The sequence below is a fragment of the Setaria viridis genome, chromosome 6, assembly GCF_005286985.2.
Source record: "Setaria viridis chromosome 6, Setaria_viridis_v4.0, whole genome shotgun sequence".
Lineage (NCBI taxonomy): Eukaryota > Viridiplantae > Streptophyta > Magnoliopsida > Poales > Poaceae > Setaria > Setaria viridis.
Window position 1 is genome coordinate 1,126,053 of NC_048268.2, and position 115,057 is coordinate 1,241,109.

Below are 115,057 nucleotides of genomic sequence, written 5' to 3' on the forward strand. Positions count from 1 at the left end.
AAACGGGAGGGCAGCTGGGAAGACCCAGCTTCAACAGCTAGCTAGCGTGGATCCAAGACTAATCAAATTAGTTGGCGAAGACTAATATAATCATGGTTATGATACTCAAACTGTATAGGTCCTTTCTAATCATGCTGACCACAAGTTCTAGGAACCTCGCGCCATTTTTTCCAATGGGTTGACTTCAAAGCCAAGTTTGCCCCTCTCTACCATGTCTTGAGAAGATCTCAATTTCAAATGGTCTCATGCACATCGTTATTTCCAAAGTGGCTCCACTCTCTCGCAGCGTCACAGTCGCAAATTAGGCCATGTTTTACAAGGGACCACTAATGCTTTACTGGTAATTTGAAATAGGTATGGAAAGTGCCAGGAGGTTAAAAAAAAAAGGTACACGAAAGTCCTAAGGCCACTCTCAATGGTGTGTCATAAAAGGTTTCGTGAGTATTAAACCCTATGTCACATTAGCAGTTTTGCTGACTTGATAACCTAATTATAAGGGGAGAGGAGATGGAAGTTTCATCCCATGAACTCACCTGGCACAGTTACCGAATTACATGAAACCCAATGGAACTTACACTGAGGATGTTATAATTTTACCGAATTACATGAAACCCAATGGAACTTACACTGAGGATGTTATAGTTTTATCGTATGACACATTTAATCATAACTCCACATACAAATTAAATGTTGCAGGCTATCTATGAAACTGTGCAATGAAATTATGCACTGAGACTGACAGTTTCATTCCATTGAAAATATAACATGACAGTCTTGATAACAGTGTGATGAAACTATGCACTGAGACTGGCCTAATACTCTTCAGAAAAATAGCAATGTCTTAAGAGTTTAGTTTTGGACACTATTATTTATTTATTTGAACATACTTACAAGAACGCAACAAACTTGTGTTATTATGAAACTGCTTGATTTTCAAAACAAATCTATTCCCGATTTAAATATTTCAAAAGATTATGGTACTCGTATAGTCTTTAAAAATTAACAAAAATATTCTTCGAAGTGTATGTATTCGTGGACGATGTGAATTACTTGCAGATTACACAAATCTAATACAGATAAAATAAAAGAGATGTTACTACAATTCTTTTTTTTTTGTCAAAGGAGTTGGCCCCATTGTATATTGGTCCAACTGTGTTATCTTTACCTTAGCATTTTCTAAGAAGCTTTAGCTTTGGTTCATAGGAGCTTTGTTGACTACCTCTGATCAACAGCAAATATTTGATTCAGACGATGTTTGTCGATGGCTCGATGGTGCTCATTGGTTCAGTTCCCGGGTGCTGAATTGCCATTTGGACAGCACATGTTGATTAACTGTAGTAGTAAGCACCGCTTCAGATGGAGCAGTAGCTATGCGATAGCATGTATTTTCTGTGAGTATTTCAGTTCAGGCAAAAGTCCCAAGGGAAAGAACCAAAGACGAGTAACTTAAAGTAAAGGAAAGATCATTGCGCAACCACGATGTCATCCACCGTTCTTCATCAAACCGCAAAAGCATATTTTGTCATCAAAATCATTTAGCCTGGCTCGAAACTTCAAATTCAAACCCAGCTATATATGGCACAATTACGGTCATGATTACCATCCTAAAATGTTGTCATCACCCTGCCGCAGATTTCTGATCCCAACAAGTGGGCGCTCGAATTGATGAGATTCTGCTTCAGCAGAAGAAGACACTGATCCAGCTCGGATCCTTTCTTTGGCTACAGGTACTCTGGAGGCCTGGACTGTCTGGCCGGCGTGGTGTGCTCTGCTGATGACGGACCAGCAACCCAAAGCGACCCAGTAGTCGGAGGCTCGGAGCTCACAAACAAAGCTGACCGGTTCAGCAACGGCATCCATCCGGCCGGCCAGAGAAGAAGCCTTTTACTCCTTCAAAGCTGAAACCATACCCCCAAAACAAATAAAACTCTCATTAACTAGCTAATCAAAATCAAAGCAGAGTTCACATGCTGTCAAGGCAGACGGGATCGATGCTGATGATGGCTTGGAATCGTGTGCCTGCTACATCTACATGTTCTAGGAACGTCGCCACCATTTTCCAAGGGTTGACTTTCGAGCCAAGCTCCCCGCATTCAAAGTCTCCCACTACCAAATCTGGGGGGAAAAAAAAAGATCGTCGCGTCGTTGTTTCCAAAGTGTCCCAGCAACTCCACCACAACGAGGATCCTGTTCATCGGAAATGAGAAGAAAAAAAAAATACCCCACCACCATATGAGACGACTGTGTTTTCACGCAGAACCCCAATATACCTCAATTTTTTGAACAGGACTAGTTATGTCTATAAAGAACATACAATTCTAGTAAGCATTTTCTATACTTTCAAATATATATTGCTTAAGATAAACTAATTAATTCATGTAGAAATATATAGTTTTTCATAGTGAATTCTAGAAGATAAAAAGGTGCAGTAAGATACCTTCAAAGCTTCATAACCGGAAATGAAAAGACAAACAAAAAATCTGCATAAAATGCATCCCATGTACATCAATCGTGCATAAATTGTATAAGAAAAAAAAATTCGTATGCACTGCAAAAGGTAAAGTAAATATTTGTTGAAGAAAATGAGGATGAAATTTTCATCGAATTTCTCGATCAAAATCAAGGAGGACAATTTTGATACTCAGCTAGTATGGAATTTGCGCGATCTATAAGTAAGGATTCGTATGGTAATTTCCATGTAAAACCGTTAGTTGTTTATTCCCGCCAAACAGTGGGTGTTGTCTGTGGAGAAAACTTCGTAGGCAGTCCATTTACCTGTGGAAATGACATTCTTCAGATGCATACTAGAATAAATGGAAACACAAGGTGGTGCATGAGAAAAGGCCAGGCTTGATCTCTGAGTCAGAATAGTCTACTATGCTCTATGCTATGGAGAAAGAAAGAAAGAAAGAAAGAAAGAAAAGATAACCAAGGCATTGACTTTGCAGCTCCCCTGCTTGGTTTGGTCCTCCCTCCCCCCATTTCCACCTATAAAACCCACCCCACACCACCTGTTCCCACCTCACAATCCCCACCAGCCAAGAAGGCAAGAAACCACCACCGGCGCCGGCAAGCAACGAACCAGGCTTCCCTTCCCTCCCTCCGCTCCGATTCAGCGCCGGCAGGGAGGCCGCAGAGCAGCCAAAGCCATGGCGGTGGACCTGATGTCATGCGGCGGCGCCTACGAGCACCTGGCGTTCCAGGAGGCCGCCGCGGCGGGGCTCCGCAGCCTGGAGCTCCTGGCGTCATCCCTTTCCCCGCGCGCCGCCGGGAGGGCGGAGTCCCCGCCGCTCGGGGAGATCGCCGACCAGGCCGTCTCCCGCTTCCGCCGCGTCATCAACCTCCTCGACCGCACGGGCCACGCTCGCTTCCGCCGCGCGCCCGCCGTTTCCCCCGCGGCGGAGACGACGCCTCCCGCGTCTCCTCGCCCCGCGCCGCCCGCGGTGGCCGCGCCGCCTCAGAAGAATAGCCTGACGCTGGACTTCACCAAGCCGTCCCCGGCGGCGGCGACCAAGCAGGCGGCGGCGCCGGCCGTGTCCGCGACGTCGACCTCGTTCCTGTCGTCCGTGACGGCGGGCGGCGAGGGCAGCGTGTCCAAGGGCGGCAGCATGGCCGTGTCCTCCGGCAAGCCACCCCTTCCGAAGCGCAAGCACCCGGCTGCGTGCCCCACCCCCGCCGCCCCCGGCGCGCACCACCACCACGGCGAGCCCGGCGCCGCCGGGCGGTGCCACTGCTCGAAGAAGCCGAAGCGGAGCCGGCAGGGGCTGTCGCGCCGCACGGTGCGCGTGCCCGCCGTGGGCACGGCGGCGCCAGGATCCCAGGCGCCGGCGTCGTCGGACATCCCCGCCGACGACTACTCGTGGCGCAAGTACGGGCAGAAGCCCATCAAGGGGTCCCCCTACCCGCGCGGCTACTACCGGTGCAGCTCCGCCAAGGGTTGCCCCGCCCGGAAGCACGTGGAGCGCGCCGCCGACGACCCCGCCACGCTCGTCGTCACCTACGAGGGCGACCACCGCCACGACGGCCCCGCCGGCCACGCGGCGTGAACCGGAGAGATCATCGGATCGTTTAGTGCTAAGTAGCGGTAGACTGTAGCATGCTTGTTTGATTTGTTCTTTGGATTAGCGGCAGGCGACGATGACGCTTGCTTCTTCTTCTTCTTCTTCTTCTGTAAAGAAACCATCAATCCAAGAGAGCCTCCGATTGCATCGATCATCTCCAAAAATGAGCAATTTTCTTGACAATTCCTCCTAGTTCATCATCTTTTGTCAACTTCATCATGCGTATAAATAAATTTTACAAGGAAGGAAAGGATTCAGGTGAATTTTGGAGGTAAATCTGAAGTGGTCGTCGCATCAGGCATCAAAGTTGAGAGGATAGGTTCGCTGCCCTTTCGCACAAGTCAAGAAGATGGATGGGGGGGGCATGAGCATGAATACGCGCTTTAAGGGTGGTGTCGGGCCCACGAGCAAAGCCGGTCAAAAGCGGGCGATGAGGGGTCGCTTTCGGGGGGTCGCCGCTGGATCGTACGGCCCGCATTCAACAGCGGCTGGTGCCGTGCTCCCAAGAGTTGACCGCACCCTCCTCTTGGGTCTTGGCTTCTTCTCCCCCATCTCTCCAGCTAGAAGAGCGCGTGGGAACCGAGGGCGACGCGAGGGCCCACCTGTCGGGTGCCGCACTGGGAGGGCTTTCGTGCCCGCCTCTGCTCGTCCACTGGCGGTGCTCTCACCCAGCTTTTCCAATTTCCACCCGTTGACTTCTAGGCGTCGTATTGTAATAGCCGGCAGGTGCAGCTGTTACAAGTGGTGCTGATCCTTAGACCTCCAAATTATAATTAAATTAAATGGACAGGTCTACTGTATGTACAAACAAATTATTCGCTTCGACTTATCAGCCATCGAACAATGCTTTTCTCTCACAACAAATCAGCCGTTTCAACTTTTCAGCCGGCTTATAAGTCCAGCTGAACATACCTATAGTGAGTGCAACTTTAATTTACCGGTTCCTTTGGAACTTTGTTTTTTTGAAATAAGGATACTTCATTTTTTTTCTTAGCTTATTCACAGAACAGGAAGGAACAATAAAGTCTAATATAATTCAGGAATCATGATCTAGGTAAAACCAATGTTTTAGTGTCGCCAAAACATAAAGCTGAACAAAAAGAGGGTGGCAAATCTTGACCGGATACGTTGCCTAGCCATGCTTGTCCAAAGGCACAGGATTGTTCTCCACGGCCCTACCGCTAATCACCACTTGTTAGAGCTGAATGACGAGGCAAAGCACCTGCTATTGTGAATCATGATGCGGCCAAGCTAACACACACTTTTCCACTGCTTTTGTTCTTGTTTTTTGCTCATGGTGGAGAGCAAAGTACTCGAACAAGTTGCGCGTTTCCGGTTGAAATCCTGAGCGACTTTGTAGCGGTTTCGTCAACAAATTTTATATTGGTTTGGATCGACACGCGGATGTGTTTTATACACGCTACAAAAAGGAAAAATGCCACGAGCACAACTGGCTTGGATCGACGAACAAAAACTATTCGAACTAGCAGTGTTCTTTTTTATTTCTTCTTTTTGATCACAAGTGGATCCAGTTCGTTCCATTGTGCTGTCACGGTAGTGGTGGTGGTGGGCCGCTGACCTTTTGGCTTTGAATATCGAGGCGCCGGTGGTGGTGGACTTTTTGGTGGGTCGTCGTCTTTCTCTTCCCGGTTAAGCTACTCTCTCTGCTGGCGCCTGGTGGTGCATTGGACTTTGACTTTTGGCTGGCGCCTAGAAGAACGTGCTGCATCGGGTGCATCCACACTACTACCTGCAGGGGGGGTGTCGTCTGAAAACAGATTGTGACACAACTCGGCGTTGTTTAGTTGTTAAAATTGGGAGTGCCAAAATTACTATGCTGGCACTGTAGCGTTGCATTTGTATTTATGAATTATTATCCAAACATTGACTAATTAGGCTCAAAAGATTCGTCTCGCAAAGTACAACAAAACTGTGCAATTAGTTTTTAATTTCATCTACATTTAGTACTTCATGCATGTACCGCAAGTTTGATGTGATGGAGAATCTTCTTTTTGTACAGTGCTAAAGTTGGGAGTTGGGGGTGAACTACATTTCGGGGGTGTTTGGATCCTGAAGCTAAAGTTTAGCCCGTGTCACATCGGATATTCGGATGCTAATTAGGAGGACTAAACATGAGCTAATTACAAAATTAATTGCAGAACTCTTAGGCTAAATCACGAGATGAATTTATTAAGCCTAATTAATCCATCATTAGCGAATGTTTACTGTAGCACCATATTATCAAATCATGGACTAATTAGGTTTAATAGATTCGTCTCGCGATTTAGCCTAGGGGTTGTGAAATTAGTTTTGTAATTAGTTTATGTTTAATACTCCTAATTAGTGTCCAAACATTCGATGTAATAGGAGCTAAAATTTAGCCCGGGAATCCAAACACCCTCGGTCCTTTCCTCCCAGTCTGACCGAGACCCATCACACGTGCGTTCGAAAGCAGTGCCCTCGGTCAACGGTTCGCAAGAGTCCAACAAAATTACAAGGTGCGAACAAGTGGCTCAGCGTCGTCGTTCACTCGTTTATCCCGACACGTGTAGAACGGAGACCGGGGTGATGGACGTCAACCGTCAACCTTGGCCTCAGTTTCAAACAGCTGCAGGTACGTGGTGGCACCATGACTACCGGCAGGTTTTGGCACGCAAACCCTCAAGAGGATGAGAAGAGTCTAACCTTTCTAGCCGGCCGGCAAGCAAGTCTCGCAGCATGAGTATGACCACCAGTTTTGTTTGAACGCCGTGATCGAGATGTGAGCTCCTTCGAGATGTTTTCGGGCGTTTCACGATGGAGATCGATCACACGAACACGTTCGATCGACGCGGACAAGCACGGCGCCCATTGATTCGTCGTCGTCGTCGTCGTCGTCAGTGATGGATCGGGGGATGCAGCAGGTGGGGCAAGGCAGGCTGCAGTGGTCAACTTGGTGGCGTGGATGATGGTCGAGCACGTACGCTTGCAACTGCCTGCCACCGCCAGCTCCCAACCGAACAGGAGTACTTCAGCTTTCAACAGCGGAGTGGATGGATCATGGATGGATGGACCTGCCGAGCCGCAGGACTTGAATGAATGGAGACGACGACCACGCAGACCCACGGCAGGGAAGAGGGCAGGTCAGCTGCTGTTGTACTAGGCTCTGCGTATGGCTTTAATGGCGTGGAAGGCCGGCCGGCCGGTCTTGGCAGCCGGCACGGCAGTAATGGCGGCGGATGGACTGACCGCCGGAGGCTATGGCTATGCAGCAGCCAGCAGGGGGGTGGTTGGGCGTTGAGGATGGCGACGACGACCACGACGACGACAGCGGCAGCCGCCGCCGCGGGTACCTTTGTTCATTCATGGCAGCAGCGAAAATGGGCTTGTAGATTGTACGCAGGCACCTTTGTGGCCACACGCTCCTCCATCGCTCTCCAGATGATGCTGGAGGTGTTCCTCGACTGCGAAAAAAACAAATAGCTTTACGGCTCGATTGCAGCAGGACAATCTGTTACTTCCGCTCTTGCAGTCTCATCAAGCAACAAAACATGTGTATCAAGTTCCAGGCCCGCGAACTTGGGCCCTAAAATTACATTGGACAACCAGAACCTGAAGGCCCGCGAAATCCAAGCCCAGTTCATGGCTGGCCCACTAAAAATGGGTCTTAGTACGCATGAACTCTAACTACTACTCCTATTCACAATTCACATCATTAATTGCAACACTGTGGCACCGCAGGTAATATCAGGAATGCACTGCATCCTTAGTATTTTCTGCAAAATAGGCCCCGAATTTAAGAAGAAAAAAAATAGTTGCATGGCCACGATTTCCCTGGTTTAAACATTTTTCTTAGATAATAGTAGAAGAAACTTTCAGCCTGTGTCAGGTGCACGCCAAACCTTTGCTGCATCAATGAGGTGAAGAGAATTTCCTTCATCATAATCAACAGTATGATTTTTTGCCATAGTTGTAGTTCGTACCAATATTTCACCACAGCACGCCATACTGAATTAACATATTGCTTTACATACAAAAGCTTGGTGAATTGATCGAGATTTCCACATACAGTTCAATAACCACAGCAAAAAAACACACCAAAAGAAGTGTGCTAATTCAATCTAACGAATTATCCACCCTTTTTATTAAAAACATTGATGAAACCCAGAATTACAATGACCTGTTACAATTCATTTGATGTCTTTATTTCTCCATCTGATATGCAGCTGACTTGAGTGCTACTGTGCATGTGTCTCCCTTTTCAGTCCACCACCTCAACACCACCATCAAAATAGACATCCCAGAGTCTTTTTAGGTTCCTTCGTATTCTCGAAAAAACAGACAAAGATACGCAGCTCTCCTGCATATTCTCGAAGAAAAAAATTCCTTCTGCCAAATAAACTTAATCTACAAGACTTGATGGTTATTTCTTCAACACGGCGTGCTGCTTTCTCCTGAAATCTCACAGCTTCTAAACTGGGTAATCCTACAAGCTCCAGCCGCTGGAGCCCTCTAAATGTCCCTGAATAAAAAACAAGCTCCTCACCGATGTAGGAACTATCTAGAAGAGCAAGAGTAATCAAGCTGCGTAATCCTTCCAGGGTCCTTATGTTATTCTGATGGAGACTAGTTCTGTGTAATTTTACCACAGAAAGTGTAAACGAATGAGAAATCCATTCTGGCATTGTCCCTATATGGCCATCCAGTTCTATGGTTCGGAGGCGTGGGAACTCCATCGATCCCTTATCTGTGGGCAGGCAGCAGAGTGTTCCATTTTTTCGATATGCTGCAAGATACAGATAAATCAATGAAGGGGAAAGCTTTTGCAGGGTATTGGAGACTTCTTCGCTGTTCTTCTTTGTAAGGCCAGTCAAACCCAGGTATTTCAACCGAGTTAGCTTTCCCAAGTCTTTGATCGATGAGTGAGTGCTGCCCCTAACATCCACAATCTCTAACCCTTCTATGTTCTCAAGGTTTTCGATACCTTTAGGTACAGTTGCACCTTCTGAATTACATGAGCAGTGTTTGTTTCTGTAGTGACAAGAGTCTTCCATTTTTCTGCTAGCACTGAGGATCTGCAACCTCTCGAGTCGAGTGATCTTGCTAGGAAGTCTTCTGATCTGTGTCTTCCTCACATTTAGCAATTGTAGAAACATTAGCATACCAATTGACAAAGGAAGCTCACAAATATTTGACTCGTAAAGATTCAAGTATCTTAAATGGCACAATTCTCCTATGTGCCATATATCTTGCTGAGTAATAAGAAATCTGGCATTTGAGAAATCTAAAACTCTCAATTGCTTCATTTGAGAGGAGCAGATAAGTGAAGCAATTGATTCTAAGTGAAGCAATTGATTCTGACGGTTCATTAAACACTGTTAGTGACCTGACGCCGGAAATATCCAAAGATTTAACTAACTTCCTGTTGCTCCGACCATCTAGTGTTAGGTGGCGAAACCTATTTGCTGGCAGCATGGAATTTATGTTTTTTCCAACTGTAGTCGAGAATTTCTCCTCTTGTGCAACCATGACCAGGATATCTCGCATCATAGGATGGATCCAACATGTCTTGCATGATCTGTTTCTTGTTAATTTGGTCGCCTTTATCAAGTTTCGATCAAAGAGCTCAAACAAATACCTTACCGCAACAGCCTCAGTACTCATCCCAGTCATTTCCCTCACAAAGCCTTCAGCCACCCATCGACGCAGAACAGTTGCCACATTGATGTCGGAATCTTCTGGGAAAATACTGAGGCATAAGAAGCATGGCTTAAGATAAGGTGGTAGACCTCTGTAGCTCCGAGTCATTACTCTCTTTATCTTTTTGAGCCTTGGGTCATTGTAGAGCAACGAAGGAAGATCTTCACATAGTCCTCCCCATTTATGCGGGGCCTCCGAGGTAAATAATTGAGCTACAGTTGTTATAGCTAATTTGAGCCCCCCACATTTCTGCAGTACTTTTGCAATTGTGTTGAACGGCGGTTCATGTACCTTAAGGCAGTCCAGGTCTAGATCTTGAAAGTCTTCTTTGTCTTCAGGACTCATTTCTCCATTTTCTGATTTAAGAACTAAATCTTTCAGAAACTCCAATGATTTCCATTCTGGTAATAGGGGGATGCAATAAACATGATCAGCTGACTTTGTGCAGGCCTCTGCAATGTGGAGGATTTCTGTTGTTACAATGATCATACTTCCACTTATGCTAATATCAGGCAGTACTCTTTTGATGCGATCCCACGCATGCAATGTCCATAAACCATCAAATACAACGAAGAACAGTTTGTCTTTTAGCTTCTCTTGAATATGATTCACTAGGTCCTCTTCTTCCCCAATATATCCAGTTTGACTCGAAGAAACTAGAGAGAGTTGCACAATCATATACCTGAAAACTTTTGTGGCATTCACATCCTGTGATAATTCAATCTATGCATGGCAAGCAAAATGATGATATTTCTCATTATATATCTCACGAGCAAGAGTAGTTTTGCCTGATCCACACATTCCAGCTATTGCAGCCACCTTGGGAGCTCCTTTGCTGGTTTCTTTGGGTGATGCTGATTCCCATGAATCCACTTCTTTCTTTGGATCACCAGAGCTATCATTTTGAGTAGTGTCTTTCAAGAAGCGAGGCCGCATATGGTCCAGTACCACTGTAATAGCCATATAACTAGAGGTAGATTCATAGGGAGAAACAAGATTGTAGCGTCTATTTCTCTCACTCACCTCAACAATCCTGACCTAACATGACTTAATTTGGCAGTAAACTGACGGAGAGCATTGTTATTATTGAGTATCCTCTGTGACCAACTTGAATTATGTGTGAGGGCAATGGTATGTTCCTCGAGGCAGTCCTCTATGTCATATACCAAATCTTTCACCTGCTCTGCCCAAGGTTTCACCATTTGATATTTTGGGTAACCCTCCTGCAAATCTTCAACGACACCAAGGAATGCTCCAATTGTTTCCAGTTCATCCTTTATGTACCTGTTAGTGGAGATTGGAAAATGTATTTTAAGGTTATATTAGTAGAACGTTCTGTTGAATTGTAGGCCAAAGGGAAGAATAGTAAAAACCAAAACCAAGACCGTCCTAAACCTAAAACAAATGCTACATCATACTGCAATACAAATACCACTAGCACACCGCCACTCTGTCTGGGACAACTAAAAGAAGCAACTTGCTTCAACATTCTAGATAAGGATTCCATGGGCATGCCAAAAGTATGGTTGTTTACTTGAGATGGGGCAAATGTCACCATTGATTCTGTCTTATTAGCTGTGTTTCTGCATGAGCTTCAGATCTTCTCTGTTTCATTCACCATTCCCAGGAGACAAGAAACAAAACTGAGGAATATATATCTGAACTCAACAGAAGTAGTGTCATGGTTTGGGAAACGAGAAAATAAGAACAGGGTATCAGGTGAAAATTTATCGGTAAAACTTAGGCATACTTCCTTGTAGGTTGGTCCAGTTTTTTTATATATAACTTAGGTGTACTTCACAATGATCTAGATCAGTAGATGGTAGAAGTCACCTAACCAAAACTGGCATGGTGAACAGTTATACTTAAATAAGAGCAATTACTTATCAATGTTGCATGATTAAAAAGTATCTGTCAGATGTAAAGATTATTGTGTCACTTTTGGTCCGGACTGAGTCAAATAGGTAATCAAGGTTTTTTTAAATAAAAAAATGGGGGTAATCAAAAGTTGTCCACTAAGAGGTTGACCTAAATTACTTCACAAGAATAGCAGTGAAGTAAATAACAATGAAGGGAAAACTAACTAGTATTGCCTTGTTTCCATAGTGTAGGTCAAAGATTACATGAAGAAGCTTAAAGTTTCCAGTTCAGCAGACAAGGGCTGCATATTTGGGGTTGGATCTGGTCAAATCATTTGTGTACAATAATAAAGCCCAGAAAATCTTTTTTTCTATTTTGCTGTTTCGTGAACTTTTCTAGAAATGTACTAAGCACACTTAATCTTACCCATGGATTTACTGAGAAGTATGTGATTGAAGTCCCTTAGTTATGCTTCCATATAAAGCTTTAAAGCAAAGAGGAAAATGGATGTCGTCTCATGTGATTCTGGGTAGGTTTTCGCTTCAAGGTTTTGCTCAATATGGCTCTTGCTACCAGGCAGATTCCAGCAATGGCATAACTCGAGTGAACTGGCATGGACTAAAGTAGAGCAAGGATATGCCTACACACCAAACCATTTTTCACTATAATTGGGTTTGGTAAATCATTTATGCTGATCTGCTATAGAGTACCTTCCTGATATGGGCAATCTAGGCTCTCAAAAAAGGAAAAAGGAAGAAGGACAATCTAGAAGCTCTGAACAGTGAACACCGAACTAGTGTTTTCACGACTCCTTCAGCAGTCACCGTTGCCACAAAACAAGATTCAGAGCACCTTTAGAACGGGGGATTTTACAGGTATTCCACACCATCTGGAACGGGTCTTTCCATTTTAAATTTTGCTGGAGCAATTCCACAAGCACCTCCTGAGCAAAGCGATGAGAATGGGGGTGTGGTCACACCGTACCTGATGTTGCCCGGCACGCTCCTCAGCAAGACCTCCTTCTCCGCCAGCACGGAGGCATCCAGGAGCAAGCGCGCGGAGATCTCTTGAACCAAGCGCATCACCAAACTGAGGGCAATCTCCGCCATCTCCACCTGCTCCCAACTCGCGCAGCGCACCGAAGAAGAGGCTCCGAGAAGAGAGTGCTGACTGCTTCGGTGCTTCCCCTTGGCGCCAGCTTTTAATTTAGGTGTCTATCGACTATCGCCTTTGTGTCTAACACTCTAATTCTTAACATGGTGAGATAGATGTGTTTTCTTGTGTTATATGAAACGAAATTACTAGCTCAAAAGGATGCCCGGTCAATAAAATCAAGATGAGGGCTTTGATTGCATCTTTTTTGTTCCTTGCCGGCAGCCTTTTCTTTCATGCACGTTTACACAATAACATATTTTCGCCACCAACCAGTGAACGAAAAAAAAAAAAAGCGACCCATAAACATGTGCTGGATAAGTAGGACGAACCACACAACATATGAAGCTAAGAAACGTGATAAACGAGAGCATACACATCAACCATCAACCTCAAGAAAGAACCGAAAAATAAACGGGTACAGGTCTACATTCTGTTTGGAACAGCAAAATCCTATTGGAAGTCTTACTGAAAGAGCAAGTCTACATTCTGTTTGGAATGCCAAAATTGCACATTCGTCATGATCCAGCATTGACTCCCTAGAGTATAACTTCTCAGACATTGAAATCATTCTCACAGGATACAAGAACCTAGTTCATCCTCTTGATGAGCTCATTGATGTAGTTCTCACGGTTGCCAGCATCACCACCCTCAACGTAGTGGTTCCTCTTCTTCTTCAGGCCACCGAGCGGTGCCTTCAGCTTGAATGGCCAGAGGAAGTTGTTGGCCTCCTTGAAGTGTGGGCCAACGGTCATGATCTCATGGACAAGATCCTCAATGCAGATGATGTTGTGCTTCCCAAGGCCCTAATGAACATCAAGTAGATAAAAAATACTTAGGCCCAAATTGAAATGTTAGGGCAAAAAAATACTTGAACTGATGTGTATGTAATCAGAATCAGCACAGTAGTTGTAGATGGCAAACCTCCTCAATGACATTGTTGTTGCTCAGAGGAATCCTCTGCTTGTTCAGCTTCCCATAACCTCTCTTGTAGATCAATTCCCTAACACTCTTCAGGTTCGGGTACCTGAAGATAAAGAATAGATGTTTCAAACTTCAGAACATCACAGTAATTGGAATCAGTAATATTTCTGCCTTCATAAATTAAGACAGCCAAATTGGGACTAGACCTAGGTCCAATTGGGGATTCGTGTGAAACTACAGGATAGTTAATCAAACTCTGGAAAAGTTAGCACAAAGATCACATCAATATGAAGATTACAGACAGCAAGGTAGCAGTTAAAAAGGCGCTGATGCGACTAAACAGATATATCATCTGTTCTACTATTTGAATCAAGAAACAGCTGAACAACCAAGGAAAATAAGATTTGACAAATATTTGAAACATTTATTTCTCCAGAACATAAGGACGACATAAAACTAAAACATTTCTATAAACATATGTATGAAACCAAAACACAAACGTGTGAATAAATGGATATTATAGCACTCTACGCCTCGCATGACAGTGTATGGTACATTATGTATGTAGCGCAGCTGTCACTCCATTCTAGCAGAAAATGAGCCAAACAATTAATTAATTCTGGTATTAAAGTTGCAACATAATTGTGCATCAACATCCTTAGGAAAGCACCACATTCCTAAGTAAGATTTGATACAGAATTAATTAATGGTAGCTAACAAACTTACCCATATGCAACATATGGCTCAACCCTGCGCAGCATGTTAATGGTAGCTTTGTTAACCTTGAGGAAGACACCATTGAAGATCTGCCTCAAACGCAGAAGCTGCAAGATCTTGCGGGTCTTGGGGTGCATGGCATTGATACTGCACAACAAAATTGGCACCAATTAACATTTCAGCAAGCCAAAGGAATCAGCAAGCAGAATGAGACAGTGCCCTACCCACGGATGCGAATCACAAACAGAAGCTTGGCCTCAGGGCTGACATAGAACCCACCCTTCAACCGGGCCTCACGCTTGAGCTGCACAAGCTCCTTCTCCTGTACACAGCACAAATCCATCAAAAGAGATTACGTAAGTACCTACATCTCTCCAAAATGACACATTATTTCAAAAAGTAAAGCAGCATTATTTCGGTGTATCAATCCATCATGTGCATAAGAATCATCGCAATTATCAGCAATCTTATCCCAAATGCTAAAACTGAACCAATCAAGAGTCAGCATTGAGCATTTAAATGTACCACTTGTAACATTATCCTGAATTGCTTCTAGAACGAAGAAGCATTTAACATTCAAACTAGAGAGGTCCTAGCTACCACAAATAGACAGTAGCCAACTAATAACAAAACATAGGAAGTCTACAAACATGTTAATGGTCTAGGTCCTTACATCCAGATTTCAATGAACTATCAGAGATTGGTAATCCCATTTTAAGCCTACACTTCTATGCGCAACAACAAATTCCTAGATGGCAAATGGTTTTAGCACCAGATCGCAAGCAGAAGCTGCACAATCCGACCAAATGACTCGTCTAACCAGAAGACTAAACCGTGGGACAATCAGATCGAGACAGGGAGACGGGAAACCCGCTGGCTCAGTGACCTGGGCGTCGTACTCCTGCGCGTACTGCTTGGCGCGGGCGAAGATAATCTTGCGGCTCTCGAGCGCCTTCTTCCTGTCGGCGAGCGCCTTCTCCTTCTTGTCCGCCGCCCACTGCTCCTCGCGCTTGCGCTTCCGGAGCACCGACTCCGGCACCACCGCCGCCTTCGCCTCCGCCGCCGACATCTGCGCAGGAAGAACCAACAGCTTCAGATCCGCGCGGAAGGGTGCCTTAGCGCGCGAGGGCACGATAGGGGGAGAACGCGGGCGCTGCTTACCTCGATGACCTGCGTGTGCGTGGGAGGAGGGAGGAGAGGCCGCCGCCGTGGAGAGGTGGGAGAGAAGGAAGTGGCGGCGGGGCGGCAGGAGGAGGCTACTTATGGGAGGCCGAGGGTTTTGCTCCGGCTTAGGGTTTCGGTGGCTGAATCGGGCGGCTGCGGCTGGCTGGGCTCTGGATCTGACGGAGACGGAGGCGAGGAGGAAATGAAAGGAAAATGGAGGAAGGCTCAGTGGCAAGAGATGATGGGCCTGGTGGTCTGATCCAGCAGCAGCTAGCTGGGAAGCAGATTGGGCCTGCTGCAGTTAGGACTGTGTTTGGGCTTTTGGTGTTTGAGGCCTGTGGAAGGAATCACAGTAGGCCCAACGTCACAATTGGACTGTCAGTGTTTGGGCTTTTGGTTCCTTATGCAGTTAGGCCATACTTTTGCAGGCTTCCGCTTTGAAAACAGGCCGTGAGATACGTAGAAATTTCGTTTTGAATTCTGATCATGATGCCAAGCTAACAAGTCTTCCATTCCATTTTTAAAAATAAAAATTGTAAACATTTTTTTTCAGAGGTATAAAAATTTCATATTGAATTGTCCAGTTGTGAACCCGCATTCTGCATCTATTTACTATTTAACCTCTCAAACTACAAAACTAGATTTTTATTTCGTCACCTTTTGCACATTTGTCTTCTCGACTAATTATTTACAAAATAATGGAGCATCTCCAACATAATTGCTATCCCACTCTCCAAGCTAAAATTTGAAAAGTCTACTGGAAAAGTATGCTCCAACAGAGTTGCTATCCGGATAGCTATCCCATCCGGTTTGCTAGATGCTCCCCACACTCTCTAAACTTAGCAAGCGAATTTGGCTTGCCAAATGTGGGTCCCACGCATAAAATGGAGAGTGTATTGTAGTGCGAAATGGAGAGACTGTTGGAGTAAATGGAGAGTGTAGATTTTTAAAAAGGAACTTAGCTATTGGGATTTGGAGAGTGGAAAATGGATAGTCTGCTGGAATGCGCAACTCAATATGGAAATGTATCTTTTTGCCAATTTGGTTAGAGAGTAAAAAGAGAGCCAAAAATGGATAGGCTATTGGAGTTGCTCTAACATATGGAGTGTTTATGCACGTGCCCACGTGCCATAGACACAGTCCCTCTACATGAATCGGTTCCACCAGTTGCTTGCTCTGGAACTGTTGCCAATAATTATATGATTAGATTATCGCAAAATCTAAAACGAGAGCCATCTCGTTTTACGCCTAACGCAAGGGCCCCTGGTTTTGGAAGGATGACAAAATTGTGGAAGGCGTTTTTTTCCTGAAAACGAAAAGACTAAAGAAAAGGGTAAGGAAGTAACAAATCATATGAATGATGTAACAGCTCTGATCCCGACGATGGGCGGCGCTCCGGTGATGCTAGGGTTCGGGGTTTGAGATTACCAGTGGTGCCGGAGATAGAGGAAGTTCCGGGGGAGGCTGCCGGCAGGCGGTGGAGGCAGGTTGTGGGCAGGATGGCTAGGCGGCAGGGGCATCGCTCGTTAGGGTTGTGGGAGATAGCTGTTAGGCAGTGGAGGAGCTAGGGGTGTGGAGTTCGAGGATTTGCACTGCCAACAATGATACAACTAAACGGAGTCGGTGGGAGGTCGGCAGCTAAACAACTGTCTCCCTTGTTTGTAGCTTACTGATCGCCTCTAGTAAAGGGAGAGCCATTTTTCGTCATTTTTGCCTATTTTATTTCCGTATGTCTAGGAAATATGTGGTAATAATGGTCTTGGTTCCTTTGTCATTTGTCACTTGTCTGCCTTTGCATGACACACCACTAACATGGCATGTGCAAAGTTATTTGTTCCACCCATTTGGAGAAGGATTTTTGTTTTAGAAAAAAAGGCATATCAAATCATCATCATTGTTCTAACTTTTGATTAGAAAATGTTTAGTTTTTGTCAATCTTTTTGCGGGTAGTTTTTGTCTATTTTCCTTCCATAATAAGAAAAATTACTCCCTCCATCCCAAATTACTATTCGTTTTGACTTTTCTAAATACGTATATTTTACTATGCAACTAAATATATGCTATGTCCAGATACGTGTACCTAGAAAATCTAAAACAAATAGTAAACTTAATATGGTCCGGATAATACGTGTCATATAAACTGTGGCATGTGCTGTACTAGTGTCATGGCCTCACGGCGATTGAGAGGAACTCGAGACCTTTTATTTGCACTGTTCGGAATTTGGGAACGATGCCTGTCTTTTCTAAATTAAGCCCAAAGAAACAGGGTCAAAATTGAAATCAAGCGCTTGGCACGTGCTTTGTCCTGGGCTCCTGCAGGCACAGTACGAGCAAGTGCAGCAGCTGTTCTCAGACGACCATGCGATGCGTTTGGTGCACAGAGATTTGGACCAGTACAGCTTAGATTGGCAGCAGGTACACTTTTTACTTTTTTTTTCTCCATACGCCAAATGGAGATTAATAATGCATATTTGAGTATAATCCCCATCCACTCAAACGAGCCTCGATCATGCAAAACTACAGTAATTCTCTCCAATACAAATGTTACACGGACTGACATGTACATAGGTTGGTAGATCATGCATATAGAATCCACTCTGATGACGTGGGTCAATCTAAACCGTTTGTTTGCCTACTCTCTGGTGAAGTATTCCCTCCAGCCAGGTAAATTAATTTGACGTTCCATAAAAGAAAAACAAGAAGAAAACAAGCTGGGTTTACTGTCCGAAATTAACCTGATGATATGCTTTGGTTCTTGTGTCGTTATGGAGATGATGATTTTCCTTCATCCTGAAAATGATTCAAATTTTCCAAATGAAAATAATTTTGTGGACAAGATTTGAAACTACAGTCGGTTCCACAAAATACATCATCTATATTCAGTATGCGAATTGAAGATAGGTAACATATCGCTGTCAAAAGGAACACACAAAACGTCAGAGCACTGTTGCTCGATGTGAGCGTGGTCGATTGGAGGCAAGACAGCAACCTACAGCACTTGATGCGCTTTCGACAAAAAGGGAAAGAAATACTTTATCTGCATGGAAAAAACAAGAGAGAAAGAAAAGGGCGGCCATGTTATAGTACCATAAGAACCCCAAAACAAGAGAGAAAGAAAAGGGCGGCCATGTTATAGTACCATAAGAACCCCATGAATGGAACATATCAAAAGGAGTAAAATCATCAAGAGAAACTAGAAACTTAAATAAAACTAAGATCAACATCAACTACTAAAAGCCATGAACAAACTCGGTGAACAGATCGATCGATTGCACACAGCTACTCCTAAGTCCTAATTAATGAAGCTAGTACTGATGCATGATTTGCCCTGCTAATAACATCTAGTTGGAGATCGATGAGCCAAGACTCAATTACAACTTAGAAGAAGAATTAAGCTCGCTAGGTTGTAATCTCAGCATGACAGGAATAGTAGACGGATGAGCTAGGCGTGGACGTAGAGCGCGGCGAGGCTGCGGCGGCAGCGGGCGCAGGAGAACTTGCGCTTGTTCTTGACGCACAGCGGCAGGCAGCACAGCACCCGCCGCGCGCTCTCCACGTCCGTGGCCACCACCGCGCCGCCGCACCGCGGGCACGCCCCGGGAGCCTTCTGCTCCCCCACCACCGTCTCCTCCTCCAGCCCGCAGCACGCCGCCGCCGCCATCCTAGCTACCTGTGCTTCGCTCTCAAACTGGTAAGTTCTTGATGAGGTGGATGGGCGGCGCGAGAGGTACGGTGTTGGGGAAGATGGAGATATTTGTTGTTGGGACTTGGGAGCAGAGAAGGGGCAAAATGTGGTGAAGACAAGTAGACACGAGCTGGAAGAAGAGGAGGCGGCGATGGTCATGTGAATGGAGGTGTGCAGCGTGCGTGCCTCTAACTGTGCTTGGTTTGACCCCCTGCAGGCTGCAGCTCGGCGCATGCCGCTGCTGGCCCGCACAGCACGCGCGCGCTACAGTGCTTTGCGACTTCGTGGCATCCAGGTGTAACATATATCCACAAATGGATAGGGTCCATGGATTCGTCGATGATTACCTTTTGCGTTTGGGGAACGAAGGCCATATGGGGGAACATGCATCGACCTTGTTTGCAACTGTTGCACTTGCCACTTGGGAAAAGGTAGGTGCTTTGTTGTTTGATTGGACCTGTCGTCCTTTTGTTTTGCCTAAAAAAAAGCAGTTTTTTTTCCTTTTTTATGTAGTGTAAGCGTATGACCTCTAGGTAGGATGATGGCAAAGCTAAATAGCTTTTCCACAACAACAACCTGCTTCAATTTGCATTACGTATGGTTGTAAAAGTAGTGCTTCTTTTGGCCGGACATTGCTTGCTTTGTGCCCAACAATCTGGTTGGAACGTCCTGTGACAATATGATTGACCATTTCTTCCTTTCACGCAACCAACCGTGTTCTTCTAAGGAACCATGATGTGCCTTGCCTTAAAGTAATGCGAAAAAAGCACAACATGGTTGGTTTTGGATTTAACAAAAATGTTTGCAATAACACGATGCACATCTAATAATAATATATATATGCCAACAGGTGTCAAGTATGTATGGTTTGAAAGCAATAACTAATTGTAGGCTGGTGGTGGCTTCCCTCTTTCCATCAGTCAAAATCAGTTTGCTTTATTTTAGATAAAATGGGTACGCCTGCATTTCCTTCTTTTTCATTTTTTGCAAGTTTTTCTGTATCTCAAAAGGATAGGGGGGGGGGGGGGGGGGGGGAATAGTCATCTCTGTGTTGATGATCACTATATTGGAACCTGCAAACAAGGCACGTGGATGCAGCTGCACTTAAAAGTGTAGACCGGCTGTACTAGTCGACGATCAACCAATTTTGATTTTTCTCTAAGCTAATAATGTGACAAGTAAGCCAATATATATTGTTCATTTGTTTATATATTGGTATCCTTAATCTATACACATACAGTTACTTATACGTTGATGGTAAAATTAAAATTTCCAACATAGCCCGCAAAATTAAATGGTTTACATTTGTAAACGACTGAGAGAGAATAGCTAGCTCCACCCGCGTCATGATCGCTCCTCTATCTTATCTGTTAGTATGTGTTGGAATATGTTCCGAATTTCTAAAGACTTTTAGATGCATCAACCGATTAGGTGTCTTACTTACCTTGTCCTAAATTGGGAAGGCATTTTGTGGTACCATGCTTGCATGCATGTTTACAGGTTGCATGCATGAGCTTTTGTTTAACCATTCGGCATGCTCCAGCCTATATAAACTAGTTGAATGTTGTACGATTGAGAGTAACACAATTAGCAGAGTCATTCTGCGTTGCTATTCCTCTTGTAATCTGCTTGGGTTGAGTTAACCACTCATTGTAAATCCGTAGCATTTGTAGACCTCCAGATATATTGAATAGTGAAGATCATCTTTGTGTATCCGTGTCTTGCTTGCAAAGGAGTTTCCACATAAATCTGTGTCTCTTGTGATTGTGATCGTACTTGTTTCGCCAGTTGATTTCTAACAGCATGCCCATAGTTCTCCACTCTCTCACAATGAAAGCAACAAGCTGGGATGCTCTCCACATCCTTAGTTTCCACCTGTCAACCAAATCAGTTGATGTCGGGATCGCTGAAATGAATATTTACACAAGTTGCGTGTGTTTGGTGGGTTTTCTACGTGTGACAAGGAGAGGAGAAAGGGAAATCTTTATCCTCATCGACCAGTCGGTCGATGATTATTGGAACTAAGCTCGCTTGGAAGCAACAACATGCACGACTTAATTTTCCTTCATTAGGTTCCTAGGGACATGGCTGGTAAAGAAGTAATGATCAAGTCAGTGGCCCAAGCATTACCAACCTACACTATGGGAGTTTTCAGGTTGCCACTAACCCTTTGTGATGAATATATGCAACTGATCAGACAGTTCTTCTGGGGAGCAGAAAATGGAAAAAGGAGGACACACTAGCTTGCATGGGACCATCCGTTGCTACCAAAATCTGCAAGTGGTTTGGGATTCAGAGATTTAAGGCTCTTTAACCTGGCCCTCTTAGCTCGTCAGGGTTGGAGGCTCTTGTATAACCCTGACAACTTATGTGCAAGATTGCCGAAAGCTAAATACTACCCAAATGGGAATCTAATGAATACGGTGTTCACGGGGAATGCATCACCAACATGGAAGGCAGTTGAACATGGACTAGAGCTGCTGAAGAGTGGAATAATTTGGAGAGTAGGCGACGGCAATCAGATTAGAATATGGAGAGATAATTGGATCCCGAGGCTATCTTCTATGAAGGTAGTCGCTAGACCACGCCGTCCTCGTGTCCGTTGGGTCCGTGAACTTGTCTCCCAGAATTATAATGAGTGGGATCAGGATATGGTAAGGGATGTGTTCCACAAAATAGATGCTGATGAAATATTGAAAATAAAGCTCCCAACCCGGAGAACAAAAGATACTAGCATGGAACTATGAGAAGACATGTCTGTTCTCGGTGAAAAGTGCTTACCGGCTGGAATGCTGAAAAATGGACTTGAACTAGTTCAACTTCTGATAGGGGTGTAATGTGGAAGAAAATATGGTCAAATCGTTTGCTTGGCGTCTCGCTCGCAATGCCTTGCCAACGAATGCAAATAAGATGAGGAGGAATATCATGGAGTATGGTACATGCGACATTTGTGGGCTAGAGCTCAATGATGGAAGACACATGCAGTTATAAACTGCCCTCATTGCGAGGATGGTGCTGAAGAATATGAGGAAAGCCTGGCCACTACCTGATGAGAAACAATTGCAGACCCCCGGACCTGATTGGTTGCTGTTGATACTGCATAAACTATCGAAAGAGGAGGTGGCGATATTCTTGATGATTCTATGGAGGAATTGGACTGATCGAAATGAATTGACTCATGGTGGGCGCTTCTCTGAATTTGGATCACTACTGAGACTAGAAGCTATGTGCAACTCCACTATGCTCATTAGTTCCCTGAAACGAGGTGATGCCAAAATGGAAAACATCTTGGGATTGCCGATGAAAGATCAGGCCCGTATGAAGTACTCACCAATCTCTCAAACACCAGTCAGATGGCAGCCTCCAGATAGGGGTTGGATTAAGATAAATGTCAATGCAAGCTACATTGAGGAAACAGGCCAGGCAAGTGCAGGTTACTTGGTACGTAATGATCAAGGGGTGGTCATTGTTTCTGGTTGGCGACTCCTGTTTCATTGCTCATCTGCGGATGAAGCGGAGCTTTTAGCTTTGTAAAGAAGGTTTGGCAATAGCTCAACAATGGTCACATGAGCCAGCAGTCCCGGAGACGGACAGTGCTAATTGTGTTGCAGGAATAGCATGGAAGAAGCTTGAGCGATCTATAATGGCGGCAATCTTGCAAGACAGATATAGGCCTGGTTTGGTTCCCTGACTTATTTTTAAGCACCCGTCACATCGAATGTTTAGATACTAATTAGGAGTATTAAACGTAGACTATTTACAAAACCAATTACATAAGTGGAGGCTAAACGACGAGACGAATCTATTAAGCCTAATTAGTCCATGATTTGACAATGTGTTGCTACAGTAAACATTTGCTAATGATGAATTAATTAGGCTTAATAGATTCGTCTCGCCGTTTAGCCTCCACTTATGTAATGGGTTTTGTAAATAATCTACGTTTAATACCCTTAATTAGTGTCTAAACATTCGATGTGACGGGTGCTTAAAAATAAGTCAGGGAACCAAACAGGTCCATAAAAGACCTGAAGGAGGGATACGTGAAGTTGGAAGTAAACAGGATAAAGAGAGATCAAAGTGTAATTGCTCATGAATTAGCTAAGCATGCTAGAGTAGCTAATCACTCAGCTGTTTGGGTAGCTGGAATACTGGGTTACTTAGAGTAACTGCTACAAAATGATTGTAACCCTGCCTAAGTAATGAGATCTTTCTTTTCCTCCCAAAAAAAGGTTCCTAGTGACAATTAATAAGGATCTCTCGTGCGGATTCATAAGTTCATAACATGCCCAAAGAGTCCATGCACGATTTCTATTATTTGGACTTGAAAAGATTCGAGTAAACTTCGAGTTGCCAAAGGCAACCTCTTCAAGCTATAGTAAGCAAAGATTATAACATGTTCTAGGTTCAAATGAAAAGGTCGAGAAAAATTTTGAAGACCCAAACATAACGTATATTTTCAAATATTTTTCTTTTGTTGGCACCAAGTGCATATTATCTGCAGTTCAAACACATATTATAGCATTACTAGCATATACATATTATCCTTATTTGGGCTTTCGCGGAGATAATTTGCACTACAGTACCTCGGAAGAATGGAAAATTTGTTTTTTCTTCGTGTCTTACGCGATGAGCCGACGTTGTGTGGCAGTGGACCATCTGACAACTGAGTCCCAGATGTCAGGTTCCGGCCAATAGCAGACCAGGCAGTCTGTCATGAGCCTACCGCACGCGCCTCGAGATTCGGACCTAGGCAACACGAGGTCCCCCACACGTGCAAGCTAGCCTCGCTGTACGGCGCACGTGCCTAGGCGCCTAGGCTGTGCATGGGCTGCTGTACGGCGTCTCCGCATTCGAGTTTCAGCGCGGAAGCCCAGAGCTCACGGGTCGCATTGCTATTGCCATCGTGCAGGATTGCAGGTGCTGCAGTTCAAACCACGAGCACGATTTTAGGAACCATGAAGCCATGGAGCAGGAAGAAATGTCGCCAGAAAAGAGCAGGAAAAATGTGAGAAAACACTGAAAGCTACGGATGTTCGACAAAGAAGAAAATGATCATGTAACTTTAGTAGCAAGCAGAAACTTTTCAAAAAACCTGAGAGGCCCATTAAGGATTAAACTGAGGCTCTCTTCCATCTAGAAAAAGCAATAATATCCTGTTTATTTAAGTTTTCTAGCAGCTTATTAGCATGAAAAAGTCAGAAGGTTAAACAAATAATGAATTTTTTTGTGCGGCTTCCGGAACGTTAGAGTATAGAAAATCTAAGTTTATATGGAAAGCTGGAAAACTCAATTGAGCTTTTCGTAGCCTTTTATGCCTAGAAAGCTAAACATATGATCTTCTAAAAGTTACTGTTAGCTTTTCAGAAAAAAAAACCAGCAACATCTTTTCAGAAAGATCTAAAAGTTGCGGCTCAAACAAATAGACCTCACCCACTGATTTGGTGAATTACGTCAGTGATCATCGATTGATACGGAGAATTACGTCGGTCTTCCTTCTTCGGCAGTAGGATTCGTTTCATGCATTAACGTGCGGGGTTTTTTTGGACATAATTTGGATGTCTTCAAAATTATTACCTTTAGAATTTTACTATGCTTTGGATGCTATAGAATCTTTCTAACTCTTTATTTTTATTATCATTTAGATGGCTTGAAGAAACATCCTTGGAGCCTATAAACACCTACAAAGATATATCTTGACAAACATCTAATGACCATATTGTCGATTACCAAAATCATAAAAATTGTCTTAGGACAATTTTTCTTACAATGCATGTATTTATATGGAGTTGTACCTCGTAATGAGCAGGAGGACCTTCTTCAACCTGCAGACTGCTAAAATTCGTCATCGGGGTGAAAGGGGCTCCTCATCATCAGGCTGAGGGGGACTCCTTGCTCCATGCTGAGGGGGACTCCTTGCTCCATCCCCTAGATCGCTCTGCTCCGCTTTATCGGCCCATGCCTTCATTAGTTCCCCCAGACCGTTCCCTTCCGTTAGATCTGGCTCTGACTTCATTGTTCTAAGCGGATAGTAGCAGCCGTAAAAATTCTGCAGAACCACCAAACAGTATCTGATTATCTATCATTGTATTCCATCAGACAGAAACATTTGCACAACTGCACAAGCTGAAAACACACACACAGCACCTATTGTTATTATTGGGCAATGGAACGCTCTCTTTACTTTAAGCCAATACCTATATTCTTTAGAGTATTAGTCTGATGCCAGTAAACGCAGGTTTACTAACTAATCGATATGACAGAGATAAGCAGGTGATTTCCATATTCTGTTTTCTCTGTCGGCACCCTTATATCTGTCTTTCTATGAAGTGGAACAGAGGTCTCTGGGAAGTGGGAACGAAAGAAACAATATAATAGATGATAAGTAGCACGATTAAAGCAAATAAGTATACAAAAGTAGAGTGAATAGCTTGGTACGATACAATTTGCTAGTACACTTACAAAGTACTTGATGTGCACGAGCTTCATCTTGTTCTCCTCTGATTGACACCACTGTTTCAGTCCATGATTGTTCTCGATCTGTAGCTTCTGGAGGTTCGTGAGTTGTTGTATAGATGATGGCAAGGTCTTGATCATCTCGCAGTCTGAAATGTGCAGGCTTTTGAGAGACTTGAGATCGCCAAGCCATTCCGGCAACATCGATATGTTGTGGCATGAGCTCAACTCCAGCGATTGGAGGGACCCAAGCTGCCGCATGATATCTGGCAACCATGTCATTCTGTCGAGAAAATCGATTTTGAGCTCGTGGATAGCAAGTAAGTGGTAAAGCAGCCTCCAACTCCCGCAGTAACTCTTGCTCGAGACCTCTAACCTAGTACTTGGTGCATTGGAGTCCAAATGGCCGAAGTTATCCCCTGCATCACCTGAGTTAAGCACCTCATCGCTGTCAATGATTTTCCAGCAGCGAAACATAGGTGGGCATGGTTTCAGCCTCAACATAGGGCAATTCCTTGTCTCCAATACATCAAGCACAGGGAACATGAACTCTTCTGTACCATCACCGACACAGTATGTTGTGTTCCACTCTTCTAGTCTTTCCATGTCTGACAAAGCAAATCTTGAGAGCTGAAGGAATGCTCGTCGGCTGCCACATATATCTCCACTGATCTTTGTGATGCTGCTCAAAGATGCAAGATACAGCTCTTTTAGGTTTGATAACTGTCCTAGTTGTGGCAGACTGCTGCACCACGGTAGATTCTGCAATCGAATAGAAACAAGATTTGGGAGGTGGTGGGAAATGCCCACGAACCATTTTGGAAAACTAATGCTGCTATACCCCTCTACCTCCAGGTGCCTCAGGCCACTTGGTGGAACTAGTTCTTCCAAGACATCCTTGTCCTCCAGATTACGAGCAGCCTCCATGGTCCAGTGAAATGTTATTGTCAAGAGGTTTTCTTTATTGCACAATTCAATTCCATTTGCTTCCCCTGGAATCCTTACATTCTCGAGACAGCTTATTTCAAGCTCAGAAGAATTTATACTCTCGAGCTGATGAAGATTGCTGACAGAGTCATCATCGTTTGAGCGGACCACTAAATGGTGTAATGGGTTACATTTGAGCTCGGATTTTCTGATGTAATTCTTCAGATTCTCCGAGCAGCCATTAACCAGCAGCAGCTCCAGACTATCGATTGAGCCTACACTCTCAGGAAGGCAACTCAAATTTCTGCACCCTGAGAGATCTAATGTGCGTAGCCTTTTGAGATTACCGATACTTCCGGGTAGAGAAAAGAAGTCATTACCAGACAAGTCAAGATGCTCTAGGTTGGTGAAGATGCTGATAGAACCATTACTTCCCCAAGAGTCCAATTGCCGACCATTGAGGCTCTCTGATAAGTTCAAGTACTTGAGTTCAGCAAGGCTGCCCAATGCTTTTGGACTAACACAAAAGCACCGTGACAAATCTACATGCAACAAATTTGTGAGCTTCCCAAAAGAGTATGGCAATTCTGCAATTTTGGGACAGCCTGATAAGCTGAAATACTTGAGCTCAATGAGGCTGCCTAGATCATGTGGTAATTTTTGAAGATTGGAGCACCCTGACAAATTCAAATACTGTAGACACGTGAGAGCACATGTAGCTTCTGGTATCCCTTCAAGACTGGAGCAGGAAGATAATTCTAGGTGCAACATTTTCTTAAGATTTCCAAGAGATTTTGGTAATTTGACTATTTCAGTACAACCTGATAAATCAAGATGCTGCAAATTTGTGAGCCTAATAATGCTGCCTGGAAGCCTTCGATTTTTCATCCCCGGAGCAATAAGAAACCTCAGTTGCTTCAGCTGGCTAATAGAGGCTGGAAACTTGCAAATGGAGGATTCAGTCAAATCAAGAACACGCAAACACTTCGCAAATGAGAAGGCACCACCACGCAGACTGAGTTTGCTACAGTCCTGAAAACCCATGGCCCGTAACTTGGCTGGTAAGATGGTTGACATCTTCAATGGCTTGCTACAATGTGTGAGCAACGCATAGCGGCAGTACTTTTGGCCCGCTGTATTTCTTACTTTGTTAGCATTATAGATAGTCAACTCATCGTCAATGACTAATCTTGCAAGGTCGTACACTAAATCATGCATAGTGAACACACAATGTCGTCTTTTAGCACTCTGAAAAAAGAAGCCCATTAGAAATATTGAACCAAATAATATTGTTTAAAGTACCCTATTAACTATGTAAGCCCATTAGAAATCATCGATCTAGTAAAAAGAAGATAAAAATACTATGTAAGTCTATTCAAATACCCCCAAGAGCTCTTTTTCGATACACAATACTAGGCTATAGTAGTGTTCAAAAAGGACTAGTATAAAAACAACCAACGGTCAAGATTAATTGTATATTACTAAAACCTTCATCTGTGGTACGGATAGTATACATAAGTAGTATATATAGTATAAGGGTATCATGGTAAAAGAACCCAAATGACATCACTATAATTTTATTTTGGACACTAAGCATAAAGTTTAAAAGACCATTACATTTGAAATATCACTTTTTACAATGTAATAATTACTAAATTATCTATAATAATGAATAGTTATATCTTATATATACTATATACCACTAAGTGGTAGTATTGTGTACCGTAAAAGAGCTCACCCCAAATGAAGTAGCTTAAAGTAAATAACTAAATATATATTTCAATAAATCTAATGTCTATGTGAAAATCAAGTTTTTCAACATATATCCCATATATACTTTCTCATGGCATACCATTCAGAAATATCATGGTAATTTGTTCTTTGATATATTGATTATGATTCAGGACACATAAGTTAAAAAGAAGGAATGAACTCTTAGGTTGTGCATTATATATATAACTTACCGTTGGCAGCTTTGAGTGCTGAAGAAAAGACATGCATAAAAGCTGCCCCACATACTTCTCAGCAAGCTGTATATCGGAAAATATATTTGATGGCTTGATGAAATCAAGAGCAATCCATTGGTGAATCAGACTGTCTTTAGCGATAATGTGGCCTCTTGGAAAGATGGCACAGTAGGAAAAGCATAACCTCAAATATGGCGGCATAGCGATGTAAGTTAACTTCAACGATGGTAGCACTGAGTTTTCTGCGAAAGGTTCGTTCCATATATCGCTACTGCTAACTTCTTCCCATTGCTTAAGATCCATTCTGGATAACATGAACCCCAGTGCTTGAGCTGCTAATGGTACACCTCCACACTTACTTGCAATCACCAGACCAAGCTGCTCTAGCTGCTGTTTGTCCTCTCTAGATTCGAAGTTCATATTTTTCTTAATAATATCCCAGCACATGGCATTGTTCAGGGGACGAAGCCTGCATGGTGTAATGGTGCAAATTCTATTTGCTATTTCTTCATTGCGTGTTGTTACCAAGACTTTCATCTTGCTGCTAACATTAAGCATAAGCTTCAACTCCTTCAAATGAGTGTCATCTGTCTCCCACAGGTCATCCAAAATAATGAGTGTCTTCTTATCATGAAGTAATTCTTGAAGGCGTTGGTATATGAACTCCCTGCTATCTCCATGATGTATCCCTTCCTTTAGTACTTGAGAAATTATGGTGTTCCCTATTTTTCTCAAGTCAAAGATCTGGGACACATAAACCCATACCCGATGGTCATAATCATTGAAATGGATATCATTGAAGACTAGTTGTGCTAATGTCGTCTTGCCTATGCCACCAAGACCAAAGATAGGAAGAATTTGGAGGCCATCTTTGTCATTACATGCAGATAGCAATTCTATGACTCTCCTTCTTTCTTTGTCTCTCCCAAGGATGCCTGCTTCGATGACTTTGGATGTTGTTTCTCTGTCCGTAAACTGATGCTCAATGTCAATCCTATGGCAAGACTCAAATTTGAAATTCAGGTGATCCTCTTCAATTTTTCTCAGTTTGTCGCGCATCTTCCTCATTTTATTTACCATACTAATCTTGGGTGCAATATCAAGACATGAAACAACCCCCACCATCTACAAGATAATTACCGCTTTAATTAAGTTACTGTAAAAAGGTTAAGAAAACATCCCAGAAAATTTATCATTTTAACTTAAATTGCGCAAACTCTAGGTGTATTTATCATAGCATTGTGCATAGCTTTGAACATACCTTTCTGCTGGTAGGTTTGGAGTTGGCTTGGACCTGGTCCAACATGTCCGAAATGTCTAAGGCGGCGTGCTTGAGTCGCTTCAGCCACAGCTGCACTGAATCCTCCCAAATTGACCTACGCTCGGCGTCCTTGAGCACTGCCGCCATGGACTCCAGTGTGTCCTTCATGTGCTCCAGGTCACGGCTGAAGGTCCACACCAAGTTGGCTTGTTGGCCGATTGTGGAGCCTAGCTTATCGCCCACCATCTTCACTATAGCTGACGTGAGTAAGCCCGCTACTCCCGCCATGGCTGCAGAGCTCCAGATCACTCTCCCTTCCCCCCCACGCAGATACTCCTGTGAACAAAGGTGAAGAAGATTTATGTATTCAGCATGTGAGGAATACATGATTGATTAGTTGACTTGGACATAATGAGCTGATGATAGAAGCCAATAATGTGTCCGGAGCTGTTCTTGACCACCTGGAGCAATTGCTGAGCGGATGTGGAGACCTTCCGAGAAAAATCACCAAGACCTACCCTTAAACATACAGAAAACAAAGTGAAAGGAGATCACACATCAGTGAAATTTCAGAATGCAACCAAATTGAGCCCTCAAAGTAGAAGACAACGCTCAGTTTTTGCCTGAACGCAACAGCGGAAACAAGGGTCGAGCACTAGTTAGTGGTGCTTACCGTGTGAGAGCTCTTCCAATCGAGAATCAAGTTCCACGGGCAGCACAACTGGAGGAATCCCTCAGTGAATCACAATCATCGAATCAGTGCCAGTTTTTCACAAATTAAACTCATGTCAAAATGTGAAACCCCCTAATATTTCAAAAATCGTATGAAATATCTGCATGCATGTACTGAAGAAGAGTGGCTATAAGAAACCCCTCGAGAAGATATCTCCAATCTTTGACAAGTAACTTACCAGGTGCTAGGTGATGAGCGTGGAAAGAAACTGCAGGGACTCCGAAAGTGGAAACCAGAGGGCGTCGGTGCAGCGTTCGTGGGAGCTGAGGCACTAAGGCCCCGACCGGCAATGGTACCTCTCTCCTTTCTTGATACTCGGAACAAGAATAACTATTTGGTGGATGCGTCACGGCCATGGATTGACTTGAGGTCAACATCCAAAAGGCCGCTCCATGACAGGCTGCGTGGGTCACAGCCTCGATCATCACACGGGGAATCTAACGCCAGCAGGAAAGATGAAAGAGTGAGATCGCTAAGCCTTCTTATCGGATAAGATTATTCTTCATGCCATGGCGACATGGTTTTCAATTTCGTTTTCGTTCATTTTTTGGTCCTCATCGAAATCACCCAAATTCACGAAATTTTGGCCGAAATCCGTGTAAAAAAAGGGTGGCATTGTGATGAACAGTTCCGAAATTTCAGGTAAATAGTAATTTAGGTCGCCACTGAAAAGATCGAAATTTTGCGAAATTCACGAAATTTTGGTCGAAATTTTTATCATTGCAGGGCGACTCGAACAAAAGCTTTTATTAACAGTGCACACTGCTCTGTTGTAGAAGGAGAGAAATGCAATGAATGTTTCTTGTGGGTGGTTAAAACATCCTCATTTAAGTTCGACGATTTCATGTCGACATGCACATCAACATCGGCTAGGACCTCCCTTTCTCTATCCCTGCAGTAAGCGGCGATCTGAATCTCTCCGTGGGGCTGTCTCTGCCCACCTGAGTGTTTTATTACTTCCGCACACTCTATTTTTTTTTCCCACCGTTAGATCGAAATCCAAGGGTCAACCATCATCTTCTTCCTTTAGCCAACAACTTTCTCCTTCTACCTGCCTCGGTTGCCGCCTAGACGGGCCGCCACCCTAGCCGTGGGCACGGTAGACGGCCGGTGAGGCCTTACCGCGTCCGTGGCAACTCCCTTCCCACCCATCCCACCACCTCCTCCCACCAGCACCGCCATGGCCGTCATTGCCCCGTCCAAACTAGCCCAACCACCATCCTCCACTGCCTGGCCGGTGGTGCCACCGCTGCCATGCCTCACCGCCCCCTGCACCCACCACCACCACCATGCGACTGGTCTGTCATCGGAGGCCCTCCCTCTAAGGCTGGTAGTTCCTTGAAATCCGAACCAACCCACCCCAAACCCCGAAACCCTAACCCAGAGGTCTAGCCATGCCAGAGACTCACCGCAGAAGCTCACCAGCGTCGGAGGCGGTGGCGGAGCTAGGATTTTTGCGAAGGGTATGCCGAACGAAAATTTATATATGCAAACCGGTAAAATCCATTTAGCAATTCGGTACAGTATCATAAAAATTGCCTCACAATTCAGTACACAACTACTAAATAGCATAATAAGTCTTAAATGAAGATAGAATTAGTTCAAATAGCACACTAATAGTTCAGAATATGTATGATAGAAACTTGACCAAATAAGATTACAGCACTATTTTTTGGGCCTACGCTTTCTAATAGACATGAAAGTCTTGATTACATCATCTTCATCTACTTCATCCAAAATGTCTTTCTCAATGAATGTGACAAGGCAATCATCTAAGAGAATATCAGTCATTTTATTTCTCTGCTTGGTTTTGACAAAATCCATTCCAGAAAATGCCCTCTCAACACTTGCCGTCGTCACCGGTAGAATCAATACCAATTTGATAAGAAAATAAACCAAATCATAAACTTTATGCCTATTTGTTTCCACTAGCTTAACTGAGAGGTCAACACGGTTTTCTAGACCACTGAATCTATCATCTTGTCTTATGACATCAATATAGGTATCAAGTTGCAATTCAAGCTTTAGCAATTCGGAGCCAAATATGTCCTTAGGATAGAATTCAGCAAGTCAGCATACCTTCTGTGCATCAAATGATGCAAATGAATTGGATGGGTTGAGGGCAGACATACAAGAAAGTAACTCCATATTAACCTCATCAAACCGATTATCAAGCTCTTGACTGATTTTATCAATAACCCCGATGTATACCTCTCTTCTGAAGTGATCATCATTTATTTGATCTTGGACAAACCTTCTTGATCTTCCATAAGGCACATAATTAGCCTCCATATCAGGAACTTCGACACCATATTTATTGCAAAACAAAGTGACCTTTTGAAGGAATTGATCCCATCCATTAGACCTCAAGTGTTGCATTCTATTTTTGGCCACATTAATAAGTTGGATTGCATGAATAATATCTTGCTCCCTCCTTTGCAAACACTCAAATAATTCATTTGTATATCCAAGAATAACAAACAGTAAGTGTGCACTGAATACAAAATCAAACGACTCAAATGCTCCAACCATAAAATGAATTTTTGTCCAATCACTCTTATGTGTTGTATCCTATCCAAGAGTGATAAGTACATCACGGATTATGGGATACATAGCAACGATATTGCATAGTTTTGTAATAAGAGCCCCACCGAGTCTCACCAGGCCTAGCCAACTCCATCTCTTGATTCAATCCTGTCCCAGTATTGAGTTCCCCACATTCAAGTGCTTTCGTGATTCTCTCAAGTCTAGCATTTCGAAGCATCACATGACGCTTACATGAAACTCCAACAATATTTAGCAAGAGGGACACTTGGTCTTAGAACCATACACAATCAGTATTGTCCTTAGCAATGGCAACAAGAACTAGTTGGAGTTGATGTGCAAAACAATGGACATAATAAGTAGAATGTGACTCTTGCATGATCAATGTTTTTAGCCCTTTAATATCTCCTTTCATATTTCTAGCCCCATCATAGCCTTGACCACGGATGCTAGTTACAGTCAAACCATGACTAACAAGTACAACTTCAATTGCTTCCTTAAGTGATAAAGAGGTAGTATCATCTACATGAACTACTCCAATAAAGTGCTCACATGGTCTTCCCAATTTATTAACAAAACGTAAGCAAAGGGCTAGTTGTTCTTTATGTGATACATCACTAGATTCATCAGCTAAGATAGCAAAGCGATCTTCACCAATCTCTTCAATTATTTTCTTTCTAGTCTCTATGGCGAAACATGAAATAATTTGTTTCTGGATCATTGGGCTAGTTAATGAGCAATTATTTGGAGCATTGTTCAGCACAAACTTGTTCACTTCTTCACTATTTGCTGCAAGAAATTTCAACAATTCTATAAAGTTGCCTTTGTTGCTAGACTCTTCACTTTCATCATGTCCAAGGAAAGCCAACCATTGATGCAAAAGAAACTTGATAAATCTTAGCGAATAAGTCAATCTGATCCTGTAATGCTTTATTTCTTCATCACTCCACTTGTCAATTTTATTATCAATTGCTGCATTAGGATTCATATAGCCAATGTACTTCTCTTGAGCTTCCTTGTGTGCCTTAGATTTATGATGCTTCAAAAGTGAAGTATCTCCTACATTCCAATTTCTCCATCCATCTACAATAAATGCATCTGCCCTTTGCCCTTGTATTTTTTGTTTTTGAACAAGTAGCACACAAAGCAAAATACAGAATCCGTCTTGATGCTATATTCAACCCAATCATATTTGGCAAACCATATACATGTGAAATTACGATCTCTATCTCGAATTTTCCTTTTTGGAAACTCATGAGCATAAGGACGGAATGGCCCTCTAAGAATATGCTCTCCTGACTGCATCCTGATCATTAGCATGATAATTTGAAATGGGCAACCTTTCACCTGGATCATGTGGAAGGCGATCAACATCGTAACCTGAAGGATTTGGTTCTACAGCAGCAGCAATCACATCTTCAGTTGCTACTGTTACAGAAAGATCAACAATTTCTTCAATGATTGTATCCTCCTCTTCCACTTGATTTTGCTCTTCCACAACAGGAGTTGAACAAGCACGTTTCTTTGCAGTTTGTTTCTGAAACATACAAGCAATGTCTCCATCTCTCTTCATAGTTCACAAATCCTAGAAAGCACAAAGCCCATACTGTATAAGTATAATCAATTAATTCATCCCTATTTCCTAATTCTCAGTTCTCACTGCCTACAAAAGTACACCTACACAGCTTACAACAACATCAATTGAACTAATTTGAGGATAAATTGAACAACAATTAACAGTTAGGGTTAGAGATTTGGAGGAAAATTTCTTCAGTGGCAGTACCTTTGCTTCAGTAGGGAGATGGAGGGGACGCTGGTCGTCGGGCGATGCGACGCACGGAGAGGGACTGAGGGAGGGTCGGAGGGGACAGCCGGAGCCGGACAGGGGCATAGGGCACCGGTGCAGGGCGGCGGGCGCGGGGCGTGGCGCAGCTGCAGTAGCCGGCAGCGGGCGGAGGGCGTTGGCGGCTGGCGCCCTGGCCTGGCAGCCCGCAGCCGGGGAGGCCGGCCAGCGACGGCGGGGGCGGCGCCTGCGCCCTGCGCTCGCCGCTCGATCGGCGTCGCCTGCGCCGTGCGGTGCCTGGCGGCTGGCCCAAATTCACTTGGATTAGCTTGCTTACGTGGCCTAAATTTGGGTTCTAAATCTTCGTTCCGGCACAATTCCATTGTCCGCAAGGCGAGCACGAGCAGAGGAAGAGAAGGGGAGAAAAAAAAAGAGATTGACACGCGGGTACATTCATAAAGAGTAAAATAAATTACTCACAATAAGTTCTCATGTTTCAAAAGTTGGAGCACTGCAACCAGTCAAATATGTACAATAACTCTATATTTTTCTGAAGTTGGTGGAATGGAGTGTTGAAGTTGGTGGAGTGTTGTTGTTTTTGACGGGTCCCTCGGTATGTCGTCCCAGCCCATCAGTCAAACAACTTTGACGAGAAGAATATAATGTCAGGCCGACGAGATGGGAATCTTCCATGCTCTTTACTCTACTTTTGACGCGAAAGGTAACTTTGTACAGACCAATTGATCGTCAGCCGGCCATTTGGTTAATGAATTAGTATTTCGTCAGTCATGCGTACGCGGTACGCGCAGCAACACGCGGTTATGCTTTTCAAGCCATAGTGGCAGGCTGGCAGCATTTGGCTTTCGCCGTTTCGTGTGGGCCGCCAGCAGGTGCTCTGTTTCACTGTTTGAGTGTTGGATAGGAGATGGGACGATTCTGGTTGATTAATCTAACGGTGGTTGTAAACATAAGTACTCGAGACTCATATTTTCTACTATTTGTGTTGCATATTCTTCAACTCAATAGTTGTACAGTCATAAATCATATTAATCGTTTGTTTAGATTAAAAAAGTTAGAAAATCATATAATTTAGTGAAGACTTTAAAAATATTTCGGTGAAATTTAACCGAAATTTTGTGAATTTTGGTAATTTTGGCTGTCATAAAAAAAAATCCAAAATCTGAAACCGAATTTGTATAGCATCGTTCAAGCAGCCTCTGACGAGTAACGACCTCAGCAGCGGCCCACGTTTACCATGATTGTGATCGAGACAAAATAGAGTTATAGAGAGCAAATCAACTTCAGTCTGATTGATTGGGCACCAAAACTGGGGAGGCCAAAACATGATCATACCAAAATTTGCCTGCCAAGATCTGGAAAGTTTTAGAATAGCACCTGGTTGGGTGCCAACATTATTGGATGACTCTAGTATCAGTCAGTAACCTCATAGTAACGGTACCAATTGTTCAGTACTAAATGCCACGCCATTTAGTACCGGCTAAAATGCCCAGTACTAAATAGGCCATTTAGTACTGGTTGGTAGTAAACTACAAGCCACGTCACGCAAGTCACGCTGTTGCGGACATCAGAACCATCCTTTTTTTGTTTTCTTTCATTTTAATTCATAGGTTAGTTAGTATTCGTATTAGTGTACAATATTCGTTTGCGTATAGTAGTAATATTATGCTAATATATATTGATCTAGCATACAGTAAATATTACATATATTATATTTATACAAAGTATATACTTCAAATATTACAAGTATTCTTAATATGCACTACGCATCGTCATCCGAGTCCCAGATTGGATGAAGTTAACCCACACTTGTTCCATCGTAATAAAATTCTCCCTTTGGATTTACGACGTCGTCCAAAAGGAATTTACATAATTGTTCTTGTCCAAAAGGAATCCACATAATTGTTCTGGAATTGTCCTGAGTTGTTCTGGGCGATGAGATCTTCTCTCATTTCAGAAATATGTCACGTGCAAATTAACATCATCATTTTAAACCAACATATGTGCAGAGTAAAAAATATTGAATTGTTATGAATCGTGTTTACGTACTTGGTGTTCATGGTCCGTTATTTGCTTGGACCTATAAAGCCGTGGATGAACTCACAACAATAGTATCCATATAAATTGTTTCCATCCTCCTACCTCAAGCACTAAATATGGAAAAAAGAGTTATGAAATATTCAAACAGTCGTGGTTTTTAAAGAAATGACATGCACTAGATGTTCAAATTGAATTCATACCGGAAAATTATCTCTGATATCCTGGGTGTTTTTTTTTAAGCGAGCTCGTACCCTGTTAAGTGTGTCCATGAGAGTTTGGTACTCTGATTTTGGTTACCTCTTCGGGTCCAGCACTATGAAGTGGCTTCGATCAATCTCGATAAAAAGCAGTATCTAGTGGATAATGTTCATATACGTATACACACGCAATGTTAGATATATTTATTATTAATTTGAATGGATGAAAAAAGGGATGAATGACTAACCGAAAGTTGTACGGCAAAAGTATATATTGCATGTGATACTGTTCATCAGTTGAAAATAGTATTCATGGTCTGATTTGACCATTTCATTAAACATTCCTCATTTATAACATGCGGGTCCGTGAAGTTGACATGATAGTATTGGTTTCTCCGGCACTGTTGAATCTCCATTCTGCATGATACAAAATAAAAGAGGGGATGGAACGACACACAATTAATATAGGAGGTAGGATGTAGAAATGAGAGCAAACACTTATATAACCCATGCACTAACAAGGGACTTGTAAAGGGTGTCTTGATGAGGCACTTATCAAGATGATGACTTTCAAACTCAATCCATATATCATCTGGCTCTCGAAAGTAATCACGATCTTGAATCCGTGCAGCGAACATGACTGCATCAAAATTCATAGCAAAGTATTTTCACAACTCATGGTCGCGTTGTCATTGATGTTTGACTGTCAATTACATGCTTCTGTATATAAAGTGCACGTAAAGAAAACTGTAACGCTAGCATAGACAGCAAATAAATGTGAGATGGCATACAAAGGTGAGGATTTGAACCGTCATCACACATCATAAGTAATTTTACAAAATTAATAAAAATATCTTTGGAAACTAAAGGACAGCCCAGCTTTGTCCTTGCGAGAGTGAGCTGCTTTCTCCTACATATCCACAATGAAGGCAGGGCATGCTCTTTTCAGGTGTCCGTACCCTTGGCTTGCTACAAATCTCACATCTCTTTCTATCCAAAGAGTTAATAAATTCAATACAAGCATCTTTAAGCTCAACACAATGATACTGAACAGCTAGAGCTAGAGTGGTTCCCACACTCTCAATATCGAGTCTTTTGCAAAGTGTAAGGAAAATGACATTAGGCTATAATGATTTTGGTGATTAATGATAACGTAACCATTGGGAGTAATGTGTTTGCAAGATGTACATTTGACTATTTGGAATCTAAATTGGGCTCGTAATTCAAACCCTAACTCTTGAATTTTAAAAGATTTGGAATCCCAATCGTTAGTTTTGCATTGGCACAATCCAAAATAGTTCAGGGCCACATGATGCGGTTTGCACACCTTTTTTCGTGGAACTATATTTCTTGTGTTAAATTAAAGTTTGAAATCTGTAATTTCAAATCGTGATCAAGGTTATATATTTTCGACATTCATCTTCAACTAAAACGAGTCAAGAAATCAACGTAACTAGCAAACCTCCGCCACTTCAGCATGTCTAGCATCTTTATACCGTTCAGACATGTCGCCTGTTACTTAAGCAAATGTATCGCGCAACATACAAAAGTTGCATCTGTATCAGTCCTGGCAAAGCATAAAATACAGAGAGAATCTGGTTTCCTGCTAGTACACCTGTCCAAGTTGGTGGTCAACTGGTCATATAGCATGACGCCATGACCTGACTGTAATTCCACACACATGAAAATGGGTAGAACATAAGGCAAAAGAAATCTCTCCTATAATGTGAACCATATTTCTGTACTCAACTGCACAATGTCACTATCCAATTATACCGCCACATTCTACTCTAGTTTCATCCAGCCTTGTGTCCTGATGCTGCAAAAGTGTCCATCTCAACCCCGAACTTCCATCACAACGGATTTCCTTTGTCGTGCAGGTCTAGATCAGATGGCGAGAGCAAAAGCCCTGCACCTTGCACCAGTCAAATTCTATTCAGGTTTTCCATGCTTCCTTCCTTGTGGCTGGATCTTGGAGTCAGCGATACCCTTACCTTCTCCACCACCCGAGCCGCCTTCATTGTCATGCCTTGTGACTATTTTCAGTGGGTGGGCTTCAGTGTTGAAGACCCACTCATCGAAGGAGATTAACGATGGCGGGGAGAACAGCAGGTACAGATACTTGAGTGTCTCCGCCAGGAAGAAGCTCTGCATCATGTCATCTTTTGTACCAGTATTCACCTAAAGACCCAAATATTTCAACAAGGTTTATATAAAAACGAAGTTTTGTTCGAACATTTGATAGGATGGATACTATATTGGTGAGAACTCACGTCTTTCAGACCAACATATCCAGATTCTATACGGGAATTCTTCTCAAATGCTTGGAATATGTCCCAACCCCAATCTTGGTATGTTTTATTCCCAGTTAGGCGCCACAAATACATGAGTGATTCAATAGTCTCCGGTCTAAGGATGTTCCATGATGTGCCCACAACCATGTCCTACAATATGAAACCAATAGCATTCTATTATGTGAAGGGCACAGGGAAAGATTAAAATAAAAGAATTATACAGGCTGTAAGGAAACCTGTCCGCCATGGAAATAATAGTTTTCTCCAGCCAATTTTGTTGGAGTTGATTGGTAGAAGTTATAACAGGTCCATGCAAGCTACATTGAAGAGAGTATAAAGAGAACGCGAATAAGAACATGAAATTAGGAGAGAATAAAGTCTGTAAAAGTCATAAGTTCTGCACAAAATGGGAATAGCACTAGCAACCTCAGATTATATTGACAATATGGGCCTCACAGGTTTGTGGTCACTGTTTTATGATATATAATTTGTCCAGTCTAATCATTGTGCAATTATCATGGGTAGTATACTTTGAGCGGTAGAATATAGTTTAATTATACAATTACATTTTAGCAGGCTAACTCAGTATAAATATGGCAGCAATAGTTCCATTGCATTACATTCATTTAAAAAATTAAAATCCATATTTTTTTGGTGAACCAATGTGCGACATGACACCTTGCATTACAGTTAAAAGTCAAGTGCACTGCATCATTGTAGGTAATTATAGGAACCTTTTTACAGGTAGAACTGATACTGACAGTTGTAATAACAGAATGATTAGGAACAGTGATATGAATAGGCAGAAGGCTCCTATGGCCAAAAAAAAAGGAGGGAGGGAGAAAGAGAAATGTCACATTGTATGGCAAAATTTGTATAATATGCAAAGTTCCAATTAGAACCTGGCCCAAATATGTCATTACAAATTCAGGATAAAATGCATATGGTTATGAAAGCAAGATCACCTCTTCTGCAAGATTCATAATTTGCTCTGCTTTTTCTGGGCTATAGCCTGACGCTCCCAATGCCAGCATACCAGGCACAAAGCATGCAAGTTCATCCATCTGTTCTAGTTATAGGCTGAACAAATCAGAACTTCAGAGAGAGACATGGGATGACTGTTAACAACCACCCAGACACTCAGTGACTAGGAGACTCTTTACCTTCTCAGATAATGAATCCCCGTTCTTTTCGCACACATAGTAGAAGTTAGAAGGAGAAGTTTTCCTTGTCAAACTTAACAGGCCTTCCATCGATGTTTCCCACATTTGCCTACGATAGCAGTGATACAAAAATATGGTTGCACAAGTCAGAATTTGTAAAACTTCGGCCAAAATAACTGATAATAAACTGTCTGAATCCAGGATGATCATAGTATTGAACCTGTAATGCTTGACACTTTCAGTTTTGTTACCCTGTATCCAGACCTTGAGCAAGTATTCATAAAAACTGCAACATGAATAAGGTAGTTAAATATAAAAAATAACTCCACACTAATCTATCTAGAAAATGTGAAACTGCCTAGATATAGGAGAAAATTTGCAAAGCAGGTGTTCAAGTTTTAGAAAATATATATAACGATGACAATGAGTTGAGACAAATTATTATACCTATCCCCCATAGCACCAAATGTGATAGTTGAGTAAGACTTCACAGCCCCCGAATGAGGATTTATATTAATAGGAAGCAAGCCATCACTGGGAAATATTTTCTGAAATTGCCTGATTACATTCTCCACCTAAAGTTTAACAAAGCTCCCAATGAAATTTCCATAATAAGATTAATAGAGCTGTGGATGATTATAAAGCATATCGGCAGAGTATATGGATTACAATGGGTGAAAAATTTAGGTCAAATAAACACTAGTTGAGATTCATCAGTTCATGTTTACACTATGCAAACTGTACTGTTCGTTGTACAATTCAATGAAATGACAGCAGTGGTATGCATACCTAGCCAAGTGTTACAAAATTGTGCGGATGGAATAAATAGATTGAGAAACTTTGATGTATGAAATACAATCAGCGGTATAATCGGTAATCATCTGAACAACATAAAACATATGATCATGACATCTTTTGCTGTTTGGGTGTGCTTGATACAGATATCAACAGGGTAGTTCATTGGCTACTTAAGGCTAGGCCTGAGAGCTAATGCATAACTGGCAATTGGAAAAAGTGTAATGGGGCAGAGGAGAAACTAGAGTGGCTGTACTAGTGATTCGAAGAGAACAAGAAAACTGTTTCTTTCTGGCTTGATTCAATATATTGCACAGCTGATACTTATATATAGTACTAAATGACCAATACCTCCCAGAGCTCAACATAACTTAATTAGCCCCTTAATTTAACTTGACTTAATTGGACTCTTCCTCTTTCCAAATGTACTAGCCAAACTGGCCTGCACTCCAGCTCCATCTGTACCAACTCCTGATGTGACTAACACTCAGAGGCCATGACTACAGCATCTGACCACAAAGCCTATCATCATGTCCTTCATAATAGGTATCTAGTACTTTTACTGCAACCAGCAAGAACAAAATGAAGAAACTAAGCATGATTCTTATGCTTTGCTAGTACAATCCAGATGTGATAGCAGTGTGAAAAAAAAAAACCTTTTGCTGATACTTTTGATCTCCAGTCCTCTGAGATAAGGCTATAAATTCGAGTTGCTCTGTGCCTGAATCTGCAAGTATGCTGTTGCCCTGTAAAATAGGTAAAATTAATTTATCCACCTATGCCCAAAAAGCTAAGATGAAATTTCATAACTAAAATACAACACAATTCCTAACAAAATTGGTACAGCAGATAACTTTGAATAAATAAAATAAAGAGAAACTCAGAAAGAAAAGATTAACTTACACCAGTTATGAAAAGCATATTTAAAGCAATGGCGAAAAAACAATTATGATTGTTATTACAATGCAGTTCTTTATAAATTACAACACCAGTGGCAAAATGGAAAAATAGTGCCTTACACCATTCCATCCTGGATTACTGGCTTTGCCTTGAGCTAGGTTGATTCTATTGTATGGGATACCGGATGATGTATCCCAGGCAGGTAACAGTCGATCAGTGATGTCTCTTGCCTTCTCCAGAAATATTTTATCAGCTGACAAATCATATGCACTGAGGAGACCTCCAACAACTCTGAATATAAATCAACAATATTACAAGCTTCGACAAGTTAATAACACAAGTTAGTTACCCAAAAATAAATACATGTGCGCACTAAGATCCTAAGACAAAGAATTATGGAAACACACGTGCTTCGTAATCCTTGTTATTTCAAACATATCACCTTATTGTTGTTTCAAACACACTTGCTTCATAATCCTTGTCGAAGTCTAATGATTCTGCGACCCAGCTGTCATCATCAAGAGACCCTAGTTAGACCAGGAATATATGATATAACTGATGAGTAACATAACATGTGAGTGTCGCCTACATTCAATAATCAATATTCGATGCATTCACATACTGACTGGGGGCATTGACATATGCATATATGTACTTAATTTTATAGAGTTACACACATATTTACTGCCCATGATAGAAGTGACAACGGTAACATTTGGCCCAACACAAAATTAAATGCAAGGATGCATAACAAAAATAGAGTACTGCAGCATTCAGAATGTCCTCTTCCACAGAGGGAGATTTATGCATGGCCTATAGAGGTCACAATCAATAAGAATACCATTGAATGGACTATAAGGCAGCAGGACCCTAAGATTGATATCATTTACATAATTAGTTTTATCAAATAGTGCTAAAAGAAGTGGAATACTTTGCAACATGTGAACAGTTGTTCAAGAGGCTAGAAAGAGTTGCTCAGAGGCTGATAACTTTCTAGGTGTTTATAAATATAATGGCTGGAAATGTTTGTAATCACACTTTGCACTACAGCAATCTGACATGCTTTCCTAAAACAAGCAACGGAGTTAGAGTACTGAATAAAAATGAAAGAGATGGTTAAAAAAACTCAACCCCTAGGGAGAAAAGACCTCCACCCGAAGCATTGCACATAGGAGACGACCTGCTACAAGGGCTGAGAATGGTCTCAAAGGCCAGTGGCATGGGACGCGATCGCGTATAACTCAGAAAGCTGTTATACAGTGAGGGACCTCTTTTTATGGAAAACCAAGGGTTCGAGTACTGGTCGGTAACCCAAGTCCCAACTGGAGGACCTACCACCGTGCTGCATGCACGTTCGCAGTGAAAGAGATGATACACCAGATCAAAACTCAACAAGGAATTATTTGTCTAATCCATGCAAGATGCAGAATAAAAGTGAAAGATAAGAGTGCAGACATTAATCCACGTTGCAAAATCTGTATTCTTGAATACTGCAATTAAAGTTCAACAGGAAATGCAGCAACTCTATAATAAATGACTAGGTCTTAAAACCTTCATGTACATTGCCACATGCATGATTGGTTATCTACTTGCCTTGCCCATCCAAACAAGTGATAACCGATAACCACTTAACATTGGCAAGGTTATGTGTTGGGAACTTGAGATACCCCTAGAAACATCACTTGCATGGCAAACACCCAAACAAGCAGAGAAAGTATTTTCCAGTGAGGAGAACCAGCTTGGATCTACCATATGTTGGGTCAGCAAGACTTATATGCTAGTATAATTCATGGGTAAACTGACATGTGGTGCAAAAAAGATAAAGCATAACACTTAGCCATGCAGACAAGATTAAAACTCAATCTAATTTCCTGTACATAGACGAAATGGAGCTGTGCTCTGTTTATAGTTATAAATGGCAGGAATAGAGGATCTTACTCTCTAGCCTTCTTGAATTCCTCTTTTAGTCCCATTATATATAGTGTATCAAGTGAGTCCACAAGAGTTGCCCCAAGACCACCAAAACTATTGACACCATTCTTTGATTGAGGCTGAACAATTGAGTACAGAAGGGAAAAAAGGAAAGAAAAAGAATGATTTAAAAGCTATTTCAAGTAAAGAACATAAAAGGAAGCAGATATCCGAGCAAGTACAAGTGAAACAAACCTGGAGCTCATCATGTCCCCACGCATACTTTACATAGGAGTTCCAGGCGTGAAGCATAGCTTCCTTAACCTTTTCTCTCCTTGCATTATTGACATGGTCAATTTCTAGATGATGTTTCTTGATGATGTTTTCAATATTTGGACTTTCATCCAGATAAATTCCCGCCATTCTTAACTACATAATATCGGTATCAGACTAGAAGGGTTGAATTCACCACAAGAGAATTGATATAATTTACCCATTAAGCTTACATCAATTTGTACCTAAATGTGCACAATTGCGTACCTGGTCATGCAACCGATTTACCTCCTCGTCTAATCTGGATATCTCAGCCTGCAAGCAAACATGTTTCTACATTTCACTACATAAAGGGAAGAAATGCTAAAAGGAGTAAAGGACTATGCATTACTTCACTCCAAGGCACCATGTATATCGAAATAAAGCAACTGTACAACAGTTGATGAAACAGAAGATTCTTCTAACTGAAATTATGACCAGTCAATGCCAAATATAAACCCTGATGTGTTCCTAACCAACAAAAATCCTATCTTTAACCAATGTCTTCACCTATCAAGTAAACCTTTCGCGTTTCAGGTACCAAAGAGCTAGTACGGGAACCAGCCAGATCCCCGCCGGGAAAGCTCGGATCTGCTTGGGCGCGGGTATCATCCTCACCTCGTAGTCGCGGACGAGGGAGAGGCGGTCCCGGGCGGCGATCGTGGCGGCGACGAAGCCGACGACGAGGAGGGCCAGGCGCGCCGGCCGCTTGAGGTAGTACCACGGGCTCAGATGGCGCCACCCCGGGGACGACGACGAGTGCGACCGCCGGCCCATGGGTGACCCGGTCCACGGGCATCGCCGGTACGCTGCCTTACCGCCTCCGGCGAAATCGGGAGCCCAAGCTTGCGGGGCTTCCTCCGCCTCGAGGGAGAATCGTGATGCGGTAATGATGCAATAAGAAATTTTCGAAATACTGCAATAACAAAAGGGAGAAAAATGAAACAAATTTAGTTCATGGGTCATGGCATTGCTCAGTGCTCACTGATGTGTGGGGAGCCGGGGACTGGGACCCACTTGGAAGTCACCCAACTAGTGGCCAAATATATTAGAAGCACGAAAAAAATTGATTCGTGGTATGGTATGATAAAAACAACATGGGGACAACCGTCAATTCGAAGCAAAGTTTATTTTTCGATAGGTGTACTTTTCTTGCCATTTTTTGCTAAGGATTTAAGTAATCTATCCGCCATATTATTCTGGCTAATGAAAAACAGTTTAATAACAGTGTTAAAATTAATATGTCATGTATCCCGTCTTTTGGTCTCTTTATTAATCGTATACCTTTAAGAAAAGATTAATTCAAGTTTAAATTCCATGTTGCAAAAATAACATTTAATGTCCCATTTTTAAGTAAACATTGACAAGAGCTTGTTCGACTTGCGAAATAAATACATCATATTTTTATTTTCTATATATTTATACATTTATCCGTGTAGCTTTTATTCTCGACGTGATTATATTTGTTCGCATCAATTTTTTATATACATTTGTTCCTTTCTTTTGTTTTATTTTTTCCTATTTTATTTTTATCTTTATAATTTTTTTATACTAATAAGTATATACATATAATTTGTTCTAGGTATAGATACTTGTTTTGTGAGTTCGTGTAACAATTTTTTGGTGCATACAATTATTTTGTTGGTCATGTTTAATTATTTGTTCACAGAAAATAATATTTTGTTTGTGACGTCGATCGAAATTAATTATTTCATATTAAAAAATAGTTTTAAAATTATCTTCGAAACATGACTATCTTATTTTGATTATCTTATCTAAAAATATAATGGTGCAATTGGAATTTAATTTTAATGTGTTGTTTGATATTTATGATATTTTTAGTTTTTGATCTGCATGCATATGGGTGATGTCATTAGGTTTGTCCTATATGCATGCATTTAACAGGTCATAGCTAGAATTTTAGGGACCATACCACGTGGTGAGCTGCAATTGGTGGATTACATGCCTGGTGGCTACCCACCACAACTCCGTGAGGCGACAGCTATAGAATTTGTCGCTACAGACTCACCTTCCTAAGGGTGCCCTAGGTCGTCTACCCCATTGGTCTCCACCCCTTAGCTATATAAATTCAAACTCAGTAGCCGCTATCCTAGGCACTCAGGTTTTATTTAGTTCTAGTTTTTCATTGTGAAAATAACATTGTTCATTGTAACTGAGGTGACAAAGTCCTTTTACTATGATCCAGGCTCCTATTCTTGTTCTTCTCGACTATGGCTGCTTTTGTGTTGAGAGCTTGAACTCCATATTCATCTTGCTTCATATATATCTCTCTTGCAGGTAAAACCTTCGTGGCGAGGTCAATGTTAGTATTCTTACGTTACGAATAAATCCGCAAGTGTTCGGATATACCGTTGTAGCATTTCACCTAGAAGTATTCAGGTATCGTTATTTATATTTCCCTAAAGCTTGGCAGTGATATAAACGAGTTTACCAAATACATATTTAGGATAATATGCTTAAGTAATAGATCAAAGTTCACATAGGGGTAGGCCATGATGAAGTATAGGAGTAATATGACACATACAAGCCAATCTTATGAATAAAGAATAAACGAATAAACCTAAAAGTTAGTGGGAGCAAGGCATATAGAGGTCCTACTAGTATCTATTTAGATTAGCAAGGGTCATACAAGCACATGGTTAGGACTTAGTTCTAAGCAACCAGACAGTAGGGGAGACTATCTGTCCTTGGTCTGCTAAGGCAAGATAGCTTTCAGAACTCCTACACCATACCCAAACATGGGGGATAGAGGATGGACAAAGTTGTCACCACATGTTACCTACCCCTACAAACCGTGGGCACAGCCATATTCGAAGGTTCTCGCCATGCCTGAGCACCATGCTCGTGCATGTGATAAAATACCCTAGCTCCCTTGGGACTCCGACCCTTCGGAATGACGAGCATAGAGCTAGAGCAAGCTAAAAGGCACAACGAACCGATGCCGTAACTTAGATCGACTAGCCTAACCGCATACATCATATAACTTGTGATAAAACATGTCATGTCGCGATACACTACTGGAATAGCATAAAGACTATACTCCATATCATAAATAGGATACCGATAAGTTGAATCCAAAGCCATACCCAGAGCCGAATGTTACGTCCCACAATGCTCCAAGGACGACTCACTCCAAGAGAGAATTTCTAGCATAGCTCCACTAGCATAAGAAGTATAAGTTCTAGTTTAGGGAGGGAGGGAGAGACAATGTGTGGTGTGTGTGAGAGAGAGGGGTGCTCTCCCCCTCCTCCTCCTTATATAGGTGCTAGAGGGTGGTTTCCGGGAGGAATATTCGTCGAATCAGCTGGAACCGCCATGGGGGATGTACGGGAGGGCGCCACGTGGAGGATGAGGCCAAGCGGAGCACATCCTGGTTTGGCTGAACCACCTTGGGGTTCGGCCGACCCTAGGTGGTAGCACCTCGCAACAACCTTCCTCTGGTTGATTACCAGGTGGACCCTTGTGGTGATCTTTGGTGATTCCCGTGGGATTGAGTGGATTTGCTATGACATGTGGGCCCTTATTCTTTGTGCTCGTGTAGAGTGTTCTACAGTGTGTTTCTCCTGCGTTCGAGCACGTTCCCCTCCTTGTCTTGTGTTTCTGAAAACACTTATTCTCCAATAAATGTGGAACTAGGTTATTATAAATAAATATGTGAGTAAGAAATATTAGTTCTCCTTTATTCTTTGAGTACTTTGACAGTCGGATTTAGCATTTAATGACCATCAACAGTCAATCGAGTTGTGCTTAGTTGGTAACCAACGGAGCAACGGTTGCAGGGGTTTGAATCGTGTCTGATTAGAAGCTTGGATCGTCAACATCGAGTTCTCCACCAATCGAATCTATCATACCTATCGAAGGATCGGGCCAGTGCCCGTCTTGAAACACTTTTCTGGTGAACCTTATCGGTGACAGTATTTATTAATCAGGATGATTCATCAGGAGATTTTCACTCTCCAAAAATTCAGCAACATATATGTGCAGCCAAGAACAATTCAATGACTCATTCTCTAGAATGGCATTGCATATATATAGAATCAATCAATAAAGGGGACAGCGGCATCACCTAAATGACATCGTCGGCAATGAGACTTATGAACAGCAGCAAGGTCACCCATGTCTCGAAAAGGTCCAGAACAGAAAGAAAACAGCATTAGATAATGGCCCCCTCCACCAAGATCAGTAATTCTGTATCACTCAAGCCTGGAACATTTGATAACCGACTCTGCAAGCTACGTTTGTTATCAAGAGATGAGCTAACCAACATCGAAATTTGGCATCGACATGAGCTTAATCATGTTAACTTGGAGTTTTGTTGAATACGCAAGGAGCACAAATGAGAAAAAAAATAATAATGGAATGAACCAGAAAATTTAGGCACTACCTTAAGCCAGGCTCAGGTCCACAATGCTCTGATGTGGTCCCCTCCCTTAGCCTATGGGCCGAACCTTAGGCCCGGCCCAGGTCTGCCCTGCAAACAGACTACATGAAATCCCTGTACCCAAAGAGCTGAAAGTCTGAAACTTTGACAAGATTTGAAGTCAAGCTCTCACTGTCGCAGAATTCTTGTTATATAGCTATTATCTAGCAGCGGTGAGGAAGATCAATTTGGCCAAGTAAGCACCATCTGTTGACATCTGTTACAGTACCTTTGCTTGCTTGCTGAGCATACTGCAAAAGATAGGCTTCTCTGAAAGACACGTGATTGTGCTCGCTTGATAACAACGTTTGGTCACTGACTCTGCAAACTACTAAACTCCGTGTTCGTCAGTATATTTTGGTATGTTGTAGGAGAAAAAGAATGAACAGATTGGTCTGGAATGGCCCGTAAAACAAAGGTGGTGTTTGGATATGAGGTGCTAAATTTTAGCAGGTGCTAATTAGGAAGACTAAACATGAGCTAATTACAAAACTAATTGCACAGATGGAGTCTAATTCGCGAGACGAATCTATTAAAGCTAATCAATCCATCATTAGTAAATGGTTACTGTAGCACCACATTGTCAAATCATGGACTAATTAAGCTTAATAGATTTGTCTCGCGAATTAGACTCCATCTATGCAATTAGTTTTGTAATTAGACTATATTTAATACTCCTAATTAGTATCAAATATCCGATCTGACAGCTGTTAAAGTTTAGTAGGGTGTATCCAAATGTTTCTGAAACCTGGAGGGTGAGGCTTGATTGCCTGTGTGCTGCCTGCTGAGTCTTGTGATAAGAGCAGAAGGAGATGCCTTCCTCAGAAGGGGATGAAAGCTTCGCTATCACAAGGGCATCCACACATCAACGCCGTGCCCCACGCCTTGCTCTAGAAACAAAGAAATCTGTCCCATCCCCACTGGCTGCCACCGGAAAGCGCCAAATTCCGCCAAATTATTTCCTCCTCCAAACTAAAAACCATCGCCATCAGATTTCAGGCTCAATTAGAAGAAATTTGCAGACACGGGCGAGACATCTCACCTTATTGTAGCATCAGCAAATTTTCAGATCTCAAACCGGCTGGTGCGAGGAACTCAATTTAGTATCCATAATATATGTCAGAATTGGTGAATTTTATATGTATTTTTGAGGAATTTTGAATTGATAAGATCTCATACAACATAGCGTCCAATCATTGAGATATAATAACAACAACTGATATGGGCACAAGAAGATTAATAACTACAATTAGGGTCCTTATTAATCTTCTGAAAACAACCAATTAGCATGTCGACATTTTGTTCCCCAGGCTCCCAGGTGATGACCACCACCACAAGCGCAAGCCGGCCACATTCCCCCTCTGGTTTGCTTGTTCGCTCGAGCCCCAAAGGCCCCAGCGCCCCTGACACCGGCCTCTCCTCCACTAGCCTTGCTTCCAGAATCATCCATGGCAGCCAGGACCACAGCCCCCAAGTAGCGCCAGACCCACTTCTCGGCTATCACATCAGATTTCAGGCACAGTCGACAACCATGGCGTCCTAGAGGAGTCAAACCAGTAATCCAAGAACCATGGAGCCGTAAGAGGGCGAGGGCCAAGAAATGGCGAGAACCATGGCCGGCGACGGGATGCGGCGGGGGCCTAGAGGCGGCTGGCGGCGGCGTTGACCGCATGGAGGAGGACGAGGCGGGGGCATCGTCGTCGTCGCCGCCGCCGCCCATCGCGCAGCTGGGCTACGACCAGCTGCTGTCCGTCCTCCGCCTGCTCCCGCCGGAGGCCGTGCTCTCCTTCGCCGCTACCTGCCGCGCGTTCCGGGCCTGGGCCTCCTCCGACGCGCTCTGGGAGGCGCTGTGCCGCCGCGACTGGGGCGCCCGCGCCGCCGCCGCGCTAGCCGAGCGCCGGCGCGACCGCGAGCGTGCCGGCGGCGGCGCGCCGGCGCCGTGGAGGAGGGTCTACGCCGAGGTCGCTAGGCTTGGCGCCCTGTCCGCGCGCCGCGTCCCCGTGAGGGGCGCCTCGCCGCGGCCCCGCGCGTCGCACTCGCTCAACCTCGTCGCCGGATGGCTCGTGCTCTTCGGCGGCGGCTGCGAGGGAGGTAATTGCATCCAAATCGTTTCACCTCATCGTTCTTGTTACGTATTTGGTTCGCTAAGGTTGAAAAGGTGATTGCTTTGTGCGCGCTCTATGAATTGATTCACTAGGAGAAATTCGATCACTGGGGCAGAGTACTAGTATGGGCATGATGAACTGCAGTTGATTCGGTTGTGATTAGTTGCTTTGATATGCTTGTTTTGTTTGTGCCTGCTTACTACTGTATTTTACATTGATTTCATTGAAAAATAATAATTTGCCTTATCGATTATGAAGCTTGCTCATTTCTGACAGTTATGGAAGACTAGCTAATGTTTGGAGAGCCTTCCTGCAATATATCATGTATCCTGTTACTGTAACATATAACGGTATGTGCGGTAGTGCAGCACATCAGGCAGGCTTACATCATAACTGTAGGAGGAAGAATTCCTGGAAAAATTTAGGAGCTAATTTCAAGTTTGAACTAAATCCTGGATTGAATCCAAATAGTTCATTAGCTGGAACTATTTGTCTTGCAAATCAAGTTAGTTGCTTTCCCTCAGAGTATTCTGCTTGAGTAATAGTATTGGTTATTTTATAAGCTATTTAGTTCCCAAAAGGATGGATACTTTATGAGTTTTCAGAGCAAGCAAAAAAAAATGGAGAATTCTCCATAGCCCATATTGTCTCCTCCTAAAGTTCCGCCCTTTTGATCCTCTTTTCCTCTGTCATCACGGTTAGTTATCTACTTATCTTTGATGAAGTAGGCTCAGAAATATTGGATTTGAAGGAACTTTTGATTATTTGGAGGATATTATCTTTAACCTGATTATTTTCATTAATTTAGAAGTCTAATTGTTAATCTAGTTAAGACTAATTTGTATCAGATTATAATACTTCGCACGCACTACCTGAAATGACTACTTTTAGTTCTATCTAGCTGGAAGCTATACTTTTTCACCATCGATGCACATATTGTTTTTTGTGGTCCTTTTTGTTATTGCTTCAGTTTCCCTTTTGAGTTTGCATTGGTTATTCCAGTAGAAGGTTTCCGTTGCCCTTTCTACTTAAATGTGAGCACTACGTCTGTCATCCTGAACTCCTGATTTTGTTGTTTGCGTTGATTTGTAGGTTGAATACAATCTTAGTAGCTTTGTCAAGTAGGTTAAAGAAAAATGTACAAAAAAACCTTTTCCCTGAGAATTAGAAACCTTTTGTGCTCTAAGATTAACACTTTTTCAACCAATATGACAGAAAGTATCCATAAGTTAGTATTATGGTCTAAAAGGAGTCTGAGTCCCTGATCCTGTGACAGTTATCTACTCATCTTAGAGTCAAGATCCTAATACATAGCTCTAGAAATCGGATTGTCGGGGTCTTCAAGAAACAATCATTCTCCCTAGGTTCAATATATGCTACAAAACCAATACTAACCCTGACCTTAACTTCCTAGATGAAAACCCCCTCCTATCTGCATCTGTCTACCACTGCATTTCGCTATTGTTGTTGGCTTGTTGCTCCCTCATGGTGCTTGTCCATGCATTTCAGTTGAACTATTACATGGTCCACCGTCTGCTCCTTCAAATAATACCACTTATCCTTTGCACAGAAGTAACCCTGATGAGAAAGTTCACATCTCTTGGTATTGAACACCATTGCTTTTGCTATAGAGAAGATGTTGACCATCCACAAATATTTGACACTATGCCTACTATGTGGATTCTGCAAGAGATGACCATGATACTCTCTGAGTTATGATCTACAAGTGCTATACAATGAGTGTTCCTCATCAAGTCTTTGATTCTTATGGTGTTATGGGGACGACCAAAACATGTCATGAGAGGTCAAGGGTTGCAGCCTTCATTAAATTAGTTTATTCCTTGATGAGGCACAGGCTTTACGAAGGCTCCAAGGAAACATTTATATGATGCCTGCTGGCAGCTTGACATGAGTTGCTGCTTTCTCTTCCATGATCAAGACATGGGAGGAATCTCTCTTACCTTTTAAAAAAACTCATTGGATAAGATTGATGCATTGCAAAGCAGCAAATGGAAGGAGGGACAGCATGATGCTGCGCCTACCACATCACTAAATTTACCTAGGGACTAACACAACTACGCAACCGTAGATTCCATTACTGCTAATCACCATTGTTAACTCTACCTTTACCAGCATGGCCACCAGGACAGGGAAAAATACGTTCTCATTGTTCCACCATCATGTTCTCTGAGTTGTTGCGGGAGCTATCTATGGTGCTGTGTGGATCACCACGTGCTGGGGTAATGATGTTATTGTGCCACTGCTGACCCTGCCCGTGTCACTGATTGCTTCCATGATGTAGAGCCACGCTAGTGGCTGTTCACATCAATGTGGGGCAGCCAAGGACCTCGATTGTGGCTTCCACCTTGCAGCTTGATGATGAGCTGCTTGTGCTAAAAGGTAGAAGGTTGAGGATAAAGGCTTGGCTCTTAATAGCAGGTATGGAGACAACATGTAGGCATGCATCAGCATGGTGGCAGTGGCAGATATGTGTGTATGCAGGAATCTGATGTTAGCATAGCAAGAAGTCCAGGAAGTATAAGAAGATGAGTTAGATTTGCGGCTCTTGTTGGGTTTCAACTCTAGCCAACCCAAACTTGCTTGGGACTGAAAGACTTGGTTGTCATTGTTTGATTGGTTTTATCATAAGGTGTTCAGGCCTATGATCAAGTTTAGTATCTATTTGATTGCAGAGAAGAGTTATGTTAGTTGAGTTAGAGTCCATTGGTCCATCCCCATAAAAAGGGGCAGGTATCATGTCCTGGGGAAGAAGGGAAAGTGAAATTAGTCTATTCCTTGTATTCTCTCATCTATATTCCAGCTTCTACTTTCAATGCTCTTATCTCCTTCCTATCCATGCTGTCGATCCTTTCCTCTGGCTGATAGTTGCTCCGATGTAAAAACTTTATGTTCTGTTCAAAGATCTAAGATATCCCAGGGCCACTACACCTAACAGGCAGTGTTCGCGTACACGGCCGTTTAGCCCATTTACACGCCGTTTACACGCTACAGTGCCTACCCGTGTCCGTTTAATCACCCGTTTAATGGACGTTTAACCTGTTTAATTGTCCGTTTAGTCCGAATAAAGAGCTAAACGGTAGGTGACTGACTGTTTAGCATTTAATGTTTAGGGTAACATTGCTAACAGGTGGTGTCAAAGCATAACACTTTATACATGTATTGTAGTTATTGGAGATCCTCTTTCTTTGTGATAGGAATTAGGATGATTGCATACTATGATTCTACTCTTTTGTTACCATTATTATGAAAACCTATTTGATTGTATTTTATCCCAGTCTTTGGTTTCTGACTAGTTTTCTGATGTTCTCTATTGCTCTAGTTAGGTCACCATCTTGATGACACTTGGGTGGCTTATGCTGGAATTGGAGCTGGAAATAGACCGCCTACTGTACTTAGCTGGCAGCAGTTAGCCTCTGGCACCCCAAGTGGGCGTTTTAGTCATTCATGCACTCTAGTTGGTGACGCATTAGTCTTGTTTGGTGGAATCACTGACCAGGGGCAGCGTTTGAATGATACATGGATAGGCCAAGTTATTTGTGAAGAACCTCGAAGGATGCGGATCTCATGGAGACTGCTGGAGGTAGGTCCACTTGCACCACCTCCTCGTGGAGCCCATGCAGCCTGCTGCGTTGATGATAAGTTCATTGTAATTCATGGTGGGATAGGGCTCTATGGAAGCCGGCTTGGTGATACATGGCTTCTTGATCTCTCAAATGGCCTCCGATCTGGCAGTTGGCATCAAATAGGGAAAACATGGCCTTTGCCTCCACCTCGTTCTGGTCATTCTTTAACTTGGATTGGTGGGACTCGCATGGTTCTATTTGGTGGTAGAGGATCAGAATTTGAGGTTCTTAATGATGTCTGGTTGTTTGATATTAGTGATCAGTACCCAAAATGGAAGGAACTAAAGTATGACTTGTCTACTGCTCTTGGTGAAATGCCTTTTCCACGGGTTGGGCATTCAGCAATACTTGCGTTGGGAGGCAAGGTCCTTGTGTATGGTGGAGAGGACTCACAAAGGCGGCGGAAGGATGACTTTTGGATCTTAGATACACCAGCTCTACTTCAATACGAGTCAGGTTCCAAGAAAATGACCAAAAGGATGTGGAAAAAGCTAAGAATTGATGGTCAGTGCCCAAGCTACCGATCCTTCCATGGGGCATGTGTAGATACTTCTGGTTGTTGTGTGTATATTTTTGGTGGAATGGTTGATGGCCTTGTTCACCCTGCAGAAGCCTTGGGTCTGAGATTTGATGGGCAGCTGTATCAAGTGGAGCTAGTGCTGCATCTTTAGAAAGTGTATGTTGTTGCATTGTAAATCTGAGAAATTTCCTAGGTTTGGTCTTTAGCATCTGGTGTAGTTTGTAAAAACTTCATGATAAATCTGGAGCTCTCCCAGAAAATATTGAAATGACCAGTATCACTACCATGTCACCCAGGTTTTCAACACTATAAGGACGCTCCAAATGGTTTCTGCCTGTCAATTGTGCATGGGCGCATGCCCATACCTGTCGCTGATCTGTGAAAGGAACGGTGATCCATTGTAATTTTTTGCCATCAAGGACCGATCTGTCTGTATATGGGTTTGAATCTCCATTCCTTTGTCAGATTCATATGTTCCAAAGAATGTCTGTCAATACCATCTGGAACAGATGGTTGTTTCGGTACCTGATGGGCTCTCATATGGTTATGGGAAGAGGGATAAATGTTGTTGCCCATAATAATCCAATGTGCCAGGATTGCTTGGGACCATCTGGAGCTGCTCTTGATCTTTGCATCCCAGTCACCAATTGGCTCACTGCAGGAGGACCATGTCTCATTCAGCCCTTGGTTCATCACATGCATAGAACCTGATATTTGTAATGATCTAATGATGGTGTATGGGTCACACTGGCAACATTACACAGCACAATTTTTTGGAAGACAAGGATGGTTTGATCTTGGGTCCACTGGTACAAGATGTTTTCAAGTCTTGTAAGTTGTAACGGTGTATCAGTATGCAGGTTATGTCATGTGCGCATTAATTCTGCGATAATGGGACCGAAACTTGTTTGGATTATTTCAGATTTGGGACCATTTGCAGTATGATTGTTTGATGATGCATACATCACGGAGAAAAATATGTAGTTCCTGTTCAGATCCACTTTGTGACAGCAAGGCAAAGCTTCTGCACCAGGAATCCAGGACCCATGTATGCTATCGCAGAAAGGTTTTCCTTAGGTCAGTTTGTCTGTGTGATTCTTTAACATTCTTGATAGATTATATTTGCCTGAGATGCTTTCAGAATATCTGAACCCAATGCAGTTCAGGCTCCACTGAAGTTTGAATCTGATTGTTGCAGGTTGGCCAATCCGAGACCGAGACAGAAAACCCTTACCATGCTTTCTACTGCTGCTGCATTCACATCTACCCTTTGGTTATTTGTAATTTCAAGTGATAAGATCCATCACCAAGACATTATCAATGCTGGAGATTTCCAGCTATGCAGCTGCAGCTCCGGTTGCTATATTTAGTTCTTATTCAGCATTATTTTCTTAGGAAACCCTTATTCAGCATTACTACACCATTCTGAAGTACACCTCCGGTAGCACAACAAAGCATAATTGATGCAATTGTGGCAAAACTAGGAATCAAGCCTAGCTCAGTCGGTAGAAGCCAAGAAGGTGCGTAGCACAACAAACACATGATGTAAAGATCCATTGTTCCTCGTTCGTAGGCATTCTAGTTTTCTTAAAATAATAGTAGTGCACCGTTCCCGCCAAATAGATGTGAAATAAAAGGAGACAAAATACTCGCATCAGGCAATCTATCAAAGAAAGTGACTATACTTGAACTTGAACCTTGCAATCCTCCATTATTCTGAAAGTCAGTATGTATGTAGTGGTGAACCACTAATCCTAAAAAAAAGGTACACAGAAGTTTAGAAAGTGGTCTTTTATATAACTACAACGATGTTTTTTCTTATACAGGGTTAAATAAAATTCTGAGAATTCTATTAGCAGTCCCTCAATTCCAAACAGAAACAAACTAGAAATGTTGCACCTTGCTACTAAACAATGTGTTCCCATCGACATTTTGGCAAGATTTTTTTAAATATGTACAATGGTTAAAGCTATTTTGGCTAGTAATATACTAGTTAAATATTTCAATTACAAAATTATGTGAATCTGAGTTAATTAGACTAGAAATTCCTTAACATCAATATTTTGATTATGAATTTATGTAATCTGAGTTAATTAAAGTAAAATCCTCTCGGTGGTGTTCATAAGTCAGGCGTGTACGTGCTTCACAAGGGAGTAATAAAGTAAAATATACCGTTTGCACATCGTTTTTGTTCCGAGATTTGTTGAGACTTGCCTTGTAAGCTGTGGTTGTGGTTGGTAGATGGTGACAGTGAGCAAGTGATGCTACAGCAGCAGTGGATGTGACAGACAGGGGACCAAACCCCCGGTTGTTTCCTAATTCCTGTCCAACGGTAATGAAATGCAGCTTGTGTTGTTAACCTCTAACCTAACGTTGACAGTGAGAGTGGTACACCGGCCGGTCGGTATGGCACACTGAACCGTGCAGATGTCCGTGTCCTTCGAGATTCAGAGAAATGAAGCCAGATGCTCTGTTTTTTTTTTTTTTTACAACGAAGACGATCTCATACTAAATGTCCCATGGTGAGCACCCGAACTGTATCACAATTGGTCTAGTTTCCCAAGCACATCAACACGGACAGGAATCAATTACATTGACTTCTTACCATTGCAAATATACCTACCATGTGAAGAGAACTTTGTTTTTATGGAGATCATAGGTACAAAAAGGAAATTGCAGGCTTCATGGTATTGCTGGAACCCTACAACAAAAAAGAAAACATAATATAAACTGGAAACCACTGAATCTCCAAACAGGCTCCATGGTAGGTAGGTAGTACTGACATCAAGCCATCCATGTTACAGGTATCATCCATGGCTCAACCAAAAAGAAAGAGAAAATTACATATAATATACTATACAACCAAGCTCCAGGTAACCGACCATCCACTGATATTGTTGTACTTACTTAGCCCATATAATCACACCCTGCATTTGCACATTCTTTCAATCCTAACATCCCACTGAAAACCAAATCAAAAGTCAAGGCATCTTTTTTCTCTCTTTCTCCGGACCAGAGAATCGCCAGAGCCAAGCTCCCTACCTAGACCGGTATCACATCCATGTCGGATGTATCTTCACACCTCAGGACCAGGCCATCGAGGCTGGTTGGGAGCATGCACTTGGCCCACTGGCAGCCGGTGGAGATGGGTTCAGCAGGAGGAACGATCATCAGCACGTTCTCGTTCCTTTGAACAACACCCATCACGCTAACGGTGCTGCCCTCCTTGATGTACCTGCAGCGCAAACAGCCATGTCAAAATGGAATGGATAGCTATCACTTGACAAGATCCGCGAATGCAAGTGAAGCAAAAAAAAAGTACCCTTCTTTCAGGCGCATAATCCGATCATCGCTCGAGAGGTTCCTTCCCCGCAGCCACCTTAGGAATTCAGGCGACATGTCCTTGTTGTCTGGGTTTATGTCAATAACAACAGATTCATCAACATATGGGGTTACACGTGCACCAAATCCTGTTTTCACCAGTGCACGCAATCCTGATTGGAAATCAGAGATGTAGAAATCCACTGCATGTCGCTGCCATTGTTGCATTGGGAAAAAATGTGAGTGAGAATTAAGGTGACGAGTGCCAGGCATTCTTCACATTTTAAGTTACAAGTAAACTCACCTCCATTGACCTGAGTCCCCAAGTGAATCGGCGATGTGTAGTGTTAGCAGCTTTTGAATCCCAACCCCTATACTCATACAAGCAAGTGGAAGTGTAAACACATCTCGGAACCCGTTGGAATGAAGACTCGAGGGGCAAATTTCCACAAGTAACAACCTGCAGAATACAATATGATAAGTGAGGATTGGCTGTTATTAATGATGGAAAAAAGATGCTATTTCTTAAAAGCCATTCAGCGTTTCTAACAATAACTAGAAAATCACTGAATGGGAAACATTATCACATAACACGCTGCTACATCATTTACTAGTTGTACAGGAAAACATCATATCATGTTGGTATTGCTGTAGTTATTTGCCACTGGTAGTCATCAAACCTGTGGGAGTAAAGTGGCATTTATGCTTTCTCTGCATCTAAATTACTTCTTGAATAAAAAATTGAAAACCATCTGAAGTGTTATAACTACATAAAAAATACCTTTAAACTGAAACAGGACGTTGAATACATTGCAATATAGTTATCAGAGCAGTTTAGAAGCATTGCTTGACAGAACCAGTCAGAGATGCAATTGCAACAAGACTACTGGACTAGTCAAAATATAAACAATCTATTGTGCGCAAAGGCAACTAGAAACAGTTTACTTTCGAAATAAACTGTAGCATAAGGAAACATATATAGGATGACATCAAAACTGCATAGAAAACAATAGAGGCTGATGAATAAACAGAATAACTGAATATCATTAAAACAAAGTAATCAGTACTTTACATACCCCAGTAACCTTCACATACTCTCCGTCTTTTGCAGTTCTAAGATCTGCATCAGGATAGTGACTGACAAACCCAGTCACACCTTTCGTTCCCCAGCAGATGTTCCAGGTGACAAGTGCAGCGACAAAACCAAATATCACCACAACAACTATGAGCAAGATCGGATTATGAATAGCAGCAAGAATGAAGCCTCCTGCCACAAATCCAACCACAAAAAGCAATGCAACCAACCACATTATTGCTGCTGGAATGCTGCCCTTAATCGAGTAACCATCTTCTGCATTGAGATTTGTGACAGCTGGGTTGTGTGCAAAAGAGGCAGTACGCATCTTCATTGATACACTGGAATCAAGAGGGCCTGATACTTTCCTTTGAGCACCAGATGAATTCATCTGACCCGAGGTGATTGGACCTGATGTAATTAGCCCAGTTGTAGGAAGAACAGGAGGCAGAGGGCCAGAGTTCTGGCGGGCCATGGGGGTTACTCCACCTGATTGGGGGCCAGACGACCTCTTTGTCGGTTCTCCATGCTTATTGAGAGGTCCAGAATTAGATTTTGTCCTTGAAGATCCTCCAGTGCCAGGAACTGCAGATGAAATAGAACCAGAGTAGTTGGAGCGACCAACAGCATTAGAAACTGGTCCAGAGTTGGAGGCAGCACCACCGAACGAAGTATTCCTTGAAGGCTGGTTACCCAAAGGACCAGATTTTCTATGGAGATCAAACATCTTCCCAAGCTCTCCAGATTTCTTTATATCCCCGCCAGTGTATGGCATAGCTGAGGAGCAAATGACTGGGGCCTTCTCCTTAGGTTGCTCAGGTCGGCCCGAGACATACAGGCCATTGCTTAGCTGGTGGGATGGAAATCGCGAACCCATGTTCTGAAATGGCCAATCCAACTAAACCTTCAGTGTGATTGTGTTGCGTTAAGTGAGATTGTTGAGGTTTTGAAAGCCTTGCATCAGCACCTGAAAACAGGAAACAAAAGTAAACTAGATCACATCACTGATCCTGAAAAAAATGGATTTGTAGCTTTGCACAACAGATTCAGCACATCACATCGAGATGGAATGGCTTTACAACAAAAGGCACAAATAAAATAAACAAATATCACCCTGCATACATGCTTCAACGAATATAGATTAGCCTTAGCTAGGAATCAGCAGTTACATAGGTAACATCCAGCTGCCAGCACAAATACTACCAAAACATGTTGCAGCTAAGTAGGTAATAAATGATACTACATAAAGTAGCTAAGCTAAAATGTTACCATTGCTACAATGAAGAGCAAAAAATGAGCACTAGCACAGTAAAACTTTTCTTTGTGTGCTAGCAAATTGACGAGTCTGTTGCTGATACCCTCTGTATCTTGCTAAAAGCTGGATTAGCTTTGATGTTTGGCCTAAATACTGTCCGGCTATATTTGGTGGTGTTAACTGGGATAACAATAGAAAAGGTGGTGTTTTAGCCTAGCACAATTGTCGGTTTGGGGCACTAAAAGGCTTTGACTGGGTTATGTTAACTCTGATTAACACATTCGGGTTTAGCAGGCCTAAACAATTGGACAATTATTTAATCCATTTTCAAGTGTCAGCAACGACATAATTCTGCAAATTGCTTTTGCAAAAATGGAAAGCTATAGTTGTGCTGACAACAGAAGAGATTCTTCAAGCTGTAGATTAAACGCGTGAAAGCTACACACTTGACCCCCAAACCTTACTTCCATGGTACAATAATATAGCACAAACAGAAATATAGACTCAAGTAGACACAGCAAGCACTCATTGAGACAAACTATAGCTTTGGCAGCACCGTTTCAGGTTTCAGCAACAAGTACGGAGTAACACACATCATTGCGATAAAGTAAGATCCACTTCCCTCCAAAAGAAGCTAAAGAGTACAGACAAACACCCCCAAAACATGCAGAATTAATGGAAACGGCGCCCGTCCTAGCAACGTAACGGTAGTCAAGCAGCTAAATGTCCCGCAAAAAAAACTGATAGCGACGGTTACATCTGTGTCTCAAAGTGCATCCCACGCTAAGAGCACACAGTGCCTACCAAATGATTTCATGCAACACAGGCAGTGGATTAAACAACAACCAGGCCACCGACACCATTAGATCACGAGCATAGCTTAAAGCTTGGGCAAAGAACTTGACAGGTACATGCCAACATAATTTCAACATGAAGCAAACTCAGCAGCACATGCACAACCTACAACCCACTCCCAGGGTCCCACCACCACCTCGGAAGAAAATTCTACCACTCGCCAAAAGCCCGATTTCTCTAGGCTTTCAGCCTCAACCTGGAGCTAAAAAATCTATGCGCAGAGTAAAAGTAGCACACATCCTGCTCACTCACTGAACTGAGATGAACAAGATTCAGTTCGGCCCCGAGAGGAATCACAACCTACACGCAGCAATGCCACCAGTCCAGATCCATAAAACGGCACCAGATCCAGGTACATAACTCACATACGAAGAACTCCGAGTTCGAAACTAAAAAAAAAACCCGTAACTCTCCACTGCAAAACTCAGTTAGAATCGGAAGGGGCAAGTGACTCTACCACAGCAGAAGGTGAACAGTCGGAAGAACCTGAAACACCCACCGAAAATTTGCAGCAATTAAAGTCCCACGCTTTGCACAGATCTACCGCCTGCGAGGGACAAATTGATGGAGATCTCATCTTCCCCTGAAATCCCACCGACATTGCAAAACCCTCGCGCCACACCGCTTCCCACTGCGAAGGGCAAGAACCAAGAACGCCTAGATCCCAAGAAACGGAGCGAAACGGCAGAAACCCATCCAAACTCGACCACCCACGCCTGCTCCCCACTCCTCCGCACCAAGAAAACCAAGAAGTATCAAGAACCGGCCTCCGGATCCCAGCACACACGCTCGACCGGCGGACGGCGCTAGGCAACCAAACCGTACCGGCGGGGCAAGTGCCCCGGCCCAGATCCCAGCAACCCCAGCAATGGCAGCGCACCACACATCGGCAGCAGCAAGAAGAAAGAAACAGAGCAGGCTCCGGCGCTCACCTGAGGAGAGCGGCAGCCGACGGTGCTATCCCCTTCTTCCTCCTCCCCACCGCGAGACGGTGGGTTTCGGCTGTGGAATGGCAGAATGGGGGTAGGGGAAGCGAGAGGGAGGGGGATAGAGAGAGGAGAGAGAGAGGGGGGGGGGCGCTGGGTTCCCCCACACGCAGGCAGGCGCAACAAACAGACGGAGTAGAGAGAGAGAAAGGGTAGAGAGAGAATAAAGAGGGAGGTGGAGACCGGCAAGAAATATCAAATACTATCCTCGTTTAGCTTCTCACCATAAACAATGATAAAATGGGATACAGTAGGAGAGAGAGAGGGAGACAGCAGCAGCTGCAGCAGACCTCTTTCTCTCTCTGTCACTAGCAGTCCAACATGGTCTCATACTAGCGCTGCAGTTATTTTCTCTCTCTACCGCCTCGTGCTCGTCTGTCAGATAATGCTGATTCCATGGTTGTTACAGCGCTACAACGGCTCCCTGCCCGCTAATCCTTGAGACTGATCACAATTACTATTTATAACTCCGGAGATTCAGAGATCAGAGAGAAGGTAATACCTGTTGACATGGTTTTTTACCTCAAAATGAGGGGAGCAGATTGATGGAATGAAAGGAATTAACCACCTTTCTAGTTTTGCTGAATTTCTTGGCGTGAAGATTTATATTTGCTTTTGCTTCTAAAAAGATGTATGCAGGATAGGTTACGTATTCTAGTTTAGATATTAGGTTGGATCTCAAAAAAATATATTTCTATACCGTAGAGTGAGTAATACTATAACGTTTGCGCAATGCATGGGAGTAACGCTTAAGTGTAACGGAAGTCTCGTATATTGGCAGCTGTTATTTTGAGAAGTAACAGCCATGCTAGCATATCATATTTGCGAATTCCATGGTTGTTATAGTGCTACAAAAGTTCACTGCCCGCTAATCCTTGAGACTGATCCCAATTACTATTTATAACCCCGGAGATTTAGAGATTAGAGAGAAAGTAATACCTGTTGCCATGGTTTTCTACTCCAAAATGAGGGGAGCAGATTGATGGAATGAAAGGAATTAACCACCTTTTCAGTTTTGCTGAATTTCTTTGGCGTGAAGATTTATATTTGCTTTTGCTTCTAAAAAGATGTATGCAGGATAGGTTATGTATTCTAGTTTAGATATTAGGTTGGATCTCGAAAAAATATATTTCTATACCGTAGAAGCGAGTAATACTATGACGTGCGCAATGCATGGGAGTAACGCTTTAGTGTAACGGAAGTCTCGTATATTGGCAGCTGTCATTTTGAAGTAACAGCCGTGCTAGTCTATCATATTTGCGAACTGTACCAGCTGATAGTACTTCATGTGCAATACGTATGCTATAAATCTTTTTTGGTGAATTGTTGCCTATGTTATATTTGTCGTCTAGTGAAATATTCAAATTCTTGTCGCTACTTGAAAGAACATTGCTAGCTGCTCTACGTTAGTTTTGATGATTGGTGAAACCTTCATGAATAGAAACATATTGTGCAAATTGTACGCCCTAATTATTTATTCAATTTTCTTTTTTTTCTAATGTGAAGTTTTAGTTGCAACTATAAAAACTGGGTACACTATAAGAAATTTTAGTTCAAGTATAAGGTTGTATTCTTTTTCCCTCAAATGAATCGGAAATAAATATTTTCAATGTAGATTAATAATTGTTACGCCCAATAGATCTACTCTGAAAATTCATTTGGTAGAGCCTAAAAATATGTAGGATACATCTATACAACACATACTTGATATTCAGCCACAACCTTATGACTTATGTGTATAAATGTACATATGCTCATTTGCATGTTGATGTTTACATATTGCTCCCACTTGCAACTTTAGGTCTTTATTTTGATCCCATCAATGTAAGGTAATATAAGGGGCATGCCATCGAAGATGTTGTTAGATGAATTAGTTGGTCCTAAGAATTATTTGTTTTCCTTCAGCTATTACCACCTTTAGACTTGGAGTTTGATGCATCAACAAAATAGTGCATTATTCACTAAAGATAATGAAAAACGAATAGTGGAAATAAAAGGAATAATAGTATAATCATAATCTTTCTACATTTATTCTCTAAAAGACTCTGAAAGGAATATTTGAAGTTTTCATAACGTTGGTTGTACGTATCATATTATTTAACAAGAAAGCATTTATGTAACCATCATAATTTCTTAGCATTCTACATGCTGGTAAGTAATTAGCGCATTAGTAGTTTTATGCTATTTCAATGCTGGAAATGATGTTCAATGCATGGTGATTTTGTATATGCCACTACCAATAATACCACCTCATTTCCTACAATAAGTGTATCTGTATGGATATGAACCAAATATATCTTAACGTTGTTGTAGTACTAAAGTGCAGTTTGTATGTTCTAATCGGAGGGTATCAATTTGTAATCATATAGTACTGTATTTGGCTTGGGAAAAAATGGGATGTGGAGGTAACACTCTTCATTTCACTACCTTGGTCCAACCATAAATATCATAAGTTTAACAATTAGGTGTGATGTCTCAGGGGAGGAAAAAAACTCAACTAGGAGGTACAAAATATTATAGTGACATCCTCCGATATGCACGGTACTAAACTAAAGAAGCATATATAGTCAATGTCGGATTTTGAAAGCATAATTGTTTGGGCAAAATTTTACACGTTGCTTGGAGTTCAGTGTTCTTACTCTAAAGTTGAGTAGAAAAGGAGAGCTTAAGGTCATATCATCTTGAAGTCTTCATGTGCCATCTAATGAACAAAAATTCATACTTGAAGTAAAAATCTATTGATAACCTCTTACATAATTACTCACTCCAGTCACAGAATACTTGTGTTTTGGACAAAATTTGTTCAAACTTCTAAGATTTTGACTATCAATAACATGAAAATATTTTTGTTTCAAAACATGCACATAACATGTGTAGATTTTTCTTGAAATATATTTTCATAAATCTATTGGATTTTAATTGGAAATAGTGGCCAAAGATATGATATACATGAGAGCCTAGACTCCACCAGCCTTGTCATTTTGAGTTAAAAAAGGAAAATAAAGCTCTAGAGAATAAAATATAATTTCTGTTTGCCTAGTTTTCTCTATAGCAAACCGTTGCAAGGTACACTAGCACATTTATTCTAATTAGCATAATGGCTGTCGGCTGCATATAGCCATTACAATAAATTGCATAAACGAATGGAAGAATTATTTTTTAAAACAAGAAGAGAGAGAGATGTAGGCTACCAGTAAATATCACTGGAAGATTGTTGGGACGATATACCTTTGCTCAAATCAGAGGTTGGACAACACAACTACTAAGACCCATATGCTTTTCTAACAACAAAGCTAAAAAAAATGCCAAGATCATGTTCTCATTTGGTCAGACATATCTACACTTTCCCTTTTGTGACTCATGCACTTGGCTATACGTAATGCATGCACACACCAGCAAAATAAAAAGAAGGCATATGAGGTAGTTCAAGCTGCCATTAGGTCAGGGTTCTTGAGATCACATGGCTTTAGGTGTGGGGCCACCTACACATCACCCTCCCTCATGCCTTTGGTTGGAGCCACCTAATTTGGCATCAACTTATGCCAACCCCAACAAACTAGATATATACTCTCGCAAAGTGCACAAGATATGCATGTATTCCCAAGAAAAGGAAGGGGGATAAAGAAGGAAGAAAGGACAATCTTGAGTGTTAAGAAAGAACAAGACGATCTTTGGACTTTGGCTTTGGCTTCTCAATTTGGAACATCAAAGATTGCAAGCGACGGTCTGAAATCATGAGGAGTAAGATGATAATGATGATGATCACTCGCCACGACGATCTGGTTTTTTCTCCTAAACAGCTTAATGAGCTCTTTTGTTCCTTCAAGTACACGGCACATGGTGATTTAGTGGGGTCTTTGGTGCACTCAGGACGGTACTAAGTGCTCTTTGTGCTTCATCTCTTTTACTTTCCTTGAAATGGATGTTGTGTGACGAGCAGGGAGCAGCATATGACATGTGTATGGCATACTAAACTCGTTTGATTCTGATAATGGGAACGTAGGGGTTGCTATTCTCTGTTCCTAGCTGCTAGCTTGATGAACATCTACAATAGGGACATCAGAGACATCCATTAAGCTAGGTAGGAACCCTAAGCACTATATAATAAAGACTAAGATCTTAGATGGCTGGGGGTTTTTAGTACTATTCACTGTAAGAACATGCCACATGGGGAGGTTCAGGCGGGATTAAACGGGCTAGAAACAGCATATACATGGATGCAAACTTCTGCCAACTGCATGTAGTCCTTATGTTTGTCGTAGTGTTGGAGCAGCCGCGGTGTTGCAGGAAACATCGTTTTGCACGCTTTAGAGGGGCGCGATGCCGAGATGAAAAATGCTGGCTTCGGTGCCTGCATTTGCATCGATGCCCAAAGATGCTGAATTGTTTCCGGTCCAACTCAGTTCAGCTCTGATGCTAGTGTGCTCTGAATTGCTCTGAACACCTCCTGATGTTCCTGTCTCTGTCTGGACTGGGTCCGTGCAATGGTAGTTTAACTTAGAAGGCTGCTAAGTTGCTAACGCTTTGCACGAACCTCTCAAGTGTGAACCTTCAGGACGAACTTCCTCCCAATGTGAAATGTTCTGGCACCAAGTCACACGACTTGGTTGGTATATGAGCGCAACAGTTCGCCCGAGCATCTTTCTCCTCCATGGATTTGAACACCGTGCACTAAACTTCACAATGCGCTAGCAGCCATCTGATCCCCATTGTGTCTTCCTCAGCACTTGTACTTCACCTGTGGGACTGGTGAACTACAAACCAGAACCCTGTCGCTCAGTAATCTGGAGATTGCCGGACTCCAGTGAAATCCAAGCTCAGTAGGCGCAGCAATAGTAGCTGCAATTGCTGCACGACCGGAGACCACCACCACACACAGAGACAGCTCTCTCCATCCTTGACCTCTTGAGCATTCAGTTCATGGGATGAATGTGTGCTGCGAGCAAGATTATTCCACAAACAAAGCTGCGGACAAGCAATGGATTGCCGCAAACAAACAAGGGGCGGTGCATTTTCAGGGAGAAGCTCCCTCCACAGTCCTGAAGAAAGCTTCCTGACACATAATTCCAAAATAGTCATCGCATGCGCTTCTTATTTTGTACAAATATCATCCTATGTTCCTGAAATAGCAATCAAGCATCATACAGGTAGGAGCACAAAAGCAACGGAGATAATCCTATTCCTTTACTCGTCCACACGACAACACTACAACACAGTTTATGACACGTAGGATCAGAGGGCAGGATGCTTACATCAATTTTACAGACGTTGTTCGTCGTAGTTGGTAACAACAGCCATCTAGAGCCTATGCTGGAGTCCAGCTACTGGACTACTACCAAGTCCAGTACCATAGCACACATTCAGCTGCCCTCTCCGTGCTTATTATTATTACAAACGGAAGCTTTGGTGCAAGGGCTTGTTGATACAATAAACACTAGAGCTTCGGACCAGGTTTACAGCATTGCAACCAAAGCAATAGCGGATGCAATGGTTTATCTTCCAGGACGGATGTGGCGACAACATCAATGGTAGCAGTTGCAGTAGTTTATCAGCAATGGGGTCCTTGCCATCCATATGTACGTCCGTCATGGTAGAGTCATGAAACTCTGAACTGCCTTTTCTTGTAGGACCCTGCACAATGGGGTGTAATGGGATGAAATATCATTTTATAGCGTAGATGGTAATAAATGGCAACTACACAAAGGTGGGTAACTATCAACTACTCAATCAGTCTAACAGCCAGTTCAGATCTAATTTATTTTCGTGTCACCAGCTAATTTGTGTGGCATTTCCTAAAGGATTGTGATTTCAACATTCTAGGAATGAAGTTAAAATAAATGTACGAGAATTATCACCATGTCCATTTCAGGCATCAACAATAACAAGATCCTGTTAGTGCTAGACCTCACATGCAACGACAGCTCACCAGCAAGGATAACTACACCTCTGCAATCCATGGCCTTGTTGACCAAAACCTTACTGTTTGCATGGTTTCTATGTTCCTAAGGCAAGATGTTTGTCCCCATATATCCAAGCATATAGGAGCAGCAATTCTTGCTCCAGCCATGTTGCATGATGAGGTGATGTGGCAGAATCGTAAAATCCATTTATTTGGACTTTACCCTGCAAGACAAATACTATGTTACTATACACATGAGGCCTATTCACATAGGCCAACAGGATGTCAAAAAATGTCATAGGAAACCTGTGGTGCAGGCAGCAATGATAACCACCAGACAAGGCAGCAGTTAGTGCATTGCAGCTATGATCATAAGGCTGTGTCATGGAGAAAGGAGAGGGGTACAGCATGAATTAAGGAGTACTTTATGATAAAATACACATTAACTAAATCTAACTATAAGCACAAATTAAATGTAGGCTAGTTACGAACAGAAAACACGGTCATCAATTTGGTGGAACTTCAGCTCATTTTTTTTGTTCCGTTGAGCTAGAGCAATTGAGACACAGGCATTTTGTGGAACCACAAGCATCGCTCTAAAGAGATCAGTCGATTAATCTGTCAAAAAACAATTATCTCAGCCAATGACATGGTGGCTTTCTTTTTTTTTTTGTCATCCAGACATGATTCCAATTTGATTGTTGCAATTTCCATGTGTATTAATCTGCACTCTAAATATACACTAACCCTACATGTGTTTAATATTTAAAACTCAAACACAGTAAGAAACACATGGAAAGAGAATGTGCTTAGGGAGAAGTAACTTTTTGGCATGCCTCCCATGATAATTGACAGAACTAATAGAAATGTAAAGTACTCCATCTAATAATATCTTAACGAAATCCTTGGTAATAAGGAGATCCCACAGGTCACGGATGTAAGCAGAATACAACAAGGTTGGTCAATTTTGAACTTTGGGTTAAGACCACCTTCTCAAACTGTATTAATTACATACATGGAAACCCAAAACTAAATATCCTTTTTCCTGAAAAGCATTAAATGTCATCACAACCATGGAGGTTATAACAGAATCATCTAAAGAGCTCAATGCTAGAAACAATTATTACTTAAGGCAAGTAAAAACAATACAAGAAGAAATTTCAAAAGAGGTAGTTGATGTGTTGAGACTGCATGTTATTCACTTTCGAGTTACAATGAAAGATAAATTCCCTTACCCCTGGCAATGTAGCACAAACCAATCAGCTTTCTTCATCGTCAGTTTGATTTGCACCTTTCCTTGATTCCTTCTTTGAATGTTGAGATTTGCCTTGAACAGGAAAGGCTAAGCAGATAAGCAAATAATAATGCATGATGTCCAAATTACGATAGGAAATTAATAACCATCGATAATGATTTTAGATGTGCACACATGAGAATCAAACAAGATACTCTTCATCCTCTGGACATTATTACATTCACCAATTCAACGTAACTAATACGCATTAATATACGGAATAAAAAATATTGTAGTGGTGTCTACTTTGAGTGATGAAACACAAAGGAGATAACTGTGACATAGAAACACAGCCACAATTACAGTTTGTTCTAACTTCTAAGACAACTATAAATCAACTACAATAGCATATATATGTGCACGTATGCTCCTCTTATAAATTCCATGTTTCTTCTAAACTCATTAACAGGTTTATATTCAATTTACTTGATGATGAAACTAATGATTTCAAAGAGGTGCAAACAGCATCAATAGCGACATAATCAGCATTTTACAGAGTGTTGTCCTAATAATCATTAGGTTCCACCGTTCCAAACTAAACTCTAAAGGTGGCAACAAAGTTCTTATGTTGGTCTCAAAGACCTTCCTATCTATCAAATTGCACCGAGTCAACCATCAAATGGGCGACAACGAAAACACAGTAATGTGAAATGGCATAACAACCATCAAATGGGCGATAAGGAAAACACAGTAATGTGAAATGGCAGATTTGCATGTCAGAAGAAATGGCTAATGGAGATCATTGGAGAATCAACTGGAAAAAGGCTTGTCAACCAAAAAGAGCCATGGAGACTTGGTGGTCTATACCTAAAATGTTCTGGACAAACCTTGTGCAACAGATAGTCATGGAATGAGTGGAAGTCACCAGATAAACCTTTGTTGTGCATGCAATTGTCACTGAATGCCACGGACAAGGAGTTTTTTTTTTATAGTTCTACCATACTCACCAGGAGAAATGGCAAGAAAACTAGCTTTCGCAGCACTGTTGCTTAAATGGACATCAAGGCCAAAAGATTACACAAACAGTTTCAACGGATCCAGATAAGAGACAAGAATCAGACACAAATTTTACTCTAGTGATGAGAACGTGACATGATGGCCTGACTTTTACCCTCTTCTGCAGGGATGGTCTTACCACCTAACAATTTGCACAATTTCCCCTCCACGACAGCGATCCAAAATATCCCACCACCACCACCACCACCAAGAGAGAGGGGGGGGGGGGGGGGGGGGGGGGGGGGGCTAACACTACATGTGCAGCACAAGGAAAAAAACAATGGAGACTTTGCACACCAAGGAAATGGAGGGAAGATGGAAAAAAAAATAACAGAATCATGTAGATAACACAAGCGAAAAGCAAATTCTGAACGTGCTTTCCCTAATCCACCAAACAGATTAGTTGTAAGTTCCCCGAATACAGCAGACATAACTTATCACACATGATGGATACCCATCATCTATTGAGGAGTATCATTCCGATTGCCTTCTCACAATTCATTTCATCAGGCTAAATGGCATACTAATGGAGAAGGTGTGTCTTTCGACACGACGATCCCGAGATCCACCGCAATTTCCTTCAAAACATGACGCGCATAGACAGAAAGCTGTGGAATTCCAAGGATCAGATCACTGACGGATCTCACCATCGACGAAGTAGGATGCCGATGGCCACCCCCGCGCGGTGGAGAAGGAGAGCGCCTCCTCCTCCGTCATGGGCGCGTCGATCTCCACGACCTCGACCGCGGCGCCCGCGGACCCGACGACCCCCTCCGCGCCGCCGGCGGCCGCGATCCGGCTGACGAGCTCGGCGACCCCGTGCGGGCGCCGCAGCGGGGGCACCCAGAAGGACCCGCCCGGCACGAAGGGAAGCCAGTCGGGGGTGGCGCGCCGCACCATGACGCCGTGGATGGCCTCCTCCAGTCGCCGGATCCCCACCACCTCGACCGACGGGGAGGAGGCGGGGGACCCGGGGGAGGAGGAACCCGCGGGGTCCTCCTCGGTGAGGTCGATCTCGATGACCTCGACCTTGGTGGCGAGGCCGCGGAGCGAGGCGGACGCGGCGGTGGTGGCGGAGGGGGAGGGGCCGGGGCGGGCTAGGGTTAGGGTCTGCGCGAGGAGGCGGGCCATCATCGGCGGCGGCGAGGCGACGGTGGTGGTGGAGATGCGGGTGGGACGGAGACGGAGGCCGAAGAGATAGGGACGGGGAGAGATGCCGCTGCTGCGGTAGTTCGGTCATGTGATGGTTGCCGCGGCCGACGACGTGGGGCCAGGACGTCAGGGAGATGGATCCTTACATGGCCCTACATGTCAGTGGACGAGCGAGCGGTCCACCGGCCCCACCTTGCACCTTATTAGCTGTCACGGGATTTAGCATAGAACATTTCCGATTAAAAATACATATTCCCACCCTTTCCGAAAGGTTTTAGTTGTAGGACTCTAAGTTTATAAAAACTATATATATATATATATTCAAATTTACAGAAAAATATGAAAATTGTAATACCAAATAAAATTTACTATCAAGATATAATTTATGATGAGTTCAAACTGGATTCTGGTCTGGTAGCGCCTGTGGAGTCGCGCTCCCCAAAGGTGAATTCAGAAAAAAAAAATGGTCAACGATGTCAATATGAACACCGATCGACGGTTGGATTCGTCTACAAATAGATCTTTTTTCCTGGGTTTCGTGGGACCCATAGGAAATGACTTTTTTCAAGTTCGTGCACAAGCCTGATTTCCGTACTCGACAACATATATGAAAAATTATACTCCTCTGTTCCAAATTGTACGTCATTTTATCTTTTCTAGGTGCATAGATATTATTATGTATGTAGATATAGTGTCTATAAACTTAGAAGAGTCAAAACGACATACAATTTGGAACTGAGGAAGTATTTTGTTGATTTTGTGAAAATAGTATAGCTTTGGAGAACCAATATGGATGAACCGACATATCAATATGAATGCTGTGCGGGCCGAATTCGGCTTTCTCAGCAGTTAAATTGAATTTTATGCTGCTTTCCTCTTTCCCGGGCTTCTCACTAATGGGCCGACTTGAAGTGCCTCTCTAAACATCCATCACTCGCGTGATTTTGTCATCTGATTTCACTCGTTTTTGTTTGTCTTTTTTTTTTTTGAGGGGGACTCGTTTTTGTTTGTCGATTCGTGGAAGTATGGCGAGCGAGGGGCATAGATATGGGCCGTTTATTTGTTATTGATGTTGCCCACCTTGCTCTCAGCCAGCACAGCACGCTAGCTGTGTTCTGGGCTTCCCGCTTCATCCAGCTTCGCGTTCCTCTAGCGCTGGCCATGGCGTACGGTAGCCGGAGCTCCGGGCGTCCTCCCTCTTCCCGACGCTATTGCTGCTTGTGCTTCTCTCTTCTCCACCACGACTGCATCAGTGTCGTCCACAGCTGCTTTGCACAAGAACTGTGTCGTGTTCCTCCCCATCCTCCGCCCCAGGACCTAGAATGTTCCGTGCTCGTCATCCACTGCCCAGCAGGCTAGGGATTCGATCCGATTGCAGTGTGGTGTATCGGCAGAATGGATGTGTTCTTTAAGCTATCCATGGTGATGTGAAGACTGCCAATATTCTTTTAGATGAAAACTACATGGCAAAAGTGTCAGATTTTGGAGCCTCCATGCTAGCCCCACATCAGATAAAGAGCAGTATGTCACAATGGTTCAAGGTACCTGTGGATGCGCTTGAGACGGAAAGAAGTTTGTCGTCAAATTTCCTGTCCGCTATGAAGAAGAACAATCTTGATGCGATCTTGCCGAGCCATGTAAAGAGACAAGAGAACAATGAATTGATCAGAGGCCTTGCGGAGCTAGCCAAACAGTGCCTGGACATGTGTGGCAGCAACAGACCATCGATGAAGGAGATCGCCGATGAGCTCGGCAGATTGAGGAAGCTTTCACTGCATCCTTGGGTACAAGTCGATGTTGAGATGGAGACTCGGAGCCTTCTCGGTGGAGCGTCAACTGCTAGCTTTGAAATAGAAGGTGCCACTAGTACTGGTTATCCTACACAAGAAGGTGAGAGCCTGCCCATGAACCCAGGAAGTTCGTACTACGCTAGGAGTCGAGACACGCAGGCGGGCGGGGCAAGCGATGAAGGGAAACTGCCATCGTCCCGCCCCGCCACGTTGCCGTACCCTGTTGTCTGATCTGATCGTTTAGCTTCCGGCGGCGGGCGGGCGGCGGGCCCGGCCAGTGGGCAAACCATGCCATGCCGCGTTTGGAGACTCCAAAACAGCCCAAGACGTACCGCATTTACGGACAGCGACAGGCGCGCGGAAGGCCGCAGGGTGCCTACAATATAATGCAACAGTGTGCTGGGGCGCCGGCTCCCTCCTCCACCGGGTATTTCGTCATGTGAAGCGGTTGGTGTCGGCAGCCGGATTTCAGATTGTGACCTTGAGGGGGTTTCTTCCATGAATCTCCCATGAAGGAGAACGCCATCAAACCACACGACATCATCTGGAGAGTGGCGACCGCTTCCGACTCCCAGCTTTATTTGTCTTTTTTTCGCGAAGCATTCAAAGTCGCAACGCCCGGTGAATTGTTACGAAAACAATTCTCCTAACTTTCCACATAAACTCACCAAATGGATTACTACTCAAGTCGTAGTTTCTCGAGTTTTTTTATTTGTGATCTGGTTTGGAGTGGACGGTTACTCCTTCGTAGTACTGACTTGTTCGTCAATACCTGCACGCACGTGGTACAGAAAGGGTAGTTTCTGGTACAATAAAGTGTTGAAAATATGTGCCTAAAATACAGTTCAGATTTTATTTGGAGAAAAAACATATAGATAAAAAATAATGCAAGCATATAATACATGTTAATAGGATTAGAACAGAATTGCGTAAGGAAATTGCGCAATGATCCCGCACAGAACAAAGTCGAACGTGCTGAAGCAGATGTTGTAGATTCACCAAGCGATCGCGTGTAGACGCTGTCCAAAAACCTGATTGCTGCCCCGTGCAGGAGTCTCGCGGCAGTGGTTTCGGAGATCCCGCTTTCTTCAAGTATGGTGTACGCCATATTCAAAGGCCGACAAGACACATCAGCAAGAGGTTCAGCACAGCGAGAATAAAGTACGCGAGTGGGGAGACGAGCGTGTGACAATGTGCCTTTGAACCAGGACGTCTCCTAGTGTTATAGGCCTCATAGCGCATCAAATTTCCCTCATCAAGCAGTAGAAACTGCCCATTTGAATGACAGAAACTGCTGCAACCAAATAGCAGAAACTGACACACCTTATTACTATTCAAAACGATAGTTTCAATCACATTGAAGCGCCATTAGGCTCAACATAAAAAAATAGAAACAACACAAATAATAGCCTGCTATACTAAGTCATGCGATTTTTCACGCGAAAATACACGCGAGCTGCGCGTGCGTGTAGCAATGGTCTCCTTCTCTCCCATACGCACCTATTTTGCATAGAGAGGAGACTCCCATATTTAAGCAAGGCAACCTCTCCTTGAATTAGCAATATGAGACTAAAGGTTGTGCATGCTTTGGAATTTTTCAGATTGGGCCACACATGGGCCTAAATCCAACAATCCCCACCAATTCCAAAGCTTTTGTACTAAACATTCTTTATATATACCAGATTTTCAGTATAAGTCCCGTATGGGTTGAACTTACACCTAGATCAACAAGATCCATCTTACAATAGCTTGTGAATGGACTAAGCCTTGAATTCATAACTTTTTGCTATCAGATTTCTTTTGAAGATCCAACTGTTACTAGGTTGCCTAAACGCCAAGTCCAAACGGAGCCTTTAAAGGTCTTGCTCCCTGATCTTCTTATGAGCTTTCCAGAGAGTACCCTACTCTCATGAATTGTGACCTAACAGTTTAGCTCACATAGGTGTGTTCATTTTAGGTATCCTGTAGGATGATACCTTTTCCCTCGGTGGACACTAGAACACATTAAGACATAATAGCCAGCATTCCTACAGAAGAGAGTACATTTTATGGAACATGGGTAATTTTAAATAGTTTGTACTCTTCGTTACAACAGTAACTTGTTTTTCTCATTTTCCAAAACAGGGATCTCCTATCAAAGGAAATGAGTTGCCATTACTTTGCAACTAAATGGGTCTCGTCCCCATGTCCATGTTTGCAACAAAAATCGATGTCCGTGCAAGGTCTTTTGTAAAGGGATCTGCTAGATTTTTCTCACTGCGAATATAATTCAGCAATTACTCCGGAGTTTTTCAGCTTTCTAACAAATTTAAGCCTCCGCTTCACATGTCTTGAGGACTTCATATTATCCTTAGTACTTTTATAACCTTGATCAATACTGTTTGGTCGTCATAATACATAAGGATTGTCGAAACTGGTTTCTCTACTAGTGGCAAGTCCATGAGTAGCTCTCTTAGCCACTTGGCAAGTCCATGAGTAGCTCTCTTAGCCACTTGGCCTCAACAGTAGCCGTGTTAAGTGCTACAAGCTCAGCTTCCATAGTTGACCGTGTCAAAATGATATGTTTACATGACCTCCATGAAACTGCAGCAGCTAGTGTAAACACATAGTCACTTGTGGCTTTAATTTCATCTGCATCAGAAATCTAGTTGGAATCACTATATCCTTCCAATACAGATGGATAACAAGTATAGTGAATTCCGTATCTGATTGTACCTCTCAGGTAATGTAGCACTCTCTCTAGTGCCTCCCAAAGATCCTTCCCTGGATTGGAAGTAAAACGACTTAATTTGCTCACAACAAAAGATATGTCAGAACGTGTTGCACCAGCAAGATACAAGAGAGATCCAATTATTTGTGAATACCTCAATTGGTCCAACCCTTCGCCTTTATTTTTCCTTAGCTTTACACTAGCATCGTAGGACGTAGGGGATACTTTGGCATTCTCAAAGCCAAAGCAACATAATAATTTTTCCACATAATAAGATTGATTTAGAATAATCCCATTCTCATTTTTGGTCAACTTAATATTCAGGATAACACTTGCTTCTCCCATATCCTTCATGTCGAAGCATGAAGATAAGAATGATTTGACCTCGTCAATCACGACAGTGTTAGTCCCAAATATAAGTATATCATCCATATACAAGCACATGATCACTGTTTGACCCCCACCATGGCGATAATATACACACTTATCTGCTCCGTTTACAGCAAAACCAGCAGACGTTAATGTTTGATCAAATTTTTCATGCTATTGTTTGGGTGCTTGTTTTAGACCATACAATGATTTTAACAATCTGCATACTTTACCCTCCTGTCCCTTAGCCACAAAACTATCAGGTTGCTCCATATAGATTTCTTCCTCCAACTCTCCATTAAGAAAAGTTGTCTTCACATCCATTTGATGAATGTGTAGACCATAGGAAGCAGCTAATGCAATGAGCACCCTAATGGTGGTCAACCTAGCCACACATGAATACGTGTCAAAATAATCTTCACCTTCTTTCTGGGTAAAGTCTTTGGCCACAAGCCTCGCTTTATATTTTTCAATCGCGCCATCTAGTCTCATCTTTTTCTTGAAAATCCACTTACATCCAATAGGTTTGCACCCAACAGGACGTTCAGTGATTTCCCAAGTCTCATTTGCCATGATGGAATCCATCTCGCTACGGACTACCTCTTTCCAATAGTCAGCATCTGAAGATGCATAAGCATCAGCCAGAGTCGTAGGCACGTCATCCACAAGGTATACAATAAAGTCATCTCCAAAAGATTTCTCAACCCTTTATCTCTTACTCCTGCGCGAGTGATTGCTAAATTGTTACTATGGCAGAACCGCCCAGTTTAAACCGACTCAAATATGCCGGTTAGGCTTTAAGCGTCTAACACGCCACATACTTGAATCAGAATAAACCCGGTAGTCTATCGGACGTCCTCAACTCACCTGAAGACGGATTACTATTTCATTCATACATCTAGGATCTTACGTAGGAGCACGTTACAAACATTACAACTTTTAAACAAATAATTTTATAGCAGTGGGTTATTACAAACCATAAGAGAGGTGCCTTACCATACAATACTAGTACCTAAGAGTGTTTAAAAGAAAACCACTTCGTTTAAAGTCAGAGACGGTTTCGTTTAAAGTCAGGGACGGTAATATTATAAAGGCTTATTCAAACTAACGATACTAAAAAGAAACACGTCGTGCCCACAACGTATTTCTCGTCTTCTGAGTCCTCCTTCAAGCTTAGGTCATCTAGTGACCTTCTTCAACTGCAAGAAGATTACACAAACCCTAAGTACTAAAGTACTTAGCAAGACTAACTTGTTAACAGAAAAGACTCAAGGATATGCAAGGCTTTCTTTGGATTTCTTGCTGACTCGGGATAAGCTAGAAAAGCTTACTAAGAGTAGATCCTTAGAACATCTTTTATTACATGTTAGTTGCTAGACAACTTATATTTCAAAATTTGGACTCCAAGCCAATACAAGCATGCTAACATCATACAACATTTATAAATATCATTAGCGAGCAACTTTACGGTGATGGTCAGAAATCAAGCGGTATTCATATCCGAGAAGTGCGGCGATTTGAACCGATTTACATCCTGCAGGAGATAGACCTAACCATACGACACGTGCGCAACCCGTCGGATCGCACGTTTTTGTCCAAGATTTATCTTTGTTAAGACAAAGTACTGGATGAAATATTTGAAGGCCCTGTTTTTTTATTGGAAACAAGAGTTTCTATAGACTCAATCGCTGCTGTGCATTGATTGACTCCCGACGACCACGTACGTTGACGTGAGATAGGCTCTTCTTATATACTGAAGCTATCTCCAAAGGTTCAATGCTCTTTGCGTTCTTGGGAATACAAGACTGATAGACGCGACGGGCTGAACGTGATGCGTGGGCTGGGCTTGATCTGATTTTGCAGTTTTTAAATACGAGTTGATGACTAGTAACTGACGCAGTATTTAGTTACTAGTAATTTACATGGATTAAAAGGCTGACAACAAATGACTAGTAACAGTTGCTCGTTGATGTTTAGGGTTACTAATAACTTACCATTTGATGGTAGCCGAGTAATGGCAATTAATCTGGACGCTCAAGAGTCTCCGCGCCATATAAGTAGAGGCGCTCCTTCTCTGTCTTCCACGCGGTACAACTACTAAGAGTGCTATCTGAAACCACTGCTGCGCTGCGTTTTGCTTCTCCATTCCGGCGACCTGTGGGCACAGGGAACATGCCGGAAGAGTATGTCTCCAAAGCTGCACCCTTTGCTTGAAACTGGAGTAGAAGGGCGAAAGTATTCAAAGTTTTTGGGGAGCACATCGGCGCGACTTCTCGCTACACAACTCTACTTCCTGGAGGCGCATCAGCACGGCGATCATCTGCATGGCATCGCCTTTTGATCCACTACTTTGAACAGGCTCGACTAACAATGTCGGGTAACGGCGCATTCGGTTCCTCCGGAACTGGACCCACCATAGGGTACTTTCTTGTGAACTTTCTGATTCATTATTTGTTTTATGTAGCATCCATCCCATGCTTTATGTTTGTCGCTATACACAAAGGATCATGCTCATATTTTTGCTGTCATATATGTCATGGCTTATTTAATATTGCGAATTAAAAATAACCAGAAAATGCCTCTAATTCTAACACGTTGTTGACTGACACTCTGCTGCTCGTCTAGCCACGCGTACCGGGACGGGACACGGACGTGATATATTTTTGGAGGGAACTAGACGGAGAGGCCCCTCCAGGCGAATCCAACCGTGATGCGAAGAGCCAAGTGCTCGCTGGGCTGCCATGCAGGAGCTCGCAGTTGACCGGCGCGATTTGGTTCCAATAGGGACGGGCGCCGCTAGGCTGAGGCCCTCTTTTTTAAGAAGTCGAAAGCTTAAATAAACCGTTAGCTTCTGAGCTGAGCTTTCCGAAAGCTAAAAGTTTACAGAAGTTATGATTACATGGAAAACCTAGAAGCAGTGAAACGTGAGCTTTCCGCAGTTTTCTACCTCAAGATCGTGAAAATTACCCACCTTCCATCATTTATGTTGCGAACCGATCATTTTTCCTTTCCTCGACTCCATCTCCACCGGCCATCGTTTATGGCTGCAGAGAGCTCCTCCATTCCCGCCACCGCCGCCCCTCCACTCCCGTCGCCGCCCCTCCTCGCCCGCCACCACCCAAATCTCGCCGCCGCCACCCCTCCTCACCCGCCGCCCCTCCTCACCCGCCACCGGACAGAAACAAACTCGAAGTAAAAGAAGAGTACATTCCAGCCACGCGACAGTACTCAAGTACTTAGACACTACAACCACTGCTGAGAACTACTCGGATGGTAGTCTCAAAGTACTCGGAACTGTGACGCTCGACTACAAAGTACTCGGGGGCTTGTCGGGTATACATCCCAGGCCCACGAGTAAACCCTGTGCAGCCCACTAAGGGGCGTACTCGGACATAATCAAGACTAGGGGGCTACGCGGCAAGAAGCGTATCCCACTCGGACTAGTTAGGTGTGCATATGGAAACTACTCAGTATACACCGAGTAGAACTCTGTAATCGTACCCGACTAGGATTCAAACTTGTGACCCTACCCTCCCGAGTATATAAGGGCGGGCAGGGACCCCCTCAAAGACAATTTCTTCAACACATCTAAGTTCAATACAACCAACCCACAGGACGTAGGGTATTATGCGATCTAGCGGCCCGAACCTGTCTAAATCGTGTTCCCTGCGTCACCATTGACTCCTTGATTCTCGACAGCTCTTACCGCACTAAAGACCACCTAGGGTACCCCTAGGTGGGTTGCCGGTCTAAAACACTGACAGCCACCCCTCCTCAGCTGCCCCCTTCCACATCTCGCCACCACCGCCCCTCCAAATCTCCCCCTCCGGTCGGCATCCAAGGTTGAACAAACCTGACATGTGGACCCCATAGAACAGAAAGGTTGTAGTGGACGATTACTCCTTCGTAGTACTGACTTGTTCGTCAATACCTGCACGCACGTGGTACAGAATGGGCAGTTTCTGGTACAATAAAGTACACTTCTCCGACATCCACAACAAGTTCGTCGTCTTCGGCTGCAACACGCTGGGCATAATCCTCGACGTCCGGCAAGCTGTCGGAGTTGGTGGACGGCTCCTGCTCCAGCACGGGATTCTGCCAGACGGCGAGCGATAACCCAAGGTCAAGGGGATGGAACCCTGCAAATTCGCCTGCCAGGCTAAGGGGGTGTTTGGCTCTAGGGGGCTAAACTTTAGTCCTATCACATCGGATACTAATTAGGAGTATTAAACATAGTCTAATTATAAAACTAATTACACAGATGGAGGCTAATTCGTGAGACAAATCTATTTAGCCTAATTAGTCCATGATTTGATAATGTGGTGCTACAGTAATCATTTACTAATGATGGATTAAGTAGGTTTAATAGATTCATCTTGCGAAGTAGCTTAGAGGTTCTGCAATTAGTTTTATAATTAGCTCATATTTAGTCCTCCTAATTAGCATCTGAACATTTGATGTGACAGGGATAAAGTTGGGACTGGCAATCTGGCATTCTGGCATTCTGCTGACTTACTGGTCAGAGTCAAGTCTCCGGGCGCGTACCGTGACAGGAGCGACACTCTAATTAGTAAAACATAGAAGGCGTGACGAATCCAACCTCCCATTCGGAAGTGCCCGCTGCGCTGCGGTGCAGGCAGTAGCTCGCAGCTGACTGACCCGGCACGGTTTTTCATTTTTTTTGGGGGCTAATTAGCATGTACCTTCGCCCCTGAACACACTGAAATGTAGGCATCGACGAACACAATCTTCAACTAGTAAATGAAATGCAGCTTGGCTGGACGATGTGCACCCATCTTCCTCAGAATTGAAAGTAAATTTGGAATGATGATGCTGGATGAATTCAAGCAGCAAATTAGCAATGGATCATCCAACAAGACAAACCCAACATTTAAATGAAGAAATTTAAAATCAAAGTGGAGGAAGACCGAAGATGCCATGGAACCTTGCTGTTCGAGAGGGTTCTAAAAGAATGGCTACCATTTGCAGTACCCCCTTCTCCTAACCCTCTCGCAAAAGCTACTTCGTTACAATTGATGGAACAACACAACACCTCAAAGAAAAAACATCACTGGTAAACGAACTCCGGAAACTGGAACGTGTTGCTAACACCACCCGCAAAATAAAATCATGATGCTAACACCAGCTGCATCAACAAACTCTGTCAGCCGGCATCAACATACGAATTCACAGCAACGTCAATCAAAATGACAAAACTATCCTATTTACATTCAGCTACTTCAATGCCAATATTTCATAGAGATATTAAGTCTTCCAACATACTACTTGATGAAAATTTAGTTGCAAAAGTATCCGACTTTGGAGCTTCTCGATATATATCAATTGACAAAACAGGAATCACTACAGCAGTTCAAGGAACAATCAGTTACCTTGATCCAGAATACTATTATAGTGGCCGACTAACAGATAAGAGTGATGTCTTCAGTTTTGGTGTACTTCTTGTAGAACTACTCACAAAGAAAGAAACCATTTGGCTATTGGACCGATGATGGGGATGGTCTTGTTTCACATTTTGTCTCACTACTCACGGAAGGCAAACTGGTTGGCCTCATAGACCCTCAAATCATGGAGGATGAAGTTGCAGTAGTCTATGAAGTAGCAATACTAGCAACAATGTGTACTAAATTGAGGAGAGAAGACCGACCTACAATGAGAGAAGCTGAGATGAGACTTGAAAACTTACTAGTTAAGAAGAAGCAGATTCCACATACTACGGCACCAAGGGAATATAATGAGCATAATACTCTGGCGAAGGTACACGCTAATTAGGGGGTGCAAATGCACCCCCCAAAAAATGAAAAACAGTGAATATGCTTAAATTTTCACCATATTTGCACCCCCATGACTCATCTCTATGCACCCACAAAGCAAGCACACCCTCCTCCAATTTGCTCTAGCTTCACCACTGCCTAGGAATATGGGCTACTACTACGTCTATTTCGATCACGGTTTCAACACAAGCAAAGTTTGGAGGTTTAGCCGTTTTAGCTACGCCGTGCTAATGGGGGCGGAGGCATTCTATTCTTTCAGCACCAAGTACATCAGCACGACCACGTTCAATGACACAAGAATTGGGCGACAAGCACCAGTGGTGATGGACTGGGCGATAAGAAACGGGACGACGACATGTGAGGTCGCCAAACATAACAAGGTGGGCACTTACGCATGCCTCAGCACCAACAGTGTGTGCCCAGCCAACGGGCTAGGGTACCTGTGCAACTGCTCCAAAGGGTACCAAGGCAACCCGTATCTTCAAGGTGGATGCCAAGGTAAGGAGTGTGCTAAGATAACAATATCTTTGAACAATATTCAATCTCTAATCTTGTATTAATTTATCATGAAGTTCTTGGTTTTGCTCATCTTACTGCAGACGTTGATGAGTGTAGAAGCAGCCCATGCCATTCAGGCGGTGTTTGCCACAACACGGAAGGAGGCTACCGGTGTTCTTGTCGAGCAGGAAGGAAGTTTAACGGGCAAACAACTAAATGCGACCTTGATACTGGCTTAATAATAGGTAGGACGCCGAGATCAGCTTGCTGGACCAATATATTTGAGAAATGCCACATGGCAATATATACAATAAGGAAATTAAAGCACGTTTTCTGACAGGTTTAGGCATCGGGCTAGGAGTCTCTGGTGGCATGCTTCTAGCATTTGGTAGTCCCTTCATAATTCGAAAAATCAAGGAGACGAAGGTGAGGAAGATGAAAGAGAAATATTTCAGCGAAAATCATGGCTTACTATTGCAGCAATTGCTAACACATAAGGCAGACATTGGTGAAAGGATGATAATTACTTTAGAAGAGCTAGAGAAGGCCACAAATAATTTTGATAAAGCTCATGTGATTGGTGGTGGAGGGCATGGCATTGTATTTAAAGGAATTTTAGATCTGCATGTTGTGGCAATTAAGAAGTCTAAGATAGTGGTACAAAGAGAAATCGATGAATTCATAAATGAAGTTGCAGTTCTTTCTCAAGTAAACCACAGAAATGTGGTGAAGCTCTTAGGATGCTGCCTTGAGACAGAAGTCCCATTACTAGTTTATGAGTTCATTTCAAATGGAACCCTTTATCATCATCTTTATGTTGAAGGACCTATATCACTACCATGGGATGATCGAATGAGGATTGCGATGGAAGTTGCCAGAGCACTATCCTATTTACATTCAGCTACTTCAATGCCAATATTTCATAGAGATATTAAGTCTTCCAACATACTACTTGATGAAAATTTAGTTGCAAAAGTATCCGACTTTGGAGCTTCTCGATATATATCAATTGACAAATCATGGAGGATGAAGTTGCAGTAGTCTATGAAGTAGCAATACAAGCAACAATGTGTACTAAATTGAGGAGAGAAGACCGACCTACAATGAGAGAAGCTGAGATGAGACTTGAAAACTTACTAGTTAAGAAGAAGCAGATTCCATATACTACGGCACCAAGGGAATATAATGAGCATAATACTGTGGCTCACTGCATGTCAATTGAATGGGTTAACAAGGAAGCCAGCAGACAATACACAATGGAAGATGAAATAGTTTTGTCAGCAAACTAGCCCCGATGAACTTATGCAGTCATGAACAATGGTGAGCTTACATGATTTTGCTCTCAATTGTTCTGAAAATATTTTGGCATAGCTCCTTCCATGAATATTCTACAGAAAGTAGTGATGTGCTTAATGTTTGCTAATCGAACATCACATGGTATTATTTTTTTCCCAGCCTGCTGTAAGCCTGGAAGGACCAAGGAGTAAAAAGCAGAGTGATGTACGTTTCTGTATTCTTGAGTTGAGACAATGCAGCTGAGTTGTTTTCATTAGCCTGCTTGCTCATGCAATGACATGTGGCAGTGCGAGTGCAATGTGGTTTAATTTGGACACTGAAATGTAGGCATCGACGAACACAATCTTCAACTAGTAAATGAAATGCAGCTTGGCTGGACGATGTGCACCCATCTTCCTCAGAATTGAAAGTAAATTTGGAATGATGATGCTGGATGAATTCAAGCAGCAAATTAGCAATGGATCATCCAACAAGACAAACCCAACATTTAAATGAAGAAATTTAAAATCAAAGTGGAGGAAGACCGAAGATGCCATGGAACCTTGCTGTTCGAGAGGGTTCTAAAAGAATGGCTACCATTTGCAGTACCCCCTTCTCCTAACCCTCTCGCAAAAGCTACTTCGTTACAATTGATGGAACAACACAACACCTCAAAGAAAAAACATCACTGGTAAACGAACTCCGGAAACTGGAACGTGTTGCTAACACCACCCGCAAAATAAAATCATGATGCTAACACCAGCTGCACCAACAAACTCTGTCAGCCGGCATCAACATACGAATTCACAGCAACGTCAATCAAAATGACTTGGAGTTGAGCATTACCTGCTATTCTGCAGAAGACAGCAACCATCTTCCTACATCCTTCAATCAACACAGCTAAACAAAACTAAGATGCCGCTAGCGTACAGACTACTGAGCCAGCCAGGGGGCTCCTAGTAACAACGGTGTACAGTGACAAGGAGTGTCAGCAACAAGCCCAGTCTTATTAGGCGGTATACCCCGGAACCTACGAGTTACTGCCTTCAGCGGGTGAATCCACATACAAAGCTACTTAAACTACAGGGGGTTTTCCTAAACATGTTCAACAGGAAAGGGTTGCGAAGCTTAATTATTCTTGTCCTATGGGAAATTTGGAATGAAAGGAATGCCAGGATTTTTTGAAACAAGGAGCAGACGATACATCGGACGGTAAATAAGATCAAAGATCAGGCGGCTACATGGATTGCGGCAGGTGCTAAGCACCTAGAGTCCTTCATTAATGCGGTGAGGGATCTGTAGTATCGAGTTTTTTTTAACACTCTCTTGTTTTCCCTTTTGCTTTGGGATGTGCGTGTGCAGTATGTATAGAACTTTTGTACTTCGCCCGTCGGACATTCCTCCGCTTTTTTAATATAGCAGCAGCTCTCTTGCTGGCTCGTTTAAAAAAAAAAGATCTTACGGAGCCATTGTCATGTCAAACGCAATTAGACAGTTCTGAACCTGCGAATGGATACAAGGTAACCCACATTACAACAGGAATGGACTCAGGAAAATAGTAGAAACGTTGCAAGAGCGCTCAATAAAACAAGTGGGGAAAAGGTAGTCCATAGAACATTAGCCATCCACTCTCTAAGATGAACAAGAAAAAGACAGGATGAACTTTGTTCCATTACAGAATTGGTTCTGAAAACATCTATATTTCTAGTATGACTGAATAAGTATGTGAATAAGTGCGCACCAAAGAGTCCTAAAAATCAGAAGCTGCTGGCGTCCTAAAACAAAACAGAGAAGCTGCTGCCTTGTGTTTATTAAGGTCGTCACAAAATGAGTGGCTAAATTATGCCATTCCTTTTATCGAAAAAGAATGAGAACCTAAGTTTTTGCATTATTAGCTATCCTGCCCAACATATTTATCCACCGGAAAGATTAATTTTGAAAGTGTCGCACTCGGTTTTAAAACAAAACCAAGTGCTACCTATATGTATGTCAGAATCAAGTTTCATACGTATAGCGACATCATCAATGAATAATAGTAGCAGTATCACGTAAAGAAATAAGAGAGTATATCAAAGATTTACTACATAATTTTGGAAATGAAGACTTCAAACTTCACAGGCAAACGACCGGAGGTTGCGTGCGCCTAGAACTCAGCACCATGTTCACAACAAACTTGATAGCAGCTTTTTCTTCTGAGCAACATTGGTTATAGCAAGGGTGAGCACATGTCGTACTCAGCAAGTGTGGGAAAATATGAATGCAAGGCTTAAACAAGAAAAGGCTAACTGGTTGACTGCATTAAATATTTTTAGTTGGTCAAATTTTATTAGCACCTGATTGCTAAGGTATAAGTATATATACCAACCAACATTTAACATAAACATAAGCCATAAGCATATGGCACAGCTATAACCACGATTTAAGTCCATCTTCAAGTATATTAATCATGTAAGGGTCCAATCCATCTTCAAGTATATTAATCATGTGAGGGTACAAGCCGCTCTTGACCATGAGCATGGCTGATCGATCAGTTTTACATCTCTGTAGAGGTCGCAGAACTTTACTTACAAGTCGCATAAAAGTTCAAAGAACTTTGGATCCAACCATGCGGTGCTGGCTAGGCACCATACCACACTTCTGAGGTGTGATTGCATAGGGACGCTACAAGACCTTTACAAACATTCGCTAGCAAGTGGTAACCCGCTAAGGTTTCCGGTCGAAGCAGAGCATAGCCCTCCCTAGTGGGTATATCCCTAGTGGGTATAGTGTCTTAGCCAAGCCCACTTCCCAAGAGGACCAGACTATACCCCATCAACGCCTTTCCTCTTGTCCTTTCGGTAAGATTACCCCAGACTAAAATTTCTAATTAATTAGCTAAGACCAGAGCCATTATATTTCTTGTTGTTGTACTGTTTTCCTGGGTGGTTCTCCATGTTCCAATTAAGTATTGTGCTCTTGTATTAACAAAAGGTATAGCATAAATAAGTTTAATCATTGAGTTCATTAAAACCATCATAACCCAAGCATAGCAGCGAAGCATAGCTACCCAACAGAAAGATAAACCCAGGTTGACAAAGAATGATCATATAAAAAGTAGGCAAACCTTAATAGGACCCATCAAATTAAATGCAAGCATATGCAATAGTGATTAAATAAAGTTATTGGGACAAAAGCACAAGGATACACTTACCTTTCTCCAACAAAAAGTTACTCTTACTGCTTTTCAGCTCTTGCTCTCTTGAAACTCTTACTCTTCAAATCTTCCAAACATCGATCCTTCTACTCGATAATCATCAGCACAAATATACAGGCAAACAAACAAGTACAACTAAAAACAATACCCCAAATAACAAAAAAGTTTTAAAAGAGCGTACTAAAGGATAGGGCTCGATTCTAAGATTACGCAAATGCAAGAAACGCTTAAAACAGAACTATGGTTGAAAAGATAAAGCTATCGAAAGATTTGAATTATATAAAAAAAAGACAAGAGCTACATGCTGCATTTATTTTAGTTGAGAAAAATAATGTAAAGATATTTCAAAGAAATATCCTTAGTTAGAATTAATCAAGTTATATTTGTCTGTGAAACACGGTAAAAAAACTTAAGCAAATTTATTTAGAAATATTTATGTACAAGTTATACAAATTAAACATTTAATTTGAAAATAAAGCATATATGAACATCTAAGTGCATAGATTTATGATTCGTGTTGAACTAACCAAATAATAATTAAAAACACAGTTATATTTATATTACCTAAATTAACATTTAATTATGAAAACTCGAGATATAACCTATGTAGCTTTTATTTAGAAAGCAAATTGAATAATCATTAATAAATTTAAGTTTGACTATGAAAATCCGAGGTATAACTCTAGTTGGATTTTATTCAGAAAAGCATATGAAGTAAACATTAATCAAATTGATGTCTATTATGAAAAGCGGTGTATAACTCTAAGTAGATTTTATTTAGAGAAAAAAACACGTTTATCAAGCATTAATCAATTTAATATTAAATTTATATTTGAAAACATGCATAAAGGCAAACATCACCACTAACGTGTAATTTATGTTCTTATGAATCTAACGCAACTTGAACGGATAGAAACAAAATTTAAACGTACATTCTAGGAGCTAAACAAGATTTTAAGTCTTGTTTAAGGACCTAGTCGTGATTAACCGTAAAGGACAGGGGGCTAACAAGGAAGATTCCTTAGATTCAATGAATAGTCGCTGCGAATAGGTGAACCTTAGGGTTAGAGCTGCAAAAGATCTCGGGTTGGATTAGATTGAAAGGATCTAAAAGGTTAAGGGGGTTATCTGCAATACTTGCAAGACACAAGTAAACTTCTACACATTATAGGATTTTTCAAGGGCTAAACTGAAAACACACCGGGTCTTCTTCTTCCTCTCGCTGAGGGGTTTGGCCGTCCGGCTTTCCGGCACTCCGGGCAGCGAGGGTTAACGGCGAGATCAAGGATTGGATGAGAAGGATGAGGGGATTGCGTGCAGGTACTCACCGGCGTCGGAGATGGACACGACCGGCCATAATTTGGCCGATGGCGGCTGGCTCGGGCTTCATCCGATAGGGCTCCTCCAGAGGCGAAGTGACAGTGGCGTCCGACGGAACAGCGCTGGTGGCTGCGTGCGTGTCGGGCATACATCCCAGGCCTACGAGTAAACCCTGTGCGGCTAACTAAGGGGCGTACTCGGACATAATCAAGACTAGGAGGCTGCCCGGCAAGAAGCGTATCCCACTCGAACTAGTTAGGTGTGCATATGGAAACTACTCGGTATACACCAAGTAGAACTCTGTAATCTTACCTGACTAGGATTCAAACTTGTAACCCTGCCCTCCCGAGTATATAAGGGCGGGCAGGGACCCCCTCAAAGACAACTTCTTCAACACATCTAAGTTCAATACAACCAACCCACATGACGTAGGGTATTACACGATCTAGCGGCCCGAACCTGTCTAAATCGTGTTCCCTGCGTCACCATTGACTCCTTGATTCTCGATGGCCCTTACCGCACAAAAGACCACCTAGGGTACCCCCTAGGCAGGTTGCCAGTCTAAAACACCGACAGCTAGCGCGCCAGGTAGGGGGAGTCATCGAGTTTCTCTGCGCGAGTTCGATGGCACCTGTCGTTATCAAGCCTGCTTTCACCTTCGAGGCAGGCGCGACTTTTGTTTTCGGATCTTGGCTCTACATCGCCAACGGCGTTGGATCATTTTAGTGCCAAATCATCAACATCCAGGAGAAGAAATCTCTCGACGAAAGCCTTTCTCAGCCGAAAACAGAGGGTTTGGTCAGAAAAAACCAAAACTTCAAAATCAACAGCACCGAGTTCGACTACATTTCAGACTTGACCCCAGTTCGGACTAGTCGATCCCAATCACCTCACAAATTGACTTCGACTCCAAAGTGGTTCCCATATGGACTCCGCAACACAGCCGAAGTCTACCAAGGTCTACTCACTCGAACTCAACTCGAACACGGGGAAGACAAGGATGACAACTCCGACTCGGACTACGTCCCAGAGATCCCGCTATTAGGACCAGCCCAAGGTCTAGTAATAACTTCAACACCGCAAGGCAGATTCGTTCACTGGCCAGGAATGAGACCATCTCTCCTCGTCCGCGACTACGAGTCACACCTCGTCGCTCATATAGACAACCTTCCGTACCAGGAAGGCGTCCCACTCACTTCAAGCCGCGAAGAAAGTTTCACAGAAATTGTAACATCAAGCTCCGGAAGCTACTACCCAGACAGAGAAGTCTTTGTCATTACTCAAAATAACAACGTGGGTACTAGCCAACAGAGAACCCCTCGACGGATAGCACAACTCGACAACGTCTCAGAAGACGAGTCATCAGCTAACGCTCCAAAGAAGAATGCGAAATATTACTCGGGCTGAACGCCGATAACTGCTAGCTACAAACATTCCCATCACAAACCTTGAAAGAGCATTTGACGTAGTACAAGCTCAAGAGCACAACACTCCACTCGCAACAATTGCCTCAATCAACCTTATTTCAACTCTCATACCTTGAGACAGAGACAACGAAATAACAACTCAACTTGCGCAGTGAGGCGACGGACTAATTGCACAACTCGCAGGACAAGCTTACAAGCTACTTGATAAGGAATCACCAATCCCGTCTGTCCCTTGCAATTCGGCTCATGAAGAGGGCAGTCGGGGTGCTGCAGTCAACAATGGCTTCCACGAAGCACAAAGGAATAAGAATGAAGTAGTCAACCAACCAAGACAACATAGCCAAGGACTGAGCAAACACGAAGCTCCAGTATGACAAAAAGATGTTGGAGAGGTCAGCTGCACCAATTCCGCAAAAGGTCCTTGCCACATTAGGAAAAATCATGAAGTATCAAATTTCAGTGATCTACGAGAAATAATCAATAGTCGCTGCGAACGAGAAGTCGACAACTACAATCACTTTCCCGCCTTCACAGCTTGGGTGATGAGGACATGACTACCCGAAAAATTCAAGCCAACAGGAATCACCAAATATGATGGCAAGCAAGACCCAATTCAATGGCTCCGATGTTACTCGTTGGCAGTACAGGCTGCCGGAGGCAATAACGATACCAAAGTCGTCCATTTTCCCATATGCTTGGAACCCACGCCTCTAACATGACTTGAGTCACTCAAGCGTAGAACAATTGACTCTTGGGAAGACTTAACAAAAGCTTTCACCAACAACTATGCCGGCTCCATGACTAGACCAGGCAACAAGATCGACCTAAGTCAGGTAAAACAGAAAGAAGGTGAAACACTACGGGACTACTTACGACGATTCTTCGAAAAGAAGGACACTATAGTCGACATTTTAGAAACAGACGTCATCGAGTGCTTCCAAAATGGCCTTTATGATCGACAAACATACAAAGACTTTGGCAGACGACGACCAACCACTGTCAAAGATCTCAAAGTCATGGTGCAACAATGGGCAGATGAAGAAGACAAAGAGCGAGAACGGTTCATCTCTCATCGCAACCGCGGGCACGACAATAACAATCATGACCAGGATAAGAACCGACACAGCGATACTCGAAACAACTTTTTGAGTAACCAAAATCGCAAACGGAAACCTGACAACACCATTGCTTCCATGATTAACTCAGGAAAGAAGAGATCCTGCAAAAATGATGACGGTCCAAGCTTCACCGAACTACTAAAAAAATAGTGCCCATGGCAGCCAACTTGCAAACACTCAGCAATAGACTGCTACAGCATGCGCCGAGTAATGCAAGATTTGCTAGCACCACCACCTCCCGAGGAGTACAACAGGAAAAAAGATAAAGGCAAAAACAAAGTCCATAACAACGAAGAAGGAGAAGGCGATTTCCAAACTGCCTCCAAAACAGTCAAAGTCATCTTTGGTGGAATCCCAGGTACTGCATCCAAGTGATCCAGTAAACTGGTACTCAGGGAAATCATGGCCATCGAACCAACAGATCCAACACCGCTAAAATGGTCAGAGGTACCCATAACCTTCAGCAGAAGGGACCAATGGACAAAATTCTCAGAACCAGGTTGATTTCCCCTAGTACTCGATCCTGTCGTTGTAGGCTCAAAACTAACAAAAGTAGTCATCGATGGCGGAAGCGGACTCAACGTCATTTTCGCCAAAACATTAAGGAAAATGTGTCTTAATGTCACGGATATGCTCACTCCAACAGACTCACCCTTCTACGGAATCGTACCAGGAAACGCAGCCATACCACTAGGACAAGTCGTCCTGCTAGTTACTTTCGGAACCAAGGAATACTACCGAACCGAGTGCATCAGATTCGAAGTCACCGACTTCGAGACCTCTTACCACGCCATACTCGGGAGACCAGCTCTGGCTAAGTTTATGGCTATACCACACTACGTTTACTTGGTACTCAAAATGCCAGGGCCCAAGGGAGAACTAACGCTACGAGGAGATTTGCGGCGATCCTACGAGTGCGACACCGAAGCTGTGGAGATTGCCGCAACTACTCAAGCACCCAACCATATGCAACAAGTTTTCTCAGCTTCAAAGAAACTTCACCCAACAGAACTCAATATACCAGAAAACAAGTCATTGTCAGCAAAGGTGAAGCTGACAAATGAGAAAGACTTCAAAACAATTGATCTCCAGACCAGCGACTCTTCTAAGATAGCTCTGATTGGAACAGGGCTAGACCTTAAATAGGAAGCCGCGCTCATCAGTTTTCTTCGGGCTAACCACGATATCTTCACCTGGAAACCAACTGACATGCCTGGTGTGCCCAAGGAACTGATTGAGCACTCTGTAAACGTTGACCCCAAAGCTACCCCAAAGCGACAACGCCTCCGCAGGTTCGCCCAAGATAGACGAGAAGCAATCAAGAAAGAGCTAACCAAACTACTCGCAGCAGGGTTCATCAAAGAAATCTTTCACCCTAACTGGCTAGCCAATCCCGTACTCGTTCGCAAGAAAAACAACGAATGGAGAATGTGCGTCGACTACACGGACCTCAACAAACATTGTACAAAGGATCCCTTTGGACTACCCAGGATCGACCAAGTAGTTGACTCTACTGTTGGGTGCGATTTGCTATGCTTTCTCGACTGCTACTCGGGTTATCATCAGATAAGTCTCAAAGAAGAAGATCAAGCTAAAACAGCCTTCATCACTCCATTTGGGGCCTTTTGCTATAAGACAATGTCATTTGGACTAAAAAACGCGGGAGCAACTTACCAACGCGCAATACAAATGTGCTTTGAAAAGCAATTACATCGCAACATAGAAGCTTACATAGACGACGTAGTTGTCAAAACAAGAAGTCTGGAGGATCTAATCGTCGATTTGGAGGAAACCTTTTCAAGCCTACGAGCTTTCCGATGGAAATTTAACCCTACCAAATGCGTTTTTGGAGTACCTTCCAGCAAATTACTCGGGTTCATCATTAGACATCGTGGCACTGAGGCCAACCCAGAGAAAATATCTACCATCACAAATATGTACGCACCAGCTAGCATCAAGGATGTGCAGAAACTCACGGGCTGCATGGCAGCCCTTAATCGATTCATCTCGAGACTTGGAGAAAGAGGTTTACCCTTCTTCAAACTTTTCAAACGACAGGACAAGTTTAAATGGACAGAAGAGGCAGACAAAACATTGATGCAACTCAAAGATTTTCTATCAAAACCACCAATCCTCACTGCTCCATCTCCAAATGAGGATTTGCTCCTATACATAGCGGCTACTACTCACGTCATCAGCACCGCAATAGTAGTCGAACGGTCTGAACCAGGCCACGTTTATAAAGTTCAGAGACCCGTGTACTTCATCAGCGAAGTACTCTCCGACTCCAAAACTTGGTACCCGCCAATACAGAAGCTGCTCTACGCAATCCTGCTCACTTCATGGAAATTACGGCATTACTTTCAAGAACACACCATTACAGTCATCACCGACTACCCGCTCGGCGAAATCCTCCACAATAGAGATGCTGAAATCCTCCACAATAGAGATGCCACGGGAAGAATTTCCAAATAGGCAGTAGAGCTCGGAGCCCTATCCTTGTGTTGGAGGTATGCCTTAGAGGCAATCATAGAGATGATGATATTCCATTTGTATCCATGATTTATATTGTGTTCATTGAATATCCATTAAAGGCTACTTGAATTGATTTGCAATTATGTGAATTGTGTGTGAAACTCTCTACTTGTATGGTTATTCTAAAGTTGTCCCTAGTCGGAGTTCATGTGAGGACACACATGAATATTAGACTAGCACATGTATTAGTTGATGACTATGTTTCACAAGTCATGGACATGGAGATGTTGAACTAATAATGTGGGCACATGTGGAGACATGTGCTAGGACTGACCCAACATGAGAAGTAGTTCTCTCTTTAAACAACATATACGCTTTGTCCTTAGACCTGAGATTGTTGCACGTATTCAAGATGTGGATCGACCTACTTAGGGGCTATCAAACGCTACGTCGTAACAGGGTAGTTATAAAGGTAGCTTTCGGGTTTGTCAAGAAGCATGCTATGAGACATGGTCAATCAAGATGGGATTTGCCCCTCTCTGATTGAGAGTGATATCTCTAGGCCCCTCGAGTGATCGGATCCGAAAATGCATGGCCATGCTACGTACGGTTAAGAGTTAACCTACAAAGGGATTCCGAATCACAGGATCGAGAAAGAGCGGTCGGCTTGAAGCTAGACCAAATATCGTGAGGCAAAGGGAATAGCATGTATATTATGTTGTGATGGTTCGTCTGATATGATCTTCGTGTGCGTATAGGAGTTGGCACATCTTGCTAGAGGCCGCTACCGACTATTAGGCCGAGTAGGAGTACTCGGGCCATGTCTATACGTATCCGAACCCATATGGTCACACACTTAAGGGGCTGGAAGCCCAATTCGGATGTGATCCGAGTTGGATTAGGTTTAGAAGTACTAATGGGCCTCGGACCTAGAGGCCCGTTAGGAACCTTTATAAATAGAGGGGTGGGGGCGCCCTAGGGTTTACACCTTTTTGGCGAAACACATCTGCCGCGCCTCCCATGCCCTCGCCTGTTGCAACTCGCGGATCTAGCAATCCGGCTTGCGACGCTTCCTCCCTGCACGTGTGGATACCTTGGAGGTGTTGCGCCTGCAGCACTTGGACGAGCCGCCGACGAGCCACGATGAGCCGATGACGAGCCGCGGTACGAGGGCGATCTTGCTGCACGTGGGCGAGCTGCTGAGGAGCTGCTGGACGTTGACGTGATCGACTACGTACGACTACGTTGATCGACTACGTACGACTACGTTGATTATCTTCGCTGCATCGACGCAAATCTACATCTTCCGCACCAGTAGTGCGTCGAGTGGTAATCCCGTGATCCTTATACGGCAGTTCTTCCTGGTTTTACGTGGTAGAAATTTTGATTTGCGCTAGTGTAGCCTACCTCGTATCCCAACACCTTGGACTTCAAACCAAGGACAGCCATCAAATCTCAGGCTTTGGTCGACTTCATGGCTGAATGGATAGAGAACCAAGTGCCAACACCAGTCGAGAGACCAGAGCACTAGGTAATGTACTTCGACGGTTTCCTCAAACTCAAAGGAGCCGGTGCAGGCGTACTCCTCATTTCCCCAAAAGGAGACCAACTCAAATACGTACTACAAATCTTTTGGGAAGTCTCAAACAATGAAGCCGAGTACGAAGTTTTGCAACACGGCCTTCGTCTTGCAATCTCCCTTGGAATCAAAAGACTACTCGCATACGGCGACTCACTAGTCGTTATAAACCAAGTCAATGACGAATGGGATCGAAACAAGGACAACATGGATGCCTACTGCAAAGAAGTCCGTAAACTGGAAAACAAGTTCTCAGGCTTGGAATTTCATCATATCATCCACGACAACAATGTAGCCGCTAACGTATTACCAAAAATGGGCTCGACTCATGCAGAAGTTCCAGCAGAGATTTTTGTACACGAACTCCGCAAACTATCCATACCAGAAAAAATCACACCACCAGTGGTCAAGATTACAGAAACTATTCAGGAAATCATGATGATAGAAGTCGACTAGAGGACACCCTTCATCGACTACATCAAAGACCATAAGTTACCATCTGACAAAAGTCAAGCTGAGCAAATCTCCCGACGAGGAAAAAACTATGTTCTAGTCGGAGGCAAGCTCTACAAAAAAAGCGCATCTTCAGGGGTACTCATGAAGTGTGTCACCCGAGAAGATGGCCAAGAAATCCTAGAAGAAATTCACAAAGGAATCTGTGGCAACCATGCATCTTCACGAACAATCGTAGGCAAAGCTGTTCGAGTAGGCTTCTATTGGCCCATGGCGTTGGCAGATGCAAAACAATTAGTCCGAAAATGTCAAGGCTGTCAATTCTTCACTAAACAGCAACACGTCCCTGCCTACAAACTAGCCACAATCCCTCCAACATGGCCTTTCGCTTGCTGGGGGCTAGACATGATAGGACCATTGCCAACTATGCCAGGAGGTTTCAACCGAGTACTCGTGGCCATCGACAAATTCACCAAATGGATCGAGGTTAAACCAGTCACTTGCCCCAAGGAAGACCGAGTCCTCGACTTCTTGAACAAAATCATACACCGTTACAGTTTTCCAAACAGAATAATCACAGACCTGGGATCCAACTTCAATAACCACGACTTCTGGGAATACTGCGAGAATAGTGGAATTGATGTCCGCTACATCTCAGTTGCTCACCCACGAGCCAACGGACAAGTCAAGCGTGCTAACGGCATGATACTCGAAGCTCTCAAGAAAAGGCTACACGATATTAGCAATACAAAAGGAGGCAAATGGCTCAAAGAGCTACCTAACGCTCTGTGGGGACTACGAACCCAACCATGCAAGACTACCGGGTTCTCCCCTTATTTTCTGGTATATGGCTCAGAAGCTATCTTACCCGCGGATGTCATGTGGCAGTCTCATCCAGTCAAACAGTACGACGAAGGAATAGCAGAAGAAACAAGATGCACGGATCTGGACAGTCTAGAAGAAATGAGATGCACAACATTAGTTCAATCAGCCAGATACCTCGATGGGTTAAGACGATACCACGACCGCAATGTTAAGGAGCGATCCTTCAACCTAGGCGACATGGTCCTCAAAAGAATCCAGGACACGTCAGGGTTACATAAACTCAATTCACCATGGGAAGGTCCCTACATCGTATCCAAGGTCACAGGACCCGGATCTTACAGACTACAAGAACTTTCAGGAGAACAAGTACCAAATTCCTGGAATACAGAACATCTCTGTCGCTACTATATAGCAGACAAACGTACTCGAGCCTTCGCGCCAATCATCTCAAGACAAACTCATTCCAACTACTCGGAGCTTACAAACCTGACTCCGACTACTGATGCCCTACTCTTGACACAAGAATTTATCAAGGGTCAGCAGGCACCCCAGCCTCAGTACGAGTTCCAAAACTTCAAAGGGCAAAGCAATTTTTTACTCAAAGTTGGTCCAAATAGAACAAATTTTGAAGTTATATATGATTACTCGTAGTAGAGTAAAAGTACTCAAAATACAACAAAATAGCACAGCAAAGTCTACAAGCAGATGCCTACTGGCGGTCTGCATTTAAGCCTCAGGCTTTTACAATATCACAAGGGCACACAGGCCTCACGACTACTACAAAAGGGAAGGGCCCACATGCAAGGAAGCTGCGCAAAATGCAGCCATATCTAGGTCCTCCTCCCAAACAACACCAGGAACTCCTGCACCGTCGCTACCTCAACAGCGGCAACGATGAATCCCGAGTGCTGCAAAAGGGAGAAAAAACAAGGCTGCTCTCTTGCTAGCCTCGGCGAGCCATCCCACACTGCATGCCACACCTCCACCTCTAAGAGAGCCGGATAAAGACCGTGGTACTCATCACCCATCACTCGCAAGTTCCAGCGCGGACTTAGCTGGATCACGAGCTGCAAGATGAGGCACGCGATGAACCCTCCTACGAGGATTCTTCTAGCATCGTGGCTATCCCTACGAGCGCAAGAGTATGTGGAGGGAAGGTGGCTTTAATCTACGAGAAATCTTCTAGCACCAGAGTACTCTTTGAAGGCTCTCTACAATCAAATAACAGCAACCAAAAGCAATCCATCACTACTCAAGCCTTCTCCCGATCGACCTCTATGGCAGTCCATTTATAGCCGAACGCCACAACTACCAACCACTTGGGAGTTACTATTCACTCGTGACAACAAAAGTACTGATGAGTCAAGATGCCCTCTGACTCCATTCACGTGAAAGTATTCACGACACAAAAGACAAAAGAGTACAGTACACCCGTGCACCCCCCTTCAAGAGTACAGGAACAAAGTACTCGACAACCGCACGACTACTCGAATAAGTGCTCGGACTTGCTCCCAATGACAAGGATTAACAATCACTCATTTCAAACAAAGTTCAAAACATTGTCTCAAGTACTCGGCAGATTACAAGTCTACACAAGCCTAAGGCTCCTCCAAAGATACAAACTCAGACATCTTCGAAGCAATTGGCTCAGCCTCCTCGAGGTATTGTGCGTAAGCATCCTCCGTGCAGTTTCGAGCTACGCCGTCACCAGCCGTCGTTAAATCTGCCCACGGGTAATAAGACTTGACCACCGCAAGGACTTGTTTGCAAATAGCCTTGCAAAGGCCAGCAACCTTACCTGGAGCAGTCTTCAACCGCTCGACTAGTGAATGGGGCTCTGCGTCATCCTTAAGAGGAGCAATAGTATTAACAACATCTTGAGCGGCATCAGTCAAATCTTGGAGCTCGCCTCGAAGCCTTCCTATGGTCCGACCATGATCCCTACAGGCTACCATGGCCATAGCAAGCATTACTCCGTTCTGGTTCTTCCTATCCCTCTGATGCTTGCATGCAGGTTGAGCTTTAGCCCGTGATGCCCGAAGACAATTAGCCTCGTCAGCCACTCGGTCATGCGCGTTCCTCCAATTAAGAAGCTGGCTACTCGCAACAGCCTCTTTTCTCTTGAGCTCTGCAAAAACCAACAAGTTCAAAAAAAACCCCGAGTACAGTTAGAAATACTCAGAGAATTGCAAGTATTCACCTTGATACTTCTTGTTCAATAACTTGTACCGGCTCTCCAACTTCTCTTGCAATACCTCATGATCCCTACGCTCAACAGCAAAAGACTTTGCAGCCTCCTCATGAATCTTCAAGGATTCAGTGAGACGGCTAAACTCTTGCTCCAATTGCGCTAGCCGCAGCACAGAATCATTTCGCTCCTGGAGGGCCCGGGCATTCCTTTGAGCTCTGTCATATAGATCCTGCAAATAAAAGCAAATCATCAAGTTTTCAGCAAAAACAGTTAGACAAAAGAGACAACACACCTCAAAGCTCTGGATAGCTCTCCGAAACTCCAAGTCCAATGGAAGCCCGAGTACTGAACCTTCATCATTCTTCACAATATGAGGCTCTGGAGCTGCACCTAAGGTTGTACCTGAAACGACACACATTAGTCATTACAGGGCACAATACATCGACTACAACACCTGTAACCCAACTACATACCCGGTGCACCTGCCTCACTGGCCTTAGCCACATCAACTAAAGCCAAGACACCACTAGTAGACGTCGAAGATGGTACATCACCAGAACCCGAGGGAACGGCAGGATCCTCCACCGAGCGGAGTACTTCTTGAAGCATAGACATGGTGGCACCTAGACGGCTAGTGTCAACTTCGAATACATCATCAACGGACAAGTCAGCTAATGGAGCAGAAAGAGTAGTCGAAGGACAAGACTCCACTCCTGCGTCCACAGGGATAGTGTCCTCTGCATCCCTGCATCAAAATAAAAGAGTGATCACTCGCCCTTCAGAAAATTAGAAGATACATTACAAAGAAAGATTCAAGGACTTACCGAGATGATCGTGGCAGTAATCGCACGCGTTTTTTCTCAGCAACAGGCGGTTGAGTACTCGCTACCCCAGGGTCAGCCGAGGGTACAACATTTTTACCAAGACCTGGAAAAATTGGAGATAAGACTACAATAATTTCGAACTAACAAAAATAGTCAGAAAAAAAACTCACCACTAGTGATAACACTGGACAATAAGGAGCCAGCAGTGATAACCGACGATTCTACTTTCCCAACATTCGCCACCCCAGCAGGCAAACCCAAAATTGCCTGGTCAAGGACTGGCAACTCGGTAGCCGACGGGGTCGAGACTACCGGCTCGGGGGCTGCTCCAGAATCCGCAAGCGGCACCCCCACCGGCAATTCTTCAACAGACGCAACACCAACATCATCCTTGGCGGTCGCGACTACCTCACTAGAAGTAGCTTCATCACCACCAAGAGTCGCGTCGACAACCTTCTCGGGCAACTAAAATCATCAAAGGATTACAGGACAACTCTACCAAAATTTACCAATGAATGCACGACTACATACCTGGGTACTCTGCGACTTCTCAGGGGACAAACTCAAGGTTGAAGCAGACTTCACAGCAGGCCTTTTCCGAACTGCTCGATGTTTTTTCGCAGGAGGAGAAGGATCGTCTTCTGATTCATCAACGACTAACTCCTCTTCAGAATGCGCCAGATAGCCGGAGAGAACCCGGGACTGCAAACAAGTTGTTAAAGACATCCCAAAAGCTCAAAAAATAAAAGTCAAAAACAAAATAACATACCTCTTGTGGAGCATACCAACTATCAAATTGGTGAAGAGCTCCAGGGATAACCGGTACACCCTGATAATTTTTGAAGAACTTTGCTAGCAGTGCCTCCCCTCCACGTCATCATTAGATATATCATCAGAAGACATACGCGACGGATCATCGAATCCTGAGTACTCTGAACCCGAGTGAGCCCACTGCTGCAAAGGCTGAACTCTTCTCTTGAGAAAACTGGCAGCCACATTAATGCCAGTCAAACCCAATGACTTCAATTCAGCAATCTGGCTCAATAGGTTGGCAATCTCAAGAGTATCTTCAAGCTCGCTAACCCAATTCTCCACATGCTTCGAGGCATGACCAGTGACCACATGCAGACGAGGGTTATGGTTCCCAATATAGAACCACCTCCTCTTCCAGTCACCATGCGAATCAGTCAAGTTGTAGTTAAGATAAGCACCCGAGTTCCTAAGTTGGAACCCGGCACCCCCACAAACTTCTGTCCTAATTGGACTAGGCTGCGGCTTACAACGGAACAACTTCCTAAAGAGTTCAAGACTAGGCGGAACACCCAGGTATACTTCACACAGTTGTACAAAGATGGACATATGAAGCACACCATTAGGGTTCAAATGAACCAATTGAAGCTAATAGTACTCGAGGATACCTCTGAAGAAGTCGGAAGCAGGCACTGCCAATCCCCTCTTGACAAAATGCCCTAGCATGACAGTCCCGTTTGGATGCTCCTCGAACTGCCACGCGTTGCCAAAGGTAGGCCTGCATTCGAGTTGAAGCTTCGGCTGCAAAAGTTTCGCATCAACCAAAGCCTGAACTGCCGCCTCCTTCATCACAAAGTTCTGCCATGTGATCCCAGGCAGTGGTGGCGCAGTCTGGTTCGTCGGACCAACCTTTGGCGCTGGCAGCACAAGCTCTTCCCCTTCTTCATCTTGGATCTCAACTTGCCGACTGCCGCGCCCTGACCCTGAGTCTTCTCAGGTTTGTTCCCCATCTTCTTAATGCGCATCAGATGGCCTCGGAGACAGCAATGAGGGGAAGAATCGACGACAAATCCTTCTCAAACCCAATGAGAAAGCAACAATGGCGGTGGCGGCACTGGAAATTGCGACGGCGCAACGAGGAACAGGAAGAAAGGGGGAAGAGACAAAACAGATTTGCTAAAAAGAAACATAACCCAAACCATAAGGGGGCTCCCTTGTTATATCTCCATCACCTTCGGATTCCAAGCGTCAGTTACGCAACGGTCAGATATAAACCAGATTTATTGCCATAATATCCAACGGCTACTCAAATCAAAGGGTTTGATCACTTCACCGATAATGAAGAAATCGCCTAAGTGCTCGGGGGTTGCGGATACCGTACCCGCTAGACAAAGTTTTCTTTTTTTGACTACTGAAAGAGAAACAACCAGAACGCAGGATTGACCCTAAGCCTGACTCTTCGACTCAAACTAAGGCTCAGGGGCTACTCCATATGGAGTGCGATTGTCATCGCACTACCATATAATTTCTCAAGATAGAAGCAAACTCGAAGTAAAAGAAGAGTACCTTCCAGCCACGCGACAGTACTCAAGTACTTAGACACTACAACCACAGATGAGAACTACTCGAATGGTGGTCTCAAAGTACTCGGAATTGTGACGCTCGACTACAAAGTACTCGGGGGCTTGTCGGGCATACATCCCAGGCCCATGAGTAAACCCTGTGCGGCCCACTAAGGGGCGTACTCGGACATTATCAAGACTAGGTGGCTACATGGCAAGAAGCGTATCCCACTCAAACTAGTTAGGTGTGCATATGGAAACTACTCGGTATACACCGAGTAGAACTCTGTAATCATACCCGACTAGGATTCAAACTTGTAACCCTGCCCTCCCGAGTATATAAGGGCGGGCAGGGACCCCCTCAAAGACAACTTCTTCAACACATCTAAGTTCAATACGACCAACCCACATGACGTAGGGTATTACGCGATCTAGCCACCCGAATCTGTCTAAATCCTGTTCCCTGCGTCACCATTGACTCCTTGATTCTCGACGGCCCTTACCGCACGAAAGACCACCTAGGGTACCCCCTAGGTGGGTTGCCGGTCTAAAACACCGACAGTGCGGGCGGGGTGGACCGGGCGCGAGCGACGGGCAGCGGCGCGGCAACGATGTAGCGGCGGCGTCACGAAAAATGGTAGAACACGGTGTAGCTGGGCCCTCGGGCTATGGTGGCGCTTTATATAGGGGGGCGGCACGTGGCCTGGCCTGACACGCGCACCCAGGCAAAGCCTGGTGGCCGCGGCGGCATTCGCGTGTTGCTCCTGGGAGCAGCCGCGACGGTGGGCTGTGCGGGGCCTACTGTTGGGCCGAAGCGGGTCAGGCCCATGGGCTCAGCTCGATAGGATAGGTTTCCTTTTTTCAGAAAATATTTCCCGTGTAAATAAAAATTCAGAAAATCTAGATAATTCATTTAAGTCACGAAAAATACTCTGAAAATCCAAAAAATCTAGATAATTCATTTAAGCCACGAAAAATACTCTGAAAATCCCAAACTTTCAGGAAAAATTCCAGAAATAGTTTGGGAGATGAGGAGTCCCAATAAAATATTTGAAGCTTGTGAAAGGGATTTTAGAGCCTTCCAAAAATTGGATTTAGTTCTAGAAAAGGAGAATAAATTACAGAAAAAATTGGAAAAATTCTCAAAAGGATCTAGACATCGTCTAAACACATTTTGAAACTTTTGTACTCAAGAAACACCAACATGCATCGGTATGAATGCAACACACAGAACAACCTTATTTAATTTAGATAAATAAATAATTATTTTTCATATACTAAATTTTCTGTAAAGAAAAATAAATGTAGCGAGGCGGCTGGCAGTTGCGCTCCCGGTGCCCCGAGCGGCGGCGGCGAAAGCAACAATTTGGCTCCTGCAGGAAGCCACCCGATGGTCCCAGCTCAAGCACCTGAAGCAGCGCCCTACAATATTGCGATGGAAATTCCTGAGAGCCTCGGTGGTTGACCGGCTTGAATGCAGGGGAGCTCCCCTGCGATGGTGCGCAGAGTTGTCCCATCCGTCGTCCCATCGGCGTGGGCTAGCTGGCGTGTAGCTGCTGCGGTTCCTTCTCCTCAAGACATACGTCCACCCTGGCTCCACATCAGGGGGCGCACCATACCTGGCAGCCGTTGCAATCGTCGTCCTTGCGAGGTCTGGGGAGTGAATGCGCCTTCACGGCGGGGAGGACTCAGGGGGTGTTTGGATACACCCCCATAAATTTTAGTACCCATCACATCGGATGTTTGGATACTAATTAGGAGTATTAAATATAGTCTAATTATAAAACTAATTACACAGATGAAGTCTAATTCGCGAGATGAATCTATTAAGCCTAATTAGTCCATGATTTGACAATGTGGTGCTACAGTAACCATTTGCTAATGATGGATTAATTAGGCTTAATAGATTCATCTCGCGAATTAGTATAGGGTTCTGCAGTTAGTTTTATAATTAGCTCATGTTTAGTCCTCCTAATTAGCATCCAATCATCCGATGTGACCCCTCCTAAAGTTTAGTACCCGCATCCAAACACCCCCTCAATGCATCTTCGTGGTCGCCCCGAGGTGGTTGGGGGCTAGTAGTTGATGTGCCATGCCGGACGACCTCTACGTATCACTAAGTAGGAAACGAGCATTAACCCCAATTGGAAAATCTCATAGATCTTGATTTTTCTAATCGAGACTAATCATTCGGGACTAAAGGTGCCGGTCTTTAGACTCTCCACACGTGCACGTCATAAGTCACAAGTCATGCAATTTTTCACGTGAAATGTACGCATGCGTGCTGTGCGGAATTCAAACCCATGACCTCACGTCTCGCGCGTAGCTTCCTTACCATCTCACCTACACAGCACATCTGACTGAGTACGGAGTGCAATCCTTTTGTAGTAACTCGTGTGGGACCTTTTAGTCCCAGTTGGTAATTACCAACCGGGACTAAAGCCTTCGGAGACTTTAGTCTAGGTTTGTAACACCAACCGAGACTAAAGGATTACTTTTAGTGTCTCCACGGATGAGCTTTTTATTGAGGATCACCTTTACCAATTGGAACTAAAGCCTCTTTAGTCCTGGGTCGAAAAATAATCGAGATTTTTATTGAAGATGGAAGGTCATTTTTCTACTAGTGATAGGTGGGGATCGGATAGACGTTTCCGGGATGCAGTCCACCTCATCTAGACGCGGGTGGCCTCGGCTGGGTGGTGGCAGCAGCGTGTCGAAGAAGAAGCTCTCCCATGAGCTGTGGGTCAGCGATGGGTGCGAGGATGCTGCGGAGGGCTGGATCCATGGTGGGGCTGGCTGATTTGGTGGGGCTTGGTGGGGGAGGCGGTCGACGCAGCCGGATCTGACCACGCCAGCCGGTGGCGGGGCGGCGGCGTGGGTAGGGAACGGGTCGGGGGCATGCTGGCCACGACCCTAAACCCTGTCACGTCAGGAGGAAGGAAAAAAACGAACGCCAAGACAAATGATATATGATTATTTTAAGATGTTTAGATTAAGGGCCTCCTTCCTAATTCATACTGAGCCCCTTGATTAAGAGCCTTCTTCCTAATTCGTCCTGGCTCCCTAAAATCTCACGACTGGCCCTGTGGGCGGGCACGAGGTCACCCCCGAGCCGCCTCTTACGAGACGACGTGAGATTGAAGGAGACTAAAGGGCATACTTGTTGTATGGATTCAGCGCCAGACTTGACTTATACAGTGACCACAGTTTGTGTTATGTCTGTGTTCGGCTAATCCCCAACCCCAATTGAAACACTATGTATTTTGATTTTTTGTGTAAATAAAGCTAAGTTCAAACATGAATTTGCAATACTTATGCATTGAACGAAGACGAGCTACTTCCCATCAATAGCGATGCACCTGGCTTTAACAAATACTCCTAATTATAGGTCGTTTTAGCTTTTTTATAATTGTAGGTCATTATATCTATATGCATAATAATATCTATAAATCTAGAAAAGTCAAAACGACCTACAATTTGGAACGGAGGGAGTACTATATAATTTGAACTGGTTCGGCAGGCAAAGATGATTTTTTTTAACGAAAGCAACACGAAAGTGTGCCTATTTCATCGATAAAAAGGGATAGTTACATCCGGCTACCCAGAAAGAAACGAAGTGAAAAACAGAAACTATACAAGGATTGTTGTTACTCTCGCGCTAGAAGGTCCGCAAGACTTTTCGCTCCCGCTGTGATCTAAAGGTTGGCCGAGGACCTGATTTTGGCCATCAACGATGGCACCGATGAACCTTGATGACGGAAGATTATGGAGTTTCTGTCTATCCATATTCCCACGTGATAAGAAGATGATTACAATTGAATGGAATAATGATTACAATTGACAAACAACTCTGTTTTTTTGTTTGAGAGAAGACAAACAACTCTGTTGCCAAGAGGCCTAAGTTTTCAGTGTTGGTTTCCAAAAAACAAAAACTTTTTTTTTTTGAAAAGGAACCGAAAACGAAAACTTGATCTGCCTTCTTGTGATCCACCCTGTGTGCAGCTTGTGGCCCCGTTGGAACGCCTTGAGCCCTTGACTAGCTCAAATCTGGTCGCGTCATCGCGTGGCGGCCACCCTGTGTCTGCAGCGTGTGCGCATGCATTGACCGACTTCGGTCTCTTGACTTGAGTCCCATCGGCGGCTCCACACCATAGATCAGGCAAGCCCTCAGGCCACGCCGCGTCATCATCTCATCCTCCTCTTTTGCCTCCGGTGGTTGCCATCAAGCCTTGCAGGCACGGCGGCCGCTGGGGCTCGTGGAATCGCGTGCTCGTACTGCTAGGACTCGTCCTCCAATCTCCATGGCTCACTTGTGCTCGCACGATCGATGGTCCAGGCCAAAATCCTGGGCCGCCTGCTGGCGCATGCATCAAACCCACCGCCAGGGGCAGATCCACAGTAGTGCCTGGGTATTCCCAGACATACCCAACATTTTTTGAAAATTTTAAGTAGTTCTCGTAGGTATATACATATGTATAATATAGTCAACGTCTATTTTCAGGCACCAATTCACGTCCAACATACAGTAGCCCACATGCCACACTCGGCCGGACGGCTCAATGGCCCATCTAGCGTTCCCAATCCCTAATCTCCAGTTCCCCCGCTCAGCCGGTCACCCCCGAGCTCCAAACCGACACCACCGCTGCCAGGCTGCCCGCACGCCGCACGCGGCCCCTGCACCCGCCAGACCCCTGCACCCGCGCGGCTGCTCGGCTGCTCGGTGCCGGTGCGTCGTCCGCCGCACTGCCCGCTCGGCGCCCCCCACGGCCCCACTCCCCCCCGGCCCGTTGGGTGAGATCCCAGCCACCACTAGTCCCCTTCACCCACGCGGCCTCTTGGCCCTCGTGGCGTCGATGCACCGTCCGTCGCCTCGCCAGGCGCCCCGTCCGCCATCCCGCCCGGCCCCCTCCCTGCCTGTTCGGTGAGATCCCGAGCATACCCTGCTCTGAAATCCTGGGTCCACCACTGCCCACCGCCTCTCGTCATCTCTCTTTTGGCGATGTGCTCGCAGTAGGCCGGCCACCGCTTCTCCCCAACTCACCACAGCCCCCTCCTCCTCCGACAGGTACCACCCCTCTCCAGCCCGACACCAACCCTCCTCCTCTAACCAGTGCCGCGCCACTCCTCCCCCGACCAATGTCGCGCTTCATCGTCCGGCTGGTGCCGCTCCTCCTCCTCCTCTTATCAGCACCACATCCCTCCCCATCCCAGCGCCGGTACTCCTTCGACCGGTGCGATATACTCCTTCGACAGGTGAGTATATAAAGGAGGACAGGGGTATCTAGATCGGCAGGCGCAACTTGAGGGCAAATCCTCATACCTCAACACCCAAGCGCAGGGCGCAATATACAACACTCAAACAGGATGTAGGGACGCTACTCTAGCGGCCCGAGCCTGTATAAATCTGTGTCTTGTGTCCTCACTTTTACCTTCGGGTTCCAGGTCCGGCGATCCCCCAACCAACCAATCGACTACCTCGGGTACCCCCTTGGTAGGTTGCTGGGATAAAACACCGACATCTAGTGCCCACCGTGGGGCTGATCATTGAGATCATCGGGCGAGCTCGAAGGACCTCATCCACAAAATCAATCTACTTGGCGCGACATGATGACGTTCTGTGCAAGATCAATCAGCGGATCAATGCACACCTGCATCGAGTTCAAGGCAGTCGGATTGGATTCCGTATCCTGGTCGAAATTCTTGACCGATCTGAAGCAGAAGTCTCCGCTAGCTATTTGTCTATGGATCTGCTGCCAAAGCAAGCTGTCTCTGATCCATGTATAGAAGCCACACGCCAAGTCTACTATTCGATCGCGTCAGAGCAACCCGATTAGAAGCCTCATGCAAGGAAATTGATTTTTGTTTGTTGGTGGACCGACTCCGACTTTGAAGCAGCCAATGGCATGCTCAGGCCAAATTTCATCTACAAAAGGTGGTCTACTGCTAGTTGTTGCTGCACAAGATTCGTGGCAGATAAATAAACGTACTCCATCATCCCGTGGTGTGAAGAATAAAATATTGGGAGTCTACTACGCACGCAAAGGATGCTACCAGAAGCTTGCACCACTACAATCGACAACACCGGCGCTCCAACCACTACTTCAACTCTTGTTTCGACTAGAGAACTAGCCGAGGGTGGGTCCCACACCGCTGACAACTAGTCGGGATCAACTCTGACTAGGTGGCGACAACAACAGCCAACGACATTGACCTTGCCATGACGAACAACGACCCGCCGACGGCTACTTCAACTATCTCGCCAACGTCCAGTCACTTCGACTCGCCGACAACTACTTCAACTTCGCGAGGGCGCTCGGCGACTCACCGACGACTACTTCAATGTGCGACTCACCAACGACAACTCCGACTACGTCATGACGCTCGCTGACAATTTCTTCGACTACGTCGTGACACTCATTGACGACTACTTTGAAGGCGCTCGACGACTCACCGATGACTACTTCGACTACTTGTCTCGACTACAAAACTAGTCGAGGATGGCCTACATCGACAAGGCTGACCCATCGTCTCACCGACGACTACCTCGACTACTCGTCTTGACTAGAACACTAGTCGGGATGGACCTCACACCGTCGACAACTAGTCGGAATCGACTCCGACTAGTTGGCTTCTTCAACAACTGTCGCGGTTTCATCAACGACCACCACAGCTTCGTCGACAGTCGTCCATGAAAGCTAAGTCACTTTTCTAATTAATTTTTGGCTTGTTTTCCGCATGCGCGCAACACGCGCTCTACTCGTCGGAAACTCTTGCGCACAACACGCGCTCTACTCGTCGGAGGGTAGCAAACTCTTTCGCGCAATCGCGCATTCTTTTCGTCGCAATGTCGACTACTCTTTTTGTCTTCTCTTAAGGTCACTACTCTTCTCGAGCAGAACACGCCTTAATTCGTGAAAGCCTCAGGTGTACCTGTGATGCCTAAATGCTAGCATACATACACGAGACCAAACTCTTAGCTGTGCACGCAACAATGCCCATATGCGTATACGAGACAAAGCTCTCGCATACGCAGTGGCTATGGCTAAATGGGGACTGAGAGCCTAAAACGTAACAGACCAACTACTCGGGAAGAGTATGACCAAAATAAGAGCATGACACACAATATTTATATTGATCACTGAATAAATTTCAGTAATTTCAATATTCTACAAAAATGCTATATGATGTACGCATCTTTCCTTTCAGGTCGAGCTTCGGCGACGACGCTTCAATACATTCAGCGTAACTCCAAAGGCACAACTAGCTCCCAAACTCAGAGGCTAAGCGCCAATTACTACTCAGGATATCTCTAATGGCTCAGCTAGCTTCCAAGCTTGGGGGCTAAATTGTCAATAACTATTTGACGTGGCTTCTACGGCTCACCTGGCGTATAAGGTCGGGGGCTGGATGCCGCAAAAACTACTCGGATGATGATTTGTGTGAAGATTCAAAATTCTTGAGTTGATTATTCAATCAATTCAAGGCTTGGGGGCTGATAAGCTACACCCAAGACTTTTTCGAGCTGAAAGAAGAAGATTCAAGATTTTGACCCTTAGCCTAATTCTACGAATCAACCTAAGGCTCGGAGGCTACTCCATATAGAGCGCGACTTTCGCCGGCCTCCATATATGAAGACTACAATATCAAGATGATCAAGACTTTGAGCACACCATAGCCTCATGACAGCTTTGAGAAACTTTGAAGATTCAACCAAGCTAAAGTACTCGAAGAGTACCAAAACTACTCGACGAGTACCTTAAAAGTTCCCGAAGACTACTGCATTCAGCTATGAAGCGCTCGAGGGCTTGTCGGGGATAGATCCCTGGTACCCGCAAGGAAGGAAGAAGCTGGACTCCTACTAGGATTCCCTTATAATCCGACTAGGACTCATCCCGTGTAATCCTATTAGGACTTCTTCTTGTAACCGACCAGTAATCCTGCCCCCTGAAGTATATAAAGGAGGGCAAGGGTACCTAGATCAGCAGGCACAACTTGAGGGCAAATCCTCATACCTCAACACCCAAGCAGGATGTAGGGACGCTACTCTAGTGGCTCGAACCTGTATAAATCCGTGTCTTGTGTCCTCACTTTTACCTTTGGGTTCCAGGTCCGACGATCCCCCCAACCGACCAATCAACTACCTCGGGTATCCCTGGTAGGTTGCCAGTATAAAACACCGACAGTGATTATGTTGGAAGTTATAATTTTGTTACAACAAAGATCATCGTAGTATAGGAGGAATTAAAGGAATTAATCGTTGAATATTAGTTTTGGAGGCCGTGCTGAGTTAGACCACATCTTCTATTTTAGGATGAAAAAGTATCTAAGAACCACGCAATCATTTCGAACACAAAGCAGCTTGACGTTGCGATCTCGGCTATGTGAGTTCTTTCTTCCGAGATGAACTATCAGCACCAACTATGCTGAGTAGGATAAACGATCTAGCCAAACCGGGCTTCATGTCTTCTTGTGATCCATGGGGCCACGAGCACTTGGACTGCTGACTGCTACCGGTTCCAATCGTTGAACAAGACTGCTCTCATTTTCTAGTGCAAAACAAGACCAGCTTGTAGCCACGGTGGAACGCCTTGACCAACTTCAACGTCGTCACGTGGCCACCCTGTGTGTGCAGCTTGTGGGCACTGCATTGACCGACTTCAGTCTTGGCCAACCTGGAGTTGTACAGAAATTAAACCAGACAGTGGGACTTGTCCCCCCGGGCTTTGTCTTCTTGTGATCCACAGGGCCACGAGAACATGCACTGATGACTGGTACCAGTTCCAATCGTTGAAGAAGACTGCTCTCATTTTCTGGTGCAAAACAAGACTGCGTAGTGTGAAATAACCGGATTTTCATTTCTAAGAATTCGACTTCATGTACCCTCGTGATAGTCCTTTGGATTAGTAGTTATCACGTACAGAATTCAGTTCAGCATAATATTATTTCCATACAACAAAATCAGAGTACAATAGTAGATATTTACAGCTCGGAATACGAATGTTGTACATGCCCTTGGGCTAAACGACAGGTAAAACTCATACGCAGTGGTAACTGGGCTTCCCGTCTTTGTCTTCGAATCTTCACCACCATCCCACAGGCATCCTTGAGCGTAGCAACGCGACCCTTCCTTCATGAATTCTTCGTGATCGGACCTTCACTCCAAGTCTGTACATGCACACTCACAAACTGTCCTAAGGAATGGGATAGGTCCACTCACTATCCATATGCAAGCTTCATGTGGCCTAATACTAGTGTTCAAAAGTAATTAAGGAATATGATTGGGTTTCCTAAGCAGTAGCAAGCATAAAAATAAACTTCCATATCTTTCATCCCAATCTCTCCACAAATCAGGTACACCTGCCTCGACAGGATCCCTTTCACCAGCACCCTATCTCCAAACTAGGGTTGAGGCAAAGACTCCCTCTCTTCGCCTCTCAACAACTACAGCAGGATCCTAAAGGCAGAAGGGAGCAACTTCTCCTCTCCCCAACTGCAATTATGACTCACCACACTCACATGTAGCTAATAAGGGGGAGGTAGAGATATCCCAAAATAATGGAGAGTCATGATGTCACAGAGTTGTCTATGACTGAGAACACGGCTATACATATAGTTTTAACTCTGCAGAGTGTGTACACCTGGACCCATCTTGGAGTGATACAACCGGTGATCAGCCGATTGAACATCACCCTGCCGAGCGAAAAACCTAGAAATCACGATACCATCTTGCATCCAGGCTTGGATGCAATCCCCCATAGAGGACCACCTTGGAACAATGAAGCACTCCCACCGGGGCCAATCGGGGGCAAAAGCAAATCAGCGGGCAAAAGATTAGCACCACTCCCCCTACACTGATAAACTATCCTACAACAGATATGGTACCGCACTTGCTAGTATCGACCCAGGCCTAAACCCATAATTCGGCGAGTGGCGTGCATGTTTAACATATTCCCGTGAAGCATGGCAACCCACAGGGTTTTAGACCGAGGCAAACTTCTAACTTCCAAAAGCGTCTCCACAATGTGGTCCGCGTCTGCACCCATAATAGGGTATCGCCACCAACTCCTATGCTCCTTAACTGTATACTCGCAACAAGTACCAAACATGGAACGTCCGAGAACAGACCCCCAAGCCCCCAATCTGAAGATTGGGTTGTGTAAAGCTCACCCCTGTCAAATATCCCAAAAACATCTTCTCCTGCTGGTTTTAACCCCACACACACCAAGAATACTAATCACAATATCCTATTCACAAGCAAGCATCGCACATAGCATATATAAGTAGTATAGTAGTACAAGGATTCAGGCATAAAGTAGGCTACGCAAGGTTTATCATCATCGTGCGAAGAAATAAAGCGCTAGCATACTAGTTAGCAATGCCTAATGGGTAATCAAATCGAATGGGCGTGAACCTGAAGTTGCTTTCCTCCTCGTAGTGGTCCTCGAATGGCTCCAGCTTCGGTTTCAGCTCCAAATCTCCGGTAAGTCCTAATTACACGATTACCATAATTACCAGGGATCCATTTGCAAAGAGAAACCAAAAGAGATCCATAGAAGACCCAAATAAGAACAAGGACTAGTCTACAGCGTGCTTCATGATTTTAGAAAAATTATGAAACTAGTTTCATAATTTTGGGAGTTAAGATGAATTAGTTATGAATTTTTAAGTTTAAATCAATTTCTGGATTTTTAAATATTTGCGAAAATAAGAAAAATCATAGGGGTGACATGTGGTAGCACCAGAGTGCGCCACGCATTTTGCTGATGTCATCAGTGGGTCCGGATGATGTCAGCGTTAACTCGATCAACGAGTCAACGGTCTAAGTCAACGGTCGGTCAACAGGTCCATGGGTTAGTGGGCCCCCACGTGCTAACGTGGCACATTGGTAGCTATAGGCTAGCTATAGGTTAGCTTTAGGCCAGCTATAGGCTAGTTGTTATCATTAGGTGGCACCTACGTCAGCTACCACGTAAGGGCTATAAGAGGCTATAGGCTGGCTACGGGGTGACTATAAGGTTTCTGTTAGGTTGCGTGGCTTTCCATGTGTCACTGACACAAGGCCGACACCGTGTTTGGGTGGACATGGTTCATGGTTGGCCGGGTCTAGGGTTCTCATGGGCTTGGTCCATGGGATCAATGTGGCGTAGTCCTGATCCGGTGTGGTTTAGGACGGTGTGGTCACATCGTGTGTCCTATGTGCAAGCGCATCCTGGGTATTTGACAAAATGCCTCCCTGGCATTTCGTGCCTATGCCCGCGGCCATGGCCGGAGGTGGGTCTCGCAGCGGCACCGTACACGGGTGTAGGGTTCATGTGGGCACAGTAGGGTGGCCAATTCCGCTTGCGCGGGTGGTCGTCGTGGACGTCGAGGTGGGCGGCTTGGCGCAGAGCAAGCGGTCGGTGGCGAGCGACAGTGCGGGAGGGTGTGTGTTTGCATGTCATGTGCGAGCATGGAGCAAAGCTGCGCGTGCGCGGGTCCAAGGCAGAGCCTTGGCCACTGCACGGCCGTGGAGACGCGCGGGGCACTGGCACTCTAGGTCCGCAGCGGCGCACGACTGTGAAACGGCATGGGTGTAAGGCAACGACGATGACGAGGTCCCTGCATAGCGGCTCGATGGCCGATCATCATGGTGGGGTTCCAAGCGGTGGCACTCTATGGCTTATCGGCAGTGCTCGATTTACGCCGGAAACAGAGTAGGGCAAACGCTGAACAGAGCAGGGGGCGAGGCAGGTGGTGATTCTCACCAAGGGGCTCGATCGAGGGCACGGCGAGGCAGGTAGATGGCAGGGCCATGGCGAGGCGACGCAGACCGGCTCGTGGTCGCGGATCAGCTCGAGGCCGGCATTCGTCATCGTCGTGGTCGTGGTCACCGTGTCTGCGCAGCTCCGCTCCGGGTCGCGTCCGTGGCGGCTCAGTGGTGCGGCATCGTCGGTGCAGTCGTCCACGGCGGCGGCTTTAATTCAGCGACTGCGACGTTGTCATCCCCGGTGGTGCTCCGACGTCCTCTCCTCCTCCCTCCTCTATGCTCCCCTTATTCTCCTCATTCCAAGAATGGTGGCGGTGGCTTGGGAAATCCCCAAAGGGGCGGCTGGGCAGGGGATGGTTGGTGCGGGGCCTTTATCGGTGACGGCTAGGGTTTCCGGGTGCGGCTAGACAGCAGAGGATCGAACGGCGTTGTGGCGTGCATTTGTGTTGGCCAGCGCAAAAGCAAGCAAGCGCGGCTGGCGTGGTGTGTGCGGCACGCGGCGCTTTCCGCACGCATGGGGTCGCATGAGCGTCGCGAGAAAGGAAGGGGAATAGTTCCCACCTTTCCCACAGTGGCTGACATGTGGGGGCTGTTGGTCAGTGGCTGGAGGTGGAACAGGCCAGTGTGGGCTGGTTGTTGGGCCAAGGAGGCGAGCTGGCCTCGGCCCGGGGTGGCATGGATGGTAGGCCGGCAGGGCTTGTGGGCCACGGGCAATTCGGCCCAGTTTTGGTTACGGGCTTGGTTAGTTTTTGGAATTTAATTCAAATTCTGAATTTAAGATTCAGATTTGAGTCCACTCAATGAAATCCAATAAAACCAAATGAAAATCCAACTCATTCATGCAAGGGTCATGATTAAATATTTTTGGTGCACAATTTTGATTTACTAGGGATTTTTGGGAAGAGCAAATTTTAGTCTTAATTTGCAAATTATTTTCATAGCTCAGACAATTCAAACCAAATTTTTTTGAAAATCACCTTTTTGCAAAATCAAACATCTTGCAAATTTGCGGGATGTTATACAGTGTCTGCAGCATGTGGCCACGTTGGAATGCCTTGACCGACTTTAACGTCGTCG

At 44.0% G+C, this 115,057-nt stretch overlaps 9 protein-coding genes across 18 annotated transcripts; 3 read left to right on the forward strand and 6 right to left on the reverse strand.

The window, feature by feature from the left end:
- The first annotated feature begins 2,947 nt into the window (after nucleotides 1-2,947).
- LOC117859997 (WRKY transcription factor WRKY51) lies at nucleotides 2,948-4,215 on the forward strand. Its single transcript, XM_034743205.2, has one exon. The coding sequence runs from the start codon at nucleotides 3,150-3,152 to the stop codon at nucleotides 4,044-4,046; it is 897 nt and encodes a 298-aa protein (XP_034599096.1). The 5' UTR covers nucleotides 2,948-3,149; the 3' UTR covers nucleotides 4,047-4,215.
- A 3,562-nt stretch (nucleotides 4,216-7,777) lies between these two features.
- LOC117861047 (disease resistance protein Pik-2) lies at nucleotides 7,778-12,989 on the reverse strand. The gene is made up of 2 exons (XM_034744513.2): nucleotides 12,585-12,989; nucleotides 7,778-11,024 (listed from the first exon to the last, which is right to left on the reverse strand). The coding sequence occupies exon 2, from the start codon at nucleotides 10,416-10,418 to the stop codon at nucleotides 9,222-9,224; it is 1,197 nt and encodes a 398-aa protein (XP_034600404.1). The 5' UTR covers nucleotides 10,419-11,024; nucleotides 12,585-12,989; the 3' UTR covers nucleotides 7,778-9,221.
- Nucleotides 12,990-13,125: 136 nt separating this feature from the next.
- On the reverse strand, nucleotides 13,126-15,714 carry LOC117861048 (large ribosomal subunit protein uL30x). The gene is made up of 6 exons (XM_034744516.2): nucleotides 15,555-15,714; nucleotides 15,280-15,462; nucleotides 14,618-14,715; nucleotides 14,403-14,540; nucleotides 13,677-13,779; nucleotides 13,126-13,558 (listed from the first exon to the last, which is right to left on the reverse strand). The coding sequence occupies exons 2-6, from the start codon at nucleotides 15,460-15,462 to the stop codon at nucleotides 13,343-13,345; spliced, it is 738 nt and encodes a 245-aa protein (XP_034600407.1). The 5' UTR covers nucleotides 15,555-15,714; the 3' UTR covers nucleotides 13,126-13,342.
- A 7,951-nt stretch (nucleotides 15,715-23,665) lies between these two features.
- On the reverse strand, nucleotides 23,666-31,013 carry LOC117859945 (uncharacterized). 8 transcript variants are annotated; one of them, XR_004641344.2, is made up of 8 exons: nucleotides 30,762-31,013; nucleotides 30,524-30,571; nucleotides 30,309-30,364; nucleotides 29,851-30,186; nucleotides 28,587-29,714; nucleotides 25,702-27,870; nucleotides 25,035-25,288; nucleotides 23,666-24,162 (listed from the first exon to the last, which is right to left on the reverse strand). XR_004641344.2 is itself a non-coding variant. In XM_034743142.2 (7 exons), the coding sequence occupies exons 1-7, from the start codon at nucleotides 31,006-31,008 to the stop codon at nucleotides 25,085-25,087; spliced, it is 4,185 nt and encodes a 1,394-aa protein (XP_034599033.2). In that variant the 5' UTR covers nucleotides 31,009-31,012; the 3' UTR covers nucleotides 24,181-25,084. The 8 variants fall into 8 exon arrangements, 7 of the variants coding, with proteins under 7 accessions (XP_034599033.2, XP_034599032.2, XP_034599040.1 ...); XM_034743142.2 differs by lacking the exon at nucleotides 23,666-24,162 and having other exon boundaries at nucleotides 24,181-25,288; nucleotides 30,312-30,364; nucleotides 30,762-31,012; XM_034743141.2 differs by lacking the exon at nucleotides 23,666-24,162 and having other exon boundaries at nucleotides 24,181-25,288; nucleotides 30,762-31,012.
- A 7,623-nt stretch (nucleotides 31,014-38,636) lies between these two features.
- On the reverse strand, nucleotides 38,637-45,443 carry LOC117861078 (mannosyl-oligosaccharide 1,2-alpha-mannosidase MNS1). Of its 2 annotated transcripts, none has more exons than XM_034744542.2 (14): nucleotides 45,159-45,443; nucleotides 44,769-44,816; nucleotides 44,484-44,657; nucleotides 44,256-44,368; nucleotides 42,760-42,825; nucleotides 42,437-42,608; nucleotides 42,074-42,163; nucleotides 41,070-41,197; nucleotides 40,843-40,908; nucleotides 40,623-40,731; nucleotides 40,425-40,523; nucleotides 39,696-39,776; nucleotides 39,439-39,609; nucleotides 38,637-39,346 (listed from the first exon to the last, which is right to left on the reverse strand). In XM_034744542.2, exons 1-14 carry the CDS (start codon nucleotides 45,315-45,317, stop codon nucleotides 39,098-39,100), a joined length of 1,725 nt encoding a protein of 574 aa, XP_034600433.1. In that variant the 5' UTR covers nucleotides 45,318-45,443; the 3' UTR covers nucleotides 38,637-39,097. The 2 variants fall into 2 exon arrangements, with proteins under 2 accessions (XP_034600433.1, XP_034600435.1); XM_034744544.2 differs by having other exon boundaries at nucleotides 44,484-44,652; nucleotides 45,159-45,441.
- A 4,858-nt stretch (nucleotides 45,444-50,301) lies between these two features.
- LOC117861292 (F-box/kelch-repeat protein At1g51550) lies at nucleotides 50,302-56,636 on the forward strand. The gene is made up of 3 exons (XM_034744822.2): nucleotides 50,302-51,072; nucleotides 54,431-56,327; nucleotides 56,449-56,636. The coding sequence occupies exons 1-2, from the start codon at nucleotides 50,652-50,654 to the stop codon at nucleotides 55,399-55,401; spliced, it is 1,392 nt and encodes a 463-aa protein (XP_034600713.1). The 5' UTR covers nucleotides 50,302-50,651; the 3' UTR covers nucleotides 55,402-56,327; nucleotides 56,449-56,636.
- A 1,340-nt stretch (nucleotides 56,637-57,976) lies between these two features.
- On the reverse strand, nucleotides 57,977-62,848 carry LOC117861291 (uncharacterized membrane protein At1g16860). The gene is made up of 5 exons (XM_034744821.2): nucleotides 62,689-62,848; nucleotides 59,648-60,613; nucleotides 58,876-59,031; nucleotides 58,573-58,784; nucleotides 57,977-58,485 (listed from the first exon to the last, which is right to left on the reverse strand). Exons 2-5 carry the CDS (start codon nucleotides 60,521-60,523, stop codon nucleotides 58,293-58,295), a joined length of 1,437 nt encoding a protein of 478 aa, XP_034600712.1. The 5' UTR covers nucleotides 60,524-60,613; nucleotides 62,689-62,848; the 3' UTR covers nucleotides 57,977-58,292.
- A 5,061-nt stretch (nucleotides 62,849-67,909) lies between these two features.
- On the reverse strand, nucleotides 67,910-72,169 carry LOC117861176 (uncharacterized). 2 transcript variants are annotated; one of them, XM_034744692.2, is made up of 3 exons: nucleotides 71,570-72,169; nucleotides 69,877-69,968; nucleotides 67,910-68,373 (listed from the first exon to the last, which is right to left on the reverse strand). In XM_034744692.2, the coding sequence occupies exons 1-2, from the start codon at nucleotides 72,063-72,065 to the stop codon at nucleotides 69,901-69,903; spliced, it is 564 nt and encodes a 187-aa protein (XP_034600583.1). In that variant the 5' UTR covers nucleotides 72,066-72,169; the 3' UTR covers nucleotides 67,910-68,373; nucleotides 69,877-69,900. The 2 variants fall into 2 exon arrangements, with proteins under 2 accessions (XP_034600583.1, XP_034600584.1); XM_034744693.2 differs by having other exon boundaries at nucleotides 71,579-72,150.
- A 10,805-nt stretch (nucleotides 72,170-82,974) lies between these two features.
- LOC117860706 (wall-associated receptor kinase 4) lies at nucleotides 82,975-84,283 on the forward strand. The gene is made up of 2 exons (XM_072294527.1): nucleotides 82,975-83,242; nucleotides 83,583-84,283. Exons 1-2 carry the CDS (start codon nucleotides 82,975-82,977, stop codon nucleotides 84,281-84,283), a joined length of 969 nt encoding a protein of 322 aa, XP_072150628.1.
- The last annotated feature ends 30,774 nt before the right edge of the window (nucleotides 84,284-115,057 follow it).

Coding starts and splice junctions, on each gene's coding strand:
- LOC117859997 (XM_034743205.2), top strand. CDS start 3,150: ATGGCGGTGGACCTGATGTCATGCGGCGGCGCCTACGAGCACCTGGCG.
- LOC117861047 (XM_034744513.2), bottom strand. CDS start 10,418: ATGATTGTGCAACTCTCTCTAGTTTCTTCGAGTCAAACTGGATATATT.
- LOC117861048 (XM_034744516.2), bottom strand. CDS start 15,462: ATGTCGGCGGCGGAGGCGAAGGCGGCGGTGGTGCCGGAGTCGGTGCTC. Junction 14,716..15,279: donor CGCAGGAGTACGACGCCCAG/GTCACTGAGCCA, acceptor TGCTGTGTACAG/GAGAAGGAGCTTGTGCAGCT. Junction 13,780..14,402: donor GAGCCATATGTTGCATATGG/GTAAGTTTGTTA, acceptor CTTTATCTTCAG/GTACCCGAACCTGAAGAGTG.
- LOC117859945 (XM_034743141.2), bottom strand. CDS start 31,008: ATGATCGAGGCTGTGACCCACGCAGCCTGTCATGGAGCGGCCTTTTGG. Junction 30,365..30,523: donor ATTGGAAGAGCTCTCACACG/GTAAGCACCACT, acceptor GTTTAAGGGTAG/GTCTTGGTGATTTTTCTCGG. Junction 25,289..25,701: donor TCGTGCACATCAAGTACTTT/GTAAGTGTACTA, acceptor GTGGTTCTGCAG/AATTTTTACGGCTGCTACTA.
- LOC117861078 (XM_034744542.2), bottom strand. CDS start 45,317: ATGGGCCGGCGGTCGCACTCGTCGTCGTCCCCGGGGTGGCGCCATCTG. Junction 44,817..45,158: donor CCCTCGTCCGCGACTACGAG/GTGAGGATGATA, acceptor GTTTGCTTGCAG/GCTGAGATATCCAGATTAGA. Junction 39,777..40,424: donor TTATGAATCTTGCAGAAGAG/GTGATCTTGCTT, acceptor TCTTCAATGTAG/CTTGCATGGACCTGTTATAA.
- LOC117861292 (XM_034744822.2), top strand. CDS start 50,652: ATGGAGGAGGACGAGGCGGGGGCATCGTCGTCGTCGCCGCCGCCGCCC. Junction 51,073..54,430: donor CGGCGGCGGCTGCGAGGGAG/GTAATTGCATCC, acceptor TGCTCTAGTTAG/GTCACCATCTTGATGACACT.
- LOC117861291 (XM_034744821.2), bottom strand. CDS start 60,523: ATGGGTTCGCGATTTCCATCCCACCAGCTAAGCAATGGCCTGTATGTC. Junction 59,032..59,647: donor AGTATGTGAAGGTTACTGGG/GTATGTAAAGTA, acceptor TGTATTCTGCAG/GTTGTTACTTGTGGAAATTT. Junction 58,486..58,572: donor ATTATGCGCCTGAAAGAAGG/GTACTTTTTTTT, acceptor TTTGCGCTGCAG/GTACATCAAGGAGGGCAGCA.
- LOC117861176 (XM_034744692.2), bottom strand. CDS start 72,065: ATGATGGCCCGCCTCCTCGCGCAGACCCTAACCCTAGCCCGCCCCGGC. Junction 69,969..71,569: donor CTTCGTCGATGGTGAGATCC/GTCAGTGATCTG, acceptor TTCCTGTTCAAG/GCAAATCTCAACATTCAAAG.
- LOC117860706 (XM_072294527.1), top strand. CDS start 82,975: ATGGGGGCGGAGGCATTCTATTCTTTCAGCACCAAGTACATCAGCACG. Junction 83,243..83,582: donor TCTTCAAGGTGGATGCCAAG/GTAAGGAGTGTG, acceptor GTTTTCTGACAG/GTTTAGGCATCGGGCTAGGA.